General features: G+C 33.5%; 6 protein-coding genes, 2 long non-coding RNA genes and 1 pseudogene across 13 annotated transcripts; 2 read left to right on the plus strand and 7 right to left on the minus strand.

Annotated features, from left to right (window-relative positions):
- Window positions 1–2,782: 2,782 nt before the first annotated feature.
- LOC110686022 lies at window positions 2,783–6,008 on the minus strand. The gene is made up of 3 exons (XM_021862592.1): window positions 5,537–6,008; window positions 3,285–5,232; window positions 2,783–3,199 (listed from the first exon to the last, which is right to left on the minus strand). Exon 2 carries the CDS (start codon window positions 5,229–5,231, stop codon window positions 4,290–4,292), a length of 942 nt encoding a protein of 313 aa, XP_021718284.1. The 5' UTR covers window position 5,232; window positions 5,537–6,008; the 3' UTR covers window positions 2,783–3,199; window positions 3,285–4,289.
- A 20,480-nt stretch (window positions 6,009–26,488) lies between these two features.
- Window positions 26,489–29,055, minus strand: LOC110686024 (annotated as a pseudogene).
- A 524-nt stretch (window positions 29,056–29,579) lies between these two features.
- Window positions 29,580–33,747, minus strand: LOC110686025. The gene is made up of 3 exons (XR_002504139.1): window positions 33,560–33,747; window positions 31,978–32,269; window positions 29,580–30,466 (listed from the first exon to the last, which is right to left on the minus strand). It is a non-coding gene; the product is annotated as an uncharacterized LOC110686025 (long non-coding RNA).
- Window positions 33,748–45,758: 12,011 nt separating this feature from the next.
- Window positions 45,759–55,974, minus strand: LOC110686026 (uridine-cytidine kinase C-like). 2 transcript variants are annotated; one of them, XM_021862594.1, is made up of 12 exons: window positions 55,661–55,974; window positions 54,487–54,841; window positions 53,358–53,472; window positions 52,459–52,654; window positions 52,260–52,373; window positions 51,973–52,146; window positions 49,840–50,034; window positions 48,944–49,066; window positions 48,745–48,866; window positions 47,472–47,586; window positions 47,087–47,359; window positions 45,759–46,564 (listed from the first exon to the last, which is right to left on the minus strand). In XM_021862594.1, exons 2-12 carry the CDS (start codon window positions 54,827–54,829, stop codon window positions 46,334–46,336), a joined length of 2,001 nt encoding a protein of 666 aa, XP_021718286.1. In that variant the 5' UTR covers window positions 54,830–54,841; window positions 55,661–55,974; the 3' UTR covers window positions 45,759–46,333. The 2 variants fall into 2 exon arrangements, with proteins under 2 accessions (XP_021718286.1, XP_021718285.1); XM_021862593.1 differs by having other exon boundaries at window positions 54,487–54,849.
- A 982-nt stretch (window positions 55,975–56,956) lies between these two features.
- LOC110686027 (peroxidase 11-like) lies at window positions 56,957–58,830 on the minus strand. Its single transcript, XM_021862595.1, has 4 exons — window positions 58,523–58,830; window positions 58,216–58,407; window positions 57,922–58,087; window positions 56,957–57,750 (listed from the first exon to the last, which is right to left on the minus strand). The coding sequence occupies exons 1-4, from the start codon at window positions 58,748–58,750 to the stop codon at window positions 57,311–57,313; spliced, it is 1,026 nt and encodes a 341-aa protein (XP_021718287.1). The 5' UTR covers window positions 58,751–58,830; the 3' UTR covers window positions 56,957–57,310.
- Window positions 58,831–60,583: 1,753 nt separating this feature from the next.
- Window positions 60,584–64,933, minus strand: LOC110686028. Its single transcript, XM_021862596.1, has 2 exons — window positions 64,760–64,933; window positions 60,584–61,582 (listed from the first exon to the last, which is right to left on the minus strand). The coding sequence occupies exon 2, from the start codon at window positions 61,554–61,556 to the stop codon at window positions 60,750–60,752; it is 807 nt and encodes a 268-aa protein (XP_021718288.1). The 5' UTR covers window positions 61,557–61,582; window positions 64,760–64,933; the 3' UTR covers window positions 60,584–60,749.
- Window positions 64,934–71,057: 6,124 nt separating this feature from the next.
- LOC110686029 (LAG1 longevity assurance homolog 3-like) lies at window positions 71,058–81,991 on the minus strand. Of its 5 annotated transcripts, none has more exons than XR_002504140.1 (7): window positions 81,651–81,991; window positions 79,975–80,201; window positions 79,727–79,882; window positions 75,594–75,779; window positions 74,536–74,720; window positions 71,650–71,728; window positions 71,058–71,448 (listed from the first exon to the last, which is right to left on the minus strand). XR_002504140.1 is itself a non-coding variant. In XM_021862599.1 (7 exons), the coding sequence occupies exons 1-6, from the start codon at window positions 81,786–81,788 to the stop codon at window positions 71,703–71,705; spliced, it is 918 nt and encodes a 305-aa protein (XP_021718291.1). In that variant the 5' UTR covers window positions 81,789–81,991; the 3' UTR covers window positions 71,058–71,448; window positions 71,664–71,702. The 5 variants fall into 5 exon arrangements, 4 of the variants coding, with proteins under 4 accessions (XP_021718291.1, XP_021718292.1, XP_021718289.1 ...); XM_021862599.1 differs by having other exon boundaries at window positions 71,664–71,728; XM_021862600.1 differs by having other exon boundaries at window positions 71,058–71,466; window positions 71,664–71,728.
- Window positions 81,992–85,242: 3,251 nt separating this feature from the next.
- Window positions 85,243–98,814, plus strand: LOC110686030. The gene is made up of 7 exons (XM_021862601.1): window positions 85,243–85,433; window positions 95,058–95,102; window positions 95,403–95,565; window positions 95,814–96,246; window positions 96,354–96,810; window positions 97,162–98,169; window positions 98,256–98,814. Exons 2-4 carry the CDS (start codon window positions 95,068–95,070, stop codon window positions 96,240–96,242), a joined length of 627 nt encoding a protein of 208 aa, XP_021718293.1. The 5' UTR covers window positions 85,243–85,433; window positions 95,058–95,067; the 3' UTR covers window positions 96,243–96,246; window positions 96,354–96,810; window positions 97,162–98,169; window positions 98,256–98,814.
- Window positions 98,815–107,582: 8,768 nt separating this feature from the next.
- LOC110686032 lies at window positions 107,583–109,109 on the plus strand. Its single transcript, XR_002504141.1, has 2 exons — window positions 107,583–107,798; window positions 108,403–109,109. It is a non-coding gene; the product is annotated as an uncharacterized LOC110686032 (long non-coding RNA).
- The last annotated feature ends 25,900 nt before the right edge of the window (window positions 109,110–135,009 follow it).

The raw sequence follows: 135,009 nt of genomic DNA on the forward strand, positions 1-135,009 counted from the left end.
CTCAGTTAACCTATCATATCATATCACTAATAAATAAAGCCGGTCTCGCAGCCAGGATATGAGACAGCGACACTTGGCATTTTAATTTTTCACCAAGTGTTGAGCCATGTAGGAGACAAATAAATATTATTGTGATTAGATTAGATTCCACGTTAGATTAGATTGGATAGATTTGTTTAGGATAGATTTGTTTAGGATAAAAAAATTTACATTAAATAATTTATAGGTTTTTTTCATTTTTACCACCTTCAAATAATAACTTTGTCGAATTTACCACCTCCAAAAAAAAAAAACATTTACTTTACCACCTCATAAAAAAATTAAACATCAGTTTTACCACCTCATCTGAGCTCAGGTGACGGAAAACGCTTGTGGGGCCCAGTATAACGGCTAGTTTTTGATTTTTTTTCCCAAATTTCTCTCGATTTCCCTTTTATTTAAACCTAGTTCTTCATTTGTACACCAAATTCTTGCAGATTGGAGATTAATTTTTGCGATTTTCTTCACAAATCAGTATTTTTGGGCAACCTTAACAATCCCAAACCCTCTAATTATCAAACAATCAATTGAACTCCTCGACAACAAGCATCAAATAGGTAAGCCATTGTCGTTAATTCTCTAGCAATTTTCGTGATTTCTGTTGTAATTTTTTGGCAATTCGTTGCGTGATTATGTTGCATTTGCTAAGAGTAATTGAAATTGGGCGTTTTGTGAGGTCAATTAAACCCCAATTTGAATTAAAATACTTAGGGTTCATGTAAGATTAAATTAGATTGGGGGTTTTTGTTATGTGAATTGGCTACTGAAATTAGGGTTATATTATGGTGATTGTGTTCAAATACAATTAATTTCATTCTTGTTCTTACTGAATTTCAGAAGGGAATGTCTTCAGTTAGCATGTCACCCTCAAAGGAGAAAAAATGCCAATGTGGAGTTCCAATGTCTAGGCTGACTGCTTGGACTAGGGAGAACCCAGGACGCAAGTTTAGGACCTGCAAATTCTATGATCCTGTGACTGAGTCAAGGGGGTGTAAAGCTTTTGAGTGGGTGGATCAACCAGATGGAACACCTTGGCAAACAGAGGTGATTAACAACTTGCTGCTGGACAAGAAACTAATGAAGGGAGAGCTGAATGACATGAAGAGGGAAGTTGATGATGTTAGTGGACAAAGGAGGTGCTTGCTCAATGAGATTGACAGCTTGAAGATGAAATGCAAAGCTCTTAGCTCAGACAGGAAGAAGATGATCAAGGAAGTGCATGGCAGCAATGCAACAACAAAGAAAATGCTCACAGTACATGCTATTGTTGTGTTTTGTTGTTTTGGTTTGGTACTGGCTATGTATTTTAGATCTTAGGTTCATTTAGGAATGCTTAGAAACAAAAAAAAATCCCCAACTTATGTTGTGTTTTGTTGAATTATTATGTGTGGATGTTGGGATGACATTTCTTGTACTACTTTTAACAAAATCAATGAGAAATGGAACTTTTTGGTAGAAACATATCACAATCCGTATTAGTACTTGCAACACAATGTTTGAAATTGTTTTACATTGGCTGAGACAAAAGTTAAGGCACCTTTGTGCAAAATCATTGTTCAACTATCATTGTTCAACTACCAAATAAACTTGGTTGTCTATTACAAAATACTAATGAGTAGACCTAGGGTCACAGTTGATTGAGATCCTTGTCCTTCTTGCTTGTCATTACATGAAGCTTGGACCTGGTCTGTATTTTGACTTTGGGAGGAGTAGTTGTTGGCACTCTTGTGGGCTGACTCAGGCTCCTGTTGCTCCTGGTAACAGGCTGAGTTGGCAAAGGCTCTGTTCTTGTTGCAGGCTGGCTTGACACAGCAGTTGCAGGTGCAGCATTACTTGACCCAGCCTGTGCTGTTGTTGGAGGCTGATATTGTGCCAACTTCAGTGCAGCCTGCAATCACAGTATGACAAGACTCAGAAACAAAGCCACTAAATACACTCAAGTCACAAAATACACAAAATACCTGTCTTGCTGCTTTCTCTTCACTTTTCTTTCTCTGTTCCTTAAGCCAAGGAGTCTGCATATGTGGCCTCCCACCCTTTGGATTTGTTGCAGGTGGGTTAGGCTGTTCTGGTGCTGCTTCAGCCTTGCATGTTTTGGCAAAGTGGCCAAACCCACCACAGTTCTTGCATTGTTTCATTACCTTTGGCTTCTTGCCCTCAGGTGCTGCAGAAGTGCCCTCCCCTGGTTCAAGCTTTCTCTTATTTGCCTTAGGTCTTCCTGGCTGCACTTTCAGCATAGGTGGCAAAGGCTGTCTGAGCTTGACCTTTTCCCAATTCTTAGGGCCAGGCATTGGCTGTATTGGGTTCTCATATGCAGCCAAGTATGTCACCCTATAGTAATGTGGGTGCACATACAACTCAGGATCATCCCTTTTGTCCATTATGCAAGCAAATGCATGGACACAAGGTATTCCTGTCAACTCCCATCTATAACAAGTGCATTTTCTCTCTTGCAGATCCACAATGCACTGATCATCCTTGTATTTCACCTCATAAATTTCATCCCTTGAAGTTGTGACCTCACATGTCATGGCATACTTCTCCAACCCATCAAAGACTTTGTTGACAAATGGGGTTAGTAAACCTTCCCAAGACTTTGCTGCCTCCCATTTGTCATTACTCCTCTTCATCATATATCTTCTAAGCCATTCCATTTGAGTTAGAATAGGCTTATCTCTGGCATCTCTAATCACTGCATTAAATGTCTCACACATGTTGTTTAACAACATGTTAGACTTGTAGTTTGTAGAGAAAGCATGCCTTGACCAGTGCTGGGGGTCAATGTTTGACAACCACTGGTATGCTTCTTCATCCAAAAAATTGATACTTTACATAGCAACTTCAAACTCAAACTGATACAACCACACACATGACAACCATTCAACACAACATAGACACATGGCATACAGTTTTCACAAAATAGAAAGACATGTAAATATGTGCAAAACTAAATGTTCCTAGCATACATTATAGTTCACCATAAAACTGACATAAAAGAACCTAAATAGAAGCTTACCAGAGTGCTTGCCCTAGCAGCAGCCCAGAACAATTCCTTGAAAGTTGCACCATGAAATTTCAGTTTGAAATTTGACCAAATATGCCTCACACAAAATCTGAGCTCAGCTTTGGGGGCCACATCTGCAAATGCTTCTATGAGACCCTACACACAAGGCAAAACTAACAAGTTAGTGTACAGAAAATTCAAATAAAGCAAAGTAATTTAAACACAAACACAACCCACTTACTTTCTGTCTGTCAGACATAAAAGTCAAGCCATCTCCTTGGTCATACACACAAAGTGCCTTGAGCAAGCTCTCCAGAAACCAGCACTAGCTGTCCTTGTTCTCAATCTCTGCAGTTGCCCAAGCAATTGGGAAGATGGAATTATTGCCATCTTTTCCAACTGCAACCAAGATCTGCCCAGGGTATGCCCCTTTTAGATGGCACCCATCCACCCCAATTACTGGTCTGCAACCAGAAATGAATCCATCCCTAAGTGCAGCTAAGCACACAAACATCCTCATAAAAATTGGTCTTTCAATTTGATTAATATCATCCACCACCACATTACACTCACTCCCTGGGTTCCATTTCAGCAGTGCCTTCCCATAGTCCCAAACCTTTGAGTATTGCTCTGATGAAGAGCCATATATTATAAGCTTTGCCCTGCTTCTAGCCAACCAAGCCTTGGAGTATGTAATTTTGATCCCCAAGTCATTCAAGGCCCTGTCCTGAATCTGTTTAATCTTCCATCTGGGGTTGCCCCTGAACTCCTCCAAGTACCTGTCAGCAAGGAACTCTGCTGTCACCTTGTTGTTCATTTTACTCCTAACACACCTATGCTTCAGCCTTAGTGTCTTAATTTGCCAAGCCTCTGATTTCACAAGCCTTGTTGCATAAAACTTGAACCTACACCTAACACCCTTACTACATGTACACTTCACTATCCTACAACTGTTCTTGTTATACACACACTTGCATTTCCTTTTGCAATATGTTGTTAGCCTCTTTGAATCATTGTGAAGAAGGTAATACTCATACCTATTTTCAATTGCATGTTGTCTCAAAGCTTTTCTCATTGTTTGCACATCACTGAACCTTTGACCAACTACAAATTTGATAGCCCTTTCAAAGTCTGTCTCAGGGTTAAACCAAGTAACACTACCCTGATCATCATCTGAATCACCTTCCACACTCTTTAGCTCATCAGAATCACAAGTTGCCTCCTCTTCAACCCTCACTTCAATGTTCTATAGATTTCTTTCTATGTCAAACCCTGTGTCCTCATCATCACTTTGATCCCCTCCTTCAGTAACTCCCCTCAAACTGCCTTTCACCTCACTGTTAATATGGTCTACATTTTTCTTCAACCACTGTTCATCATCATCAGAGTATAAGTCCTCCTCTCCCTCATCAACTTCTAACTCAAAATCACTCAAATCAGAATCAGAAGACTTTGTATCACCATCCTCATCACTAAACACATCACTGTCATCCCTTAAGCTCCTCACTCTTTCTTTTATTTTTCTCACTAACTTAGCAAAATTTCCAGTCTCATCCCCAACCTTAGCCTTACCCTTATCTGCAGCAGTGAGTTTACCCTTCCCTTTATGTGTATTAGCATTCACTTTCTCTGCCCTAGGAAGCCTCTCCTCAGCCTCTCTGTCATGTATAACAATGCCTTTTAACCTAGGGCTTCTCCTAAATGGCTCTTCTTCAGTGGGCTTACTAAGTTCTAGGCTGGGTTTGTATACTTTAGGCCCACCAAACCTCTTTTTTAGTTCCTTCCTTTGTGCAGGGGTTAGCTCATTCCCAAATATACATTTGAAGGGTGTTTTGTTAGTCCCTTCAATTGGCTCATGACTGGTAACATACATCTCACATGCCCCCTCTTTGTTCACCGACTCTAGGAAACCATTCACCTCACCATCAACAAGATCCCTTTTACCATTCACCCAAGACTTGCCCTTTTGTTTATACCAGCAACTAAACCCCCTAGGAACCTTCACATTCACATACACAAACCCATGTATAGCTGCTTGCCTCAAAAAGTGTACATCTATCTTATTTTTTTCCACCTTTCTCATCCAATAAACCCACCCACCATCCCAAGTTAACACCCTCCTATTTTTACCAGCTAAAGAAGGTATAAAGGCACCCCCTACTGTAATTTTTAAGTCCACTGTGTCCATTCTGTAACAACACCAACAAAAGCACACACAACAATAACCAATTTCAGTAATTACAGTAAACAACAAAAACCAATTCACCAATTACAACAAGTAAAAGCAATTCACATTGACTATGCACTAAATTAACAGTAACCAAGTAAATCTAATTAACTAATTATTTAACACATGCACACTCTAATTCAGTCAAAGATTCGCATAATTAGGGTTTATAATACTTTAATTCACAGATTCCCCAAAAAGGCATACTTTACCCCAATTGACAACCATAAATCCAACAAAATGTACTAATAAAGGGTTTAAAGTACCTCTTGTAGTCAGGAATCTCGATTTCTGTCAGCAAATTACCAAGCTTTTGGTCCCCTCACCCTGTGGAAGATGACAAGAGAAGCTGATGTGTTGCAATTTTGTGGTTCCAGCTCGATTTCAACCACCCAAATTGATCTAGGGTTTCAGTTTTTACAGAGAGAAAGAGAAAATTCAAAGGAGAGAGAAGCAGTTACAGTGAGAATCAAGAAAAATCAAAGGAAAGAGAGACGAAAATTGATGAGGAAGTGAGAAATTTGGTGAGACATTGATTATGGAAGGTGGAAGGTGAGAAAAGGAGGAGACAGAGGAAATCGATTTTAAAAGAATTAAATTGGAGGGAAGTGACAGTTAACTGGGCCCCACAAGCGTTTTCCGTCACCTGAGCTCAGATGAGGTGGTAAAACTGATGTTTAATTTTTTTATGAGGTGGTAAAGTAAATGTTTTTTTTTTGGAGGTGGTAAATTCGACAAAGTCATTATTTGAAGGTGGTAAAAATGAAAATACCCTAATTTATAATTCTGTTGAAAAAAAAAATTCTTTTTGTTGACAATAGAATTTTACTTATAGCAACACATCACATATTATAATTAATATGAATATCTAATTAACAGTAAGATTTTACTCTTATACAAATAACCACGTAATCATAATTATAAATATGGCCATATATCATTTATTTTTTTCAGTCTACCATTGATTTACCATAAAAGCTTTTGAATCAGGTATTCTTCATATTCAGCTGTAATATTTTTGTGTATGTTTTTGACTTTGTTAATGAAATTATAAAAGTCAAAAACTACTAAAATTAGGATACAACAGAAACTGTACAATACAAGGGAATCTTAAAGTAAATTCAGATCAATGTTAGCAAGGTATTAAAACTTTACGGGTTTTTCACTTCAAATGCATTTCAATAAAAAAAAAATTCTTCTACAAATAGGTGTTATTGTGACACATATGATGCTAAGTAAGCGAATTTTTGATAGATTTTTTAAGATAAAAATGTTATATAGAGTTTTATTATCGATATACATCTAATATTTCATATATATATAATTAATCATAACTTTAATATCATATAACTTCGTTTTATTTCCATTATCATAAAATTTGTTTTAAAAAGTTGTCTAAAATAAAATTCATTTATAATATATTTAATTTATTTAAGTTTTAATCAGTAATAATAATTTTAGTTTCGTAAAAATACTTTCAGTTTAATAAAAAGAATCAAGTTAATAATAACATAGATACCTATTTATAAACAAAACTACAAAAAGTACACTATTAGATAAATAAGTGATATGATATCGTATGTATAAATATTATGCATTATCAAAAGAAATTATATGAGCGTATTTAACCTTCAAGCCAAAAAGTTTATCCTAAATTTACCAACAATTCGGACATCGCCTGGGCACAAAACTAGTAACTATTATATAAAGCTAAACTTTTAGCCAGGTTCACGAGACAACGACACTTGGCATTTCAATTTTTTGCTAAGTGTCGCGCCACGTATTCAACAATCAATAATTACTATGACATGCACGATAAAAATATTGCATAGATTTAGATCGATTTTGTAATATAAAAATAAAGTTAGTTTAGAGTTTTACATTCAATAAAATTTGGATAGATTTTTAGGATAAAATTGTTGGTTTAATTAGAGTTTTATTTTCAATAAAATTCCAATATTTCAAATATTATATGTCGTTGTATCTATAGAAAAGACCACCGAACTATAAAGGATCATAGAGGCCACAAGGTCTTGCAACACTATCAAAAAGATTTTGATTCGTAATTTTCATAACACTAAGCTTTTTAACTTCTTTCTCTATTATTAAGTCGAATTCTACTTCCTTCACACACTACGTAATAAACTTCAGAAGTCTTGATAGGTTAATATTTATCATAAATTATATTAGATTACAAATAGTTAATGACACTAATTAATCACTATTATACCTACTGTAACATTTTTCACATATTAAAAAAATAGAATCATACATTATATTAATAGGATAATTAGCATTACAAATCTAGGCTCCACTCTTAACATCTTATTTTTGCTTCATACATACCCTTCCTACCACAATAGGTATTTGCTTCAAGAGTAAAAATCAAGCTTTACTATTATGCTTTAGGTCATATTGCAGTAAATTATGTACAAAGTATTTTATTTTTTATTTTTTTAATCATGGTGTCTTATAGACTAAAGTGGTATGATGATCCCATTAATCCTATTATTTTAGAAGTTTGATAGAGGTAGTTAGGTATGTTTAGGGTAAAAAATACCCAAACACGTGACCCAATCCCATAGAGACACGTGGTCTAATTAAAGGGCAACACATGTCCCTATAAGAAGATGACACATGTCAAGCATAAAAAGCACCTGAAATGAGAGAAAAGGCCCTCCTTACATCACGAGGCCCAAATCTAGAGAAAGACGCAAAACGGCGCCCCATTTGGACACGTGCCTTTACCTGATTGCGCCGCCAATCAGAGCACGCCATCCTAGGTTATCAAACCCTAGAGGGCACACTTTCCCACCCCTATAAATACCCCAATCATTTATGATGGGAGGGGTGGAATAAGAAATATCTTTTTAAGAGCACTAAAAGCTCTAACTTCTCTTTACATTTATTTCGTTTTTGGTCACTAACTTGATCGCCGAAGGCAAATAATCCGTCAAACGGAATATTCGTTATTTTGCAGGTGTCCGCGTCCATTCGGCCGAGTTTAAGACCAGTATCCCGAGAGATTCCAACATACCCCGAAACATTTGGCGCCGTCTGAGGGTATACTCGTCTACAATGGCTAAAGATGGTCAGACACCCGGTCTTAGTAAGGACGGACATGTAGAAAATCTCATTGCTACAATCAACACCAACGATCCTCTGACCGCTTCATTCCATGAGTCCGAGGATCCTCCGGTGACTGCTGGTTCCTTGAAGGCCGCTTTGAGCAAGCTCTGAAGGGAGCTTGAGAGTAAGATCTCTTCTTCTTCTAGACAGTTGTCCATAAGGGAAGGAGAAGATGCTAAAAAGAAAACTCAGAGCAAGGCGGTCAATGCTGAAGATGCTGGGAATACCCCATTCCGACGACATGCAAGGTCACCAAGGGTGCCCCGGACGAAGTTATCCAGGCTCCTTGAGAAAACGCAGTCGACTAGGGGGTAGATCGGGCAGCCTCTGAGGCAGCTAACCAAGCCGTCCCAATGCTGGAAGGATGCGAGGGATTATCTCCGGTACAGGCGGCAGGAGCGGGCACACTACTCGGACACTGCCTCAACTCCTACCATGACGGATGATTTCTCAAACCACACCCTCTCCAAGCATACTAGCTCAGCCAGGACCAGCAGAAGTCAAGCTTACCGTACTCCAACTCTAGTTCCTCTAACTCAACCAGTACAATATCAGATGCCCCAGAATTATGGCACAATTCTGCCACCTGTTCCCCTATCTTTAGAAAGTACGGGTAGTATGGCCAACTGTACGACCAAGCAGCTTACTTGGGCAAACCGGCAGCACAACCTCATCCCATTGATTGGCAAATGCGCTTGTTCAATCTTGGTGACAAGCCGCCTTCGTTTTCTCAAGAAATTCTCAACTTTCCCCAACCAGCAAAAGTGAAGAGTGTACTTGTGGCTGCCTATGATAGTACGGGCAACCCAAAAGAGCATGTCACCTCGTACAGAAACCTGATGTACCTGCAAAGTGTGGATGATGTCACTTGGTGCAAATGCTTCCCAGCCACCCTCAAGGGTGTGGCACAAGACTAGTTCAACGGTCTGCCGGCCGAATGCATCAATTGTCTTAAAATCTCATTCTGTTATTCGTTGGAAACTTCTCCTACAACATACCCCCCTGAAAGACTAGACTTAACTTGGCAACCATCGTCCAAGGAAAGAAAGAGGGGTTGCGCTCGTACGTCTAGAGGTGTAATCAGGAGAAAGCTCAAATTCCAAATCTGCTGAATGAAATGGCCTACTCGGAGTTCCTTCGAGGTTTAAGGCATAACGGTTTCAAGTTTGACTTGGTCAGGAAAAAGATTCGGACATAGGCAGGCGTTCTGCAGGAGGCCAAATCATATATTGAGGCAGCTTATTTTTGTTCTCTTACAAAATCAGAAGAGCCAGCCAAGGGGGCCGAGAAGAAACAATCTTCTCAGCAAGACTCGGCCGGCAAAAAGAAGGAAGGAAGCAACAAAAGAAAAGAAGTCTGAGTGGCCGACTGCCAACAGACAAAATCAAAGAAAGCCAAGACGTACGAGCCTCAGTTCGAGTACAACAAGGATTATTATTCAATTTTTATGGAAATCAAAGACAAGCTCGAGTTCGAGAAGCCTCGGCCTTTGAGAGGGTCGGCCCAGTACAGAAACAAGAACAAGTACTATCACTACCACAAAGATGTGGGGCATGACACAAACGACTGCAACAATTTGAAGAGGTTGCTGGATAAGTTGACCGAGAAGGGCATGCTCAACTCATACGTTCTAAAGTCCAAGTTCACCTACTCTCGAACAGACAACAAATCCGAGAAGAAGAAAAATAAAGAAAAAGATGATGATGGAAATAGCACAGACTCAGGATTTGTGGCCGTCATATCAGACGGCTTTGCTGCAGGCGGCCCTACCATGAAGGGAATTAGGCAAGATGCTTGGAATTTGAGAATGTGATGGAAGGGGTGAAGGCTGAGCCCTTTCTAGAAGTGATGGTCTGCGAGATGGACCGCGACAATATCAAAGCCCCTCACAATGACCCCATGGTATTCATCTTGAAAGTCGCTAATTTAAAGGTTGGACGAATGCTAATAGACACGGGCAGCTCGTCCAACATAATCATTTTAGCTTGTCTGAAGAATTTGAATTTTCAAGAGGATGCTCTGAAATATATCTCCCACCCATTCGACATAATCAGTTTAGCTTGTCTGAAGACAGAAAACTGGCGAAAAATCACCAGAACCTGTCGCTGGACGGCAGGAACCAACGTCCAGCGACAGCTCTATCACGAGCGACAAGGTTGTCGTTTGGCGTTGGTTTCTGATGTCGTGCGAGAGTTTTGGCGCTCTGCGACAGTATTAATCGTAAATATTTTTTCGGATTTTTCACAACGTCTTTTCGATTTTAGTTGTGAAAAAAATTTCCGGCCTTTCTTACGTGTATTTCCTATGTTTTGACGCATAACGAATGGTCTTTCCAATGCGTACTTTTTTATGCTTAAGCCACAATAATCAAAATTACGCACATGAGTATCAAGAATCTTTCAAGCCCCATCCAACTAAATGATAAGTAGACTGAGATTATGGACCAAAATAATCTGGTTTGGACGTAAATACGATTTAGGCACGAAATGAATTATTTTAAGGACACGAAATGAATGATTTTGGGTTAAAATATTTTAGGTAAGGTTAGAATATGTTCAAGGCTTAAGGAAACTTCACGAGACTCTTCAACTCTTTACCGAACTCGTTAATCAAAGACGTGAAAGGTACTCATCACTGAGTTTGGTTTTTGGGGAGACACAATCAGGTGTCTATAGGGTGCCTGAAAAATAAATTAGGGTTTGGGGTTTTTTTTTACTTTAATGATAATTCCGTCGAAAAGGCCTTAAAATCCATCGCAAGTTTCCGACGGAATTAAATTCCGTCGAAATTTCCGATAGATTTTATATCCTTTGGAAATTACTTAATTTTCGACGAAAAATCCGTCAGAAATGAAGTATTTTCCGACGGATATTCGACGGATTTTAAATCTGTCGAAAATTTCGTATTTTTTGACGGACTTTTGTGTCCGTCGGAAATCACCTGTTTTCTAGTAGTGTACGGGCTTGATAAGAGGATTGTCAAAGGGTAAAATGTCCTACCATTGCTAAAATTTTGGCTCCGCCACTGTACACACTCAAACTATTACTTATAGTTGATATTTATGATCTTGCTATTTGGAAGAATGTGTTTAGTGATTCTGAACCGAAATTCTTTTTGTATTTTTTTTATTATTATTATTTTTTTTATATGGGTCATTGCTAAATAAAGTCTTGAATAGTTCGAGATAACATTTGATAGATTTTGGAATACTATGTAAAATAAATTTGAATCTTGATATTAAGAACATTTTTTAATTTCACGATTGCTATGGGGTACGTATAGTTTGAAATGAATGGTGTCCTTCGAATAAGTGTATTATTCCAATACAGGCTTCAGAATTAATTACGAAGTTGATTATTCTGTGAAGTAAAGTGATTGAAAAGTTGGGCTAGAGGCCATCTTTGATTAGTGATATTAATTATATTAATCTCACAACTTTCCTTTAACTGAACCCAACGAGCACACCCATGCGTGCAACCGAACTAAGGCGACAAATTAAGCCGAAGCTCTTAATACGTCAAACAAGAGGATATGTACTCCGACGTCGGATTCCAAGCTTAGAGCGTCGAACGTTGAGTCGATTCTAGGAATCAACAAGACGGTAAAATAATCAAACAACACGATTTAAGGCCAAAACCCCAAAGCCGTAGCCTCGCATTGTCCTAGCATCGTGCTAGTCATGCGTGGGCTAAGTCCATGGGGCTGCTAGTCGCATAGCACTAGCATGGCTGCTAGGCCGAGCCACCATGCGCAGCAAGGCAGCTAGCTCAGCACGCCATGCACGCGAGCATGACTAGCTGGTTGAGCTGCTAGCTCACCAAGCCCGCATGGTTGTTGGGCGTGTGGTGGCTAGCACCACCCCGTAGCTTGCGTGTAGGCTGCGGTAGGATGGCAGCCCAGGCGTGGGAAATGGCAACCAGTTGGGCTTGCCATCAAGGCCCATGGTTGGGGCCGACCTCACGAGAATGCTTAGGGGTTTTTTGGCTCTTTGCTTCTTTTCCAAGCCATGGTAAGTGGTCCTCACCTAACCCTTCTAATTGTTGGACAAGTGCTGCTAAATATTTGTTCTAGCTATTTAATTTAATTTGGAATTAAATTAAATGCTAGCTTTTCTCAACCTTGCAAAGTCCCACATTGAAAGATTTCAATGGGATGGGAGATGCCCCTCCTATAAATAACCAAGCTTGCCTTGGGAATTAATTGCAAGAGTTGAACTCTATGCAAAGCATCTCTATTGAGAAAACCTTATAAAGAGATCCTCTTATTAGTAGTGTTGGTATTATCCTAGCCGATAATACGGACCAAGTTTTCGGGCGCGTGGGTGGACCTTGTTAGAGGAGTCACATTTGAGGCTCTTGCTCCGTTCGAGGGTTCGTGTTCGTGCTAGGTGGAAATCACGCTTCATGGGTATGAACATCTTTTCCCTCCTCTCTCTCTTTCTGTCTCTCTATTATGTGTTTATTGTTTTATTAATTATATGCATGTTTTAGTTTAGTCGCTTTAATTTATGCATGAGGTCCTTAAGCGGGTTTTGGTTTCGCGCGGTGTTCGCACACCATAAAAACTAACATAGTTGTGTCTTGATTTATGTTTTTTAATTGAAAAATTTAAGGAGATAGATTTTAGGGGCTTGATAAGAAGATTAATTCCAGAAGATACAGTGCCCTACCATTGTTAAAATTCTGGCTTCGCCACTTTACATAATAATCGTATATGAAATGTAAGAAAACAGTTTAAGCTTATATGCTTATGTCACTTTACCTGTGAATATATTTTTTTTTCTCATATTTGAATGCATACTCCAAATAAATTTAGTTTTAATTGAAAAAAAAAAAAAACGAGTGACAATTTTACGATATATATATATATATATATATATATATATAATCCAAAGGAAGTACTTATCAAGGAGATCATCACACTTATTAGAGCATGTTTAGTAAGAGTAATTTTAAGGTTAGAATCGGATTCAATTAAATTATAAATGTTACCAGGTTTAAGTGATTCCTTTTCTTATTTTAACTAAACAAATGAAAAACTAACGGTTAATGATTTATTTCCTTCTTCTTATTTGTTTCCTTTCCACTCCATTTCCAATATTCATACCAAACGCGTCTTTACATTAGAAGTGAATAAGTGATAAATTTGATCATGCGATTTAGTGAGTGTTAACAATGTTGGAAATAAGAAAGCAAAATTAAAAGAAAAACATTGAATTAAACTAATGCTTTCTCATTCAATAGATAACTAACAAAGATGTCTACCGTTTAGACTTACAATAGGAATTAAAGGATTTCACTAAAAATTGGAAACTAAAAAACATGCAATGCTACGTGAGATGAATGTTCGTTCCTACTATTTAAGATCATGCATTAAGCCACTATCTACATAGAGTAGTTGTTGATACTATTCCATGATTATAGCCCACTATTACTCTACTTAACTACCTAATTTGAATAAGTAATAATATTGAAATTAAATAACTAACTAACTTTGAAGCACTAACTTTAACATGCCCCTTTGCTTCAAAGTTTAAATTAATGAAGAACTTCTCTTCAACTATGATGCACTTCTCATCTCGCACAAAGTTGTTGATGCACATTATCACCAACCATCAATGTTTACTTCTTGATGCACATCTCACCAACATACTTTTCGGATTTTGAAGTACATGTTTCTCTCCATGGTGCACTTCTCACCCACAACTCTAATATTGATTCTCTTCCAGCGCCACTTGTGCCATGGTCTCTTGCTCTTCACCTTTGGACTTACAATTCTTTGCCATATGCCAAAATTTTTGACAGTTAAAAACACTTAGTTTCCCCTTATGCAACAATCTTTTTCCTCATGACCAATTTGGTGACAATTGTTGCACTTGAGGGACTTGCCTTTTCCCTTTTTGATAAGGAGACTTTGCTAGAAAGACTTTTTTACTCTTGTTTTCACCATTTTCATTTCTCATGGACCTCATTTGATCCACCGCATGTAGTGAATTGATCAACTTCGAAACTGTCAACTTTGAGAAATCTTTAGTATCTTCAATTGAAGAAAATTTAGTTTCGCATACCTTTCCGGAAGACTAAAAAGAAGTTTGTCCATCACTCTTTGATTGTCTGTTTCTCCATCGAGTAATTTGATTTGATTTCCGATGGACATTAGTCGACTCTCGTATTTCTTGACACCTTCACTACCTTTCATCCCCATCATTTCAAACTCTCCTTTAAAATTTCAAAACTTGCATGAGTTTGATTTGATGGTTTCCTTCGTATTCCTCAGCTCCTTAATTTTGTTCCCAAGCTTCTTTTGGAGTATTACAACCCATAATAATTATGAAGATTTCTTCCGACACCGCCGAATGTAGATGACACGAAAGTGCCTTTGCTATTTTTGTCATATCCTCATCATATTTTTTGGTTTGGGCTACGGTTGGATTTTGTGAAAGAGGAGTTGGCTAAACATCACTCTCAATTGCTTCCCATAAACTCATGACTTTCAAATATGATTTCATTTTGTCAACCCATGTATTATAGTTGCTTTGAATGTGAGAATGGAAAGTGAAAAATTGTTTGGGATAGACATTAGAAATTTTTTATGAACTCTCATGATTATTTTTTCTTAACTTCACAAGTCCGAAGGATCAAAATGGCTCTTTATACCAATTTGTTGGAAATAAGAAATCAAAAATAGAAGAAAAACGTTGAATTAAACTAATGCTTCCTCATTCAATTGAAAACTAACAAAGGTGCCTATTATATAGGCTTACAATAGGAAGAATTTCACTAAAAAATAGAAAACTAAAAAACATGCAATGCTACTTGGGATGAATGCGCCTACTATTTAAGATCATGCGCTAAGCCACTAACTATCTACATGGAGTAGTTGTTGAAAATGTTCCATGATTATAGCCCACTATTACTCTACTTAACTTCTAATTTCACTAAGGGCTTGTTTAGTTCACCTTATTTTTGCTTATCTGATTTGGTCTGATCTGATCTAATTGTCTGATTTGACCTAACTTTGACCTTATGTGTACGATAATTTATAAAGAAGAAATATATCAAGTGGCGTCTTGTTAGATTCGTATTAATATGTAAGTTTTATAATTTTTTTATTACTCCCTCCATTTTAAATACTTGCTCCATTTCTCCATGCACGGAGTTTTAGGAGAAATTGGAGAAAGTAATAAAATATGGAGGTAGTGGGGTAGTTGGAAGAGTAAAAAATTGTAAAAAGCAAAAGTAGTTGAGAGATTGTGAGGAGAGAGAATATGAAAGTAATAATATATGATTTATGTTGGTCCACTGGTTGAGAGAAATTAATTAAATATTGTAAAAGCTTTTCAAATAAGTAAATGAAGCAAGTATTTAAAAACAACCGAAAATGGAAAGTGGAGCAAGTATTTAAAAATGGAGGGAGTACGTAATTAAAGATATTTAGCGATAAAAAACCGCACATAAAACGATGATTTGATATGAACTTATTTTTTTGAAATAAGGAAAAGTAAGTTGAACTAAACAAGGCTTAAGTAACAATATTAAAACTAAATAACTAACTTTGAAGGACTATCTTTAACAAACAATAGCCCCATCCTATACCTTCTAGGCTATAGCATTATACGAGCTCAATTCTTGTATTAAGGAATTCAAATCACAATACGATGATCCACCAACTTCAACAGCCTTCCTTGCTAAGTTTTGATGTTTGGGTATTAGTATATACGGAGTTATATGTGGAAGTGAATAAAATCCTATCTTGTGCATTCTTGTATGTCATTCCCTACGTCACTATATTTGGCAATTCTTTAGATGTCATGTGACAAGCACGTGGTGTAGTTTTGGATCTAACAAAATGTAGGACAATTTTTTTTAAAAAAAAAAAAAAGGAAGGCAACCTATAAATTAATTACATTTTTTGCATTGGATTAAAACTTACGAAGTATTTAACAAAGAGATTTGTTTTTTAAGGCAAACCACAATTATTTACCAAAAACGTTATCTAGTTATTTAACAAAATGCTACTTCGTATCTTAACTCTCATTTTATTTGTTTATGTTTAGTTCTAATTTTTTTTTTCTAGTTAAAAAAATAGCTTATTCTGCTGTTACTCTATGAAATAGCTGATGTTGCAATTGTTTGAAGATTAATTTATCCCTAGTTTAAGTCCCGTGCAACGTACGGTGTTTACTTAACCTAATTAGGAATTACAATGTTAATTTAACAATAATTTCTTAAAAAAAATCAATGTTTTTAATTGAAACAAATATTTGAATATCTTTGCAATAAAAATTAACTTGAATTTTATATTATATTGATATCAAAAGTTATTGATCATTAACATTTTAATTAAAAAAACAATTTAATGCTTATAGGATTTTATATAAAAATGAAATTTTATGTTAATTATAATCCGTGCAATGTACTTATATATACCCCATATGTCCCTATGTTGTTGGCATATTTTGACCGGCACAATGTTTTATATAAATTTAATTGACTTATTTTTTGTGACAATTAATAATCTAGGTTTTTTTTATTTTTATTTAATATTTATTTCATTAAATAGTAGTGTTATTATTATAAATAAATCAACAAATATATAATAAAAGCTAAAGTGTCAATGCTAGTTTGCAACAAAAAAAACTTTCAAAGAAAAAAATACAATGTAGAAGGATACAGAGTACGAGAGTATGTAGTACATTATTCTAATACATGACCTTATACGTAGTATGTGGTTGTTTATTATAGAAAAATAACTATTATAAAATATAAGAAAGATATGTTAAAATATATTCATTGAATGCATATAGAATATACTTTGTAGATAGTTGTCAGTTGAAAGTTCAATATTATAGGGTGTATAAATTAATATTCATGAAGATTTGTAAAAAAAGATATTAAAAAAAAAAAAAAAAAAAAGTAAAAGTGACGGGAAATTTTTTATTTAAAACATGACAAATGTCATATCATATTCGCTTTTAGTATTATATTATTGATTGATATTGTAGCAAATTTGCAACCTCTTTTACAAAGCATTCCAAAAGGAACACCACTAACCCATTTTACATTAGTTAAATTTGATTCCAAAATCACAGGAATTCAACTCATCTACAATAATAAGCGGAAATTCAACTAATCTAAAATACTACTTAATAAGAAAAAATAAATATAAAAAGATAAAAATTTTAAGGATGATATCAAAAGTTTGGATTAAAACTTTAGATGTGAGACCTCGAGGATAGTGGGTGGGTCCAAAAGCTTCTAGATGGAGAGATAAGACAAACTAATTATCCCTAACACAATTAAATTATATACCACCCATATGCTGAAGATGAATACGTACTGCATGCTATGTTGCAATTTGCAAATGGGTGGCCGATTTGATAAACTCATTATTTTGTGGCGGATTCTTGTTTGTCTTCTGCTATCTTATACGGAGTACGAAGTAGTTTTGGCTTTGCTGTAAACTTGTAATAAAATGGTCCAAATTAAGGGGTTTACTACTATCATTTTTTTTTAAAATTTACCCTACTTACGCAATGTTAATGACCTTTAGTGATATAACCATTGGAAAAAATATACTTGTATGTGGCCGTAGGATCTTATTAAATTCGTCACAATATATACTTTTATATAAATTTAATTGACCCTTTATTTTACTTAAACACAATCAAAAATATTAATGACATAAATTATGTATTGACAAACATGAAATTTTTTACTAAAAATAATGAACGGAAGAAACAATCGCGGATCTACATAAAGTAAGCCTAGGTAGCATAAGCCCCACCACAATCAGATTTTTTTATTTTAAAAAAAAATAAAATAAAATTATGTAAGGTGTAATTTAGTACTCATAGCTTAATTTTATTTTATTTAAAATAAAATAAAATCGGGGAGAGAGAGTGAGAAATCCAGAGAAACGAAGAAAAAAAAAGGAAAAAAAAATTAAAAAAAGTGGGGCCCACTGACGGAATTTTCACTAGAAATTAGAAATGGGTGGTGATCTGTGCGATTATTTAATTTAAGGGGTGATTAAATAAAAATAAATATTAAATGGGTGGTTATTTTTAAAATAAACCCATTTTTGAATGGTTATTTACAAATTATCCTTCTTTTTATAAATTGTTTGCTTTTTTATTGGAGTGAAGAAAGGAACATCACCAACATATCATAAGTTTTTTATTTGGGGTTGTATTGTATTACTACCATATTTTTTTATGGGAGTGGATGGTTGTTTCTTGTAACCATCACATTTTTGTTCATCTTTTTTGCTTGATATTTTCTCCAGAAAAACAAACATAATTTTTTTTTTTTTTTTGGTTCAACTTTTTCGCCTAGATGTTGTTCAGCATTCTTCTTCTTGTTCAGCGTCCTTCTTTGATACTTTATTTACTTTTTCTGGTTTGCAAATACTTTGTTCATCGTTCTTCTCAATGTTCAGTTCGAATAATTCAAGTTTTGTTTGTGTTTAATCAACAAAATTTACGTTCCAAATAACAATTGAATCTGGTCTTGAACAAAAACTAAAGGTTAATTTATTAGTTTTATTGTGGCTTGGTTAGTTTTCGTCTTTCCTTTCATCCAGTCCCAGGCCAATGTTTGTTGTATCCATTAAAATTCAAATTCAATGGAGAAATTTTAATCTGAATAGTGAAAGATAAATTCTGAATTAAAACATATTCTATATTCTTGATTCAAAGGACAAAAAAACGTCAATAAAGGGTAACATTCAAACATAAAAAATGACTGAAATGTAGATTTTCAGGCAAGATGACGACAAGATAAGTCAAACGTTGTAATTTCGTAATTAATTAGTAACAAAAACTGGAAAACAATAAGATGATCAATACCGACATCGAAGTGAACAATAAATATTTGTTATTGCTAAATATTAATAGCTTGCTTTGACTACTGATAAATAGTTACTAATTTTTTTTTAATCAATTACAAATCTAAACTAAACCATAATTGCTACTTCTTTTCCCGTAGTCCTTTAATATGACATTTTATAATTTTTCACATACATTAGTAACAACTAGCTAGTGAAAATATAGTAACATAAACAAATAATCTAGTATAAATTAATCCTTATAAAACTTGGTTTTAACACAATACATTTCAATTTCTATGTATAAAATTTAATTTGGAACGTTATTTTGATCGTTAGTACTTATAACCGTCTTCGTTATGTGTATATATATATTTTTTGATTCAATTGAGGTTAAAAGAAAACCAAAGAGCAGAGCTAAAAACAAACAAGTTCAAACAAAAAAAGCAAAAAACAAACCAAACTAAAGAAACCTAAGCAACGGAGGGACTAGGCACGGTAAAGCCACACCCCTAGCGTCCTCCTCTAAAATACGACTGGTTATGTGTATAGTGAAAGTCCATTATATTATGTGTATAATTTCATTTTGAGACGATCATTTAAGCAGTTGTTCAAGATGTATATATTGAATGTTCATTGATGCGGTAGAACTACATGTAATCATGTTTTCTATGATATAATACGTATGTTTTTTATTTACTAACTTCAATTCATATCACGTTGAGTAAAAATAAATACATGGAAACGTAAACAATATTTGTTTGTATTTATTAAATGGAAAGAGAAATAAACTTATTTTGTATCAACTTGATTTTGCGAATGTTGCACATAATATGAAACGAAGATAATATGCAATTAAAGTAGTCAAAATATTGTGAATAGTAAGTTCATTCAACTAAATGGCAATTGAGTGTCACAAGAACTTTGTATGTTATTTAATTGTAATTTTGTGCTTTTTGCTATGTTTGAATTTTACATTCATATTAAATTTCAAAATATTTTCATAAAGTGATTACAGAAATCGCATGATCAATCTCAATCCATCCTCGAAATAATAATTGTGAGTAACCATTATTTATTTAATCACGAACTTAAATTTTTTCCAGCTAGTCACAAAAAATTATGTAATTAAATTAGCTGTTAATATAAAGGAGTATTTTGTATTACGCAAATAATAATTGTGGGTAACCATTTGTTATTAGGTTTTTAATCTCTCAATTATTTGACTTATGCGTACCCTCAAGTGCATAAAGTAAACATTAGTACACCTGCTTTTTATTTTTAGGTGAAGGAGAGGGACAAAACCCCTAAAAACATGAGCACTTGTACACTCTAAGTGCATAAAGTAAACATAACTGCACTTGATTCGAATACTAGAAACATGAGCATATTCTGTACAGTGGCAGTTGCATATATGTTTGAGTGAGGTCCCTTGACCCCACTTGAACATGAAAAACAAAAAAATTCCTATAAAATTAAATTTTTTTCCTATAAAAAATACTTGTATTTTGATCAAATGACCCCATTAAAATTTATCAAATGTATTTTGACCACGTTAAATATTTTTTCTGAATCCGCCACTGATTATGTAGTAAGTAGATAGTTGTATGTATTCCAAAGGAATGTGTTTTATTTTGTACCTTTTGGATGGATATATGTATTAAGAGAACATATGTAGGAACGAAATAAATAAATAAATTACTATTATTATTATTATTTATAGACAAATAATTAGATTAGAATTGTTGCATCATACGTGTCTTATTTGATAAGTTTATTGTCTCCATAGTAACAACAATTGTGGGGTTAGTATCCATTTTCAATTATTTTGGTTTAAAAATTAAGGCCACGACATAGTATTATAGATATATTTCACAAATTATTTGTGTAGTGAATATTCCTTAATATGTGTTACAGATGCTTACACACATAACTTATTGCATGCCATATGTCTCGGGTTCGAAACTTGTTAAACATTTTTTATGTTTTAGTTTTCCACGATATTATTGATTTGCCATTTTTTTGTTTAGATTAGTAACGAAACAATAAACCACGGTATCCGCCAAAGCAATAAACCATAGTATATGAAACTACGGTTAATTTATATAAATTTTGGTAACACAAGGGAGTATTTTGTATTTAGCAACATGAATTGTGGGTAACCGTTTGTTATTTGTTTTTTTTTACTCTAAACATCATTATTTCATTTTTATTATATTCGGCGATTTCATCAAATGCCACTTTTTTTTACAAAAATCACCGAATGTCATGAAATTTTCACAAATTCACCAAATGCTACCGAATTTTAAAAAATTCACCGATTGCCATTAATGACTATTGGCCCTTAACTCCGTTAGTCATTAGGATTAAATCATGACACGTGACATGATATGATTGGTTCATTCTAATAAATTATTTTAATTAATAAAAATAACATTTTTTTTTCTCGATTTTCATGATGAAAATTGCTCGGGTAAAGATTTGGGGGTCATTCTGAGCCTTTACGGAATCAAATTAAGCTCGACATTGGCAAAAAAAAATAGCGTAAATGCTCTGTTTTGTGTGTCGAAAAAATATCAATTAGTGTATCGTTATTTTTTAACCATGAAAATTAAACAGGTAAGGTTTTGAGGGTCATTCTGACCTTTTATGGATTCAAATTAAGCTCAGAATTGCAAAAAAATAACATAAATGTCCCGTTTTGTGTGTTGAAAAATATCTCAATTAGCGTGTCGTTATTTTTAAACCGCGAAAATTGATCGGGTAAGGTTTAGGGGGTCATTTTGAACCTTTATGGCCTCAAATTAAGCTTGAAATTGGCAAAAAAATAACGTAAATGCCTTGTTTGTTGTGCTGAGAAATATCTCAATTTGCGTATCGTTTTTCAAATATTTAAATTGTTTAGGTAAGGTTTTGGCAGTCATTTGGGCCCTTTATGGGTCCAAAATAAGCTCGAAATTAGCAAAAAATAATAATATAAATGCCTAGTTTTGCGTGTTAAGATCGTAATTTTTTATCGTAAAAATTGCAAAATAGGGCATTTACGTTATTTTTTTTTTTGCCAAATATGAGCTTAAATTAGATCTTTAAAGGGTCAAAATGACCCTCAAAACCTTACCCAATCAATTTTCATGGTTAAAAAATAACGACACGCTAATAGAGATATTTTTCAACTGGCAAAACAGGGCATTTATGTTATTTTTTTGTCAATTTGAGCTTAATTTGAATCCATAAAAGATTTTAATGAGTCCCCAAAACCTTACCCGATCAATTTTTGTCACGAAAATCGAGAAAAATGATTTTTTATTAATTATAAAATAAACAATTGAAATGAACCAATCATATTATGACACGTGTCATAATTTAATCATAATGGCTAATGGAGGTAAAGACCGTTAGTCATTAATGGAATTCTGTGAATTTTTCAAAAGTTTGGTGGCATTTGATGAATTTGTGAAAACTTCATGAAATTTGGTAAATTTTTGAAAAATTCAGTGGCATTTGGTAAAATCGCCGTATTATATTTTTTTAATTAGTTTCATGCAGAGATAAACATTAAGGAAATTACATAAAACTTAGGTTAAACAATTGCTTGTATAACAATTGATTTAAATATTCAATTCCTTGACTTGAATTATGGAATATACAGTCGCCTGTATAAAAATTAATTCTTGAAGTACTAAATCTAGTAACTTGGTTTTTGATGTGTTACTACTTCAAGAATTAATATTTTTTAACTGTTTGATTAATTATTTAATAAATATATATATATATATATATATATATATATATATGGGATCATGTGACAACACATCCCTTATGTGAGAACCTATTATATGTGAGGACATATTACAACCGTTAGATCAATTGCATCCAACGGCTACCATTTATTCCGGTCAAACATAATTTCAAAAATAAAATTCCAGCGTTTTCTCTCTCCTCCTTCATTTTAACACGCTATTTTCTCTCTCCTCCTTCAATTTCTCTGTTCTCTGCTCTCTTTCTCTCTGCTATGATTCTTCATCAATTCTTCTTCAAACTTCATTGATTCTTCATCAAGGTGATTTTCGTTGATTTTACTTTGATTTTTGTTGTTTTGAATAGTTATTAAGTTGATTTTAGTTTTATTTTTGCTTTATTTTCGTTATCTTACATTTTTTCGTTTTTTTGGAAACCTAGATATCATTGCTTATTTGTGCTATTACATTGATTTTAGTTTGATTATAGGTTTACTTGAATAATTATTAAGTTGATTTTAGTTTTATTTGAGTTTTTTTTTTTATTTGTGTTTTTACCTTGATTTTTGTTTGATTTTTTAACTTAATTTCTTCAATTGTGTTTAATTTTCTGCTTAATTGTATCAGTTTGTGCTCGATTATTTCAACTTAATTTTATCAGTTTGTGTTAGATTTTTTCAATTTCTTCGTCAATTTTCTGAAATTTTTGTGTTTGATTTCGTTGTCATACATGTATTCTGAGAACATGGCATAATTGTTTCAACAACTCGATCTAAATTGTTAAAGTTGTCTGCTTCCTGATTAAGTTCTTTCAGCAAATCGACCTAAATTTTATTGTTCTCTGACAGCAGAAATTAGAAAATTCTTGACAAACTAAGGTAGCCAAGTGTCCTTGCAAGCTCATTTGTAACCTCTATATCTGTAAGACTTTCTGAACATAAGCTTGTGTTCATATTATGTTCATATATGTTCAATTCCAATAAACTTGGAGGCATAAGGTTGAGGAATTTGGTATGGTTTGTCATTCTCTCAGGTTAATTCTTGTAATGAATTGTCTTTGCTAAGGGAAACAATATTGCGACACACTTTTTATGCATAGGATTCAACGTGCCAAATAGAATGCGGGTGACTCTTGTGACTATTGTATGAATAGTATTGGTCTATCTATCCTTAAAAATTATGGTTTCACTTGGAATATGAAAGGGCTTTTTTCTCAGGAGTAATGTTTAGTCTAAGACGTACTCTAGGGGTTTGGTCTATTAGTAGTTTGTTATGACAATATTAGTTGGTTAGGATTAGCGTAGAGAGAGAGGTGAGGAAAGTGGCAATCAAAAAATATAGATGAGATCAGTTGGAGAAGGTATAATCAAAAAATTATGGGGAGTTATTTTACTTGCTTTGTTTTCTGTCCGGAGCCACATGAAGGTTAAGGATTGTAGCCACCTTTCTTTTTATCAAATCACATCAAATTATGATCATCTTCATTCTCCCTGTATTCTCTTCTTCCTCATTTCTAAAATTCAACTTTCAGATACATTAAAGCCTAGAGGTGTGCCCCTGATATGATATTGTGTCGTTTTCCAGCTATTACCTTATTTCACTTTAAATAGCCCATATTATCATATTGTCTTCACTCTATTCACTTTGAAACTGCTTAATTAAATGTAGTAACTTTTATATGAATCTAATGTCCCTGACATGACCCTCATCCCAACTTTGCCGAATAATTATTTCCTGAAATTTTTAAGGTGTAAAAATTTAAATTAAAGGTATATATCTGATTCCTTGATTTACAATGATGGACAGGATATACGAGCTCGAGGTTGGTTGACATCATACTCCACCGTTTTTACTACATCCATGATGATATTGTTTCGGCTCTTGAGATCATGATAAAGCTACAGCGTGAAATTTTATTCAGATTTTAAACAAGTAGCAGGTACTTTAGTTTGATTTTAGTTTTATTTGCCTAATTATTAACTTGATTTCACGTTGATTTTCCTTTGTTTTAGTTAGCTTACATTTTTTTTGGATTTTTTTTTTTCTTTTAATAATTGTAGAACTGTTGTGCTATTGATTATTCGGTTGCTATGGATTCTACTTATGCTATTGATTCTACCAATGCTAAAGATTCTACGGCTGTACCTTTGGAATTTAAAATGTACGTGTTTTCTTATTTGCTCATTTTATGTTTTCTTGGTCAGTATAATAGTTATTGTTTTGATAAAACTTGCTCATTTTATGTTTTGTTGCTTACTTATGAAATATCAGGTTTTTGATTTTGTATTGCATATTTGATGAAATGTATGTTCTGTTAGGAGTTGCAATCATTTGTTGAATTAACAATTAAGTATTTGCTTATTTGACAAATGAGTAACTAACTATTTGCTCATTTGCTAAATGAGCAAAAAACTGATTGCTCATTTCCCAAATGATCAAAGAAATGTTTGCTTATTTTACAAATGAGCAACTAAGTATTTGCTCATTTGACAAATGAGCAAACTAATGCTTTTGCTCATTTGTTAAATTAGCAACTAAGTATTTGCTCATTTAACAAATGAACAACTAACTATTTGCTCATTTGCTAAATGAGCAAAAAATTGATTGCTCATTTGACAACTATTCATTAGATAATTTATCAGCCTATACTTCTCTATCATAACATACCTCAGACCCTCCCCTAAAGTATCCTCTTCACTACACCTCCAAAAAAAATCTATGTGATATTTTACTTTTTTTTTAATGATTTTGTATGAGCAAGAACTCTATTGAAAAGGAGTGTGTTGCCGATGTTGGTTCATCAAGGGCTATAGTGGCTGTAAAGTCTGAGAAGCTCATTGCATCTATAAAGTTAGAAAACAAGCAGAAGAGATTCAAATCAGTTGCTACTAAGAGTAAAGGAAAAATAGGGAAGGAGGGCAGATTAGGAGGTCAGGCAATTGTTATAATGTTCTTAGGATTTACATATAGAACAGTATTAGTATTAGTTTTTATGATGTTCTCAATGGCATAAATGTGTCTGTGTTAATCTTGTTCTTATAACCTTTGGTATGTTTTGCAATGGTAAACATTTTCTAAAAGTTGATCATTTTCATTGATATTTGCAAATAATTACAGGTTATATAATTGCAAAACAATTCTTTGCTCATTTATCAAATGAGCAAACTATTTAATGCTTATTTGTCAAATGAGCAAATAATTCTTGCTCATTTTGTCAAAATTTAATATTTATTCTTTACTAATTTGTCAAATGACCAAATAATTTGTCAAAATGAGCAATTAATTTTTTACTCATTTGTCAAATGAGCAATTAATTTTATTCAATTAATTACGGTCAAAATTTCATGTCTGATCTAAATACATTTCGGAGGAAATACTCTTCATATGATACCTAAAACCTACCTCGAATTTTTCAACATCAAATACTACTTCGTGTAAGCTATTTCAATGGATACATTAAAAATACAGCCATTTTAAGTGACTAGTGTTTTCAATCTCATATTAAAGATTAATTTTATCCATTCATACATGCACTTAAAAACAACGGCAACTTTTAGGAATTTGATGCATTTAAGAATAAATCGAAGAGTATAAAAACTACTCGTAATATCTTAAGCAAGTGCACAAGAAGACCCGTTATTCATACTAATGATTTCAATGTAAAATATATAAGTTGGCTCTATTAAGATAAATCGATGAGCTCATACAACTTAATTTGTCAACCGATTTATTGCATGCGTGTGACTAATAGCCCCATCCCGTACACCGAAGCTCAATTCTTGTATTAAGGAATTCATACTACAATATGATGAACCACCATCTTCAACAGCCTTCCTTGCTAATCCTTTCAACTTCTTTGCCCTGCTTCTTATCTCCAAGGCCTTTTCACCCACCATTACTCTTCTTATAGCTTTCTTTACATCTTCCGATTTTACATTCTCCACTATTTTATAGAAGTTCTTAGCTCCAATCGAAACCCCGGTCCTCAAAACCTGAGTCACCAACTTTTCATTGAAAAATTGCTCAGCAAAGACCAGCCAAGTTACCATAGGAACCCCACATGATATGCCTTCTAATGTCGAGTTCCACCCACAATGTGTCACGAATGCTCCTATAGCTCCGTGGTCCAAAATTAGCATTTGAGGTGCCCATCCCCTTATAATCAGTCCTTTTCCTTCCAATCCTTTTTTCAAATTCATTTGGTAACCAATCTTCAATTTTCACCTCCTCATTGTCATTGCATTTCCTCACCACCCATATAAAATCTTGCTCGGAAGCTTCTAGGCCCATCGCAATCTCTTGGAGTTGCAATGTTGAGACTTTGGCTATGCTACCAAAGCAAATGTAAACAACCGAATTAGGCTGCTTCGAATCAAGCCACTTTAAGCACTCACGCTCATCAATTGAGGAATGGTCCCCTTTTGGAACTTAGCTTCTTTTTCGCGGTTACATAGTGACACAGGACCTATATGCCATGCCCTCCTACCCATAACCTTTGTATAATAATTTGCATAATCAGGCTCGAGCTCATAAAAGCTATTCATAATGATTCCATAGCTCCTCTCTTCAGCCTCCATAACACGACCTAGTATTTCCATCCATTCTTCCGTGGTCCTATCTTTTACGTGCCCATTCATAATAGGACTTAGTTGAGATCTTGTAAGTATTATTTCATGAGGAATTTCAGGGATGACGAATTCCTCATCTTCAGATGAGACTAATTTCTGAGGCTCGTATTTCATCATCGCGTGCCCCACACATTGTGCAAAGTAGCTAGTTCCATGAAACACCAACCTTGGCACGTTAAATTTGGCTGCAACATCAGTTGCAAAAGGGTACATCATATCCGCGACTAGGCAATTAGGCTTGTATTTCTCCATGACTTGCTCAAGTGATTCTTGTAGCAAGTCAGTGGCCTTGAAAAATTTGATAAATAATTCATCAGAAGTTATTTGGCCGCAATTCTCTATTCCCTCCGGAATGACACCTTCCTTATATGGAAATGGTACAATTTCAACATCAATTAATGGAAGACCGACATTTTTGTAGGCCCTCGATTGAAGTGCTTTAATAATAGTTGGTGCGTTGAGAGTGGTTGTGATGATGATAGTTTTGACATGGTTGGCTGCAAACAGCTTCGCGATGTCAATGATTGGGAGCATATGACCAGCAGCCATAAGCGGAAAGAGGACTACACGAAGCCTTTGTGGTTCGGCACCCATTATTTATCAAGGAATTTTATCTTAAGCTAAGCTTTGATGGTGTTATTAAGTTTGTGGGATACATATGAACAAGCTAAGTTGGTTACTTATATACCAATTAATCAATTATTTAAAGTGTAAGAAATAATTCGATCTAGTGTATTATTGTATGTCATTCCCTACGTTACTATATTTGTCCACACATTAAGTCATTATTGATATTTGCATGCATGTTCATCTAATGGATGTTTAGTTTAGTGAAATTCCATTTAATTGTCGTTATGTAGTCATTCAATGTTCATAAATGATAATTATGTTTGAATCTAAGAGTTCTGCAGAGTTCTAGCCTTCTAGGTTGATACTCTCTCTAAAAAAGAATACTTACTCCTGTTTTTTTTTTTTTAATACATCACTTTTTTTAATTAATCGTTTCAATTTAAGTGCATTATTTCCTCTTTAAGACATCTCTCTTTTCCTAAAATAAAAAATAAAACAATAAAAAAAAAAAAAAGACAAGTCTTATTTTAATTATATATTTCTCCTCACATGTCCAAACTCCACCTGTTTTTTAATTAATATTATTTATCTCCTATCACATCCTTTACTTTAAAAAAAAAATCTATTTTCTATTTTGTATAATTTTTTATTCTCCAACAAACTCCACTTACACTTTGTATAATTTTTAATTCTCCAACAAACTCCACTTATACAATACTCTATTCATCCCTTATTTAGTGGTCTATTTGGTTTTTTTCACGAGAATTAAGAAAGTTGTAAATTCCTTAAACTAATGATTGGGAGTACAAATATGCAAATGGGGTTAGTGAGAGATATAGAGGGAAAAAAAAAAGTAATTGGTTATCATTGAAGAGAGAGGGAGAGAAAAAAAAAAAAAAAAGTGTTAAAAAATGATGTCAAAAGTACATAAAAAAAATTGATGATAACAAATCAAAAAAAGTGTAATTTTATCAAAATGTACACTTTTTAAATAAAAATAGGCCACTAATTTTGGCTACTCAAAAATAGAATAGAGACCACTAAGGGAAGGAAGAAGTAGTTTATACTCTGTACTATTACAATAGTACTTGAATTATAATTAGAGAGGCATCATAATACTAACACAGTAACACTACATTAATCATGGATTTGATCTATTTTTATTGATTTGTAGAAAGTTCCTTTGTAATATAAATATAGCAAAAATACATATTTTAAGGATGATAGGATATCAAGAGTAAGATCCTGTGGGACGTGAGAGAGTTTCTAGATGGAGAAATGAGACAAATTGTGATGGTTTGTTTTAACCCGTGATACTGCACCGCATGCAATATTGTTTGTGTCGGTAGTTTGTCTCCTACTATCAACTGAACTGGCTTTGTTAGTTTGTTGTAACAAGATGGTCCATAAGAGGTCCCAATAATTAATACGAAGTTGTATGATACGAGTAATATATTACGAGTAATAATGGAGTCTACTAGTTTATGTGTTGGACGAGTTCAGCTCTAGACTGTACTTGAAAGATTGTAATGCAAATAGAATCTTGTACTTTAATGGCTTTTCAATGGTTTAAAACATGATCTAGCAAATATGGAACACCTCGACCAGAGCAGAAGATAGTTACAGTTCAAATAACATCAGAATTACAGGCTAAGATATGATCCTTACAAAGACTAATTTGTTCAGGTGTATAAGGTCGAAGCAAACAATCTAGCACGACACCTACATGGCTAGTTACGAGAACTAAAACACAGACAGGGCCGATGCAGATACGGAAAGCTTAAACATCATGTGATCCCTCAACCAACCAGTACACCACATTGCATATCTAGTTACAAATCGTCAGATTTTACACACTGCACTTACAAACTTCTCTCTCATGCAGCAGGCAACTCAGAATAAACTAGATGAATCTGCCAGAAACGCAATTAAATTTCACACTCATATTCTGTCATATAAGAGAGATGGTAGAAGGCAGAAAATGGAGCTAGAAGGTTCAAACTGAATAAGCTCAATGCAGCAAAGGAGCACAAAGCCTCTATAATTGAAGTTTGACTTTTGGGTAAGCAGACCAGCAACATGAAGGCCATTTTATTAGAGTATGTATGTATCCAAAGGATCATTATCATGTGGCCGTCTAAAAGATATTACAAAATTCTGTACAACATGGCAGTGTTTACAGATTTCAATGACGATCATCTCGAAGTTCAATTTGCAGACAAATAGTTTCTCCCACACCATCAAACAGTGAAGGTTTCCAGATTCCAAGCATCCCACCACTAATCCTCTATGGCCTTATCAGCAACTAGCATCACATTTCATTTATGTAAAATGAGGTTTGTAACATATCATCTTAAGAGATTAGAAGCATATCATGTAACTAATCAAGCTTTAATCATAGCATATGGAAGTAAGGCCTGAATCAGATGATCACGAATTCTTAAAATACCAACTGGGGTCAACAAAGAAAGAAAAACACACTTATAACAAGCAAGCAAACAAACAGGATCACAAAGATAAATGACCTCCACTTACATATATGAAGAATCCATCAATTTTCTCGACAAAGCACCCTCCAACAGAGACGCAAATTACATAACAAAAATTATCGTCCTAAAGACTACAACATTACCCTCGCTTTATTTTCTATGTCAGAAGGATCAATGAGTTACTTTCTCTCATCCTAGCCATCTTTAACAGTATTAGATCTAGCAAATCTCTCCTTTTCTCTGCTTATATCCCTGCTTTTTTATTTAGTATCACTAATTGAAGCAATATCAGTTTTCACAAGCTCTTCATTAATAATTCCAGCTCCTGAATAACCCTTCTTTTTCTCTTCTTCTTCTTCACAGACTGTATGTTTTCAATAACCTCATTACACACATTTGATATTCAAACAAACCAGCATGACCAATACATACATATCCCGCGTTTATAAAACAGTAGTTTCTCCTTTCATATTAGATCCAACAGATTCTTCCTCCTTTTACAGCATTCAATCCTGCTGCCTTCTGCATCACTGATTGCATTGACATGGCTGTCATTTAGACCACCAAAAGTTTTTTAAATGAATTGGACGAAACCTCCCCAACCTTTTTCATTTTTTACTTCTCAATCACCAAAAGTTCAACTTTCTCAGTACTCATGATTAGTTCAAATTCAATAAAACTAGTACCGCCAATAGTATCATCTACATCAGGGAATCCATCATCACCAACAGTATCATCTACACCAGGAAAACCAGCATGTTTATTTTTTCAGTTTTATTTCTCTTTTCTTTTTCTGCACCTGCTCATTGCCAAAGCTCTTATCTTCTCTACCACTAACTGCATGCAAATGGCTACTATGCGGTGTACACCTCAAATATTCTTTACATAACAAACTATCTTCCATATCCTCAATTTCATTCTTCACTCTCTTGTTCTTGATAGACACACCCTTCTCAGTATTATCATGATGATTTTGAAAAAAGAAAATTAACATAAACAACATTACCATTAAGGTTCTTCGTTCCTTTAGATTTTACTTATTTCTTTTTCTTAGCATGAACTTCTCCAACATTCCTCTCCTCGCTTCACCAGCACAATATCACTATCAACCCAAGCATCAGATTTTAAAACACCATTCTCCTAGGGATATGTTATTTACAAAGTAAGCAAAAGCTGGGCAAACTTTTCATTAATCAAAGTACCAAAAATTTAATGAAGCATGCAATATAAACTCGAAAAGACAAGTGCATACGTAGATTCACATACAAGAAACTACAAAAGATTAGCTACAGGCAGCAGGTTGTTTGGTTTTTAAGAGAAGACGTACATTTTCTCAAGTATTCATTGGATGTGTTTAGGGATTTCGCCTTTGTTCAAGAGAGATAACGAGTACTCTGCAGCATCAATGAGGTCAGCAACATTGTGTAGAGACCTCTCTTCAGATCCCAGCATGAAGATAGCACGAACCTCAGCTTTCTTGGCCATTCTTGCTGCAAAGGGCAGCGGTAAGTCTGGAGAATTAAGACTCCGCAATATTTGTCTGTACAAAGATAGAACTCGACCCTTATTCCTCATTAAATCCTCCGTTGTTGCCCATATCAGACCTTTTGCCATTCGATCTGTTGCATCAGTCATATCACAACATCCGAATCAGAAACCCAAGTAACTTATGCAGCAGGCTCATTAACTTATCCATTACACAACCTTCAAATCAAACACCAATTCATATGAAACATATACATACAAGGTTACCAGAATCAAAATTCTACTTTAGATGGGAAGAGTTGTGAAATTGGATCATAGAATTGACCGATCCAACAAACATTGCAAAAATATAAAACTATACTCAACCATGTAAACTGATTACTCATTTTCTATATAAAGCATGAAAAAATTCAATTTTTTAACATCTAAAATCTAACCGATAAAATGGAATTACTAATCAAGAAATATAGAAGAATGGGCGTAATCAAGAAATTCAACTAAAGAATATAAAATGAGCACAATCAAATAATCAGTTTGCAATGAGCATAATTAATTAAATGGAGAAAATCTAGTGAAATCCTCTTGAACCTTGAATGAAAAATCAGATCCGTATCCAGGAATTTGTCCTTATGGATTTGGAATCACTAAACGCATAATGAATCACATATCATACTTTAAATAAATAACTCAGGTGTGCACAATACATGTCCAAATTTTAAAATACATTTTGAGGCGGTTGATCAACTGGAATAGAAATTTGAAGAGGAACAAAGATGAATTTTATGATTTTGACACACGATCTTTCCAAAAATATTCTAAGCGGTCTTTCATCTCCTAATGGATACAACGTCAAAATATACATATTAACATTCATAGTTTCACACCATTACCCATTAATTAAATAACAATTTAAAAACTTCACTCAATAAATTAACATTTACAGTTTCATGTGATTTACCCATCAAGTAATTAACAGTTTTACAATTTCAATCAACTATTTCACAACTTCAAATCCTCAATCAACAAATTTACAACTTTAATCAATAAATTAACAACTTCAATCAACAATGAACAATTTCACAGCTTCAATAACAATCAGGCCCGTCCCTGAGGCAGGGCAGGAGGGGGGCAGCCCTGGGCCCAGGGAAAAGAGCTCTAATTTCATAGTTGAATCCTAACATCAAAGGGTTGTGCAATACATTAGCAACCAAATTTGATTCAATTATCTCATAATTTTAGGGATAGTTGATTCAATTATCTCATAATTTTAGGGATATTTGATTCAATAATCAAATTAGGCTCATAATTTTCTTTTCTTTTGGTTATGATGGTTTCATAATCTTAGAATTTAGAACCAGTAGTTCAGATTTTCGAACCATTAGATTGTGAAATTGAAATGATGATAACAAATATAAACAACTTACCTCAGAAGCTGCTTCAATGGGGGATACAAGAACTAGATTCAATGGAGAATGTCAACTGCGCTTCAATGGAGAACGTTGAGTGCGCAAGATCTGACAGAGAGCAATTCAATGGGTTGGACGCCTTGGAGCCCTATTAAAAGTCATGACCCACCACAATTATTAATGAGTTAGATCCGTCTAATAATCAAGGAAGGTACTAAATGCAGGTATGATTTTACCTAAATGTAGGATAACTTAATTTTTAATGAATTTTATATTTCCAATGTTACCCTTGTTTTAATCTACCCTCTTTCCACCCCATATCTATTTAATCACCCCTAACGTTTTACTTGTACATATTGTTTGGTTCAATATTAGTAAAGGAAAAGAAGAGAAAGAAAGGGAAGGGAAAAAAAAAATTAAGAAAAGGAAGTTGTGTTTTTATTTTCCAATATTTGGTTAATCAAAGGAAATGAAGGGAAAAGAAAGAAAACTTATAAAGGATAACTTTTATTTTTCTCTTTCCAATTGAATTCCTCCGTTTTGGAGAGGAAAGCAAAGCTAAAAATTTGTAATGGAACTTTCCTCCCACTTCCCTTCCTTTCCTTTGAATTCTCATATTACTAATTCAACCAAATATGGGAACATAATTAAAACCCTTTCCTTTCTTTTCTTTTCCATCCAAATCCCTTCCACCAAAAAGGGTCGTAAACAAATCTCAAAGTCTTCTTCAACCATTCATCAGTTCAAACTTTGTAAGGCTTGATGAACGATGATGATGTCATTTTGACGATTTTCTAAGGCACTAACTTTAATATGACTATTGGACAAATTTAACTTCTGTAAAATATTTTTAGAGACCTTCATTTTCAAGACCCTGATAAATTTTGTAGAAAAAAAAAATCAATACCTTCATCCTATTACCGACTATTCCAAGACCTTCAGTTTACTAACGACTATAATTTCCGAGACCTTCATTTTACTATCGGAATGAATTTCAGGGGCCTTTTACTACCTACCCGTTATAATTTCTGGGACCCTTTACTGCCTACAGGTTATAATTTTCGGGGCCCTTCACTGCCTACCGGTTATAATTTCTGGGACCCTTCATTTTTTTTCCGATCGAATTACAACTTCATTGTATTGTATGACAATAAAATCAAATTCATTGTTCAAAACTTCCAACCTTAAAAATACAAAACACCTCTTTGTTGTAAGTTTTCGATTTCCTAATTAGCATAATTGCCAAAATATCAAACTTAAAAAATTCAACAATAGGAAAGCTTTCAAGCTTGTTCCTAAATGTATCATAGGAGATGAAAAAGGGATTCTTAATAGTAATAAGGAGTGGAATTAAGTTGGATTATAAAAAGGGTAATATAGTCTATAACATATCTAAGTTTCATTTTTTAAATCCTGTATTTAGGTTATTTTGTACTACATTTAGCACTTGTGATAATTAAATGGGCTGGGTCTAGGGGTGGGACTTTTCAAACCGAACCGTGAAACCGCCCGTTACCAAACCGAACCATCACGGACCGATCCGTTTATAAACCGAAAACCGAACTGAACCGTTCAATATCAAACCGAAACCGAATTGAACCGCTGAATGTCAACCCGTTACGGACCGTAAACCGATAACAAACCAAACTGCGCAAATCTGAACCGAAACGAAACCGAACCGAATGGTTTATAAACCCGTTAATGACCCGAACCGTTTATAAACCGAAACCGTTTAAACCGAAAAAAAAACCGTTTAAACCGAACCATTTGTAACCCGCTAACCGCTTAAACCGACCCGTTTATGAACTGAAACCGTTTAAACCTCACGTATTAACCGAACCGTTATAATCCGCTAACCGTCTAAACTGAACTGCCATAACCCGTTAAACTGTTAAAATCGAACTGTTTTCGAATCGCAACCTGTTTAAACTGATCCGATTACAAACTGCTTAATTCAAATTGAATTATTTACAACCTAAATGGCTAAATAGTAAATACAATTAATGTTAATAAATGTAGATCTAATCAAACGGCGTAGGTTTATACAAAGGTTTATATCACCTAGATCTAGGCCAACGGCATTATTAATATCGTTTCAGATTACTTATTTATTTTAATTACAAGATATATCATTTGTATCATTTTCATTCCAGTAATGCTAGTCCACCCAAATTATCTTCATTGTTCCTTCATAAAGATATTCATGATCATCCAATAACACTCAAAGCCTCAAAGGTAACATAAGATTGGAGATGTATGAGATTGCGTTACACAAGTGGCATAAGCATTAGAATATTACTGTACTAGTCAATAAGGCGTACAATCATTCACATTATCACTTTATAAAACTTTCTTATACAAGTATTTTGTAAAGGGGAGGACTAAAATGTTTATAATACACATTTTTTTAGCTTTTCTTAAATTAAACCAGATATTAAGTAAAAGAATTTTAATAAATACGGAGGCATCCCAAATCTGTAGCCACAATTATTTCATAACATTACCACAAATCCAGCAGATAAATAGCATTAAAATTAGAGTAATATCAACAAGCAATTAAAAAAAGTCACCATTTTCATTAATTAAAATTCACAATACATATACCAATACATAATGAAACTACTATCAATACTACCCAGATTAGATTTCAGATTTATCAACTGAAACATCATCAAGTTTAGGGTTGCAAAAAATGATACATGATAAGATGAAGGGAGGAGTGAGAATGTGAGTGATTTGGGAGCAGAATCTTGAAGCAGAATCTTGAAGCAGCAGCACAGCACCCAAGAGCAGAGGAAATAGCAGCAACAAGCAGGAACCAGCACACGCAATAACAGATCAGCAACTTATCAGAAGCAAGGAATAATATAAGCAGAAGGGACTCAGCAGGAACTTATTTTTGTTTTTCAAAATTGCTCTCAGATTTACGTTTATCGTATCATCACTGAGCAATGGCTGTTTTAACTTAAAACTTGAAAAATGCTGCCAGCAAGTACATATACATTGAAGTCTCAACATAAATGACAAGGGAAACGATGATTCAAGAAAAATTAAAACAGCAAGCATAAGAAACAGCAGCAACAAAACTTATCATAAATTCCTAACACAAAAGGCAGCAACACAGCACCTCAAGCTGGCAGGAGGCAGGAACCAGCTCATGCAGGCAACAATATAGGCAATAACAACTCAGAGACAACAACCAAAAGGCAAAAGCACTACCAGCAGGTAGCAGCTCATAACAAGCTCAAGCAACTTCAAAATTATAGCTTTTGTTTTTTAAAATTGCTCTCAGATTTACATCACTGAGAAATGGTTGTTTTAACAAAAACTTGAGAAATGCTGCCAGCAAGTACCAAATACATTTAACTATTTAAGTCTCAACATAAATGACAAGGGCAACGATTTTAAAAGTCTTGAAAAATGCTGCCAGCAAGTCTGAAAATAAATGACAAGGGCAACGATTTTTCAAGATAAAATAAACCACAATGAGACACAAATACCAGTTATGCAGATGAAGCACTTTCGGCTTCAATCTCTTTACCAATAAGGAGGACGTCTTCCTCAACATCCGCTTGATAACCACGACACCAATTTTGGGTGGTAACCAATGCCTCAACATTCTTTGGCAAAAGTTTACCCCTATATTTGTTCAAAATACGACCACCCAAACTAAAAGAAGATTCAGAGGCCATCGATTTATTAGGAATGGCCAAAACATCCCTTGCCATATTAGCTAAAATAGGAAGAGAAAAAGCTTGAGATTCCCAGTACTTGAGAACGTCAAAATGTTCCCCTTGAATTAATCGCGAACGAGGTCCATTCAAATATGCCTCAAGATCAGCCAGAGGGCATCTAGTTGAATCATCACATTCGTCATCAACCTCATGCAACTGAAACAGATTTTTTATTAAAAGTTAAATTATGACATTACAAATAAAAATAGAAGACTACCATTAATATTGAGTATATTGTATAACATAAATACCGTGAAAATATTTTGAGATCTCAACGTGCGATTAGAATTTTCAGATTGAGCTGTGTTTGAAGAGGCAGGATTTCTGCAGCTTGTATTAGATGCAGTAGAATAAAATTTATAAAGGTCATAAAAAGCTTCCTTAATCATCATAATCTTTTCGTCGCATGCCTCATCATTATACAACGAGTTCAACATATGTCTCACTCGAAACAACTTATAACGAGGATCAAGAGCAATGGCAACTGAAAGTATCAAACTATAATCCTCCCAATAACTCTCAAACTTCTCAAGCATAACTGCTGCCATGGGTGCAAGTTTAGGGTCTTTAAAGGCTTGAGTAATAGCGTACTCAATTTTTAAAACACTAACAAAATACAAATTAGAAGTGGGATATTCGGTACCAGAAAATAACACAGTTATATCATTAAATGGCTGAAGGAAATCACAAATTTTTTGAATGGTATCCCATTCATCAGCATCAAGTCTATAAGAAAAACCCAAAAACCTACTAGTATATAGAATCAAGGCATCCTTAGCTTCTAAGGCTTTTCGGAGCATTGTATAAGTGGAATTCCAACGAGTCACAACATCGAGACATAACTTACCATTAAAAGCAGAGTCTAACTCAGACAAAGCATTCTCAAATTGAGTTAATCTAGAATCAGAAGCATCAATATATTTAACAACCTCACGCAATTTTTCAACACTTTCATGAACTTCTTTTAAACCTCTTTGAACAATAAGATTTAAAACATGAGCTGAATATCGAACATGAAAGAATTTCCCATTACAAGGAAGAGGAGAGCATTGCATTAATTCTTTTTTCAAATATTCAACCATAACATCCATAGAACGAGCATTATCAACGGTCATTGAAAACGCCTTACCTTGAAGGTTCCACTCTTTAATCAGTTTAAACACAAACTTTCCAACCTCAACACCAGTATGGGGAGGGCCACAATATCTAAAATTTAAAATTTTAGACCTAAGAGACCAACTGTTATCAACATAATGAGCAGTCAAAGTGAGATAGCCTCGGTTAGTACATGCAGTCCACAAGTCACATGTAAAGCTAACTCTACTAGAAACATTAGCCAAAGACTCATGCAACAAGGATTTATATTTATCATGCTCAGCAATAACATACTTTAACATAGTTTTTCTACAAACATGCTGCACCTTAGGATTCAAATATGCATGAAGTTCCCTAAGATATTCATGCTCAACAATATTTAAAGGATATGCATGGCAGATTATAGCTTTAGCAAACTTTTGTAAATAAGTTTTTTGATCAAATTGTGATTCGTTACCGGACTGGAGACCATGCTTTTCCAAACATGCATTAATATGAGCTCTACAAGTTGAAGTACCCGCTTTACCAGGTGCTTTATATTCTTTGCCACACAAATTACAACGAGCATAATCTACCTTTTTATTACCTATCGTCTTTACAAAAAAAGTGTAATGCTTCCATATACATGCGGTTCTTTGACGTTTATTAACAGAAGGATTGATAATGCCGGTATTACTAGAATCATCATCCGGGACAGAGGCAGCTTGAGAGCTAACAGTATCAAAATTTGATTGCCTCTCTTAGTCAAATTCATCATACTCGCGAGACATGACTGAAACAAAAAAAAAAACAGCATTTATAAGTACCAAATTAAGTGACAGATTCTACTAATAGTGAGCAATTAAGCATGCATTGTCTCATGTGACTGACATATGTGTACATTTTAAGTACTAACTTTAAGCCAACTTTAAGCCAATCATACAAGTATACATTTTAAGCATGCATGATTTCCCTGGTAAGTCATTTTTTTCAGTAAGGCATAAGGACCCACAATTGAATTTCAATGGATAAATTCATTCTTGAGTACAAAATATGCCAATTATTACAAGTATGCAATTGACAGTATGGTCAACCATCATTTTTTATGGAGTATGGACCAAAGCATGAAGCACAACTGCACAAGTATTCCAATAAATAAACAATGCATGTATTCCAACAATAATAATCACATAATCTGAACAACCCATCATCATTACTTTTAAATCGAGCATAATAAACAACAAAACAGCACAAATTTACCATTTTCCCGTAAAAAACAAAAATACAATCAACAACAGATTTTAGGCATATTTCGACTATATTCAAGCAAGAACAACAACAATAATCAAATACAAAAACAGAAAAACTGTATTAAAAAAAACGAAAAGGAAAAAGTAATTACCTTTGACGGCTTGAAGGAGATTTGAAGATGGAGAACTGCCTGAACTGGAGATCAAAAGAAAAAATCAAGAATGTAGATTATCAAAACTTGAAATAAAAAAAAAAAACCGAAACGAAAACGAAAAAAATCAAAAAAATTAACAAAAAAATTACCTTGAGGTTTGACAGCTTGAAGGAGAGGAAGATTTGAAAAAAAAAATGAGAATGGAAAAGTCAGAAATCAGAACTTTAAATCCAAAACAAAAAATGAAACGAAAACAAAAACCCTAAATAAAAAAAGTAAAAAACCGAAACGAAAACGAAAAAAATCAAAACGAAAACAACAAAAATTAACAAAAAATTACCTTGAGGTTTGACGGCTTGAAGGAGAGGAAGATTTGAAAAAAAAAACGAGAATGGAAAAGTCAGAAATCAGAACTTAGATCCAAAACAAAAATGAAATGAAAACAAAAACCCTAAATAAACAAACCGAAACAAAAACGAAAAAAATCAAAACGAAAACAACAAAAATTAACAAAAAATTACCTTGAGTTTTGAACTTTTGACGGCTTGAAGCCTTCAAATTGAAGGAGAGGAAGATTTGAAAAAACAAAAAAACGAGAATGTAAAGCGAGAAATCAGAACTGTAGATCCAAAACACAAATGAAACGAAAACAAAAACCCTAATTAGGATTTTTAAAAGTTGAGAAGTTGAGATTCTTGAGAATTTCAGAACGAAAGAGTGAGAAACTGAGAAGTTAGAGAGAGAAACTATGATAGATTGAGAATAGAAGAGTGATTGAGTGAGTAAAAGTGTAAAACGACTGAATGGCTGATAGAGTGGGTTTTTTTTTTTCTAGGTTTAGGTTTTACTTGTTCAGTTGATCTAACCGTCCATATTCAATCTCAACATCTAACCGTTCATTTTTTTTTGTAGATTCCAGAATATTCATCTAGATCTAACGGTCTAGATTTTTCTTTGTGCTTTTCTAGGTCTTTTTGACCGTTTTTTTTAACTATTTATTATTATTATTATTTTGAGGGATTATTATTATTATTATTATTATTATTGTTAGTATAATTATTTGTTAATATTATTATTATTACTAGTTTACTACTACTATTATTATAATATTATTATAATAATTATTATTATTACTATTATTATTATTATTATTATTATTTATTATTATTATTATAATTATTATTATTATAATTATTATTATTACTATTATTATTATTATTAGTTTATTACTTATAAGTTATAAATTGTAAGAAACGCAAATGTTTCAAAATTGAAATTGATTCAATACGACATAGTTAATGACTTAATGAGTTAATGCACATCAATATCTGACATCTCTATATGTATATTATATATATCTGTGAGTCTGTGACTGTATATCAGTATATATAATAAACTAATAATAACTTAATAAGTAATAATACTAATAACTAATAAAGTAATGAAAATCTAACCATTGTTTTTCATGGGCATTCAATCTAACCGTTGTATATTTGATTATTCGTACATTAGTATTGCATAATGATTTCATCACCACTTTAATTAGTGATTTCGTGATTTCGTCCATTTAACTTATTAAGTTGTTTGAGTTAGTAATCTAAATAAAGTAACAAACTAAATAACGAATCCATTTAATCTCGTGTAAGTTATAATTTATAAGAAATGCAATGTTTGAAAATGGAAATTGATTCAATACGATATTGTTAATGTATATGTAATTATAGATTAATTATTATGTATATCATATCGTACGAATGTACGGTTGGTATCATTATCATACTATCATAAGTATCATTGCCTCATTGAATTATTGGTATGTACTATATCGATAAACATATTTACATATCTGATTATTAAAACTTAAAAGTTTAAAACACTTGTTGATCAATCTAATTGAATACTTGTACATTCTTAATTATCGATTTATCGTATTATAAGTATCAACTCATTAAATCATGTTCATGATTTCGTGATTTCGTCCATTTAACTTATTAAGTTGTTTGAGTTAGTAATCTAAATAAAGTAACAAACTAAATAACGAATCCATTTAATCTCGTGTAAGTTATAATTTATAAGAAATGCAATGTTTGGAAATGGAAATTGATTCAATACGATATTGTTAATGTATATGTAATTATAGATTAATTATTATGTATATCATATCGTACGAATGTACGGTTGGTATCATTATCATACTATCATAAGTATCATTGCCTCATTGAATTATTGGTATGTACTACAATCGATAAACATATTTACATATCTGATTATTAAAACTTAAAAGTTTAAAACACTTGTTGATCAATCTAATTGAATACTTGTACATTCTTAATTATCGATTTATCGTATTATAAGAATCAACTCATTAAATTATGGTCATGACGCGATCTTTAAAACAATCATGAATTCATGACCCAAATCGCTTATAAACCGAACCGACATGATCCAAACCGTTCATAAACCGAACCAATTGAACTGTGTAAACCCTCCACTAAACCGGCCCATTTCAAACTGAACCGACATGATTCGCACCGTTTATAAACCGAACAGATATTGACCCGGGTAAACCCGCCCCTAAATCGACCCATTTCAAACCAAACCGGCTTGATCCAAACCGTTTGTAAACCGAACTGACATTGACCCGGGTAAACCCGCCCCCTAAACCGACCCGTATCAAACCGAACCGACATAATCCGAATCGTTTATAAACCGACCCGCTTATGACAAACCGAATTTAAACCGCAAAGAAATAAACCGGAACCAAACCGAGCCGTGACTAACCCAAACCGAACCAAACCGACCCGCCAGCTAAACTAAACCGTTTCAATCCGAACCGCTCCAAACCGAAATCGACTCAAACCGAGGTCAAACCGAACCGCCAGACCGAAGTCCCACCCCTAGCTGGGTCTTTATACGATCGTCCAATTATGGGACAGGGCGGGTCTTATAAGGGTTTAAAGTAAAAATTTCTTTATATGATCGTCCAATTATGGGACGGGGCGGATCTTATAAGGGTTTAAAGTAAACCTATTTTTGAAAAGTACAAGTATTAGTTAAAATTTAACACTTCCATTTCTCAAATACTATCTTCACACACCAAAGCTTGTATAAATTATTTGTAAGTTTTTATGGTTTTTTCTTAAAAATTTTGAAAACAACTAAAATTACATTAATTAAACCGAGTTTACAACAAACGAAAAGAAAGTATGGTAACATAAGTCAATTACAAGTTATCATGTGTTAAAGGTGGTTAAGATGAGTTTTCCTAAAAAAAAAGTGGTTAGGATGACTTTTTTGTCGTGACCTTTATACTATGCAATTGTATAAGTACTGTTACCTCTGCGATTTTAACATCAACTTATAGTCACCTACATTTTATATTGAATGCAGTTGCAGACTACTAAGTGTAAAATTGTATGAGTTGGTTAGTGATTTGTGTAAAACGGTAAATTATTAGTGAATAACTTTAGAAGTGACAGCTTTAATACTTTTTTTTTTTTTTAAAAAAAAAACATTCATCAAGTGCCATTAAAATACTATATCAACCGAAGAAATTTCCAAGATGCGAGGTGGGATTACATCACTCCACACCCGTTGGCCAAACTTCCAAGGTTGAAGGTGAGCCAATTCATGTGCGACATTATTACCCCCTCGCTTTACAAAAGACCATGAACACTGGTAAAATTAGAAGAAAAAAAAATCTAGAATATCCTCTATAATCAGATGAAAGGAACTGGAGCCATACAAACGCTTCCTCTGTGCCTCAATCACCACCAGATTATCACTCTCGATCTCAATGTAGCTCATACCCTAATGTCTCGCAATCTTCATGCCCCAAAATACCGCTTTTACCTCCACAATCTTAGTCTCCCATTTCTCACTCCACTGCACCGTAGCTCCCCAAAGCACCACCCCCTCACTATTCCTGCAAATTGCACCCAGCCCCGTCCCCACCTCCCCCTAAACACCAGCATCAATAATAATTTTAACCACACCAGATGAGACCAGCCCATCGAGACACTCTTTCCACCCCCTCCATTCCCCATGTTATTCAACTTTCTCACCTCACGCGCCCTCCCTATTAATCTTCAAAGCATAGGCAACAATTTGCTCAACATTCGGATTTTCACCCTCAATCATCCATTTGTTCCTTGAGCCGTAAATAGCCCAGCAGAGTACATGAAAGTTAAATTACCCATATCCTCTTCCCCAAAATTACCAAAACAGTGCTCCCACCAGTCAACTATACTACAAAAGAGTGAGACAACACCCTAGAATAATCGCACTTACTCCAAATTGCTCAGGCTAAGCTGCAATCTTTTTAACTCATGCATGACATATTCTTCATCTCTCTTGCAAAATGCTAGTAGCTAACTGTTAGGGTAAAAAGTAACTACAAAAGAAATTAGCTTAAAAATCTTATGTGGCCTAAAAAGCTAGCTTGCTAATTAGCTTACCATTGGAGCTGCTCTAATACTCCATCCATTCCTTTATTGGATACGTTTTGACTTTACACCCTAGTCGGCGATCCCAACCAATCTAGCGAACACCCAACCAAACCTTAACCTTTACTCTCGAACCCCACTTATGTGGCGAACTCACACCCAAACCCCAACCCTTACTCTCGAACCCCACTTATGCGGTGATCTCCCATCAAACCCCACCCTAGCCGATCGATTGAACCCACACAACCCTCACCCACCCTAGTCGGCACGAAGTTATGACCATCCAACCCTCCACACCAAACCCGACACCCTAATCTTTTTAAAAAATTATTTGGTATTTCAAAATTAATTTTTTGTATTTAAAGTTAATATTAAGCTTTATTTTGTATTTAATGAAGTCAATTCTAATTTAATTGATAGTTAATTATGGTATATGTCAATTGATGACTTATTTGACCGGTCACAGGTATCAATGTTAGACTTATTTTTGAATTTATTAAAGTTAAATTAATATTGGAAGACCACCTAATGTTCGACTTATTGTGGTTAAATTTTCCTTTATTTTATTATATTAGACTTTCTTTTTACTAATAGTTCATATGTATATGCATTTCTATTTTACACAAATATCTTCCATACGAGAATGACGAAAAAGGAAAAAAAAAGAATGATGCATTATCATACCAAGAATCAACACGCCTTATTTTATAAGTGTGTCTTTAAGTATATAGTTATTGAAATATATACTTATAGATTATTGATTGGTTATTATTTATTTATGATTAATAGTTATTTATTTAAGTAAAAATTATATAAATAAAATATTTAATTATATTTTTTCTAACGGATAAATCACAAAAGAAGGTCAAATAAGGAGTGTGAATAGTGAAAAAGTCCAAATGCTGCAATTAAAAGAATGGAGAAAGTATTTAACAATTTATATAGAATTATTTACGAATTAACAAATACATAACTATTTAAAAATTATAAAAATAAATGATTTATTCAATTATCATTTTACCCCAAGTCTCCAAAATGTCAAAAACGACCCTCTCAACAATATTACAACTTAGCTAAATAATTTTACAACTTCAAGCATTCAATCAACAATTTAACGACTTGAAAAATTAAAAACAGAAAATCGCCCAAAGAATGGAGAGAGTTGAGACTGCAGCTGACCTGCTATAGTAGTGACGAACAAACGAAGACTGTGTCGTTCGCCGGCCATCGTTAGAAGCAGAGAACGACGACTGTATAATTCTACGATGAGAGTGAGGAGAGAGAAACAAGTTAGGGTCTTCCTCTTCGATGCTCTGTATAATTAATGAGGGAGTTTTAAAACAAAAACTCAAACTTTAAATTGTAGCAACTCACATTTTCTTCTTAAATTTTGTCAATTAATTTGTCTATTTATCTATTTTAATAATATACATATACTTACTTTGACTATATTAGTTAAGGTGTCACACTTATTATAACACTGAGTATATATTTTTAAATTGTGTGTCAAAGTAGTGAGTTGTTAAAAATAAAAAAAAAAATGAAAAAAAAAAAAAAAAAAAAAGCAAAGAAATTTTTATTTTTTTATTTTTTCTCGGTATTAACAAACCATGTAAACACACGGGCCAAAAGGCTTGCATACTTTTTCTATATTGTCAATGACATCTTATAGACAGACTAATACGAAGCATTAACGAGTAAATAGCTAGTATTATTCCCAGCAATGACATAACACTGGAAATATATCTATACATCAACCATTAATCCAGAGTACTATAAATCTAGAACTTAGGTACTGTTCAATGCAGGAGAACTGGAAATTCCTGTGAGCGACCACTTTAGTTAACAACAAAAATATATGGTTGTAGAAAATTTTCTAGGACCTACTTAACTTATCAATTAGCTTACAAAATTTTTCTTTAAGCCCTTCTTTTTAATTCAACTACTCTCAGAGAACCTTAAAGGACCTATTCAATGCCTTCAAGATCTCAAAAACACCGATCAATTACATGATCTTCAAGTAATATTTTTCCCGAGCAGAAGGGCAAAAATGTCAAAATTAGTATTGAATAAAAAAATTATGAGGGAACCCAAAAAATGTTTAGGAGTGTAAAATACTGCAATTAGTGTTGGATCAGTTTCGAGCCCAATGCTTGTATAGGGCAATTCCTAGTCCACCAAAAGCTAATGAACAGGCCACAGCCATAGAAAGGCTGATGGGTTCAGCATCAGCTGCCATGTTCCTTTTTCCCTTATTTCTTCCTCGACGAGTCTTCTCCCTCTCTCCCAAGTTCTCTCGAAAAAGAGTGCAAAGATTTTCCAATTGATGCATAATTTGTCGCTGTCCTCGTGCAATTCCGTGTAGCTGAAGATAAAAAGGACAACAAACCAGATTACAAAAATATCATGTGAGCCAGAAAAGTGTTGACAGAAGCATTTTCATTTCAAGTCTAACCTTACTTAGCATGTAATGCATTTTATGCAAACACAAATTTAACAAAAATGTTCTCCATAAGGTACTTTCATATAGGTTGATGAAGAATTGCTCCACATTTTTACAAAACAAAAATTCATTTACACAAGGAATGGATGGTAGGTAACATGTGACATTAAAATCAAAAAATTGTTCAAAAGAACTTGAACCAATTGTCACTTAAAATCTGACACAAAGAAAAGAAGAGGGGGAAAGATGCACAACTATTCCGACTGTAGAACAAAACAGAATAAAAAAAAAAAAGCCATCAACATCATTTAAAGATACTAACCCATAATTAGTAATGATTAAAAAAATAAAAAAAAAATAAAAAATAAAAAAAAAAAGAGCTTACCCAGCAGAACAGGAATCTGCAGATAAAAAGCTGAAAAGCACAAGGGATAGCCAACTTACCTCATCTATTAAAGGTGACTCTTTATTCAACTGGGAAGATGATGAGATACTCGGCAAAATAGAGCCAGTCAAGGAGCCATTGCTCAAGCCAGATACAAAATAAGATGTTGGGGCAGAGCCATTGCAGGTTTCAGACTGCAGAATCATATTTTGCTGGCTGGGAGACAATTTCTTGACCATCAATTTAGAGCTCAGCTCTTCAATCCTTGATGTAAATTCGTCCATCCGATCATTTAATGTTGATATCTGATCTGACAGTTGTGTAGCAACACCCTAAAAGACATGTCAATCAACAAGAATTATAATGTAAGAAAATACAATTAAGTTGCGGAATAATATCAGGCTAATTGACCATTACTTATAAAAACTTCACGCATCCACAAACCTTATTTTCCAAAGTTGCCACTGACTCACAATTTCTCTCATCATATCTTCTGGTACCCACATCATACTTCGAAGAATTCTTGTCTCTTTGATTAGAGTATGAGCGTGACATACCACTGCACCAATGTTGAATTTTGCGTTAGTAAAAAATGGCCATGCTTTCTTAGCTAACAGAAAGAGCAAAGTCCATAATACAAATCCATCAATTGTCCTTCCCCCCCCCCCCCTCCCCCTCTCCCTCCGTCCCATATTATGAAGCATATCGCTCTTACAGAAAGTAAATGCTGTGTTCAGCTTCGACAATCTCTATCAGTCTATCAACAAGAAAATTGCTAGAAAACTCTTCATTTATAATTATTTCCTAATCAATGCTTCATAGGTCACAGAATAGTATTAATACAAAAATTGACAACAAATGTCCAATGGGCATATAATAAAAAGGTGATTTGCGTTTGATTCCATTTACAGGTTGCAGATTCGGTTTTGGTACACAGCCTAAAACAGTTGGTAGTAATAAAAATTATATTTTCACCCACAGAAAAAAGCGAGAAAGTCCGTAAGATGCACAATGGTCAAAACTCCAAAGTCTGTTACCCCTTACTAAATATTTCAATGTAAGTGTCTATCCAATAGACCATAGAGTACACTGGTTCTAAGTAATTGCTTTGTATTTTGGAGCTTATAATTAACCTATAATGCATTCATAAACATTCAGACGCAACTTTGGTAGTTTTCAAAAGTTTCAGCTTTTTTCCTAAAGCATTATTATCTCCCCTGTTATAAAACCCTTTGGCTCGTGTCAGACTTAAATTTAGCTTTAGTCCTGGATCTGCATTTTGCAGCCCCAAAAACCTCGTGAATATTCAAGCCAAAAAAAAAAAAAAAAAAACTAAATACAATTGTGACACTAAAGCAGTCATCTGAACTGGTAATAACAAAACCATTTGACCCAAAGAAAGTAATCTTGACAAGGCGAGAATGGCTGATAATTGATAGCAAAAACTCAGCACAATCTACATGCCTTAAGACTGTTAATAGTAACTGAGTCAGCAATTTTATTAGTAGCAGCAACATCTCACCCTCCCTCCTCATCCCTCTCTCCCCAACACACACAAAATGCAAAGAGAAAAAAATGGAAGGCTATGTAGACATAAATGCATGAGAAAGAAAACTCCCAAGAAATCACAATAAGCAAGTAATAAAACTGTTTAGGTGAAGCATTTATCAACACATACACCAGGATGAGCAACATTTTTTAAGAAAATATACCACACCTTTTAAGGTTCTTGTGCCTCCATGCAATCCTATCAGCAGATGCTCGAGATAGGGCTTCTTGGGGACTAGAAACCCAATCATCATCTAGGCTGAGCTTTGTTTTTAAATCTTCTGGTAGTGCCTTAAAGATGCACAGACCAAACTTAAAACCTAGCAACATATTAAAAGAAATACATAACACGACTAGTATTTCCATACCATGACTTCTTTCACAAGCTTCTCAAGTTGAATTTGCTCAATGTAAGTGCGAGGAATGTAGGATCCTTCCAATCCCAGCTGCTCAGCAATAGATCTTACAAGCAAGCGATCTCTTCCTTGCACCTTAACAGATAATAAAACAAAACTCTAAACAAAAATCCTCACATAAAACATCCAATTGAGCTGAGAAGCAATATTTATGTGTACCCAGTTAGGGTTCAGTTCAAGCTTATTTAAGCAAATATTTCCTTATTTCAGAATAATCAGACCATACCATATCAGATTTTTTATTTTTATTTGCAAATACTTATCACTAAATATCTTTAATATACATTAATACGAATCTAATGACATCTCATTTGATTATCGTAAGGAATAAGGATTAACGTACAAATAAGATCCAAGTTTAGTCTAATTTGGAAATCAAATCAAATGAGAATTTCAGACTATATATATCTACATATTTTAAGTATCAGTAACGATATTATATCTATCTATCTATCTACAAATTCAAATTCGGCTTTGTTGATCTATCACGTATATATATATATAATAAAAAATAAAATAAAAAATAAAAAAACCCACTCATATATGTTTATATGTACATGTGGTTTAGAGGCTTTTACCACCTTTTAAATTATATAGAATTCCTCAAGATAATAGTTGATGAATGTCTAAACTCTAAAGTAACAATTTAGTTTCAAAACAAGATATGTTAATTCCATTGAGTTGGGAATTACTTATTAATCTTGGTTAGTACAATGAAGAGTTGAGATAGCCTTTTATATTAATTAAAAAGAACATCAAATAAAACAGAAACTCATTCAGAAAGTTGGTAGTCAGGGAAAGACATTTATAGTAGTAAAAAAGAATACGAATATTTTATTAGACAGTACCTGGATATACTGACGATTGAGTTGTTCCAACCAATCAATCTTCACAGTCACCCTACCATCCGTGAACACATGGCTGTTTCTTTTGAGAATAGTTGCTATTGTATATCCCAGGGCCATGAGCCCACCAAGAAGACGCACGCTGACTTCAAATGTTATCCTAGGTGATATGATGAATGGATTTTCTTTTAATACTTCCTGAAGTATCCAACTATCTCATCAGAAAATACATTTAAAAAAGATTACAATCCCCCAAATTCAACATTTTCTTTACAATTAGAAGAGAAAACACAAAGAATTTCAATAATGACACATACAAAAGTCACTTTATTCTATTATTTCACAAATCAATTGAATTTCAAACGGTCAGAAAGTCCAGGACACAAATAAAATTTTAAGGTGGACCAGAAACTAAACTTAAGATGAAATCTAAATCAGAGAATCATAAGTCCTATGAGGAATAGAGGATGACAAAAGTGAACCCAGCTCGCTTGCCAGACAACCATATCCGAACTTATATCTATGTAAAAGTGTGTTGCATCAAGTACTCAATGTTTCTTGACTGTCCTCAACCCTTCTTCTTACGCATTTGAAAATTCTACACATCCTTTTAGCAGGCCGTTAACACCAAAGATACAATCCCATAACCAATGCTTTTGTTTTCAGGATCACATAATTTAACTAATTTACTTCACATTATATGCGTAAAATAATCATGTAGTCTGGTATACCCTGTAAAATGCTCATTTTCACTTCCCTAAAATTAATGATAAATTTAAGCGAGACAACAGAAGAGCTAGAAAAAAAACAAAAGAATTCAGGTTCACTTTGATGCTTCATCTCATCTTTTTGGTTTTGTTTTTTCCACTTCTTTTGACTGCAACGGTACATAGCCATCTATCTTAATGTCTTTCCAAGGGTAACCCAATCAATATAACACAATAGCAATATTGTCTACATTACAGCTGAGATAAACAGAGGCAAGTAGATGTGGAAAAAGAGGAGTACAAGCCTATGCAAAAAATGCACATATGTCCATACTCAATACATAGGCCGTATTTGCAATCATCTTCAGTTTGACTCCTATTCCTGTATTATGATATAAGTTCTCATGTCTGTGCCAGAATTATGTCTTTTGCCAAAAATGTATTAAAGACAAACCCACCATGCAAGGTCTTAAGCCACATCCCTAATGACCAGCAAGAAATAGAATCTACAACTATCTAACTGTCTCCAGCACAAGAAATATATTTCCGGTCAGGTTATATCACTTTTCCCAGTTCCTCTCATCAGTTTGTACTTCCAAATTGATTAATGCCAAGCAAGGTACTTTTGAATTTTATAAAGAGACATTCGTAAAGTGATGTAAATCGAGTAACCCTTTCTCACAAGTATCTTTATTGCTTTATTTAGGTACTCTCTTGGTTTTACCTTACTCTTAAAGTGGGGGTTTTACAAGTGAGTTTTTATTAATGTTTTTAGTTATTGTCTTCGTACTAGTTATGGGGCCTTGGGCTACCAAAGTTGAGTTGATTAGTTAGTGGGCTATCTTGGTTCATTAATTAATTATTAGATCTTTTTATTTAGTTTTCTTGTGGAGCAAGTAGGGTAGATTTATTTTTCCTATATATACTAGTTGTATGTCAATTATTTTAGTAGAATGTTTTATGAATTAAAGTTGAGATTTATGAGCTTTTGCTTAAGAGAACTTTGTTAAGGTTCAAACTAGTTGTTAACTAGGGTTTTCGAATCGTTGCTCCGAAGATCAAACTTAGAAGTCATTGCCTTCTAAGACTATCTTTCGAATTTCCACCATTAAAATCACTCAAATCCTTGCATCAAACAAAAAGTCAAAAATACGCATCAAAAAGTAAGAAATTCAATAGCTAAAATGAACTTTATTTAATCCATATAGTCATTGCAGTTCATATAGGGTGAGAAAATAGGGGAAAAAAAACAATAGAAAAAGATCACATAACTCTTCAAGTGACACCTAGTGCACATGACTTGAAACAGTATTCAGTTTTCCAAATTAACATGCCACCTTATATACTTTTAACATCTTCACAAGTGTTTCATAATTTCACACAAGACATAGGTCACCAATATTAAGATAAATAGGTTGGAATAACAGACCTCAAACATAAGATTGTATTTTCCATCTTTATTTCTCATTCTAAGATATGATTGGCATGATTCCGGATCTTCACCAGGCGGTAGAAGATATATATCATAGGTCTGCTCAACAGACTCCTTCAGATTCTCGGCCAAAACAGTTTTAATAAGATCTTCTGAAATAGACTTCAACGACTGTAGAAAGGGAAAGGCTTAAGTGATTAACATACAGCAGTATAAATATATCCAGGCATTGCCTAAGTCCAGCATCGCAGTATGTCAATAGTCAACTGCTAAGTAGGATTTACCTTTAAGATAAAGGTAGCATTCTCAAATCCAGTAAATGGATTGAATTTGTTTTCAATCTTTATATGTGCTGTTTCTAAATCTGGCTCGATAAAAGCCTTATACATTGGATAGACCTGTACAGGAAGACATTAATACTTCAGAATGCAGGGTCTTTACAGATTTTTAAATAGGTGCAATATAAAGGCAGAGTAAACAAACTGTTTCAGATATTTGCTGGATGATCTCCTCTGGTTCTTGGTCAGCACGTTGTATATCTCTTAAAACTCGTTTAACAAGGTCATTGTGAACTCCACCAGTCACAGAGACCCGTAGGTCTACTAAAGGACGCAGTTTTTCACTTAAAGCATATATGCCCTCGATTATCACAATGCGCGAGCTAGGAGCTTCAACTGTCCTGCATTAATTTGCATCTTTATGAGTTTTGATACATGAACAGCCAAGAACTTGGGGGAATGGAGAGGAAAGTGCCACATCATGATATAAGTGTATCAACTACAAGTCCAAGCCTTCGAATAGCAATTAGAGGCATCAATAGTGAAGCAGAAGGCAAATGTAACTAGTACACTTAAAGAAAAGATGACTCTCTTATGAGATATTTCATGTTGAAGCAATAGTATATTAAACAAATAAAGTAATCTGTAAACAAAGGAGATGTAGATGCAATTACACAGCTTGATGTATTTCCACTGAAAGTGATTTGGCGAATAAAGATTATGTCATGTTTTTCTACAAATTTTTCACTTGAATCATACAACAACCTCAGACAGGATAAACTAAGCCCCCATTTTTATTAAATGCTAATTATGTTCCCTTACCAATTGAGAAGCTTAAAATTTAAGAGAAATTATTGCACTTTTTTTATCTGATATGAAACTCAAGTTAATTATAAAAGTAGAAGAAAAAAAAATTTAAAAAAATTGTTGGCATGATATCACAACAGAACATACACTAAACATCGGAAGATTGATCATATAAGGGTTTATTATAGGATCACTGGTTGGAAGCCTGAATATATATTTAAAAAACCACAGTTCTCAAAAATCCTGCCATAAGAGTAACAGGTTATCTAGACCCAAAAAAAAGTCTTAGAAAAGAACCTGTATCCTACACGGGAGCTTGTTTTGAAATCATAGATGGGCACCTGGGCTGCCTTTCCAGCCTTAAGGTCATTTATATTCTGAAGCAATGTATCAAAATCTGTCAAACGTGGATCTGTTCATGAAAAATACCCACGTAAGAACAAAGACAAGTGTCAACCAGCTAGTCCCGACTACAGAGCAAAATGTTTGTCAATGCTAAAAACATAATTAATAATGTGACAAATTGGAAGTCATTGAAGACTGACAGCCACAAAAGTTAACATCACCACTGATTGTCCTCCAAATATATGTCGATATGCACAGAGTAGATCATACAAGAGGTCTAAAACTAAAATTTACTCTAATACTTTGCTATTACCAATAGGTTCTCTATGTTTGTCTGCAGACTGTATTTTTCAACACACAACACGCACAGAAAAGAAAGATCTTACCAGAGGTCTAGAACTAAAATTCACACTAATACTTAGCTATCTAAAGCAAATTGCAAGCAATCTTCCCCCCTCCCTCTAATGTAAACCAAGAGTTGCAATGTTGAGCCATGTCAAATTCTGTTTCTACCTATGCTACATCAACTTACATCTTCCCAAGATCCCAATTATACATATCCCAGAGGGATCAGGTTGTAATCATTTTCAGGATTTTTAACAAATTTAAACCAGCATCCCATACAGTCCCCAATAAAGGGGTGTTCAAGATCATGTCAGACAGACAGAAAGTATTGGTTCACTACACATGACACCATATGAACAATATGCTCATAGTATATTCTATTTCGTGCAGGGATAGAAGAACAAAATGGTACGCAGAAACATAATGCAGCAAAGAACCGACAAACTAATCAAGATCAATGTATTGCAACAAAACAAGATGAGATGAGCCAAAATTTTATTCAACACCCAGTCAAATAGTGTCTAGTATTATGGATGGAGATGGTAACTCACCTGGAAACCGTATTCGCTGAGGAGGCATATATTATCAGCATAAAATGATTACTAAGAACAAGATGCATTCTAAGCACATGGAAAACTAAGACATCCAAAGAACTTAATCAAGCATTTGTTAATAAGTTATTCACCTTTCATAACTTATGTAGGTATTTCATGGAAATAGTGGAAAAAAATATTACCATCGAAATTGCCATCAACTATTCGACTAGCATCATTGTAATTGTCCATTGATATGACAACAATGCTTGGCATAAAGTTCAGAATTTTCTCAGTAAAAACAGTTTTGCCAGCTCCAGATGGACCAGCTAATCCGACTAGGGTTATTCCTTCATTTTTTTGAGCCAGCAATTGGCATGCACGAATAACCACAAAAAATCCTTTCTCAAATGATAATGATGCCTTAATTGGAACAATCTCATAACGGCCAATATCTTTTCTCTTGCTTAATCGAACTTGATCCTTTAACAAGCCTGCCTTTCTATGATGTGACCCAGTATTAGAACCATCCTCAGCCATTGACATAATCAAATTTTCCTGCAATCCTGAGATAATTACAAAATGACACACACATCCAAAATTGAATATATTATATGAATAACAATCTTGGTTGCCCACATACGAAAAATGTGAATTAAAAATAATATCACCATTTATAGCATGCTTAATGAGAATACAACTAATTGTAAAACCAGCTTCATCACTCATCAGCTAATACTTTGCTAGCAATAAATCTAAGCAACCACCAAATCAACAATATTCTTCCTAGATTGCTTTTGGCATTACAAAATATTATAATTTCGCGCTATTTCTGCACCGATACCTCAGATCATCCACAAAGCTCAGAGATAAACAATAGAGAACCGGTGCATACATGTTATGACCTCGGAACAATGCAGAACAAGCTGCACATCATGATACCCAAACAATTAAATAAACACAAATTTACATATAACAAACAACAACATACCAACTAGACTACTTGCAACAACAACAATAACAACAGCAAATGATCACCAAAACCAACATTCTACTAATCAGGCTGTTGTGATAACCACATTTAAATGTCTAAAATAAATCTAAATGATCTTATATTACCAAAACACAAAACTAATGATCACCCAGATGAAATTTGACCAAAATAAACACACCCAGATGCATAAAATTCACAATTATTGGAATTATCAGCTAAAAACATAAAAATAAGCCAGCTTCAAATACAAAATAAGGATCTAAAAAACTCCAAAAATCCATTAAAAAAATATTAAAAATTAAAAGCATACCCAAATAATATAATGAAGTAATGAACAAAACCCAGATTATAAAAATTACAAATTCAAGCGAAAATTTACTTACCAAAGTAGGGATATTCACTAGCAAGTCAAGTTGTGTTCACAAAATTAATCTCGGGATTTGGGCTTTTATTATTTTATTTTTTTTTCTAAGAGAAAAAAAAAAATGATATTGTGAGATATTTCTGCAAAAAAAAAATCTATAAATTAATGCCGAAAAAATTCTGTTAAGTAAATGACTGAGGAAAGAGAGGCAAAAAGGGTGGAGAATTTGGGCTTTGAATGCCGAAGAGGCGAGAGAAAAAATTAAGCCTATTTAAAGCGTTGGTGTAAATAATCAAAAATAAAAAAGAATCTTTTTTTTTTTTTTTTTTTTTTTTTTTTTTGAAATCCAATAAAATCTGTACTTTTTATATTTGAAAAATAATAAATTTAATTTATTTGGTGAGTTAAATATTGCTTTTTTGGGGAGTTTATTAAATTTTTAATAAAAAATATGAGTGTTGATGTTTCAGCATTTCATAGGAGGAAGGACATCGTGAAGCTATCAATTAAGAGTTGAGAATCAAGGGCGGTTGGGTTACGTGGAACAATAATAAATGTGCAATTCTTGTATTTTTTAGGTTTATTTTTGTTTTCTTTCTATACATGGAAATATATGATTTTGTGCCTTAAGGTTTTGTTATCCATACATCTTGGGGAGAGGGAGTAGATGAGTGATCTCAATAACTAGGGCATTTTAAAAGGTACAATATATTTAACGTATACGATATCTCGAGTTTAGCTAATTAGAGAGTGGAAGTAACAAATTGGTGGCTTTAAAAATATCTATATGTGCATATAATTCACAAATTTATATGATAAAAAATTTTATTATTGGATGTACGTACTTGTAATTATCTTACTTTGACACAGTAAGCCTTAATTGGAATAAGATTATCTAGAATATCTTGGATTTATATTGATTTTAAGGTTTCCAAAAATTATTTTTATTGATTTGATGAGGGAAAAAAAAAAGTCTCAAAACATATATATTTTTATAATAAAAATTCCACCATCTACCATTTTGTACAAATAGTTCGTTATAGATTGATCAAATACTCATAATTTGGAAAATTCCACCTATTTGTTTGGAAAATATTTTGTTTTGTTTCATCATTTTTTCTTGTGGCAATGACAAGGCAAAGGATGATGAGTAAGAAGGAGAAGAAAAGGTTTTGAAGGTAACTTAAAAAGGTGAGAATTTTGTGAAATCTACCATAATATAATATTTTGTAATTGAACCTGTCTAGATTAAATTTTGTTTTGTTATCATCTTGATTGAATTGTCAAAGGCATCTGTTATCCACACAAAAGGAGGTAAATAAGAATTCTTTCAACATTGGTTGATGCAGGGAGATTCAACGTCGCCGTGCCCATTGAAAATCAAATTTACATCCATGACCCAGTAAATTCAAGCCTTCTGAATTCACAAGTTGTGCATGAGTTGAAAGAGTTGAGTTAACAGACAGTAGATTAACAAAAGGAGTAGCATAGCAGTTATTAATGATCATATAGATATAGTTAAATACAACATGACCCAGGCATTGTAGGTTCAAAATTTTAACATCTTGTACACATTTCTGATTTCATACTGAATTGATTCCGAGCATTGAATTAAACTCTTGAACTTAGTCACAAAACATGACCACAAGGTCCAGTTAACACCGAAAACTCATTCAGTGTGGCTCAATGAGTTAACAAACCTGCAGTTGTTCCGAACTTCTCCATTGACAAAACTATCAGCATTAGTAATATTTCCCATCTTTACCATAGATTCAGCGAACTGCTTGAAAAACTGTAAGGGATCTTCAGCATATTTTCGCATAAGGTACTTGGTTTGGATCCCAAACATGCTCGAATACATTTCTTGATCCGAGTTCAGGAGCCCCTGACCTTTTAGCAGGATCTGATAGTATGAGTTGTCGAAAAGATCAGGAGTTTCGTAATCTAATGCTGATACATTATTGTTGTTACCCCCAACTGCAGGACAAACAGATCTTAGGTTGCTAAGGTGAGCCTCTGACAGAGGGTCTTTTTCTGATGTCAAATCGAAGTCTCCATAGATTCTTGCCCTGAAATTCTCACATCGTGCCATTCCGATGGTGTGAGCACCTACAGATTCAATGCATAGCAGTAGCAATTCATAAGCTATCATGATCAAATTTCAACTTATTATGTTGTTTGGGATCTTTAACCAAATAATTTGTAAAATACATTGTTACTAGTAATTAGCAGGCAGTAGTACACAGGGAATGTATCGCACTATTCAAAGTTCGAACTAACCTGAGAGGGCTACCATATCAGTGACAGACAGACCCTGATAAGCGAACTTTGAGATGAGGGAAAGAAGGCCTTCGTTAGCACCAGGAATGTTAGCCTCGGCTAGTTCAGGGTTTGTACTTCGAGCATCCTTTCTTCCCAATGGAACATCCCAATACGGCCCTCCAACCTTCAGAAAACAGCACAATGATATTAAAAACTAATTTTCCAAAGAAATGAACTAGTCACAAACTCTCAATTATCAGTATATTGTGATATAAATTTGTAAGCTTTTATCACTTTTACTAAATCAGTTACCAAAATAACCGCATCCCTAGCTGCAAGAGTGAGGATATCAGCACAAGAAACAACTCCGGGACACTCAGACTCCACCATCATCTTAATCCTATCCATAATCTTAAACCCTCTTAAGGAATGCTTATTTTGACTAGCTTTCTTTTCTCCTTTAAATGTCAAGGTATCATCCAATAGCACTGATCCATCGCACCCCTGTAACCAAATTCACAACACAAAGTCCATCCATACATTATTAATTTTCATCAAACTTGAACATAATATTTAGTTTATAAAAATTCAAATCAAAGGTGCTCGAATCTAGACCAACCTGGACAAAGCAATCATGCATGTGTAACCGTACTATAGTAGCTGCATTACGAGGGTCAGAAAGAACAGCACATTCCATTTCTTTCCTTACAATACTAAGCAATCGAGGACACGTAGACTTGTAATATTCCAATGTTAAAGGAGGGCTAGATGTATCAGCACTAATCAAGCTTATCGCCGCCAAAAGAAACAACATGACTACACTTTTCGAAACATCAGTTAGCGCCATTTTCGCTACAAAATCTATTATTTTGTTTTCTCTAGGGAAGAATGAGAGGGAGTGTGAGAGTGTACAAGTATTTAAGTGTAAAGAATGGCGGCCATGCTTTATTTTTATATACAACTAAGTTTGTCTTGTAATTGTTAATTACTGTCGTGTTAGAAGCTAAAGTTAAAGTCAAGAGGAGATGCAACTAATATTAAGGTAGTTGAGAACACCCTAATTCAAGTTATATGTGCAAAAGTGAAATAGATCAAAAGTAACAAAGAAAAAAAAGAGCATTATTGAATGTCCAAGATTAATTAATTATTTGAGGGTAAGCCACCAACTTAAATATATGATTTAGATAATTAGTTAAGATTATGAAGTAGTACAAATTTTGAGAAAACCTTCAAATTCTTCGTCGTTTTGTTGTCTGAGGATCATGTGAAAAAAGGTTATTGAATCACTGAAGTATCACTGACTAATTAAAGTTGAATTTTTTTTTTACTCCATAAAAACTTACTTTTACTTTAGTGCTTTTATTTTGCATGAAAATATGATGCAAATGAGTTAAGTTTAAGACAAAGAAGAGTTGTATTACTTTCAAATTTTCAATATGATTAATATTGTAATATACTCGTGTTAACTTAAGAAATTATGTCCTGACTCATGAGTATTCAATTCGCACTCAATTCGAAATAAATTTTCGTTGATACTACTCCATAGTAAGGTGACGATTAAATCTAAGTAGATGTAAGATATTACGGAGTAAAATTTAAACTTTAGCCATAATTTAAGATTCTATATATATTAATACATAATGATTTTCTTAACATCTAAAATATTTCATTGTTTTCACATCCTCAACTTTACCACCTCATAATCATGGGATGGGATCTATAACTTTTTATGCAAGATAGGGTTTTTTAGTGTAGTTGAATAATATATATACTAACATATATACAAAATATTAAAAACTGTTCATAAGAAAGTACAAATATCACAGGACACGTTTTTAATATTCACTCAACTATGAACGTTATTTTTGTATCAAAAAATAAGAGGGTGAAAAAAAATGATGAGTAATTTTTAAAGATTAAAAATGCTTAATATAGATTTTGAATCAAAGATAAAAGAAAATTAAAGTTAAAAGTCTCACCATCTTGTTATCTATTAATTCTTCTTTCAAAATTAACTCCAAATTTCAAATATACCTAATTTGGATTTTGGATGTATATTTTGTGTTATTATTTTTCATTGGTTCATTAATGTACCAGCTAAAGGCACCAATAATTAGCATTCTTTCTTTTCTTTTCTAGACAGGAAAGTTAACAAAGTAAAAGACGTACTATTATGGTGAAGAAACTAGTACTGAGCTGAAAATATAGATTCCCAAAAGTAGGTCACCTGACTGCTCTGCTAATGGAAATCAATCCTGCTGTTCCTATCATATTCATCCTGCTACTACTACAAAATTCAATTAGACTTTAAGAGAGTAGAACTATTCAAACATACTCGTAAGAGTTTTATCTAGAAGCAGCCCAAATAGAAGTCGCTTTCGCTATCAATTTTCTTATGCTGTTAACTTTTAGAGATGAAGGAAAGAAGAAAGAAATGAGAATGAATAATATGGCCAAACTAATTAGTTGTTAGACCATGGTCATCAAAGCGAAAGCCGAGAACTTGCACAAAAAAACCGGTGCCAATGGATGGAGCCAGAAGCATAGAAGTTCCACACTACGAGTACTTGTTAGGATCATCATCTATCTTTAGTTGTTTCATTTTCTTAATTATGCAGACAAAAAATTTACAAGAACAAAGTACTTGTTAAGCAGAATTACTAAAATACTGAGCCAAAAAGATTGAATGGCAACATTACCAGTGCATATACTGCATGTATCCTCAAAATGGGACAATTTTTCAACCTAAATCATAAAATTGTTCAAAGTAATAACATCTTTCTCAATAAGCACTTTCTTTTAGATGGCAATATGAAGTCTGTCTATAACAACTACAATGAACCTTATCAGGTGTACAACTCTGTATCAAGCAGAGGATTCTTAAGCCAACTAGACTTCATCTCATTTTCATAGCTTGAAGAAGAGAAATCAAAACCAGGCAAGATATCCTTTACCAGAAGAGATCTAACCAACTGCATCACAGGTACACCATAATCAGGCCAGGAAATGCACAAAATACCTCGGATATTCCTGATCTGGCATCGAGCCAAAAGAGCAGCAGCAAGACCGTCCACCACACTTCCTGATGGGAAGTAGTCCATGTCCTTCAGAAGGGAGGGTCCACTAGAGGCTTCACCAGAACCTTTTCTTTCCGAGGATGTCTCAAGCTTGTAGGCCACAGTATCATCCCTTGATAACTTCCCACGAAACTTCTGTATCTGAACAGAATCTAAGACCAATACCCTCTCTGGAACAATCTTTTCAGCGAGAAACAGTTTTGAAACAGTGTGACATCTCTCTGCAGGTACATTAAACTGGACACAAACAAGGAGGACTAGCTTTTCATTATCATTTAGTGAGTAAATATTGCAAGATTTATTCTTCAAAGAGGGCGCAATGGTGTTTCCGGAGAAAGGAATTTCAGGGAGAATGAGTGTTCCTATGAGTTTTTTAGAGGACACATGATGAAATATATGAAGAGATGGGGGTGAAATGGCAAAGATAAGAAGTGAAGGACGAAGAGTTTCATTAGTATAAGGATCTGTGAGCACGATGAATGGAGTTGGAAGTGAAGGAGATGGAGGGACAAAGATGTTGAGATCCTCGTCAGAGAACCTTGAAGGTGGGGGAATGTCAGTCAGCACATCATCCATGCCTTATAAAACTTGAAATGGTCACCCTGCAAATTGCAACATTGGAAAGTTAGCAAAGCTCGAAAACTTAGTGGCTAAGGGATTTAGCAAAGTAATTAATAAAGCACTAAATTTATAGCATAATTCAGATTTCAGAAAGTAGCAATGGTCATATAATAAAGATTAATCATTCCCTTTTGCTATAATAATCCCTCCAACTGTTAAAAAAGTATACATACTATATAAAATAGTTGCCTTTGCTAAAATAGTACTCTCATTGTCAACTTTTATTCAAGTTAGAAATAAAAAGAATAAGCAAACATAGCTTAAATTCTGTTTCACACCTTTATTTTCTTACTTCCACCAAATCATCATTTAATCTGTACTCTGTAGCATTTTAAAATTACTGACTTCATACATTACCATAGACATGCCTGAAAATTCTTTGACAAGGTTTAAAACTGGAAAACTTCACAAATAGTCATTTGATGAAGTATAACACAATAAAGTTCATAATTTCCAATACCCTTTTCTTTTGTTTTATCTGAGTGAACATATCAGGGTTCAGGGCTGGTGAGTGGTGACTAATAACACAGAAGATATAACCCAATACCTTAACTACTGTGAATGCAAAACCTAGTTGTTTGGTTGACCTAGGCCCCGGAGAAGAAATACAGCCAAATAAACCTCAATGACTCAATCAATAAAGTGTATTCTTGCAGTAAGCTTTTGACTCCTCCTTGGAAATCTCAATATTATTCTTCACGTCCTCAATCAATCAAAACCTTAATCACATAAGTGGGGTCGGCTACATGAACCAAAAATGATTATTCCGTAATCCGTATAATCATCCACAAAAATCTTTCTCCTTCATCTCTTACGATAAAATGCCTCATGCTCATGCAAATTCATATACTTCATATCCTTCCTAACTCCTTCCAAACAAATCATTTTCGGTCTCCCTCCCCCTCGTTTAACCCCTCCTCGGGTCTCCGTCGTACATGCCCAAACCAACGCATACAATTTTCCCTTAGTTTGTCAGCAATGCCTACCACACCCACTTTCTTGCGAATAACCTCATTTCTGATTCTATCTCTTAGAGTGTTTCCGCACATTCATCTTAACATGTGCATTTCCGTAACCTCCATCTTTTGAATGTGCTCCTTCTTAGAAACCCAACATTTTGTACCATAGTAGAGCATTGGTCGTATGACAATCCCGTAGAATTTCCCTTTCAACTGTAGGGGAATGCTACGGTCACATAACACTCCCGTGGCTGCTCTCCATTTAAGCCATCACGACTTAATCTTGTGGGTCACGTCTTGATCAATGTCACCATTTCTATGGATGATCAACCCAAGATATTTAAAACATTCACTCATGGTCAAGTTCTTTCCGTCCAAGCTCACTACATCATTGTTTGTCCCCCGCTGTGTAACAAAGCGACAAACCAAATATACAGTCTTACTCCGACTTAACTTAAACCCTCTAGATTTCAACCTTTGTCTCTATTGCTCCAATTTGGCATTAACCCCATCATTAGTTTCATCCACCAAAACGATATCATCCGCAAACAACATACACCATGGAACCTCATCTTGAATATCTATATCTTGTCTAATGTAACCAGTATCCATTCTGGTTTGATGGCAGCCACCCAGCCATATTTAAGGGGTATAAACTATAAAGTCATGACACACAAATTCTTAATCTAAGAAACTCATAAATTCTATAGGCAGCTTGTGTTCATATCTATAAAAGATACTCTCTATATTGTAACAATAACTATCTAATTTCAACCATCTTAGAAAGACATTATATCTACAAAAAAATTGGTTGGGGCACTTGTAAGGAAGAGCAGTAAACTTGTGCAATTTGTTTAGAACAGCACCTCCACCCAATAGGGATAAATTTGCATATATTATCACATCCCTGGACCTTTTCTGCAATCATAACTTCATCAAACTTTGCGGACGGTGAACCTTGTGGTTAGTAATGCTGTAGCAAAAATAACCAAGTGAATCTCCCATACATCCTCTTTTTCCAACAATTCTTGTAATTCTCATCAAAATTATATGCCCTTGAAGTTCTTTGTTCTATGATTTGCAGCTTAACAAACCTAATATCACAGCCTAAAGTATGATCTTTTTGACTTATGTCTCATACTTATCTCATTAATTAATTAATATAAATCAAGTACCTAGGCCCTAGGGAACAGACTCTTTGCCAGTGCAGACTGCACACGTATAATCCCCTACTACATCACCCTGGTGGATGACTAGAAGCCTATTAACAGGATTTGATTGAGAAAATTCTGTCGAAAAAATCAAGTGTACTAGAGCAACGGAATCTGTGAGCAAACAGATACCACCCTCCAGGCCTACAACATCCTTGACCACTACAGTAACACTAGACTTGCAACTGGCAATGCATGTTGTAACCTGTGAAACTTTACCATTACATGCAAGACAACAGTAACATTCATTGTAGCACATTTGCCACTATCATCCTCACCAGGGATATCAACAATGAAATCAATACTGGTTTTCTCTCTTTTCTATTATGCTTTTTATTGTGTGTGTACAAATCAATATGCTCCTTATAACTTGATCACCCTCATCAAAAAAGTAGGAACACACCAACAACACTCACTCCAAAAGTAAACACAAAACGTGAGATCATTCATTGTAATTATACTCCTTAATTCAACGCGACTAGTGAAATAGACAGACAAATAATAACTCCATACCTTCTAAAACTTCATCTTCAACGCTTCTAAAATTTCTTATTCCTCCTCTAAACCACCTCATATGGAACCTAATCAAAGGCGTATATCGAGATTTGGAAGCCTTAGGCGGGTCATTTCTATTAACTCTTAATTTCATTTCAAACCCTTTATTCTGTCATCAACAGATTCCAACATTTTACTCTCAATGATTAAAACCAGGCCCGTCCCTGAGGCAGGGCAGGAGGGGCGGCCGCCCTAGGCCCAGGGAAAAGAGATTTGATTTCATATTGAATTATCTACAAAAATACATAATTTTAGGGATATTTGATTCAATAATCAAATTACGCTCATAATTTTCTTTTCTTTTGGATATGATGTTTCATAATCTAAGAATTCACGAACCCTAAACTTAAAGCACATAATTAAATTAGATCAGATCAAATATAAACCCTAAATTGTGAAATTGATATGATGATAACAACAACAAACAACTTACCTTAGAAGCTGCTTCAATGGGGGATACAAGAATTAGATTCAACGGAGAACGCTTCAATGGAGAACGTTGAGTGCACTTCAATGAAATAACTCAGAGAGGTAGGAAACAGGAATGGAGGCCTTTAAAAGCCATGACCCGCCATAGTTATAATAGGGGTTAGATCCGTCTGATAAAAAAATGATTTAAATATTTTTAAATATTTCCGTACACGTATCAATTCTTTTAAGTTTTTTAGAATTTTTTTTTTAACAAAAAAAAAACAGCTGAAATAACATTAGTTAAACTAAGTTTACAACAAACGAAAGGATAGTAAGTAACATAAGTTACTATTGGTATAAGAAGCCTTACACAATATCAATTAAGATCATTAACGATATTTACCTTTTAGCTATTACAACGAGTGAGGATAATGCATATAAGGCTTACCAATATACATTTAAACATGCGATGAGACTATTGATAAAATGAGGGAAGTTGGTGATGATGTTTTGTTTTGTGCAAGGTAATTTCTAACATACAATTAAAAGTTTATGAATGTTGCTGAAATGACGAAGACAACCCAAAATCAGTATGTCTTACCCTAAGGAACCCCAATAATTCAAATGGATAAAATCCTTTTGAGATTTATGCTTCATACATGTCAATCACATTTCTTTGTGATCTGACAAAACCATATCTTATACTCCTTCCGTCCCATAATATAGTTTCTATTGTGTTTTTTTCACGGTATTTAAGAAATGGGAGGAGAAGTGGAAAAAAGCTAGACAAAAGTTAAACAAAAGTACAAGGCAAGTGGATAATTTAAGGGGAAAAAGGTGAAAAGTACAATTATAGACAAAAATTAGAGTAAGAAAGTGAAAAAAGTACAATGCAAGTGGATAAGTTAAGGGTAAATTAGGAAGTTCAATGAATAAAGTAAAAAATAAGGGTATAATGGTTTTTACATACTATTCAAAAATAGGAACAAGAACAACATTTTGGGTTTCTAAATAGGAAAACAAAAACTATATTGTGGGACAGAGGGGGTATATATTCTCATACAAGGTCATGATGTTGTAATGACTTTTACCGATATCAAATACAAATAGGTTCAACAACTCCTACTACCATCCTCCTTCAACAAGGGTTTATGTAAATCTGAAATTGAAATTTTGCTACATCTCCCAACAAACATAAGTAACTCCACTTCCATTAAAAGAACACATTTTTATTAAAACTAAAGAGATTAAAAAGGGCAATTCCAAGAGTAAAACGACTCCATTTCATCCTCTAATTAACCCTGAATTCGACTTGTCTTCGTTTTTCGAACTATTATATTGGGTGCTTTCAAAATCTAAGTTTTATTTTTTAGAAAAATTCACTTTAATTTATTAATCCGAACTTTCAGCGATTTACTCTCAATAATCCCAACTTACATTTATTAGGGAGCACTATGAACTTTTGGGTTGATTTTCTTCCACTAGGTCGATTTACTAGTGACTTAAGGAAAGGGTGATTTTTATTTTGTAAAAGTCATGTGTGATGTGTCGCAACATAATTGGTCCAAATTTATTTTGCAAAAAAAGAAAAAAAAATAATTAAAAACCCTTCCCAGCCAGCCACCATCCTTCGTCCCCTTAGCCCCAACCCTCAGCCTGACCGAAATTCGACCGCCCACCTCCCCTAGCATCCGATAACAGTCGGTCGGCCCTTCCCTACCCCTAAAAACACTCGAGCGACCCACCTACACCATCAAAATCACCCCCTTTCCCCTATCCCAAAATAGCTCATCCCTTCTCAGGTCGATGAAACCGCCCACCTCCCTTCCCTCGTCGTTGAAACGACCGATTTTTTAGCTCCCTCAATTGGAGATTATTGCCAAGAAATTAAATGTAGTTGTGTTACTCAAGGTTTTTGTGGTAAATTTTTTTAGATTTTTTTTTTTACAAAAAAAAATAAATAAATAAATGGTAGTTGTTCTCAAAGTAGTCATTATAATGGTAGTTGTGGGTAAAATTTTCTTAAATTTTCACAAAATTACCATATATCTAAAGTATAATACTCCCTTCGTCGCTTTTTATTGGATACGTTTTGACTTTTACAGGTTTGTCAATACACTTATTTGATTATTATTCATTACATACTTTTTAAAATTATAACGATTGAATATTAATAGAGCATTCGTTGAGACGAATTAAACATGATCTCACATGACTCTTTTACTTTTGTGAGTAAATTTGAAGATTATCTAATACTCCCTCTATCCCAGAATACATGACACAGTCAACATTGCACACATGTCAATACACTACTTTGAATTTATTTGTATACAATTAAATATTAATGAAAATTGTTTTTAAAATTATATTTTGAAACTTTATATATATACCTATTTAACAACATATTTTATGATAAAATATGTTTTTATTATGTTAGTAAAAAATTAAGATCAAAACTAATACATAAATAGTGAAAAAAGTCCAACGTCTCATATATTTTGGGACGGAAGGAGTATTATGAATAATGTTTAAAATCTAAACATAACCAATAAAAAGAAACGGAGGGGTACCCTACAAAATTAATCATCCTAAAGTTTTTGTCAAAAAAAAAAATCATCCTAAAGTAATTGAAATACTTTAATATACATTTTGTTGATACATAACATTATTTTACCTTTAATAATTTTGATCGTATATTTATTACAATTAGTTGATACTATGAAATTTCATACAATATATCAATTTTTTTGTGCATATTATTTATAGAATTCAAGTCAATCTCCTAAAAAATTATGCTGATTAAAGTGATGCACACTTTAAAAACTGGAGGGATTATTTTTCTTGCATTAAATGTCTGAATTTATCATAAAATGATCTATTATTAGTACTGTCAAAAACCGAACCGATTCAAACCGATCCGAATGAGAACCGAATCGATTAAAAACCGATTTTTTGAAACCGAAAACCAATCCGAACCACATTTTAGTAAACCCGAAACCGAACCGATCCGAGTAACCTTAAAACGTTTAAGAACTGAACCAAATCTAAACCAAAATGAAAGGAAACCGAACCGAAAATGAACCGAACCGTTTCTAACCCGAAACCGTTTGAACTGGCATAAAAACCGTTTACACTGAACCATTAACAAACTGCCAACCGTTTGCACCGAACCGTTCATAAACCGAACCGCTTATAAACCGAACTGTTTATGAACCGAATCGCTTATAAATCGAACCGTTAACAAACCACTTGCAGCAACTCATCAAATCATGATTATGACACTATTAACTAAATGATCAAATACGAAGCAGATAATAATCTGATAGTAAACAATAATAAATTAATGCACTAAACTTTTATAATCTACTTCGTAATAAACTAGTAAGATCAGTATGGCTAAACTTGAAACATAACGTGATATGTATTTATAAAATTAATGAGAATTTGCATATAATATGATGCCTCAATATGAAGTGATGAAGTCTCGGCTTGATATAAAACTTGTTAACTAGCAAAAAGTTAGAAAGTAGTATAAAATTTCAAACCAAAACTATTTAATTGTCCGTATCCAAACTACTCGATAAAAAACCGATTTTTTGAAATAAAAAACAGACCCGAACCGTAATTTAGTAAACCTGAAATAAAACCGATCCAAATAATGTTAAATCGTAGAAGAACCGAATCCGTTAACGAACCGAACCAGTTATAAACCGAACTAAAATAAAACTAAACCAAAAAAGAACCGAACCGTTTCTAACCCGAAACTTTTTGAACCGGGATAAAAACCGTTTACACCGAACCGTTAACAAACTACAACCTGTCTGCACCGAACCGTTTACTACCCTGACCGTTTACAACCCGAACCGAATTTAAACCGGGATAAAAACCGTTTACACCGAACCGTTAACAAACCGCAACCCGTCTGCACCGAACCGTTTACTACCCGGACCGTTTACAACCCGAACCGAATTTAAACCATTCAAGAATAAACCGAAACCGAATTGAACCGATAATTATTTGAACCGAACTGAAACCGGCTCGTAAGACATTTGAACCGATTTCAAACCGACCCCATTTCAAACCGAACTGATTTCAAACTGAACCGAAACCAAACTATCAAACCATTTTGACAGTACTATCTATTATAAAATGATTTATTATAATGGTAGTTAAATAAAGATATCTTAATGAATGTTATTTTTTTTATAGGAATAATTTATATCAAAGTTATCAAAATCGAGATTCCACTTTGAATTGGAAGGGATTTAGATGTGTATGTGTTACTAATGATAGTAGTTGTCTCAGAAGTTTTCCTACAAGTTTTTATTTCTCACATGAGAAGGTTTTTTCTTGTTTTAGGCTTAGAATATTTTAATTATACAATTTTATTTTGACAATAATTATTTTTACAATATAGGAGAATTCGAGTGAGATGATTTTTAGTGGTTGTGACTATTCACCATAATTTTATTTGGTATGTATGCATGTATGAATTTTAATATTCGCATAATATCATATTAGGTATTTTATATACTTTGAAATTTGAAGTGACATTAATATAAGAAGATTATGATTCTTTGATTGTTTGATAAATTCTATTTAATGACTTGTTTACAAGCATGATAAGAACTGATAATTTAATTATGACATGATACATTTAGTAAGGTGAACTGAATCATGTAATTATATAATTATAAGTAACAAGAAAAAATTAATGTAACCTTAATTCAATTTTATAAGAAAGAGCTACATTTATTATTTATGAAACATGATTATTATATATTTCTCACACATATTTATAGATTGGGACAAGTAAGTAAATTTAATACTCTTTCATAGAATGAGTTGAGTCAAAGAAGGATTCCAATGTAAAAGTGTAATTATGCACATTTTGTGTGTGTCATAACCATGTAATAAATTGATTAATCGCAAAATTAAGGGACGAATGCAATAAATTATTACATATAACTATTTAAAAATATGATATTCTAACGGATAAATCACAAAAGAAATTCAAAAGAGGTGTGGAGGTACCATTCTCCGCATCCAACCCGTCCCATTGCCATCCCTAAATCCCTAATTACCAGTATGCTTACGTGTATTAAATAAATAAATAAATTACAAAAAAATAAAGAGACATGTCAATTTTTCATGAACAACTATTATATTTAGGAAATGCAGGAGTATATTGCCTTTCTTGATGATAAACATGAACAACTAATTTAGGAAATACCCCAATTTTTCAAGGCATTCTATAAATAGAAGTGCATGTGACTAATAAGCCTAGCTTCCTAACGAAAAGACATGAGAAAATCCAAGGATCATCATCCCCTATTCCAATTCTAAAGCTCCTTTATAGTTATGTAACTAGCTTAGGCCCTCTGTCATACACGATAAGTGTAATTTTTTTTTAAGAAAATTACTATGTCTAACAAATAAAAGTGATGCTTTAAAGTAATTTCTTTAATATCAATAATATGAATCAATTTTATTACAGAGCATTACTTTTTTAGCAAAATCTAATTTTACTCCGTCTATCAGATTATTGAAAAGGAGTTAGATTAATATTTTAGGAAGAATTATAAGCACCAAATAAAAAGGAAAATTTTGGTCATAAAGATAATATACAAGATTTGAATAATATTATTATAATTGTATCAAATATTCACAAAAAAAAAATAGTTAAAAAGGGAAAAAGAATTTTAGAGGGAAAAAACAGCACCCGAATGTGACACGTGTCACTTTCGGTGTCTGTTTTAGTATTAAATTATTGATATTTGATCTCCTTTCGAAGACAGTTAAAAGCTCCTAAAATAGTACATGTGACAATGTTTATCACCAAACTAAGTAGACATTCACATAAATCCATCTTCATTACTCTCTTTTAGGGACCCAAACACTTTTCACACTCCATCCTCAGGCTTTTAATCTTACAATCCCTTTCATCTTAGCTTAAGAAGGCAATCCATGTCATACTAACCTCATCAAGACGCATGCATATCAGCATATTCGACCTTTGCTGGTTGCTTTAAGGTTCACTAAGCCGCTATTAAGTTCACCTTTAAAAAATAATATTTAGTAAAAATATTTTCAGTTAATTAAAATTAATTTCAATTCAGTAAAAATAATTTCAATTCAGTGAAAATAATTTCAATTCAGTGAAAATCAGTAACTCTAAAGAAGAAATATAACAGAAATCCAGTAAAAAAAATTTAAGTTCAGCAACAATAATTTAAGTTCAGCCAAAATAATTTCAGTTTAATAAAAATAATTTAAGTTCAGCAAAAACAAGGTGAAGTGAACGGGGCCTAACACAGAAGAGAGAGCGCAAGAGTGCAAGACGGAAATAGATTAGCAATTTACACGCTGTCCGACAATCTTATTCGATTCAGTCCAAATAATAGAATTAAGTTTCTTGAAATGCCAGAGACCTTGAGTACTCTAAATTATGTTACACTTGAATACTGCACAAAATGGCTGAGACCTCGAATATATATGGTTATATGTGGGAAAACTGTTTACTACCACAAAAAATATTGCTATGAATTGCTCAACTGTTGGAACAAAAGATTACAAGAAAGGTGCATCTTGAGAACCCTAGATGTTGAAAAGAATCCCTTGAATGCAGCGTCTCAAACTCTTTTCAAGTCGAGGGTTACATTAGTTTTGTTTTCTGGCTAATATGAAATCGTATTGCCACTTCACTACGCCCTGGACATGAATAGCAAACTGCAAGTTTTCAGTAAATAATACCCTAAGCAGAAAATGATTTTTCAAAGAAAAACATATGCTTACAACATAAGCCCTTGACTATGATGCAAGATGGTGAACAGCTAAAGTGGCAATCCTTTCCCAAAGTCCACGAAAAAATTAAAGAGAACAGAAAGAGGAGAGAAAAGGGAAAGGATATACAGCATACATGCTACCTCTGCAACATCTGGTTGTTTATACCAATCCCTTTTAGATCAATCTTCATGTTCATCTTCAGAATCTAAAGAATAACAATAATAGCAATCAGAATATCATTGACAGTGATAATCAAACAAGTAATACAGATAGATTTAATAATTTATAAAGTCGTACACAACAAATAATTTCCCTTGATGGCATGAGTTAGGATGCAAAATTTAGAAACCCATGTGGTTGGAGCTTATTCAGAATTTTGCTCTGAACTTTTCTGTCTACGCTATCAAAGGGAAGGAGAGGGGGAGGGTTTGAGAAGGTAAGGGACAAACAATGGAACTTGAAGGGGGAGGGGGAACCTGGGCAGTAATAGAGGTGCGGTGGGAACAACAGCAAGCTAACTTTGGTAGGTAATACAATCCGTTCATCAGTGATCAGGAAAGGGGGAATGGGTGGGGTCGTTTGAAAAGTAATAAAAGGTAAATAAGCAAATAAGTGGAAGTATTTTGGTCAAAAAGAGAGACTGCCTTCCAGAACTGATACTCCCTTCGTTCCGTGTTGTTCTTCCTTCAATGTTTTCAATAATGCCAACTTTAATCATGCATTTGTCACAACTCACGGATCTGACAATATCTTACATGATGACATGATAAAATTTCTTTATATATATCGGTGCACAGTTTGCTTGTAATCGAGACATTCCTTCCAAGAGGGACAAATAGGAACCGAGGGAGTACATAGCAACTAAAGATGAGCATAGATGGCATTTGTAGGATTGAAACAACAACTTGAGAGGAGAAAGAAAACAAAGCCAAAATTTCAAAATAGATGGGGTCGGCAGCATGAACCAAGAATTTATCCCCTATGGTCATTTACAAATACAGTCTTCCTGCATTTGTTTGTTTTGACTGCTACATTCTCTTGCAAACCCACTTTATTCATGTCTTTAAACGCCCTTCAATCAAGTCATCTTTAACCTCCCCTGGCTTCTCTTCACATCCCCTAGTTGACATCCCACTGCCTCAAAGACCTAAACCAACATAGTTAATTATCCCTTTTATAATACTCAATATGCAAGATTGTAACTCCAGATTTCCTGAATATCTACATTTTCTATTCCTCAAGGTGTTCCCACACATCCATCTACATACACAACTCTGATATACTCATCTTCTTGAAATGCTCCTTAGAAGCTCAATATTTTAGCCACCAATAATAATGCCAATCTAATTGACCGAAGTATAAGATCACACAACACACTACAACTCGTTAATCACCCCAAAGTCCCAGACTTACCCGTCTTGATTTGCCAGATTAAGAGTTAGGGTCAATGACGGGAAATAGGTAAAAAGATGTCATTATCATGCTTCTAAGCATGCTTTTGATGGTCAATAATTGAAATGAAGGATGGGCAGCACAAAAGGGAGTAGGAATTAAACTGGACCTCCAAATCACAGTTTAAATATCAGCAAAATGCTCGTTCAAAATACGTATGCATATGCTGAAAGACCTCTGTGCTCTACAAGCAAAGAATTAATAGCAAGGAGTCCATCTACGTAAAATGAGATGGGTATAGTTCCTGATCTGAATACCAAAACTGTATAGGAAGATGATTTAATAAAATAAATAGTATGACAGTATTTTCTATTTAAAATTACAAGTGTGCCCTGAAGCCAAATCACTTTCCCCAATAAAACATAAGATGAGTAAAATTTCATTTAAAACTTCTGAATACTTTGAAGACAAATCAGTAATCTCTGTAAGAAATGCCTATCCACCTACGTAACATGTATAAATTTGATCCTCAATTAGCCATTTGGTTGTGGGAAATCTCACTGATCCAACTTTAGCAATCTCGCATACTGGAGCTTTATGATGACAGTTTGTCATGCAATAAGAATCCAAATATATAGATACAGACCATCTGCATTGACAATCTTTATAGAAAATGATAAACAATATTATCCATTTATCACCATAAACTGTCATTAACCCAGTATTATCATCAATATGCTTCAATGCTTCATACTCAAAAACAACTAAGGGTTCCAAGGTTACTCCAAAACAATACTTGAAATCTAAAAAGATGAATCCAATAATTTATTTATTTTATAAAACAGGTCATATTTCTGGACTATTCATTAACAACTTTCATGTTCCCCATGATAACATCTTATGTGTAATATTTTATTTCTACTATTCTCAGCATGAATCTCATCCAGATACCCAAACAGCTCAATCAGAAATTCTTTTTTCGTATCCTTTTTTATTTATTTATTTTTTTTTTTTTGACGGGGCTAGAAACTTAACCATAGAAACAAACATTTGTGGATGCACCAAAGAAAGCAAAGAAATACTCATTAATGCATATTGTAATTCCATTATTGCAGCTATCCAAGTTGTGGGTTAGAACTTGAATGTTGATATCTGACCTAGCAAAAAGTATTTGATGGCTACTAATTTTATTATGGCGATGAACATGGCAAAAACAGTATCTTCTTCATATTTATAAATGCATGATAACACAGACCCTCTAGTGAAATATTTTAGACAAAGAATACAAGGACAAGAATGAGAAATGTTCTTAACTTCTTAATATAACTAAATGCGAAATAACACAGATCTGCAAGTGTAAAAGTACCATAGTTTCATAAGTGTTATTTTCCATTTTTTACTCACCAAAAGAAAGGCTGTCATTCTCAAAAGGTTTCTAGGGAACAAGATAAAAAGCATAACATGAAGAAAAAAATAAAAAAATAAAAAATAAAACCAAATCAGGTGGTTGTAATGGTGCTCATCATAGCTAGTCAGCATAGTACCATAGAAACACTGGCTTGGTTACAGTTTCAGAGAATGAGGAAAAAATTAGATTAAGAAATTTAGCAAGAAGCTTACCTGAACGAACATCGTCACTTAGCTGACCTCTAGCTTGGACTTGCTTCACAAGCATTCGATACATTAGCACCCACCAATAAATATGAAGAACAAGCAAGCAGTACAGGAGAGTGTTGAACAAGTAGTAATAAATGGGTCCCTCTATTGGATGTTTCGACTTATCAACTGACTGGATAACTTCATAGCTGTCATACAAAAAAGAAATGTATTTACTACATATAGAGGGAAACAGATGAATATATACATAAGTAGCTGGAAGCCTGGAGCAAGAGCAGCTACAACAATAACAAAGCAGCAACAACATAACATATTATGGGGTATAGGGACCAAGAAACATGCACCCATTATGACATCTCCCAAAAGTCCCTTAAAGAAAACAATTTCAGAACATATGTAAAAACTAAATAGTAAAGATTCAGTAATATTCCTGCCATCAGTCCAGAATATGTGCTCCAGATATACTCTTTATAAGTTAGAAAACAAGGAATCTGAAATTTAAACCATAAGAGAATAGAGTAGACAGAACTGGAGAAATAGAAATAAATAAAATAAAAGAAGGTGAGTTTTTTAGATAGTGAATGACTCGGCTACTTTATCCAGATAAAATGGCAGGGCCATTGGACTTCAATCATAATTATAGGTCAAGAGGTTTTTATATTCAGTAAATAAGGATATGTACTCTTCACCTTAATAAGGTGTCCTGATTCTGGACTGATCTGAATCATACTGCTTTGGTTTAGTCTGACCTGATGTCCTGGTCTAACTAAATTTTGACCATATTTTTACACTCGTGTATACAGAGAAAAATAAAGAAAACGCAAAAAAACAATATCAAGTGGGATCATGTTGGATTCGTGTATGTATATTCCAAATATTTAATATTCACAATTTATATTGTTACCCAACTAAAGATATTTAGTAATAACTAAACCAGATTGAAGCTCTGGTGTAATTCTTTTTGGTCTGCCTAAGCTGATCTGATTATGACAAGAACAAGTTCATGAAATGAGGTAAAGAAGACTGGTTTTCAAAACAAGTGAATGTGTCAAATAACTAACCTTGTACTCCAAAGGATCCAAAATGGGTAGTATATGAGGCGGAGCAGGATCCAAGATATAACAAAGAAAATGAAAGAGACGCTAGCAATTGCTTCAAAACCACTGTATTTCGACATCTTCCCAACCTCAAGAAACACGTCACTTGCATCATGAAGAGCTAAAATCATCGCACCAGCTCGAGCAAATCTGTACATTCAAAAAGGTAAAAAAAAATTGGCACAAAAACATGAGATTTGCATGCTCAAGCACATCTAAAATGTACTCAAAGCTGTATCTACTACATTCATATTAAGATACTCTGATATAATTAATTCTCAATGTTTACAAGATGGTAGTCCCTTTGAAGTACATAATGATAATGTTTCTACTCCCTCCGTTTTAAGAGAAATTGGAGAAAGTAATAAAATATGGAGGTAGTGGAGTAGGTGGAAGAATAAAAATTGTAAAAAGCAAAACCAGTTGAGAGAATTAGAGGAGAGAGAATATGAAATTAATAAAATATGATTTATGTTGGGTCCACTAGTTGAGAGAAATGAATTAAATATTGTAAAAGCTTTCCAAATAAGGAAATGGAGCAAGTATTTAAAAACGGCTGGAAATGGAAAGTGGAGCAAGTATTTAAAAACGATGGGAGTAGTTCATAACAGCAGCATGGAGCACTATTCCTTTTGATGAAGTCATATTAATTTCCACTTCATTCATGCTAAAATATATGCTCCTATATACTACGACAAGTGTACAACATCATCATCATCATCATCAACAACAACAACAACAAGAAAGCTTTAGTCCCAAAATGAATTGGGATCGACTAACATGAATAGTCATAAGAAACCGTCCGACAATGAAAAAAGGACATAACAATATAACCAGTTGGAAAAAGGTGTAGAAACTGAGGAAAAAAAAAAAAAAAAAGAGCATCCAAGTAAAATTTAAGAGAGTTTTAAAAGAGTACCAAAGAATAAAATATAAGAAAGTTTTAAAAGAATGGTAAAAACGAGTGAGTAAAAAGCATAAATGCATAATGGTTTGAGAAAAAATTAGCAAAGGAAATCAATAAAGTTTATAAAACACAAATTGAGTAAAATAACAAAAATAAATGCTAAGATATAATAAACAAAAGTATATATATATAATCATGATGCGTTGACGTGAATTTTCTACCTCCACACCGCCCTATCCAACACAATATTTTCCTCAATCCCGAAAACACTCGTATCACTCTCAATCACCCTCTTCCAAGTTTTCTTACAATAAGTGTAACACTTGAAAAAAAAAAGGAGGGAGTACTAGTTAGACTTTAGGAGACTGAGGATTATTAAAAATGCATCTGTGGAGAGCAAATCAAAAGCATTAAGGGAGTAATCTAAAAAGTCAAATATTGAAGCGTGGTATAAATTGGTGAAACTTAAAAAGATAAAAATATTAATTTATAAAAGCAAAAGTTCACTAAAATTGCCAACTCTTACTAAATGTCAGGGAATTAGTGGAGAGAGTGGCAAAGTTCAAGAACCTCCTTTCCAATAGCAAGTTGGTATTACGCTGGGTCAATCATCAAAGGAGCTTATTCATTATAAGAAAATTATGAAATGTTAAGCTGGGAAGATTTTATTAGAATTGATCGATGGATTTTAAGCTTTGAGTTCAAGCAGATTCATTTTAGAACTTCTTTCCTACCAAGGATATTTGAGGTCTGCAGCTCCAGCTAAAGATCACCTTTCTCCAAGGTAGCAGCCACGGGGAATATTCCATGTAAAGAATTTCAGTGTAGCAAGAAGATGGAGATATTAGTACAGAAATTAAAAGCTATTAGAGTTTCTCTTCATTTGAGACTTGATTGGGTTAGACCAGAAATTCCAATCTTTTTCTGTTGCCTTGGACAATAAGGATGGAAACAAAATGGCATACAGGTGCTGATGGAGATAAGGAGCTTAAAAGCCAGCATAATATCAAAGACATTTACTTTTTGACAGCTGAGCCTGCATAAGATCCCCACTGCAATTTTATTCTTCCTTTTCCCTAACCCCTTAACTGCCTAAGTATAATCAAAGAAAGAGAGAAAAGACGGTAGATAAAGACAAGTAGAAAATGTCTGTGAGAAGCTTGAAGTGGGGGCAACTATCAACAATGTCAAAAGAAGATCAAGCACTTAGACCCTGAATTTGTTGACCTTCAATTGGGAGGGTTGTATGTCTCATAACCTGTTATCCCCTTTTCAACTCATATGGAAACTCCTGTCGTGAGATTATCAGGTCAGCACGGTATATGTCTTTGTTCATAAAAGTTTGGAGCATCATTTCATTGAAATTTGAAAGAAAATTTTCTTTTCAATCTAGTGATGCATGTGGATGGAAAATACTAACAAATTATGAAGAGAAAGCTTTGTCATCAGAATTTGAGGTTTTCTGTTCAATGGTAGTTTTGTTGCTACATTGCCTTATAGATAGGGCCAACCGGCCAAGTGCTTAGTCACTTTCCTACTCTAGAATTTTATACACATTTTTATATAAATCTTTAGAATGAATAATGGTTGTTATGCATGACACTCAATAGGATCAATCACATGAAATTTTAAATTGATGTTATCTGGAGCAAAAATTTCAAGGCAGCAATTTTGGAAGCACATGCTTTAGAAGCAAAAAAAATTAAAAACAGTTATCAAATTTGGACTACAATTCGAGTATTTCAGAGGGTAAGCAACAAAGAGGTGAAGATTGAGAAGCGTAATATGGCACCTAGAAAACTAGGTATATAATTTTGCACCAGTTACTATACTTATCAAAGTAAGGCAAAGTGGAAATTAAACACAGAAGAATATGTCGTTCGTTGCAGCTGCAAGTCTGCTACTAAAAGATATAGCTTTCAAAGTACTACAGAGAATACTGCGGAGCTCAATGGCTCAGACAACAAGGAAGTATGATTACTTTAAAATGGTGGCAGATGAGATGACTTGGAGGGGGAAAAAACAATGCAGATATCCTGAAAGTAGCAAGAATATTTGAAATGCCAACCAGAATTGCTCCTTATGAAGATTCATGATAGCCGACCCCATATCATTTTGGGACTAAGGCTTTGTTGTTGTTGTTGTTATTTATAACCAGAATTGCTCCTAAGTATATGCAGTAAACTTGAGGCTGAAAGATGGACTAGACCATACACCCATACATCATTGATCTCTTAAGGAATATAGCCCCTTACGAATTTTAATATGAGTAACAGCAATAAAATGGTCTAGCCAAAGCCACAAGTTGGGAAAAAATTGTTTAGGTTTTCCTACTTTCTGCAATTCAACCTTTTCTTGTTTTCTGTTCCTTTTTCAAGTAATCCAGAGAGGGGTGTGGATGCATCTAAGACATATCACGCATGTAAAGAGATATCAATATGAAAAGTACAGTTCAAAGAACATAATGCAGTGGAGGATCAGACATCTTCCTTAGTCAAGTCTTGATCAATAAAGTTTATTGATTATAACAACATTAGGTAATCTTGTTCAAAACCACCCTTAACTCACCTCCTTCAGCTACCTATTAATATACTATCGTCTCTCCAATTCCACCCAATAACAAAATCTATAAAAGTTAATTATATTTGTGCCAAAATGACATTGTTCCTTCTGATATGCTTAAAGACTACAGATATGAAAAAACCCAGTGATATTCACCTAAAAGTGACAGTGTCTAACTAACACAGGTTTATTTTCAGTAAGAATAAACATGATAAACTACAGGTGGTTTGTAAAATGAACCAAGTTATTATAATTTGACAAATCAATTTCATGCAACAGAGCCATCAAGATACTGCATTTCAATAAGACTGAACAGTCTGAAACGCAACACCTGCTTTGCTAACAAATTAGTGAAAAGATTTAGCACGCCATATGCTTTTCTACAAAAACCTATCATTGAAGCATAAAGAATCCTAGCATTTCTTTTCAACATAAACCCAAGTAGTGCTAAAGAACTAAATAAGTATTTTTCAACAAACTAACACTTTATATAGTAGAGTAGAACATACTACCCAAGTACCCAGAACACGATTAGCAAAGATATCACAGCATACTCAGAATATAACCTAGCACAATTAACTTCTTTCGTCAAATATGTATGTAAGGAATAAACTGTCAGAAAATATACCTGGCTGTATAAGACAGAACAATAAGAATGACAGTTGCAAAATGATGCCCCATCGAAACACCAAAGTCAGAACGCCTTGTTTCCCAAAAAATAAGTGCAAAGATTGAATATGTATAGAACCCAGCTGTATACATATAAAGGCCTTTCAACTTCATCCTGCATAGAGAACATTAAGAGAAAATGCATACAACTCAAAACTTTGACAAGTAAGCAGAAAAGTGGCCACAGAAGAGAGTACAGTATCTTACTTCGTTTTCTGGTCAGGCCAGACCTGATCGCCAGGCCCCACCCAAAAATATTTTGTCTGGGTGAACCAAGGCTCACTATAAGTCACAGAAAGAGCAAGAATTTCTGCAGACAGATAATACATGCATTTCCAAGCTGATTCCTTGAACTTTCTTAGCTTCTTTTTCCCGTCAGTGTCACCATCTTTTATCTGATAATTCTTTCCAAAAATCAACCTTTTCCCAATTTTCTGCACCAAATAAACAAATGCTAGATCAAGATGGAACAACTGTAGATGCTAGCATAAACATAATTACTGAAGTACCTCAGAAGGCATTGACAAGATAAAATCAGAATCAAACCCCTTCAATTTACAAATTAAACTTCAAGCTCATAACTACAGAATTACCACTAGCAACTAACTTTCCTCTTTGGCATGATTTCCAGAATCGCAAGTCTGGATCCACGTGATAGAATTAGAATGATGACTAGGTAAAAGTGAGACTAAAATGATTGGCAAGGGTGGAACAGCAAGAGAGGGCTGCTAAGCCCTTCATAAATTTTGTATTATAGATTTATAGATAATTCGGGATCCCAGTAAGGCAGTGAGGTTTGATCTAGACAAGATGCCTAGCAAAAACCTGTAGCTTTTGGTTTGGAAAATGGTTTTAGAAGAAAACATACCATGCCACCTCTTTGAATAGCCTAAAGTACACTATCGCCAGACAATGCAAAGATCGCGTTACAGTAGCTTAAAATTTAGACACAATGAGACTTATAGCATTGGTATCGAATATCCATCTAATCCTTACTCAATACAGTACATCGTAATCTCATTGTTTCCTGATAATCACTCCTATACGAAAGACAGGAGGGGTTAGCCAATGATCCTATGACAGCATATGACTATATGAGATAAGGACGCCTCAAAGAAAGATGATCATTACTCTGAACTTGATATTAGTTTTCCCATCTATAAAATATTCAATAAAGATAGCAACACTCCTTATCATTTTTGTGCTAGACAAACTACATTTCTTGCAGGAAGGCATTGCAGCAGTAAGTAAGAGCAAAAGCATGGGTTATCACATAAAGACCTTGCTTTTCTAATTGACTCGGAGTGGTTGAACTGTGTATTCGATCCCCATAAGAGGTAGACGGAATCTTAGGCAACGCCAACTTAAGCAACAATTCCAGCAATGCTGAACTAAACTGAATTTTCACAACCCACAATTCAGTTAAACACAAACATGTCAACATGTTCGTTCAACACTCAGGCCATAAAATTACACAAAAAGACTACTTTAGAATTCTATATTATCATCATCACTTTACAAAATCCGGGCCAATTACGAAAGACTAACTTCAAACTAATACTTGGATAGTTTGGGCATTCGGGGCCTCGCAAATTCTTGTATCAAGACGGTCTAACAGTCAATATCCACCCTAATAAAACTCGCAATTCTTGTATCAGACGGTCTAACAATTAAAAACCACATACCACGAACACAATCAAATAAGTAACCCAATAGTTCCAACATATAATGTCAATCATAATGTAGTGTTAACCCAATCAATCAATACAATATATCACTCAATTGACAAAAGCATACTACAAAAAATAATAAAATAAATGGAAAAAAAAAAAAAAAAAAAAACTAAAAATTGAAGAGATAAAATTAAAGGGATTAGATTATACCTCGAAAACAACTCTATCCAAGAAGAAACGAACGGAAGGGAAGAAGAGAGCAAAAAAGGGAAGAACAACGAAATCATGAGAAGTGGGGTCAGATTCTTGTTGCCAATCAATGGAAGTGAAGAATTCGATCAAACCCATGATTAGTTTTGTGAATCAGATTTAGGGGAGAATCTAATCTAGAATTTAGAGAGAGAAAGGAGAGATCTTCTTCAGAGAAGAAGAGAAGGCTGACATAAGTCTTCGTCTCCTCTGTTTCTTTCTCTCTCTTCTATACCAATTCTGCAAAATTGCCAGATTAGTGGAAGATTTGGCTAGGCTAGGCTACTAGTTCGACTGCTATCATAAAAAGTTAATCATCATTCATCCTTAAATTTACCACTTTGATTTTTTGGACAAAATAAATAAATAAATTAATAAAAGATAAAATATTGAAATTGTAACCAAACTTGGTTACTAGTATTTTTTTCACAATTTTTTGTATGTGGCTGGGTATACTGTGTGGCCGGAGTTACTCGTTTGGCAGGGGTTACTTGTAGGGGTTATTTATTTTGTGTTACTTATTCAGAGGTTACTCGTTTGGTCAGAGAAAATTATAGGGGTTACTTATTCAAGAGTTACTCGGTTGATCAGAGGTTACTCGGTCGATCAGGGATTACTCTCACACAGAAAACACGCTAACCGACTAAATAAGTAACCCCTACAAGTACCCCTGAATAAGTAATCCCTACAAGTAACCCTTGATAAAGTAACTCCTACAAGTAGGACTGACAAAAGCTGACACGACCCGAACACGGCCCAAAAATAGTGGATTTGGGTTGAGATTTTTGACTCGAAAACTTAAATGGGTCGACACGAACCCGACATGAAAATTAAATGGGTTAGGTTAGGGTTGAAAATTTTAACCGAAAATGACCCATGTAACCCAAAAATATTTTCAGGTCAAAATTAGATCGGGTCAACCTGAACCCGACCTGATAACCCGAATCCAACAATATTAAAAAAAAAAAAGGAAAAAAAAAAACTTAAACAGCTAAACAAATGAAAGGCTAAAGCTGTATCACCTAATCAAAAGTAATTCCTAGAGTCCACTAACTAATATAGATAGGGAAGCAGGGTCGAATCCACAGGGAAACATCGTTCTTCTATTCCTAATCTATTATTATAATCCGAATTATCAGGCAACAAGTAAAATTTTGGTAATTATACTATGACAATAATTAAACTAAGGGAATAATCAATAATTAAAGGCCTAGGATCACAGGTTCACCAATAATTAATATTTCGAGGTAAAACATAACAATCAACGATTAACATTGCAAACATAACATGATTAATAGGCTCTTTCAATTTATTAATCAACATAGATCTAAGTTCCTATTGAAAATATAGTCTTTAATATCAAATTAACATCTGTTCGATTCATCAATTTAATATTGCTATACTTTCACAATCAAAAATCACATGTGCTCGATTCATAATCTAATTGCAAAGAATTAAAACAATTCAATAATAAATTATTAAGCAACATTAACATCAATAATAACATATTATCCCTTCATATTAATTATGGATCCTCCAAGAACCCTAGAATTAAACTACTCACACATATTTAAATCTAAACTAATCAAAGCATATAAAGAAAACATGATTAAAATCAAAGCAATAATAATCAAAGCAATTAAAATCAAAGCAATTAAAATCAAAGCAATAATTAAAACAATAAAAGAAACGAGGAGAATACCGAATGAAGGAAATATGAAATTGCACTAAAAGGGGAAACAAGAGTTCAACAATGATCTCCAACTAAAAATCTCTCTAAGAACTTAATAATGAAATTGCAATCTAAAACGTGTCTAATAAAATCTTACAAAAGAGTTTAAATACTAAGCCCGAAAATTAACAAAAAGACGAGTCCTAAAAAACCCAAGAAAAACACGCGCCTAATCGGGCAAAGGGTCGCCCGATCGGTTCTGCCTTTTTTTTCTTTTCTCTGTCCTGCTGAGCATCCTCCCGATCGGGCAATGAGCCGCCCGATCAGGCTCGGTCTTTTCTAGGTCGATCTTCTCTTTTCCTTTTCTTTGGGCTTCAATTACTCTTGGCCCAATTTCTTTTTCTTCCTTGGTCTATTACTTGGACCAATTCCACGAACCAAGCCCTTAGTCACCGAAATCCTCGGTCTTGGGCTACGCAATACAGTCATGAATGTGATCATAAGCTTCGATATCTCGCAGTGGCAGAAAAATCATATAAATCAACAAAAACCAGGAAATTCCTAAAAAATAAATGCCAACTTTACAAAACACTCGAAACCACACATTAGTACCAAAAATAGCTCCGAAGAGCTCAAATATGCATAAAAATGACCATGGGATGAGGAATAAAATAGCATATAAAATATACACATCAACAAACCTAAAAAAAACGGATTACATTTTATATTCAGCCTAAGCCCAAACCAAAACCAAGTCACCTAATAAAAACTAGTTAAAACGACTATTTCACCAAATGCCACTGAGCAATTGCAAAATTCACAAAATGTCACCGAGTTTTTAAAAAAATTCACCGAGTGTCATTAATGACTAACGGCCGTTAGTTGACCCCACCACGCGTCACCTTATGATTGGTCTGTTTTTTATTTTAAAAAAAAGAAAATTTTAAAAAAACCAAAAAAATTTTAAAAAATTAATAATAATAATAATAAAAAAAAAAAAAAAACCCACCAAATCCCCACCCACCACCCCTTCTACCACCCTCATCGGCTAAACCCCAGCCATGCCGCTGGGACCTGCAATGGCAATCTCGTCGACGGCCGCCGGCCCCCTCCTCTTTCCCCGTCGCGACCCACCCACCCTTTAAATCCAAAACCCGAAACCCCACCCTCCTCCTTTGAGTCTCTGCCATCGCCATTCCGAACGACCTAGGGAAGGCCACCAAAGGTCGTTACCTGCGTTCCTTCAAGAGAACGAAGAAGTACGAGGTCAGGCCAGGCCTAGGGTTCTCAGGGGTCAACACCGGCACCAAGCTATACTTTGATTTCCACCGGTTTGCGACCCGTGACGGGGTGAGACCAAGTTGTGAGTTCTGAAGGAATCCCGACCCACCCACGCCGGAATCCTACAAGAACAGTGGCTGGTCGTACATCAAACAACGACCGTTGAAAAGTGGGGTTTTGGGTTTAAAGGGTAGGTGGGTCGCGACGAGGAAAGAGGAGGGAATGGGAGGGGGGTTGGCGGCCGCCGGCGCGCCTACTGGTGAGGGAGCAAATCGCCGGCGACTAGGGATCGGGGTTCTGTGGCAGGGAGGGGTGGTGGGTTGGGCTTCAGGCTGCCGGTTTTGTTTTTTTTTAAAAAAATTATTTATTTTTTAATTATTTTTGGTTTTTTTTAATTTTTTATTATTTTTTAAAAAACAGACCAATCAGAAGGTGACACGTGGCAAGCGGTGGGGTCAACTAACGGCCGTCAGTCATTAATGGCACTCAGTAAATTTTTTTTAAACTCGGTAGCATTTGGTGAATTTTGAAAACCTTCATGGCATTAGGTGAATTTTGTAATTGCTCAGTGCCATTTAGTGAAATAGTCGTATTTAAAACCTTAAATTCCTCATTTCCTCACATTCTTTAAGAGCCGTTTCTCACTTTCTCTGTTCTTCTCTCTCATATTTCTTATTTTCTCATCTTTCTTTCTCAATCCTTCTGAAGAATTCAAAGTTCAAAGTATCAACAATTCAACACTCCTTCAATCCTTCACACCTACTACGCATTCCTCTCCTTCATCAGTCAAGGTATTTTGCTTCTCCATTTTTTTTTGCATGTTTTCATTTTTTTTTAATACGGTTTAAATTTAATGATCCATCAATATTATTATACAATTTGTGATGTGCTGAGTTCCATGAATTATTTTTAAAATAACATTATTTTCTTATGATACATCAATCTGTTCAATTGTATAATTTTTTCATATGTTTATGCTAATTTTCGTATGTTCATGCTGATTTCTGTTGTTAAATGTTGTTGTATGTTTATGTTACTATACGGTTGTTTTTGGGATTCTCCTCTGCAACTGCAAGGCAATAGACTTTGGACCGCCGGCGCGAACACAGCGGTCTTTGACCAGGATAATTTTTATTGTTTATGTTTGTTTTTCGTGTTTATTATACGGTTAATTGCTTTATTCTTGCTGATTTTTTGTTGTTGATGTTGTTGGTATAATAATCAGCTCTTGTTGTTTTATAAACTGTTCTGGTTGTTTTATAATATGTTCTTGTTGTTTTATAAACTGATTTTTTATAGAGAGTTTTTTTATAATCTGTTTTGCTGTTTTATAATTTTTTGGCGGAAAGTAATGGATGTTCAACAACTTTCTTCGGGAGAGGAGGAAGAGATCGATTCTACAACTTTATAATCTGTTTTGTTGTTTCTAATGTGTTAAGAAGACTTTTGATTTGTAATAGTAATTTAGGTACTTAGACTTGTGGTTTACTTTGGATTATTGAAGCTTATTGGGTTACTTGAAAAAATCAGGTTTTTTAGGTCCATTTCAGATCCTTTACATTTAGACCCAAAACAAAAGTCAGGTCACATCAGGTCAAATTCGGGTTGACCCGAACTCGAAAATATCAGGTCTAGGTCAGGAGTTTCAACCCGAAAAACTTAAATGGATCAGGTCGGGTTGTGGGTTTGCTGACTCAAAATTAGGTGACCTAAACACGAACCCGACCCGATCTGTTTGCCAGCTCTACTTACAAGTAAATTTTGAATAAGTAATCTCTACAAGTAACCCCTACCACACAGAAATTTTATTTTATTTTATTTATTATTATTATTATTTTTTACAATAACTTGGTTACTATTAAAATCTAGTGAATAACATTAAAGATCAAATATTTTGTTTTTACAAAAGGTAAAATATAATTTGAGATACAAAATATTGTTTACAGAGAACTAACCACTACTTTCTCTATTTTTTATTAACTTTCAACGTAATACTTTGTCACGCACTTTAATGAAGTCATGAAGATATTAGACTAGCTAAACAAATGAATTAATAAGTGACAAAATTAAATTGCCAATAAGAAGAAAGTAATAGTATATGTTTGATTTATATGGTGATAGTATATGTTTGATTTATATGGTCATTCAATGCATTTTGATCTATTGTTTGCAAAACAAAATAGTACTTCTTCCTTAGTATTTTTTTTTAATGCATCACTTAAAAAATCATGGACTCCTAAGTAATTTTTTGAGATGAAATGGATAGAAAAAAAAAGGGATGCATCTAAATTAAAACTTTCTTATACAAAAAGTGATGCATTTACAAAAATAAAGTGATAAAATAATATGACATTGTTTAGTTGGCATCGTGTGTAGAAAGTTGAAATTGTTGCATGTTCAAATGGTGTATAGTCCAATTACATACCTAAATAAGTAAGTAAGTAGAGTATTCATGTTCATTATAGTCACTAGGATGAGGTAATTTTGAAATTAAAGTGGTAATAACCAATGGTACATCTATTCCTTTCTCCCATATATTTTCTTTCTTTTTTTTTCAAATATGTCTCTATGGATGTCTTTGTATAGCTCTCACATAATCATGAATATTTTAAAAAAATTGTAATTATTAATTTTCATAAAATGACTTTTAAAAGTAAAACGCAATAGTAATTTTGAATGGATTGAGGAATGGTACACCATGTCACGATGAAGTGGCATATACCTTGATGTGGTATAAAATTATACCATTGATAGGAGTTCAACGGTATACATTTTTCCACTAGTAGAAAAAACTAAATGGAAAGCGGTTCAACCCCCCCCCCCAATTGGAAGCGGTTTTGAGCCGCTTCGGTTTGGGGGGCTTGCCATTGTCAACTTAAATTGGAAGCGGTTCAAATCGCTTCCAATTTGTGGAGAATTGGAAGCGGTTTTGGCGCCAAACCGCTTTCAATTCCCATTTCCCCCTATGAAATGTATAATGTAATTGGAAGTGGTTTTGGCGCCAAACCGCTTCCAATTTAGCCTGTTTTTTTAAAAATTATTATTTTTAATAATATAAACATAATAATATTATTAGTGACCTTTCACAATAATTTTAGTATTATTAATTAATAATAAAATATTATTATTAATCGATATAAAATTATTATTAATTAATAATAAAATTAATATTACAAACAATAATACAATGATATATATAACACGAAATAATTATATATATAAAAAGAAACATCATTAATATAATTGTTAACTACGTACTTAAAATAATGTTGATAATAACTAATTAATAAAGTCAAGCTTACAAACTAATATAACCACTACGACAATTCTAGATGTAATCAAATGTCACGAAAAAAGCCCACATGTCGCGAACTTCATTGATTTCCTTGCTTGTTAACGGGTCTTCCCTTTGAACCTTGCAAAACTTTAGAGAAAAAAAAAAAACCAAACATTGTCATGAGTATCACAACAAAAGTATGTCAAATATTTCAAAATTAATCACCTAAATACGCAAGCACTTAGGCATCAAAATTCCCAAACAATTAGGCACGAAATTCAACACATTGACCGAAAATCACCAAAATCACTGAAATGCACCAAAATCACCGAAAATCACCAAAATGCACCAAAATCACGTGCATGTAGAGGCTGCTCAGCAGCTGCCTGCCTAACATGGGCAACCTGCCTTGACTGCTGTAGTGGTGCCTGGGCAGCCTACCTTGGCAACTGCAGCTGCCTGGCCTGCCTGCCTGGGCTGCTGCAGTGGCTTGGCCTGGCTTGCCTGCTGCAACTGCCTGGGCAGCGTGCCTTGGCTGCTGCAGTGGCCTGGCAGCCTGCATTGATTTCCATATAAACTAATATCTAGTCATTTTAAAAACTCATATTTAGTATATCTAACATGTGTATTGGTTGAAATTGCTTGAAAGTATTCCTTTTCATGCAAATACAAGGTTATAGGGGCATAAGTAGGTGAAAATGGCTCAAATGAGCTTCTAACTTACCCAAATTCTTTGTTTTCTATATAAACTAACGTGTACTCATTCTAAAAACTCATATTTAGGATATTTAACTGGTTTAAAGGTTGAAACAGTTTGAAAGTATTTATTTTCATGCAAATACTAGGTTATAAGAGCATAAGTAGGAGAAAATGGCTCAAATGAGCTTTTAACTTTATCAAATTCTTTGTTTTCTTTATCAATTGAAATCTAGTCATCCTAACAAATAATATTTAGTATATTTAACATTTTTATAGGTTGAAATAGCTTAAAATTAATCATTTTCATGAAAATACAAGGTTATAGAAGCATAAGTAGGAGAAAATGGCATTAGTGAGCTTCTAACTTACCCAAATTCTTTGTTTTTTTTTTATAAACTAATATCTAGTCATTCTAAAAACTCATATTTAGTATATTTAACATTTTTATAGGTCAAAATTGCTTAAAAGTATTCATTCCCATGCAAATACAAGGTTATAGGAGCATAAGCAGGTGAAAAATGGCTCAAATGAGCTTCTAACTTACCCAAATTCTTTATATTCTTTGTAAACTAACATCTACTTATTCTAAGACCTCATATTTATTATATTTAATATGGTTTTAGGTTGAAATTACATAAACCATTTTCATGCAAATACATGGTTATAGGAGCATAAGTAGGAGAAAATGTCATAAGTGCGCTACTAACATACCCAAATTCTTTGTTTTCTTTATAAACTGACATCTACTAATTCTAACAAATCATATTTAGTGTAATTAACATGTTTATAGGTTGAAATAGCTTAAAAGTATTCATTTTCATGCAAATACAACATACCCAAAAAACATGCCCGGTACCTGCACAGCAGCCCAAGCAGCTGAACAGCCAGGCCAGGCAGCTGCACAGCCAGGCCAGCCACCTACACAGCCAGGCCAGGTAGCTGTACAGGCAGCCTAGGCAGGCTGCACAGCAAGCCCAGGCAGCCTGCACAGCAAGCCCAGGCAGCCTGCACAACTAGCCCAGGCAGTTGCACAACAGCCCAGGCAGGCTGCACAGCAAGCCCAGGCAGCTGCACAAGCAGCCCAAGCAGGCTGCACAGCCAGGCCAGCCACCTGCACAGGCAGACCAAGAAGCCTGCACAGCAAGCCCAGGCAGCCTAGGCAGCTGCACAGGCAGACCAGGCAGCCTGCACAGCCAGCCTTTGGTGAATTTTGCTGACTTTAGTGACTTTAGTGAATTTCGGTGAATGCGCATTGATATTTGGTACAAATATTTTGGACTTAAACTCAAATAAAAAACACTTACCATCGTATCATCCCAAAACATTTGAAGCAACTCTTTAAGTATCTCGGGCCAGTCAAGTGTAATAGGTATTTTACGACTCAGTATGCCAATGTGAGTGGAATATTTGCTGCGCCATTTCCCAGTAGGTTGACCCAACTCGTCAAACTCAAGAACCATGGCTTCCCCGGGTTTCTTAAAAGCTTTTGTTGCACCCCTAACCTTTCTCTTCACTGGTGCCTTTAACCCTTCTCCACCACCGGTGGTTTTCACTTGACGTTGCGTGTGCATTTGCCCTTGTGAATCTCGTACAAACTCGGAAACAACATTATCAGTAATAGGGGGGCACATTCAGCTGCTATCTCATAATCGTCAAGCCTACGCTGCAACTCATCATGAGCTTGGTCTTCTGGTTCAACCAAATCTGGCTCCTTATTGATATCATACAACTCGTCATCAGATTGAGAACTACTACGGTCTTCATCATCCATATCCTCTTCGTGGTGAAGGTACTCATCACCACCCATTTTATGTACACACCTACCACCACAAGCAATGCAAATAATTAGTCATCAGTAAATACAAGAATACGCTTAAAAGTCATTGATTTCATGCTAATACAAGGTTATAGGAGTGAAAGAAGTTCAAAATGGCATAAATGAGGTCCTAACTTTCTCAACTTCTGTATTTTCATTACTAGTTCACATCTAATCCTTCTAACAGCTGATATTTGGTATACAAAACATGTTTACAAGTTGAAAATGCTTAAAAGTCATTGATTTCATGCTAATACAAGGTTATAGGAGTGAACGAAGTTCAAAATGGCGTAAATGAGGATTGTTATTACGATGCATAAAAAAAAGTACCTCATTCAAGTATTCCCTCATTGTGGTCTGATCGAACATAATTTATATCGTTCATACATATAGTGTAAAAATGAATGCTCCCAAAAGGTCCTTATCACTCCAACCTAACCCATCCTTGAACGTCTAATCTCACTAGTGAATGTATGTCAACTTTCCAATTTTAAGGAAAATCCGGCAGCATTTCCCCCCAATTCTCCAAGTACACAACGTAGGTAATTACTTACCTACATATGCACCAAGAGAACATGGTGACAAAATACTAAGCCGAGATATTCCTTAAAATCGAAAAAGAGACATACATTTACTACCTAAGTGAGATTAAACGTCCAAGAACAGTCCCAACCGGGGATTATTCAAGACTTCCTCCTAATGAGATAGACTCGATCGGGTATCTAGGCAAATGACGATGCAAGCATTCAATAATTTGCATTTGTTTGACATTTAACAAAACACAAGTTCATTCATTCATATAATGCTAATTGGACTACCTACAAGCAAACTAAGCTTACTTACAATCCATTCATTAATTCATCTCTTTTTAGCTACTCAAATTCAAACAACATATAACATTATACAATTAAGGTAACAATTAACATTATGTATACAAATATTTAATAAAATAATTAACATATAATATGATTAACTAAAATTGAAACCCTAAAATTTGGTAAATTGTTGAGAAAAAATAGATAAGCTAATAAGAATAAGCATGAATTCACCCTAATTTGAGAGGGACAAAGAGAAGGAATGCGGGGTTGTGAGAGGGAGAGATGTGGTGGTGGTGCCGTGTGAAGGTGAGAGGGGCAGCAGGAGCAATGTCGCAGCAATGGAGTGAGTGAGTGCAAGGTGAGAGGGGTCCACAAGCAGCGTCGCAGCAGCAATGCCTGTGGTGAGGCCGAGTGTGCTGGATGCGGCGAGCAGCGTCAATAAGCAACATCAGCAACAATACGTCCACAAGTAGCGTCAGAGCAGCAGCAGCAGTAGCAACAATAGTGGTCGCGGCGGGTCTATGACTTGGTGGTGGTGGGGATTAAGTTAAGCAGCAGCAACATTAGCAATGGTGGTGGTGGTGGAGTGCCGGTGTGTGAGAGTGAAAGGGGAAATGAAGGAGGAGTGCGCGAAATGGAGTACTGGGCGAAATAAAGGGGAAATGAAGGAGGTTAGATCCCACCTTTTTTTTTAAAGAAAAGGAAGCGGTTTGAACCGCTTCTAATTACTTTTTGGGAGCGGTTCAACCAAAACCGTTTCCATTTCTATCCCTTGTTTTTTTTTTTTTTTTAATATATTTTATTTTGGGCGGGTTTTTGTAAGGAATAGGAAGCGGATTTCAAGAACCGCTTCCAATTTGGGGCTTCGCATTACCTTTTTTCTTCTAGTGTTCCCACTTCTCCTTGCCTTGGCATAATTTTGTACAATTGGTATGGATGCTCTTAGAGGTATGTTAAACATGACTCAATGTACCATTGGTGTGGATACATTTATTTTTTGACCAATGGTTATTACACAAGTCAAAGCAACAATATGTATTGGAGATGCTCAAATAAGGATGACACATCATATCATGTCTTCCAGGTTCATGTAGGCGTATTAACAGGTGAGCATAATGAAAGCCACATGTTTTATCCTAAGTTGTACCGAAGTGCCACACAATTTGGCACGTTCGTACAAGGTTGACGTTCCCATGCCAATGCAACCTATGTTTCTTGACTTCAAGAATCTAGCTACTTAGAGTTTTGTGACATGGCATGCCCTTACCACATGGAAAATCGTCGATACATTTATGTCAAAAATGTTCTGGCTCATTAATATTTTATGAGACATAATATAAGTGTCGATTGTAGCTGATTTTGTTAAACACAAAAAAAGTAGAGTTTGAGAAAAAGTTCTTTTGGGTCGACCTTTGTGCTTTGTGAGAGAAAGAATAAATGAGAGGAAAATAATTTTACTAACATCAATTATTCATCATAAATACGAATATAATTAGTCTACTTGTTAAGGTGGGTTTTTAGTCTTCAAGCTAATTGCTTGAAGAATTTTTTTCCCCTCCCAACTCTTGTCTCATCTCCTTTACTTTTAAATTTCTTAATTGTTAAATATTTATACTTCCTAATCAATCACTATAATTATCACCATTAATATTTTAACATGGTAATACGAGTATATATTAAACTAGGATAGTCCCGAGTAATGCACGGTTTCACTTAACCTGCATTACTATGTTAATTTAACGATAATTTTCAAAAAAAAAATCTATGTTTTTAATTAAAACAAATACTAAAATTTCTTTTCAATAAAAAAAATTAACTCGAATTTAATATATATATATATATATATATATATATATATATATATATATATTAATGTCAAAAGTTATTGATCATTAAACATTTAGACAAATATAAAAGAAATTTAATAAATATGGGTTTTAATTTAAGAATGAAAATTTATGTTAATTTCTTCCCGTGTAATGTACTTATATACCTCATCCGTCCTTATTTTATTGGCATACTTTGACCAGTACAATGTTTTAAACAAATTTAATTGACTTACTTTTTTGTGATAGTTAATAATCAATATATATATATATATATATATATATATATATATAAATTAACGCGTCAGATTTCCTCTCCTTCTCCTTCTCCATATTCTAGCATCCTCACTGTGTAATTTGCAAACAAGTGATTTTGCCATCAAAAATCTTTGAATTGCTCATCAAATTGTCTTCTCTATCCTTTTTCGTGCTTCTATCCTTGAATTCTCGATCTGTTCATTGTTCACTTTTTCAGCTCATAATTTGGCAAGTGATTTTTTCTTCAATTATGTAATTTAGGGTTATGATTTTGAGTTTTGTTGTCGTCTTTGTTGCAATTATTGTTTAAATTTGCCAATCTACAAGTTAATTATGTTATACTTTGATTTTCTAATCAATTTATAATTGATCATTACGGTGTTTACGTTTGTTTTTTTTTTTTTTTTTTTTTTTTTTTTTTTTTATTTTTTATAATGATTTGTTTAAATTTCTCATATTGTTTCTAACTAGCTATAAATTTTAACCTTAACATATCAAAATTATTAGTTCCGTGATTATTTTTTGACTGACCATATTTTTGATGAAAATTTAGGTTAAATAATTGAAATAAGCTTTGATCTTTGTCTCTGTCTCTGTCATTTACAATTTCCTCTAGTACTTGACTTGTTTTTAGCTTCTTAAAGAAGATCTACTTTCCTAAATACCTGAACTGAGTGTATTAGTGATTAATTATGAGCTCGGATGAAATTAAATAGGTTAGATTTATATTTTAGCTTAGCATTACCTTTGTTTAATTTGCTATTGATCTAATGATTAAAAGAAGTGGCATCTTATTAATTGGGGTACTGTACTCGGGGAGGGTGTTGTTAACCTGCTTGTTATAGCAGGTTCAATTCAAATTATTGAGATTGATTAGCAGGTGTATCATTCTTCTTATAGTAGTGTAAATAATTGCTATGTTCATTTTGGGTACATTGGTCAGTGGATGTAATATGCAAGATGTACAATGAAATATTCTAATTGAAGTTATGGTATAGAAATCTGCTTTCATGACATGGGGTAATGTATTTAAGCATTGATGATTTGTATACTTGCATAATTCCACAAATTTTGTGTCTCTCCTTGCTTCTTTTTGGTTTTTTCAGGTATTATATTTCGGTGTTGCAAATCCTTCAAAATCACCATGGATGATGATAGTTACGACGAAGATAATAATGAACTTGAAAATGATGAGAGTGATGATGACACACTGAATGCTACTAACACTAAGAAAAAGAGGAAGCTAGCAAGTAAAATGGATAATGATGCAAATGTCTTGCCTAGTAAAATGTCACTAAGAATTTTTTACAAAATGTTGCTGAAGTTGAGCATGGAACAAAAAAATGCATTGAAAAATATTGGGTTTGGAAGTATTCTAGATTTGGAGGTTATGGATCTCCCTAGAAGATTAGGGAGGTTTCTTGTGGAAAAATTTAATTATTGTAATTCATTAGTTTTGGAAAAAGGGAATTTGACAATATCTAAAGATGATGTCCACAGTACCTTAGGCTTTCATTTTGGAGGGACACGTGTAGAAGAAGCTTCTCCATCAAAGAAAAATGATTCTTATTTAGAATTTGTAAAATCATTCAAACTCCGATGGTTTAACATTGCTGTCTTTGAGAAGAAAACCACAAAGGAGGGGAAGGAGGGGAAAAAAAAGAGAACTAAAAAGGAGAAAAAGGAAGATGACTAGCCTGAAACCAGTTTTATGTGTGCAGATGGAACGAGATGATCATGGTGATGAGTTCGTTCTTGATTTTATGGTATGTTTAACCTCCAGTATTGTTAAAGGTCAGCAAAATTATTTTTGCAACTCAAAAATATTGTACTCCCTAATGGATGTTAGAGAAATAAAGAATTTAGATTGGTGTGAGTACACATTTTGTAGCCTCGTGTCTTCTGTGGAGAATTGGAAGAAGAATGATGGTAATTAAATAAGACTTTTATGGTATATTTGGTCTTTTTAATTTTGAAGTTATTCATTTTTATAAGCAACTAAGATTCAAAATTATACATTCTAGCTGCACTGCTAATTGAGTTTGTAACTATTTTTTGTTAAATAGTTATGTTACGTGGATAGAGTTAGAGTTTAAGGCAGGGCAAGTAGAGAGGAAATTTCCTACTCTATGTGGGTGGACAAGTAAGATTTTGAAGAAGAGAGCAACTGAAGAGGAGATAGAAGGTCATATTATTGGTCGTTTAGGTCCTGTCGAGGATCTCAAAAAGGTATCTTACTTGTCTCACATGCTAATTATGTATATATGTTTATTATCGATTATTTAGGTTATTGAGTTCAGCCGTGTGATGACTGTGATCCCTCTAACTCCCATCTCCTTTTTATCTCTCTTCCTCAATAACAGAAGCAATAACTACATATGTGTTTTGATTTCTTTCTGTTAGCTTCAAACTTAAACTGATGCACAACTAGATATGCCCCTCTTGCATGGGTTTGAACATTTCTTTTATTTATGAAGGAAAAAATGTCGGATATATTATGCTCCTCTCTCAAGACAATGTCAGAAGTTGGACCGAATGCTTTCCAAAATGAAAAGCCCGAAAAGGCAGCTGAAGCATTTAAGTGCGTTTCTGATTTATTCAATAAATGCTCAAGTTGTTGCAAATTTTCTATGAATGCAGCTAGATCTGATCCTTATTTTAGTCAAGATGATGAATTTTGGCAACAACCTAGAGTCATGGATGTTGTGGACGAGGTATTAGCGTGTGCTACAATTGCTGGTGATCTGTTATTAATGGATGAATTCTTATTAGAAAAAGAAAGCTCTCCTCCCCTTGATAATAAGAGACGTCTTTCCACTGTCGCTACTCCTACTTTTTCCTTGGGATTGAATCAAACTCCTACTCCTCCTACACCTCTCTGTGGAGATATAGATGAAATGTATTAATATGGTACTTATTTTCATTATCCTATGTTTATCATTTGTTTTACGGATAAATTACTTAAATAAGGTTATTGGGAAATCACTTATATGTTTGTTTTATTTTATTTTTATTAGTATCTTTGGAGATATTTTGGATCGAGTTGATGATTATGGATTAATCATTGGAGAGAGAAAAGATCAGTAAAAAATCTTTCAAAGTATCTTCGCTCTCCATATTGGACACGTTATGGGGATTTGTTAGGTGATGTAAGAGAAAAAGAAAGGATTTTGTCATATTATTGTTTTTTTGAGAAAGAGCCAAGAGGGTATGTAGTTCCTTCTTATCGAAATATATTTCAATATTTTTTCTTCGTCTTACATTTGATTTATACTAAGCTTACTTTTTTTTTTTAGTGAAAAGTTGTTTATGTATAAAGACATGTTTGCAACACGGGAAGATATGTATTCACTTTCTACTGATGAAGACGTTTCATCATCAGTCGTTGATATTTGGAGTTTGATCTTAAATATCCAAAATTTGCATCGTGGAGAAAACAAACCTCATAGAGTGTTCTTTTCTACAAATTTAGCCGTAAGGTTTTCTTTTTTCCATTTGTAGTTGTGTTTTAATCTTAAACTTTTTGTATGAAGTGCAGTTTAAAAAAATTTATTTCTTTTTGCAGTATTTTCTGACACTTCATGATTTTACTGGTCAAGTAACGGATGCTAATAGAATCGCCAACTTTCACAATAGGCTATTCACACTAGGCTACAAAATGAGTTGTATACATATAAAAGTTCTTCTTTGGAAAAAGCTGATTTAGAAAGTTAGAAGTCTAGTAGTTTATTTCTGTTTTGCACAATAGTTTTGTTTCCTTTATATGGATTTATATATGCTCTCCTTGATTATTAGTTGTTTAATACTTCGTATCATTTTATTCAGGTTTTCTTTCCTATATGCGTCGATAAACAATTCTTCCTTGTGTGCTTCAACTTCGTGAAAGATCGAGTATACTACATTGATAACAGATCTTTACCTGCAAATTCTTCTTTTCAGAAAAAATATGGAGTTATTTATGAGCTTTTGGTAATCTCTAATCTCCCTGCTCCCTATTCATTATCCATAGTGCAACATGCAATAATATTTTGAAGGAGGTGTAACATGTAACTTTAGTAATTTGCTAAATATATATATATGCATATTTTTTTAAGCATAATGTGCATTTTTTTTAACTTAATGTGCATATTTTTATTGAATAAAAAACAGATTGAGTGGATGTGTCATTTTAGTTCATTGCATTTTGTGAATATGTTATTATTTTTGTAGCTGAGCCCACCCATTACCAAGAACACTTGTGGCTGACTGTCCACGCCACCATACTAAAATTATGCATTTCAAAATGAATATGCAATTTTTTTTATAAAGTAAATGTGCGTATGTATTAAACTAAATGTGCAGTTATATTAATCTAAATGTATTGAACTAAATGTATTGAGCCTACCCATTACTAGACTATCCAGGCCACTGAAATCATGAATTTCAAAATGAATATGCATCTTTTATAAAGTAAATGTGCATATGTATTGAACTAAATGTGCATTTATATTAATCTAAATGTAAGAGGCTATATATCAAATGTGAGTTTGTAATCTATATTGTTTGCACATTTTCATAGTAATAAGTTAATTTTTATCCTATCTAGTTATTGTTTCTCTATAATGCTCACTTTCATTTATTTTCCTTAAAGGACACTGCTTTTCAAGGTTTTCTGTTAACCATCAAACATCTAAAGGCTGGAAAATTGTCTGAAAAAATAAAAATGTAAAACTTCCATGGAAATCCAGATCAAATTTAAAGGATTGTGGGGGGTTTTCTTATGAGGTATATGGAAACATACTTGGGCAGGATGGCAATTGGGAGTATAGCTTCCAAAAAAAAGCTAAAGAAAATGTAAGAAAACTTTTTATTTTGTATGTTACATGTTCAATTCTTTTTAGTTTATGTCATTTTTTTATAACAAAATAAACATCTTCCAGGTTCAAGCATTACAGTCTCTAAGAGCCAAATATTGCAGCACAATTCTTCTTAGTCAGCTGAATGCAAGGAGAACATATGTGATAAAAAAAGGTAGGGAACACTTGACGAAGAACTAGCTAGCAAGATTGACTTGGAGAAGGAATCAGAGAATTGTCATTGTTTAAACCAGTTGCTTTATTTCTCTACTCAGACTGTCATAGGATCTCCATAATTTTGTTTGTTCATATCTGGTAGCTGCATATTAGAATTAAATCTTAGATTAGGAAGCACTAGGTGAACCTATCACACTCTTCCCATCTTTAGAACATTAAATTCAGCCAGTTAGGCCAAAAAAATGCTTGTTCTTAGTGATGCTCTTATTTTTGTTGTTGATAGATCTGGGAATATGATGTGTAGTAAAGTGACAATATTGACATGAATATATGATTCATGATCTTTTGCCTTGGTAGATAATGAGATGTCATAATGAATCTTATATCTCTGAAGATGTAAATAATGCAAATATTGTTATGTTGTAAGAAAGGAGTTCCTTGATTTACAAGAGTTCTTTGTTTTGTATGAGCATGAAATGAGTACTTTTGTTTTGATGTTTTCTCTTATCAACTTTCTTACTATGAAACTTTGGTTGCAATATATCAGATTAAAAGACGGGCTTGACTTCGGACAGCGTTAAACTTATATTTTACGGATTTAATTTACATTGGATTTGCGTTCTGACTCAGTATCACATTTTTTTTTTCTACTTATATATTAGTTGATAGTCATACAATATTATATCCAAAAAGTAAAAATAAAAGGCAAGGGAATTGAAAGATATCAATTTAATTAGGTTTATATTCACTGAACCTTTAAATCATACTCTACAAGAAAATTCTTTATGCTCACTTTTCACCTCTTATTAAATATATAGTTGATCTTTAAAAAAAAAATAAAAAAAATAAAATCAAATAAATAAATAAAAATCAAATCTTCCTCTTCATCCACCAATTTTTTCCTCACAATAATCACACTTAAAATCATGCAACTAAAAATCCCACCATTTCTACTCACCCAAATCAAAAAGTTCCACTCTTCTCCTCAACTCAATCACTCTCTCCGTGAATGTAAGTTAAAGACAAACCAATAACCTGAATGTTTTACCTAATACATCAAGAAACTTTATTTGTACTAAACATGCATTACTTTTATACCAAATGTGTGTATTTTTTAAATAAAATGTGCATTCTACTCTTCTATTTATAAAAAACACTCTTGTTCAAAGATTCAATAAGTCAAGAATTAAATATAAATAAATAGTTAATAAGTCACATAAGGATTTTTTTTTTTTTTAAGAAAGCGGTTAATGCATTAATTCATAGAAAGAGAATCCAACAAGACATACGAGGAAATTTCAGCCGGAACGGAATTTTCCCACAACTGTTCATGACCAAATGACACTAACCTCGCTAAGTGGTGGCCACAAAATTCCCATCACGTTTTACATGAGACCAAATAATAGAAGAAAGACCCGAGCTAACAAAAGTGATATCCTCTAAAACATTGTCAACAGCCGCTAAAGAAAAGGATTTCTTCTTGAGCTCGGTAACCATCACCAGGGAGTCAGCCTCAAGGATAATGTCTCTCAAGCCTTGCTCTAATGCCTTCTTTATCCCCAAACCAAGCCGCTTTGCTTTCGGCAATCAAAGGATCCCATCTAGCTCTATGTCTGCGAATTGCCGAGAACAGAACACTACCCGTACAGTCACGGGCAACAACACCCAGCCCTACCCAGCCATCATCAGAGATCACCGCGTCTACATTGACCTTCACCAGGCCAACTAAGGGAGGCTCCCATATCGGATTGCCAGCTGAAACAGTGGGAAGAGAAGTTCCCCCATAAACCCTTTCAGTATACTTGCCAAAATCGACAACTAGTCTACTGTGTCTGAGGAGGAGAGCCTCATCCGGATCCCACACATTATCAAAAACCCATCTATTGCGACGAAACCATATAAACCAAGTAAGGAACAAGCTCCTTTGATACACCTCAGCTGAGAGGTTCTTTTCCCAATTAAGAATTACATCTCCAAATGAGTTCGATGAGACAAGGGAGAGAGCATCGTGACAGCCACTTCTCAACCACAATTGATGCGAGCTAGAGCATAGAATTGTAGCGTGAATGGCCGTCTCATTGATTGAGCTGCAGCAAGGGCATCGAGGGTCATCAGCAATGTGTCTATATTGCAGAAGACTTCGGGAGGGTAAGGTGTTTGAGCAGCACCTCCAAAGGAAGTGTCTGACCTTTGGTGTGATTTTCGCCTTCCATATTTCAACCCAATAATGTTCACTTATTGGGATCGCTAAAATAGCCTACTTATCTCGATCGTTGAACATGCTCTCAATTTTCTGCAAGTCCCAGCTACGGTTCTCCTTATCAACGAGCTCTTCCACATATTGACAAAGCTCAACATTCTCATATGTGGTAACAAAACGACTTTCATCATCAATGAGCCAAGGATCCGACCAAATTTTGATATTCCGGCCATTACCCACCCTCCACAGCATACCCTCCTTCACAAGCGCTTTTGAGCTCCACAAGCTTTGCCATGAGTAGCTTGCTGCTGGACCTAATGTTGCCTCTAAGATAGACGTTTGGGGGTAGTATTTTTCCTTGAAAACTCGGCTTACCAGGGAATGCTCATGAGTTGCAAGGCGCCACAATTGTTTCCCAAGGAGAGCTATGTTGAAAACCCCCAAATCTCTAAAGCCCATACCTCCTAGGCATTTAGGTTGGCATAAAGAAGCCCAGCTCTTCCAATGGATCTTTCTACCCCTCTCATTTGAACCCCACCAAAACCGAGCCATTATAGCATGAATCTATTAGATAAGGGCACTTGGGAATCTATACACACCCATCAATTATGTCAGAATAGCTTGGACTACGGACTTGAGAAGGACCTCTTTACCGGTTCTAGACAAAAGTTTCTCCTTCCAACCTTGGACCTTCTTCCAGATTCGATCCTTCACAAAAGCAAAAACCACTTTCTTCAATTGTCCCACCTCAGTCGGCATACCAAGATATTTGGTATGATTATCCACCATTTCCATACCAAGAATCGAGCTAAGAGTGACCCGAGATGATAAATGGACCCCTTTGCTAAAGGGCACCTCCGACTTTTTTAAATTGATTTTTTGCCCGGAAGTTGCTTCGTATTTGTTGAGAATGTCAACAATGACTGAACATTCCTGCTAGGTGGCTCTAGCAAATAAAAGACTATCATCTGCAAAAAACAGGTGAGTAATCTCCGGGCCATTTCTACTAGCCCGGGCTCCATGAATTAGATTTTTCTCTGCAGCCGCCTGTAAAATTCTAGACAAGACATTAGCAATCAGAATGAACAGGTAAGGGGAGATAGGATCACCTTGGCGGAGACCTCTAGATGGAGTCAGGAGATCCGAAGGGACTCCGTTGATAATAAATGAGTATCGCACCGTGGAAACAAAAGACATAATAGTATCAACCCAGGCTCTAGCAAACCCCAACTTGGTCAAAAGTCTTCTAAAAAATTCCCACTCCATCCTGTCATACGCCTTGCTCATATCCAGCTTCATAGCAGTCAACCCACGACGGCTCTTAGATCTCTTCTTCATAGTATGGAATAGTTCAAGAGCAATCAAGGCATTATCTGTAATCAAACGTTTAGGGACAAAGGCGCTCTGATTTTCTGTAACCATAGCATGGAGGAGAGATTTTAATCTGTTAGCCACAAATTTTGAGGCTAATTTGTAGAGCACGTTGCAAAGGGAAATAGGCCGGAATTGAGAGATACAAGTAGGACTCTGAATTTTCGGGATTAGGGCAACATTTGTGATATTTATATTATCCAAAGGGACTCTTCCCGAGATTATGTTATTAACAAACTTAGTAACATCATCCCCTACAATGTGCCAGGATTCTGTTAGAAATAGCATGGAGCCCGTCTGGCCCAGGGGCCTTACAAGGACCCATCTGTGAGAGAGCAATATGTATTTCCTCTTTAAGAAAGGGGCGACATAGGGAAGAATTCATACCATCCGTAATCATGATTGGGACGCTGGCCAAGACCTCCTCCATCAACGACTCGTTCAGCTCGCCTCTAGCAAATAGAGCACTATAGAAATCAAGAACAATTCTCTCAACATTAGCCGCCTTCCCTGAACACCACTCACCATCACCGTTATTAAGGCCTTTGATATAATTTTTTCTTCTCCTTTGAGCTGCCTTATGATGAAAGAATTTGGAATTACGATCGCCATCCTTGATTTCGGACACCCTTGAACAAAGGAACCAATAAGCTTCATTTTTTTCGTGGAGATCATCCAAAATACCCTTCTAAAACATAAGGAGTTAATTCATCCTAAAACATGAACATGAACATCGTATTGTTTTTATTCTTCATATCTTATGCTAGCTTGAAGTCACTCTTGTCTCCATAAAAATGATTATAAGCCGGTAATCATCAAACCTGCATACTTTTTTTTTAAATAAAAAAAAAGAGTATATTTTGAGAATTTATATTAATATTTAAACAAAAAACCCTAAAAATAACATGTTTATAGATATGAGAATTGAGAGTAAAAAACGTTTACCATGTTTAAGATACTTTTTTGTTTGGACAGTTATGACTATCATGTTACAAAAAGCCCTAAAAACAAAATGTTGCAAATCTTCCTCATTTCTCTCTGCAAGGCCTACACTATTAAAAATTTCTGACCAAGCTCCCCTAACATCTTACTTACCATGTTCATCTTTCTACAATCTTGAAGGAGGTTACCATTCATATAAAAAATTGGCCTTTTTGTTTCCTCTTTTGTCCAACGATCAACAATGTAGTACTTTGGAATCTTTCTAATCTATCTTGCACTTAAACACAAATTGCATGTTTGCATAAAATTCCCAATCTCTCAAACAACTTGCAAGAACATGATGTCATTAGATTTCCTGAATTATATATTACTTCATGAGTCTTTTGCCAAGCCGAGTCCATGACACTTACTGTTTCTATATGTTCTTCCTTTCTTATATCAACTATTTCACATCTGAAACAAGCTTTATACACCTCATCTTGGAACATATAGAACATAGTACGGGTATAAACTTCAGATGCATGTTTCTCCAAAGGCAACGGAGTTTGCAACTAAGGAACAGAGTGAACTCAGTCTGTATTCATCTTATCTTGCTTGTGTCTTTATGCATCCATTGCACTCTCAATACGCATGTAAAACTCAACAAGTGTCACATGCAGATTGGTGAAGTTGTTGAAAAAACTATTTTTACTTTCAGATCTGGACGTTGTCCTTAAAATGCCCCCTAACCTGAGATCTCTAAAGTAGCTAGGTATCTAATGTTTCCTGATTGAAAATATATGTTTGAACCACTCATTCTCTTGAAGTTTATATTTCATCATTATAGAGTTCCATGTGGCTTCAAACTCTCGTGGTTCCTGCTCCATGTCCCATACATTTGCATTCAATGATGTAAGGAAGTCTTCATCTTGTTTGAGCTGAAGGCTTTTTTTTTCGGGAACTTTTTTCATTATGTGCCACATACAAAGTCGGTGACGAGTGATGAGAAACACATCAGTTATTGCAGCTTTCATTGCGGTGTCTTGATCTGTTATCAAATATTTTGGCTCACAATTCCCATAGCATTGAGAAAAGTCCTAAATAACCGTTCAAATGATTTGGTATCTTCTTTTACTAGTAAGCCAACCCGAAAGGTAATGCAAGACTTGTGGTGATCAACTCCCGTAAAAGGCGCCAAAACCATTGGATATTTGTTTGAGTCATAAGTACAATCAAAAGAAACCATGTCACCAAACAATGCATAGTTCTTACGACAGATTGCATCTGCCCAAAACAAGTGACAAATGTGATCTTCTTCATCAAGGGCATAGTCAAAGTATTATCCATCAAACACATCTCTTTTTCGTATAAAATTTTCAATTAACATCTTCCCATCATCACCTTTGAAGTGTTCTTTCAAATCCCTATGAAAGTTTATGAAGTCTTGCATTGTGGCACCAACATTATTATAATTTCCTACATTTTTCTTGAACAATCTAAAGGATTTCACAGCCCCGGCGTTCACTTTTGAGTTTCTAGAAACAAAATTCTTATGAACTGTAATCATTTTTCACTACAAGGAAATGGCTCATTTACAACCAAAAATTACGACCATACGCATTTCTGGTCGTAATTAACAAGAACAACGACCGAATTTTTAAACTAGTCGTAAATATTGGAAACTTTTTACGACATGACAAAAATCTCCTCGTACAAAGTAAAAATCTGGTCGCGAAAAAACGAAAATTTCACCCAAAACTGGAGCAGGAATTTTACTAGGGCTACTTAGGTTTTTTGTTCACTTAGTTCTTCTGCCAACACTCTTCACCTTTCTTCTACTTGAGCCTTTCTCGTTATTTCTAGCTTCAAGTAATTCTTACCCATCTTTCTCTTACTAGTTGATGTGAAATTTTCTTCAAGTATCATGTCTACATATCTACTCTACTTATTTTAATTTCGATCTAGGATAGTATGACTCTTAATTCTCTATCTTAACTCTTGTTTTAGTTTTCATTTTTTTCTTTATTTATCCTACTTTTTTTAGATTAAAAATTTATGTAAATATTAAAAATAAAACCATTATTTTTATTCTTTTTAATGAATTTATGTTTAACAATTTTGATTTAAGGATTTCCTTTAGCTATTAAATCAGATATGGCGGGTTAAGCATAGTTTTTTTTTTTTTATTCTTTTTAATCATCTAATATTTACAATTTTTTAAAATGTATACAGGGGTTGTGAAATGTTTGGAATTGCACATTATGAGAGCAAAAGGAAACCAAATCAAGACCAAAAATGGCTGTAGTTGTTGAAGTTATACGGAGTATTAGATAGCATTGTAATTTAGATTTTCAAGTTTAATTTCTAGTCTTAAGGAAATGAACTGTTTAGGATTTTTCTATTCTTTTAAATTTCTACTTTTGAAGGGACGTTGTAAATTTTCTATGTTCCTTTTTAAATTAAATGTTACTCCTAATAATTTATAAAAGAGTTGCAATGATTGTTTGTTTTCAATTTTATATAATGTGTGTTTGGTTTCGAATTATTTTCATATATGCAACAAAAGATAAATATAAAACTAATGGAATAAAGTGAAGAATTACAAAATGCAATTTGAATTATTTTAAAAAGGAATCGCGACAAGTATACAAGTCGTAATTTGTTCACATTAGCGACGAGATTTTGAATCATCGTAAGAATATAATTATGACAAGTCTTTCAAACTGGTCGTAAAGTTTTTGCGACCAAGCCGATTGCGACGACCCATGACCATACGTGTTTCTCGTCGTAAAAGACATTTTGCGACCAAATGGGCTTAACAACATCCAGAAAACTTGTCGCGAGTGAAGCATTTTCTTGTTGTGTTTCTTGAACTCTTTAAATATTGTCTTGATGTAGGAGTGGCAAGACAATGGTTATGGTCTTCATGAAATTTGACCACAATGTATGTTCCATCTATAGGGTTGTTTTTCTATACTATTCTAGCTTTGCAACCAATTCGCTTAGTACTTTTTCTGCGATGTTGTTTCCCATCAATACGTATTTGACTCTTAGGTATTAAGAAACCCTCTCTATTGCAAAGACAATACTTCAAGCCAATGAACCCTTTGGCATTCGTGTATGAAGTAGATAAACGTGTGTCAAATCCACATACTTTAGCATAATTTTCATAAAATTCTACTGCTTTCCCTAAATTTTCAAATATCATTCCTTTGCAAGGCTTTGTATCATCTTCACAATCAGGATACCACTCCTTAGTTCCACATGGAGTTACCTTTGTTTCTCTCCTAGGACTACGGATGTATTGGATTATAGGTGGAGTTTGTACTACAGGACATGGGACCAATGCAATGAGACAATATATATGTATATGATATAATCACTATCATCAAATATGCATACATTTTCATACATACGTGCATTTTTTATAACTAAATATGCATAATTTAACTTCTAAACATGCATAATATTTACTGCACTTATTCAATTACCTAAGAGACCCTCATACTCTTCTCCCTTATCATCTGTTTACATACAATAAGCTAAACTGCTAAATGTGTCTAAGTATTTTTTTTATTTGACAAAAGCAAATGTGTTCAAGTTGGCAATGAAATAAACCTTAGAATAATTGTGCATATTTTCTAACCTAAATATGCATTTATTTTAAGCTATATGTGCATAATTTTGATCCTCTATATATGTGCATAATTTTGATCCTCTTACTCTACCCTACATCCTATGTTTTCTTAATGCTACAAATATTCAAATTGCATCGAATAAATTAAAACTCAATTCATTGTGCATATTTTCTAAACTTAATATGCATATATTTTACCTAAATGTGCATTTTTTTTAGAACTGGATATGCAAATTTTTAGCAGCATGAATAGATCACATTACATATATCCATCAAATTCCACAGCAAAAAACCAACGTATTAAACAAAGTCATGGATCATTACCAACAAAACAAACCCAATAAAAATTTCTATTGCAGTAATTTATGATTTTCTACTCAACAATTTTACAATTACTTCAACAGGAAAAATTGACCTAGGTAGATAATCAATTACCAAATTTGATGTTAGTAAATCAAAAATTAACATTGTAATTCGTATTTAGGTTACAAATTATCTGGGAAAACCAACCAACTACTAAAAAAACAGTATTGGAGTAATACCTTTTTGATGTGGCGTCATTGACGACATTGATTCGAGAATTTCTCCCAATTAGAACTTTCTCCAGATTAGAATTGGAACCACGAGTAAAATTTATCAACTATAAAATTAGGGTTCTTGATAAATCACGAAATTAATATAATTCTTTGAAAGAAGTAGGAGATTTGAGGAGTGAGAAAGAAAGTCATGGAGTTGTTTCCATGGAAGAAGATAGCAAATTACGGAGTAGAGAATAGGAAAGTTGGACTTTACTTTTTGGCCGGTGTTTAGAAATTGTTGGGCCTGTTTAGTCCGTTGGAGTAAATGATTTGCATGGTTGAAATTCCTTCTCATCTTTCTCTCATTTTAAGATTCTCCTCATTGGATCACAATCCTATATATAGAATCCCGTGCGAAGTAGCTCGAATAATACGAACTGCGAACTAATCCGAGCCATCCATCGCGTTAGATCTGACGGTCTATACTTCACCCGCTTCATTAAGGGCAAAATTGTAATTTGGTGCTTTGAATGACTTTCAGGAATTTTCGTCGCCGCTTTTTTTTCACACTTTCTCTCTCTTCTAATCTTGCGAACTCTCCTCCTGCGATTTTTTTTGTTGTGAGCCCGAACCAACAAAAATGAACCAGGTCATTTTCATTTGACTTAGCTTAGGCATTTTCGTTAGAGTCTCTCTCTTCTTCACACTTTCTCTCTCTTCTTCACAAATTTTCCCCGCTTTTCGCATATCAAGTTCGTTCATTATTTGTTCTTGGATCTTCGTTGTCGACTATTTATGAGCAAGTAAGTTAATTTGATTTCGATTTTTGTTGTAGTCTTCTATTTAATTTGACTTTTAATCAAACTTATGCGATTTCGATTGTGAAATTTAGGGTTTTTGCTGTTTTATGTTTGAGTAATGTGCAATTTTATCTATTATTGTTGTGATTTTATTGCGATTTGTTTTAGTTTTGTCACGATTGATTGGAGAGTTTAATTTCAATTGTATTGTTGGTTTCTTTAACCAGGTTTCGATTGAATTTATTGTATATAATTTTGATTTTATTTTGTGTTTCTCGATTTAGAGTTTTATGGTAGTTTTATTTACTTTAAATTTCAGAACCTTCACTTTCCCTTACATTATACTTATATTTGGGGGGTGTGATTTGTTGGCGTTGCATTCTCTATGAGTGTATAGGAGTGAAGTTGGAGTTGTGTATGGTATTGTATTGGAGAGTCCATTTGTATTACTTCTATAGAATATTAAGAGGCTGCAATATAGGACTAAGTCTGGAGAGGAGCTTTGACATGATACTTTAGGCCATATTTCTGTTTTCTACACCTAAGCATAGGCAATAGATAAATCAAAGATAATATACATCCTTACTGATTAAATATCCATTGGCAGCGGCATTTTTTCATTTTATCAGTGTTGCAGTGTTTGGGAAGGCAAGACTAGAGCTTATGGACTAATATTCAAGGATTCATCAGTCGGAATCGTGCAAAGAGCTTTTATAAGACTAAGGGTCTTGAATGAGGTGATTATATAAGTTGTTGCTCGGAAGTTTACAAATTGCTAATGTTGAGTAGAGTTTGGCCAGCTACCTAGCTTATGCCTCATTTTATCGAAGTGGTGTCATTCTCTTAAAATTGGATGATCTGCTAAATTTTGATAGCTTGAAGAATTGCCTTGATGTTAGTGAAATTCTATTTACTTTAGAGTTTGTCTTATTTACTTTTGAGTTGATGGTAGTGACTTGGTTTGGTATATAATTGTGTGCATGGTGTTCATGGTAGTGAGTGCGTGGGGAGTTGATGTGTGGGTAAAAGCCGTGAGGATGTCACGGGTTTTCTTTGTAGCCTTGGGTACTGTGTTAATGGTGTGGCTATATGTGGTCAAGGAGCACGGGGCAAAGGGTGTGGTGCTGTGTGTTGGTTGTTGTTGTTTGGGTGGATGACAGAGCTAGACTGGTGATGTGGTACAGGGTAGTCAATGCTAGAAACAAGTGCAGAGAGGCTAGCATTTCTTCACTGTAATGTGTACATTGTACTACATACAAAGACTTCTCCCTGGACCCTCACAATTATAAAATGGGGCATCGATTTTTTGATTTACTTTTGAATATTTTTTATTTACTTTTGAGCAATTTTTTATTACTATACGTTAGCCTACTAGCTCAAAAGGTAGAGCATTGTGCAATTGCACAAAAGATGTGGATTCGAATCCCACGTAGGTTTTTATCAAAGTTAATGACTCAGGTTCAATGCTCATTACCACTTTCTATGATTTAATATATATACTCTTTAATTTTTTTTATTTACTTTTGGTATTGTTTTATTTACAAAAGATGTGGGTTCATGTTCCACGTAGTTTCATTTGTGTAATCTAAAGATTCAACTTTGTACTATGTATTAAAGTTTAATTTAGTTATTTATATGTTTTATTAGATTTCTTCTTTTTTTGTTTACTTTCGATATAGTTTTATTTACTTTTAATTTGAAAACCTCTACATTGAATTCAATATATTTGTTTCTTGTAACTTAACTCATCTTGTAAGAAAGTCAATGACTTAGAGTTTTTGTGCTATAACAAAGTTTCTATAGTTATTAATCATTTCAAGTTAATTTGTTGTCCGTATACTTTAGAGCTTATGTGATTTACTTTTTAGTTATTTTGATTTACTTTTGAGAAATTTTGAGTTACTCTAGTGTGGTTTATATTTTTGTAGAGATAACCTATGTAGGAATCGAACCTACACCTCTATGCATTTGCATAGTGCTCTACCACTTGAGCTAATAGGTTTACTTTAAGTATTTTTTATTCACTTTATATTCTTTTTTATTTACTTTAGAGATCACTTAGGATTATGATCGCTCTATGAAATTAGACAATTGCTAGTCTTGAGGACAAAAGGTTTAATGGAAACCTATGATTCAAATGCACAACAAACACAACATCATACTTAAACTCCATATATTGACAGCCCATTCTTCATAGGCGGCTTATTTCAACGTCATAGTCTTTGCTCTAGGAAGTCCTCGGTCTGTTCTCTGCCTTCGACTACGAACAGTAAGAATGTGACTGAGAAAAAAGATCAGGGCAAGCCAGTTGAGGCTTCTGCTGCTGTTGCTGTTGGTGCTGCTAAATGCAAACCTGAAAAAGTTACAGAAAAATCTGTTACTCCAATTGTAAAGTCTAATGTGGCAAGTCCGAGGGGTTCGATTTCACATAATCAAAGTAGAAGACTTTCTGATGCTGCAAGAATTTCCACCACGTCTTCTTCCTCTTCTTCAACTAACAAAATTCAGGAACGACAGTCGTCAGGTGATCAAAGCGAGGCTGGAACTCCACGAGCTCCTTCAGGGAACATATTGCAGTTGGCTCAAATCAATAGCCTGAAACAGAAGTGTGTTACTCCTAACAGTAACACCATTGTCAATAAGACTTTGGAAATTAATAATGTTACTATGGGAAATATACTACGGAGAAACAGTACAGATGAAACGCAGCTTCAGAGTTCACTGAGTAAATGGATCCTGAGGAGTTAAAATCCTTGGGAAATGACTAGTATAAGCAGGGTAAATATGAGGAAGCTTTGGTGTTGTATGATCACATCGATCAGGCCATAGCAATTGATTCTAGGGTAAACAGTACTTAGAAAGCAGCAGAATCATAGCCCTATTGATTACATCCTCAACTTTCACACCAAAAATCCTTTAGCACCAATTAGCACAAACTCGAGATTGTATATTTAGCATTTGATTGAGCTTTTACTTTTGAATCCAATTAGGTTACTTTTATAAAATTTGTATATACTTTAAGAGAATAAGATTATCAAATAATAGAATGCAGCTAGAGTTTAAACTATACCATACACGAGGCAGTAAATCATCCCAATCAACTTTCTAATCTGATAAGAGCAAACACAAGCTACATTTTTTGATTGATCATATTATAAATCATAGGTTCAATTTTTTGATTTACTTAAGAATGTTTTGTTTGGTTTTTATCTACTTTTGAAATTGATAAAATAATATTCATAGGAGACATTATTAGTTCAATAAAGCTGAGTACAACTTATATTCAAGCTGTCGAGCATATAACGCTTGATTGCTTTGATTAGGATTGAACAACTCAATTATTATAAATAGAAAACGCCCCAATTCAATTATTGGGAAGATCTAGCAACTAAGTGTGCTAAAGTATTACCCACTCTCTTAACATGTATACACCGAACATCATCAAACAAAGACATCGAATCAACAACACGACAAGTGAAGAGAAACAAATAGCTAAGTCCTGACATTTTCCCCTTAATTTTCTCAACAATTGTGAGAGCATCATTCTCCATCCACACCCTGCTATAGCCAAAACTCCAGGACATCTCAACCCCATAACACAAAGCAGCAGCCTCAGCAACACTTGGTTCCCACCCGCCAATTCTTCTCCTTACTGAAGTGTTCAAAACCTTGCCATTTGAGTCCCGGACAACCACCCCAAGACCCACTTCCTTCCCATTCATGATTGCAGCATCCACATTATTTTTAATCAAATTAATAGGAGGTTTTACCTACCTAGGCAGAAGCAGACTATGCATCACTTCTTTTCACCTTGATAAAGACTAGCAGCATATGAATTATAGTCATAGACTTACCTGGTGAAACCTGTAGCTAGCATTATAGGATTGTGTGTTGACGGCTCATGAATGACGTTATTCCTGCTAGTCCAAGAGGACCAACATAAGTTTGCAAACACTGAAATCTCATCCCCTGATAGTCTCTCTACCATCCAGCTTAGGCAATCCAGAAAAGAAGAGTTGGGAGCTTCTGTAATTAATTCTGAAAATCGACTCACACCCAAGTTAGGCTAGCATATGCTTACTTTAAGAGAGGGTTAATTTACTTTTATAAGATATATACTTTCATTGACTCACAAGAACATTGTCCGTGAAGAAAGAAGTAAATAGCTTAAATTAAAACAAGCTCACAGAGGGAAAATATTTGCTCTTACCTGATTGGAAAATAAAGCAAAATGTAAAGACATAGATAGAGATACATAAGTGTGAAGAGGACATTGATCATTTTGTTATTAACCTCAAACCACTCATCCCTATATAATTTCCTGTCACCACAAGAAACAAAATTGCACCTGCCACATCCATAAAAGGACCATATATATCTATTTTTGAAATTGATTAAATTAATAGGATTCATTGAGGCCTTTTGTCAAACAATTAGTGTGCATAAAGATATCAACAACAATAATTGAATAATCAAAATTAATTCAATGTAAAGTAAAAAAATAGACAAATTCAGGCATGAAAATCTCACAAATACTCCCTCATAATAGGCATGTAATTTGATGGTCGTATAAAACAAACCCTAAAAATTAATTTATTGAGAATTTGTTTCTAATCAGATAAATTAATTCAATCACACACAACACCAAATTCAATTAGAAAGCTTAATTAGACAAAATAACAGCGCTACAGAGTACTTAACCAAAATTAAAGTTTCACTTTTCTTCTTTAATAAGAGCAAACACAATCTTCATTTCTCTGATTTCTCATATAAATCATAGTTTTAGATTTTCAATTTACTTTTACATACAATTAGTATACTTTTACTTGGTTTCAATCTACTTTTGAGATTGATATAATAATAGGTTCAGCTTCAGTACATAGTAATTCACTTAGTGTTTAGAATCGAGCTCCAAATTTCAACAAAATCATAAGCTAAAAACATTCAAAAATTTATATAGATTCAATCGTTAAAAACTTATACCTGATTTTAAGCACGAATTTGCAGATTGGGTGAGAATTGAGTGTCGCGGACGAAATTTTCAGTGAATCACCAAATTTAAAAATAGTTTTCGAATCTCTAATTAAATCGTGCCGAAATCCAAAATTGAAGCAAAAAAAACTGCAAATTACAGCTATTATTGAAAAATTATACCTGTTCAAGCACAATAAACTACAAAAATTATCACAAATTTTATAAATTTTGCATTATAAAACTTTTAAATATACCTAATTTTCAAACTTCTATGACCAATTTATTTCAAAACAAATAGTCTTCGAAGAAATTTAACAATAAACAGATAATTTCTGCAATTTTGAGTGGAATAGTAGAGTAACAATGGCAGATTTCGGCGAAAAGTTGCAAGGAGAAAGAAACTACTTTAGGAGAGAGAAAATGGCGTGACAGAGGTAGAAGAAAGGGAACCCGCATAATTTAGTTTTTGAAATAATCTGGGCCACTCATCGAACCCGCATCTGAGTTAGATCCAACGGTTCTTGTTAGTTTATATATATATAAAGGGTCAGGATTCGGTGAGAATCACATTATATGTGAGAATTCATCCCATATGTGATAACAAATCTCGGCTATTAAATTGTATTAAATCCAACAGCTGAGATTAATAACATAAACCTCCTAAAAACCACGCCTAATTGTCTTCTCTCTCCACCACAGTTAACTGACTTCTCTCCACCACGGAGCTTCATCAATGGCGTCTAATTAATAACTCACCTTGACAATTTCTCTCTCCTCATCTTAGCTTGTTCACAAGTACACAATTTCCATCAATTATTGAGGTTTGTTCATTCTCTAAGTTTTGAATTATTTTGGTTAAAATTTCCAATTGTTCTGTTCTGATTATTTTCGATTTTGGATTATTTTCGTTAAAATTTAATGATGTCAGTCATCTAATCTTATTGAATTGCATGTTAATCTTAGTAATTGAATTTATTGTTCTGATAATTTTCGAATTTACTCTTGAATTTTTGGTGAAATTATTGAATTTCATATTCTAATGATTTTCGAATTTACTTTTGATTTAGAATTTTCAATTTCATATTCTAATGATTTTCGAATTTACTTTTGATTTAGAATTTTCATTAAAATTATCGAATTACATGTTAATTTTTGAATTGCATTAATCATTAAATTGCATGTTTAATTGTATCAACTATTGATTTGATTGAATTTACTTCTTTGAAATTTTTTGAATTGAATCCATTATTTAGGTTTGATTAATTTGATAGAGATTTTAATAATAGCAGATTAAACTTGATAGTGATTGTAATGATGTCATATTAAACTTATTGAGCAAAATAGAATTAAAATGAGCAAATATTAATGAGATTCACAAGTAATTCAAGGATCTATAAGTTCTCAGTATACACAATATGAGCAAAAATAATTAAAATGAGCAAATATATTCAAAATGAGCAAACATATTATGAGTTCTTTGGTCTGCTTGCTTGTGCACAAGCCCTACCCCCTTCTTCTTGGTCTGTTTCCTGCACACCAACCACACTCCCTTCTTCACTTCCCTGCACAAACCTATCCCCCCTACCCCCTCATCTTTCTGCTTGCAGTTCTGATTTCAGAAACTGATTTCAGTTCTAATTTTAGATTCTGAAATTATTGTGTGTGTGTGTGTGAGAGAGAGAGAGAGAGTGAGTGAGTGAGTGAGTGTAAGAGTGTATGTGTTAGTGTGTGTGTTTGCTTCTGGCCGCGTACATTCTTATTTAAGAATCTGATTTCACTTCTAATTTTAGATTCCGAAATTATTGTGTGTGTGTGTGTGTGAGTGTAAGAGTGTATGTGTAAGTGAGTGTATTTGCTTCTGCCCATGTACGTTCTTATTAAGAATCTGATTTCAGTTCTAATTATTGAGAGTGTGTGTTTAAGGGGGTGCATATTCACTTGTTACTATTTTGTGGAATTGTTAATGACTTGTTATTTCTATTATGTTTAATGACAGAAATGATGAGGAACAACGAACAACTTGAGAGTCATTCTAGCTAGTACCATCACAAATGTGCAACTACTCCTACAATAGTAGTTTCTCCTAAAGTAGCATCTTTGCTCACTCCTGGAGGAACAAAAGAATGACTTCCAATATGCCCCAATGAATTGAAACCAGCTATAGGGATGAAGTTTAATAATCTTGAAGAGGGCCTTGAATTTTATAAAAGTTACGCATTTGCTGCTGGATTCAACACGAAGAAGTCTACAACTAAAAGACAAAGAAGAAGCAAAGAATTGATATCACAGTATATCTTATGTAATAAGGAAGGATACAAAAAGAAAAGAAAGGCTACTGTTGAAAAAATTTTAAATAACAAGGAAGGAGAAAGCAATGAAGAAAAAGCTTCAATCAAAAGGAAGAGACTCGTTATCGTGTTGGGTGCAAGGCACATATTGTCTTAAAGAATTGTGGTGATAACAAATTCATAGCGACACAATTTCAAGAGGGACATACTCATGCACTTTATACAGGTAGTTGCAATCTCTTCCAAAAAGAAGGAAGGAAAATGAACATATTGCACAAAAAAAAATAATTGTGAATAATTCTAAGGTAACACTTTCAAAGTCTCTTATGTTTCATGAATTCTCTATATGTTCTAATAAAAGTTGTTTTCTAATTTGACAAATGAGCAAATAATTATTTGCTCATTTGAAAAATGAGCTTTGAATTGTTTGCTCATTTGAAAAATGAGCATTAAATTGTTCAAATGAGCAAGCAAATAATTAAATGAGCATTCAATTGTTTGCTCATTTTAAAAATGAGCATTGAATTATTTGCTCATTTGACAAACTGTTTTGTTCTTTAAATAGGTGAATATTGATCCCGTTACAACTTTTCGAATGATGAAGGAAATTGTTGGAGGATATGATAACATTGGTGCATCTAAGCAAGATTTCAAATTATTTCATAGAGATTTAAAAGCATACATTCAAGGAAGTGATGCTCAAATGTTCGTGGATAACTTTACCAACAAAAAGCTAATGTGGAGCGCTTTTTTCTTTGATTTTGAGATGGATGAAGATTATTGCTTTTGTAGAGAATTGTGGGCAGACCTCCTTTGTAAAAAGAGTTATGCTCTATTTGGTGATATGGTATCCTTTGATACCACATACCAAACCAATAGGTAATTCATAATAATCACAATTCATTTCTATTTTATAACTATGGCTTAACTTAATGACTTTGTTTTAAATGAACTTAGTATAGTTGTTTGCTTACTTCAATGTGAAAAGTGAATATCCCCCTAAGTCTAATATTTTGATAAGAGTATGTATGTGGGCATTGAATTGCATGTTCATTTGACAAATGAGCATTAAATTATTTGCTCATTTGACAAATGAGCAAAGAATTGTTTGCTTATTACACAAATGAGTATTGAGTTATTTGCTCATTTGACAAATAAGCATTCAATTATTTGCTCATTTGACAAAAGAGCAAAAAATTGTTTGCTTATTTCACAAATGGGCATTGAATTATTTGCTCATTTGACAAATGAGCAATCAATTATTTGCTCATTTGTTAAATGAACATTGAATTATTTTCTCATTTAAAATTTAATCTGTATGTGTAAACAGGTACAACATGGAGTTTACTCCATCTATAGGGGTTGACCATCATAAGAGCTGCATTACTTTTGCTGTTGGTTTCATAGCAAAGGAAGATCTTATGTCATTTGAGTGGTTGTTCTAATCATTTCTCAGGGCAATGGGTGGGAATGAACCTAATTATCTGAACACGGATCAGGATCCAGCAATGAAAATTGTTGTTAGTAGTGTGTTTTAGAAGACTAAGCATCGGTTCTGTATGTGGCACATAATGAAGAAGTTACCAGATAAGGTGGAGAAAACAATCATGCAGGAAGAAACTGGTTTCCTAAAAAAATTATGTGCCTGTGTTTGGCATCTTGAAATTGAACCCGCTGAGTTTAAAGAAAGGTGGAACAAGGTGATGGTTGAATACCACTTGGAACAACATGAGTGGTTAGGTTATATGTACAAGATAAGGGACAAGTGGATTCCGGCATATTTCAGAGATGTGTTCCTTGGAGGAATAATGCGTACAACATCAAGATCCGAAAGTGAAAACAACATTTTTTAGCTCCTTTATCAATCCTCATGTGTCACTTGTTGAGTTTTACTTGAGATATGAAGCTGCAATTGATGCCCAGAGACACACTCAAGGTCAGAATGATAATGATTCAAAGCACAAATATCCTGAGTGCAAAACACCACTAGGGATAGAAAAGCATGCCTCACATTTATATACTAACACTGTCTTTTATGAATTTCAATATGAAGTTGAAATTGCATGTTTTTCTTGTGGTGTTGATGAATTGAAGAAAGTAAATGGATTGGAAGTTGCAAAATTAAGTGAAGGAAATCGGACTAGAACATTTGATGTTGTGTTTAATTCAACTAACTATGACACCACATGTTCTTGCAAGTTGTTTTATAGGCAAGGAATTTCATGTAGACATATGATTTGGGTTTGGAAAGCAGAAAGGTTTGAAACTATTCTTGAGCAGTATATGTTACACAGATGGACTACTTTGGCACTGAAGAAACCAATTTTTGACTTAGGAGGAAATCTGTTGGAGCAATGTGCTAATATAATTGACAAGAAAAAAAATTGTTAAATGATTTATGGTCAGAGATACACACTTGTGTAAGTTTGGCAGAAGGCAGTGATGAAGATATTCAAGACCTTGTGATAAATCTTCAAGGATTAAGAAAGGATTTGGAAGCTAAGAGGATTGCAAGAAATAATGAAACAATAGCTGGAAGTGCAAAAAACAAAGAACAAGACATTGAGCTATTGATTGGAGCTAGTGTGTCAACTGAAATAATTGTCAAACCTAAAAAAATTTCAAAGAATAAAGGGACTGGAGTTCATGTATCAAATGAAGAGACTTCAAAAAAGAAAGGGGCTGAGATTAATGTGTCAAATGTTGAAACAAGAGGTAGAAGTGCAAAAAGGCTGAAGGGAGAAAAAGAAAAGGCTGTAGAACAAAACCAGAAAAAGAAGAGATTATGCAGAGGTTGTGGTGAATTGAGTCATCATGATATTAGAAATTGTCCAAAAAAAGTGTAATGATACTTTTATATACATATAAGATTTAATATTTTTAGCACGTCCCCTCATTATTTATCGAACATATAGAAATTTTGTGTTTTTAATTTTGTTGAAATTTTTTTGATTTTATATTTCTTAACAGAATCAATTATTTGTCAAATGAGATTTCAATTATTTGTCAAATAAGCAAATAGTTAGTTGATCATTTGTCAAATGATCAAACATTTCTTTAATCATACATTAAATCAACAAGCATTTCTTTGCTCATTTGTGAAATGAGCAACTATTAGTTTGCTCATTTGTCAAATAAGCAAATAATTAGTTACTCATTTGTAAAATAAGCAAACATTCCTTTGACCATTTGGAAAATGAGCTATCAATTTTTTGCTCAATTAGAAAATGAGCAAATAGTTAGTTGCTCATTTGTCAAATGAGCAAATACTTAGTTGCTAACTTAACAAATGAGCAAAAACTTAGTTATTCATTTGTCAAATGAGCAAATAGTTAGTTGCTTATTTGTCAAATGAGCAAACATTTCTTTAATCATTCATTAAATCAACAAGCATTTCTTTGCTCATTTGTGAAATGATCAATCAATTATTTGCTCACTTGACAAGTGAGCAAATACTTCTTTACTCATTTGTCAAATGAGCAAATAGTTCGTTGCTCATTTGTAAAACGAGCAAATAGTTCAAATAAACGCTAGGTATAAATGGAATACTTAAACCTCCTTTAGCTTTTCAGTTTCAACTACAATAGTAATACCTTCATTTTCAGGAAAACTATTTGCTATCTGAACACTTTCAGCAACAATCTTTGTAACATCAATGGATTCTGTTATGGTTGGACAATCAGCCCTAACAAAGACTGAGGATTCAGCATTCTTCTCATTAGTTGAAATCTTGGAAAATCTATCCCAAGCTTCAATGACAGCCGGATCTTGCCAATAGTCATCGTCTTGGCTAAAAGAAAGGCTATGATTTTCCGGCGTAGCTTGGGAACTCAATCTTTGCTCGTCACAAATACCCATGGCATCTTCCTTCAGCTTCCGTATTTTCTCATTGTGAGGAAAATACTTGACAGCTTGTTCATGCTTTTCATTAAAGTCCATGTATCCCAACACCAGGTTAGTCGTAACCTGTTGCAAGATCCATAAGGCATTTCTAGGAAAAAAAAAACAAAACATAAATATAAATCAAAAGACCAAATAAGAAATAAGAAAAGTGAATATCAAATAATCAAAGTCATATAAAATGAGAAAATTAAATTTAATTACACAAATCAATAGTAAAGTTTATGCTCATTTAACAAATGAGCAAAAAATTAATTGCTTATTTGACAAATGATCATTGAATAGAAAAGTTATTGCTCATTTCCTTAATTTCACAATTTGATTTCAGAATCTGATTTCAGTTCTGATTTCAAATTCTGATATAAAAAAACTCATTTCAAAATTGATTTAACTACCTTCTTTGGATCTTGTTCATTTTGTTCACTTTGTGGACCAACTAGAACCGATGTTTCCTAAAAACAAAACACAAAAAAAGAAAAAGAAAAAGAAAAAGAAAGTAAGAACATGTTGATACCAAATACCTCAAACAAATATAGACAAATGCATTATTTGTTCATTTGTGAGATGAGCAATAAATTATTTGCTCATTTAACAAATGAGCAATATTTGTACCTATTCTATTCTACAAGCAAAGGCAAGATTTGTACCAATTCTATTCTAGAAGCAATGCCAAAGGCACAGAAAATCTAAGTAGATGTCCTAAATAATTAATATTAATTATTTGAAAGTGAAAACCAGTTTTGGTTGTTTGCTGCCAGAAGGACCAACAACCTTCAGATTTTTATCAACAAGTCCAAGCCTCCCCTTATAAATTTCCAATTTCTCACGACTGGACAACATATTGGTTGTCCAACCTTTGAGAACTGGAGTTTCTCGTTTGGCTCTAACATCCTCAATGAGAAACTGATCAACATATACAAGCTACAAACAAGTAAGATAAGAAAAATTAGTACATTAAAATTAAACAAATAAATAACAATTAATACATAAAAAATAAAAAAAAAATCTTAGAAAATACCAACCCTACCCCCTACTGCCACCTGCCTACACAAACCTGCCCCCCCCCCCCCCTTCTCCTTGGTCATATTTCAATTCAGTAGCTGATATCAATTTTGATTTCAAATTTTGATTTTGGAAACTGATTTCAAAGTCTGATTTCTGAATCTAATTTCAGAATCTGATTTCAAATTCTATTACAGGTTTTGTGTGCGTGTGTGTATGTGTATGTGTATATATGTGTTTGTGTGTGTGTGTGTGTATGTATGTGTGTATGTGTGTGTGTGTGTTCTTGTTTAAGGGAGGAATGGGGGTGCAAAATTGCAGGGGATCCTGCTCTTTTTCAAACAATAAGATGCAACACATAAAAATTACCAAAAGAAATGATAAAGATCCTGGAAAGTATCGAGTAGGAAGCTCATCCCATTTCATCTTCACCTTCACAAGAGAATCAAGGATAAACTTCGACCAATTTAAATCCTTGATTTTATCAACATTAGTCAAATATCTGAGAATGTCATGATTAACATTCTTGATTTGTCCTCCTAACATAAAATAACAAAATTAAATTAAAATGAGCAAAATGAAAGTAAATGAAATTAAAATGATAAAAATGAAAGTAAAATGAGCAATATGAAAATGAAAAGACTACCTGACATTAAAGTGGAAACACAAAGAACTACAAAATTGCGTTTGAACATTGGCCCAGCTGATTTATGGTCCTTCAAATACATCGAAAGCTCCCCAATAATGTTGACAGATAATGAGTTCTTTTTGAACTGTTTTTTCCATTGGGTAATGACTTTATTATCCTTGGAAAAAACATTTGCATCCATCTTCATGCCTTCGGCTAGCAACCTTAGGACCTCATGTACATGTTATTCAGTAATTTTGAAAGGCTCGGAATTAGGAATATTCAAGGAACAACTCTGAGCATCAAAGTGCTTGACCAACCAAAAACCCAACTACAAAGGTAGTTGGGACACTTTCAAAAACTCCAAGGACCTAAATCCTATAGCTCTAATAGCAATCAACTGATCTTCCGAAAGCTTCTTAACAACATTAACAACAGATGAAGGCAACATCCTATTACGGAACGTCCCATAAATAACAGACTTCGATTCTTGCACTTCATCAACAACATCCCCTAAATTCAATCCTCTATCTTCACCTTCAGGATCCTCGAACTTCACATTCTGTTTTTCTTTCACTCCTTTTTCAACCTCTTTTACTTTACCCTTAGTAGCGACTGATTTTAATCTCTTCTGCTTGTTTTCTGATTTTATAGATGCACTGAGCTTCTCAGACTCTACAGCCACTACAGCCCCTAATGAACCAACACTGGCAGCACACTCCTTTTCAATAGAGTTCCTGCTCATACAAAATCATAAAAAAAAAAAAGTAAAATATCACATAGATTTTTTTTGGAGGTGTAGTGAAGAGGATACTTTAGTGGAGGGTCTGGAGTATGTTATGATAGAGAAGCATAGGCCGATAAATTATCTAATGAACAATTAAAATGAGCAATTAATATTTTGCTCATTTAGCAAATGAGCAAATAATTAGTTGCTCATTTGTCAAATGGGCAAATACTTAGTAGTTAATTTAACAAATGAGCAAAAACTTAGATGCTCATTTGTCAAATGAGCAAATAGTTAGTTGCTCATTTGTGAAATGAGCAAACACTAGTTTGCTCATTTTTGAAAGAAGCAAACACTAGTTTTCTCATTTGTCACATGAGCAAATAATTAGTTACTCATTTGTAAAATAAGCAAACATATCTTTGATCATTTGGGAAATGAGCAATCAATTTTTTGCTCATTTAGCAAATGAGCAAATATTTAATTAGTTGCTCATTTGTCAAATGAGCAAACATTTCTTTAATCATTCTTAAATCAGCAAGCATGTCTTAGCTCTTTTTTGAAATGAGCAAACATTAGTTTGCTCATTTGTCAAATGAGCAAATAATTAATTACTCATTTGTAAAATAAGCAAACATTTCTTTGATCATTTAGGAAATGAGCAATCAATTTTTTGCTGATTTAGCAAATGAGGAAATAGTTAGTGCTAATTAAACAAATGACTACAACTACAAACAAAACATACATTTCATCAAATATGCTATACAAAATCAAAAAACCTGATATTTCATAAATGAGCAACAAAACATAAAATGAGTAATTTTTATCCAAACCATAACTATTATACTGACCAAGAAAACATAAAATGAGCAAATAAGAAAACAGGTACATTTTCCTTTCCAAAGGTACAGCCGTAGAATCTTTAGCATTGGTAGAATCAATAGCAACCGAAGAATCTTTTGCATTGGTGGAATCAATAGCAACCCTTGCTGCATGTTGGTCACCACCACCATTAGCAGCATAATATGTTTCTACAGATGTCCTGCTCACACAAAATAAAAAATAAAAAAATAAAAGAATAATTATTTGTAGAGAAAAATTACTGTGTCTGCATTCACTTAAAATCTAATCCAAAAATAACAATCAGTAAACCAAATTTCTGTAAAGTGGGTTGTGCTTAATAATTCAAGCAGAGTAATTTGCTGCTCATGCATGAGCATAAATGATAACAAACAACCTATGCTTCATTTCAGCATAAAGTGAACCCACAAATTCCAAAGAGCACTAAGGAAGGAGTACATTAATTGCTCATTGAATTCAGTAAGAGATGAAATATGAATCTCAGTCCAATGAATGCCAGATTATATGAATTTATGAGAAGCAACTACATAAAATTTTGTGGTTTTTTTTATTTCAAAATATCTCTAAACATCAGCCTACAATTCATACCGAGTAATATGCAATAATACTACATCGTCCTTTAAAATAGTCGCAGATGCTTTGCAGATCATAGTGACCCTTAATTCTTATGAAAATCAAAAAGTAATGTTAGATGGTTAGCAGTTTACAATAAATTTTGCTTTTCCCCTTAAGCTTATTATCAGCCACTGCTCCACAGAGCTGCTACAACAAGTGTGAACACACCTTGTAAATGGAAATGAACCAGGCTGCTTCAGCCAATTACTTGACGAGAACCAGAACATCTCTAGACCACCTGTCTCTACCTGAGCATCCATCCCACCCCCATAGCCCCACTCCAATATTAGACAGAAATTCACATCCAGTCATCTATTTGTTGATCGTGATGGAAGTGATCCCATGGATATCCAATGAGGCAAATAAACAAAAGTATGATACTAAGATGTGAACTTAAATCCCCCTCCTCCCACCCTCCAACCTTACACCACAACCTATTTCTATTACTTAAGAAAATTACTTAAACCATGTTTGGTAAACGGTCCTATATAGTGGAATGGTAATGGATTTGTATGAAATTTTGCTAGGAAATATTTATGCAATTACCATGTCAAAAGAACTCTATCACTAAATATGTGTTTTTCCCCCCTCCAAATAAGCAATATAATATTCATTGTGTGGCAATGTTGCATAGCTATACAACATTGCAATATCTCTACACTAGACTTACACATCCCTTTCAATCTTAGCAAAGTAGCAATCACATAGGTAGGAATAGAAATTTGGCAGCGAACTTATTATCTTAACCTCATCTAATTAGTATCAATTGCAATTCATTAGCCTCATCTAATTGCTTGGTGTCGGAATCATGTACTAATGGGAACCCAATATTAACAAATGCAAACCTTATAACAGCAGTGAGTAAAACCAAACACTCATTTCATTCCTACTGTCTAGCCAAGTTATCATAGCCAACAAAACTGAATATTATACTTTCGGTACCAAAAAGTATGTGAAATTACTCAAATAAAGCTAAACACAAAGTATTTTATTGAGCAACAAACATAAAATGAGCAAGTAAATATAAAATTAAAAAATAAAATGAGCAGAAACACATACATTGTATTTTCTTGAAGAACATTTGCATTTGCAGAATCCATAGCAATTACTTCTAGGTTTCCAAAAAAACCAAAGAAATGGTAAGATAATTACTCAAATGAAGCAAAATTGAAACTAAAATCAACTAATAATTACTCAAATAAAGCTAAAATCAAACAAAAAATAAGATAAAACCAGAAAATAAAACATAATTGAGAACTAAAATAAACCGAAAAATCAAATTAAAATAGACAAAATAATTAATATACCTAAAATCAAGCTAAAATCAACATTATAATAGCACAAATTATCAGTGATTTCTAGGTTTCCAAAAAAAAACAAAAAAACTGGACAATAACGAAAATAAGGCAAAATAAAACTAAAATCAACTTGATAACTACTCAAAAAACGAAAATAAACTAAAATCAATGAAAAAAACAAATTAAAACATAATCAACACAAATTGATAAACAATGTGAGCTGAAATCAGCGAAAATCAAACGAAAATCAACGGTGAATGTAACTGAATGTGACCTAAAATTAATTGAAAAACACAAAAATTTAAACAATAATAAACTCACCTTGACGAAGAATTGATGAAGATTGAAGAAGTAGTGATGAAAAATAAAATAGAATAGCAAAGAGAAAGAGAGTAGAAAACAGAGAAATTGAGTGAGGAGAGAGAAAATACCGCGTGAAAGAGGAAGGAGGAGAGAGAAAAAACGCAGGATTTTTGTTTGACCAAGAGTTAATCGTGGTCATTTGATGTAATAGGGGTCTCACATAAGGAATGTGGTCTCATATATATATATATTTATATATATATATATATATATTTATATATGTATATATATACACATATATATACATATACATATACATACATATATATATATATATATATATATATATATATATATATATAGTTAGTTAGTTAGTTAGTTAGTTAGTTATTGAGTAGTAGTGGTATTATTATAAATTAATTGACTAATATATAATAAAAGCTAAGTCTCAATCCTAATTGTAGAAAAAAAATTTCAAAGATACGATTTAGAATGATAGTACGTTATTTTGATATATTACTTTGTACGAAGTATAAAGTATATGTTTGTTTTTTATATAAAAAAAAAATACCTAATATAAAATATGTGAAAGATTTGTTAAAATATTTTCATTAAATGCATACAGAATATATACTTCGTATAAATTTGAAGTTAAATATTGTAGGAAATAAATTAATTTTCATTAAGATTTGGGGGGGGGGGGGAATTGGCGGGAAATTTTTTAACCAGCGGATGACTTGCATTAGTTTTGCCTTTAGTATATACTCTCTCCATCCCAATATATAGTTCCAGTTTGTGTTTTTTCACAGTATTTAAGAAATGGGAGTAGAAAGTGGATGAAGTACATTAAAAGGGACAAAAGTTAGACAAAAAAAATACAAGACAAGTGGATTAAGGGGAAAAAAGTGAAAAGTACAATTATAGACAAAAGTTAGAGAGATAAAGTGGAAAAAAGTACAAGACAAGTGGATAATTTAAGGATAAATTAGAAAGTTCAATTAATAAAGTTAAAAAAATGAGGGTATAATAGTCTTTACATACTATCCAAAAATAGAAATAGGAACAACATTTTGGATCTCCAAAATAGGAAAACGGGAACTATAATGTGGGACGGATGGAGTAGTTATTGATCATTAAACATTTAAACAAATATAAACGAAATTTAGTGAATATGGGTTTTTATTTAAGAATAAAAATTTATCTTAATTTCTACCCGTGCAGTGTACTTATATACCCCATCCGTCCCTATTTTGTTGGCATACTTTGATCGGCACAATGTTTTAAACAAATTTAATTGATTATTTATTTATTTGTTAGATTTAATAATCAAGTTTTAAAATGTATATAGTTATTGAGTAGTAGTGTTATTATTATAAATAAATCAACAAATATATACTAAAAACTAAGTGTCAATCCTAGTTGCAGCAATAAAACTTTCAAAGAAAAAAAAAAACGATTTAGAATGATAGTACGTTATTTTAATATATTACTTTGTACGTAGTATAAAGTATATGTTTGTTTTTTATAAAAAAAAATACCTAATATAAAATATATGAAAGATTTGTTAAATTTTTTTCATTGAATGCATATAGAATATACTTCGTATAAATTAGAAGTTAAATATTGAAGGAAATAAATTAATTTTCATTAAGATTTGGTAAAAAAAATAAATAAAAAAAATAAAAAAGGTGAAAGTGACGGAAATTTTTTTAACCAAAGAATGACATGTCATCCTTAGTTTCGCTTTTGTATATAGTTATTGATTGTACTGCGTTTGACCATGGTGCCTTATTATTGCGAACATGGCTCATATTAGTCACATGAGTAGAGCAATTACAAATTTATTAAATATCATAAAAAATTTAATGTTGCAAATACACTAGTGAGTTTAGGTCACATTTTCATGCCAAGTCTTAACACCAAATCATATATAGCATTTTGCAAACAATAATTGTCCAATAAGGCCATGTGGTGGCCTTCATAAGGACAAGACTTAAAATCGTAAGATAAGGGTATTGTTCTGGGGGTTTGTTAAACATCGCCCACAAATCTCTACATAAAGCTCACAATTATTTTTACTTTGACTCTTTTGCCCTTTTTCTAATTTTTACCAAAAAATGTAATTCTCTCTCATGAAAAATATGGAGTCGGAGTGGATCGTTGAGGGACACTGGAGAGCCGTCATCATTGCCGGAAAGCAAGGTAATTTGGGGAAAAAATTACGAAAAGTAGGGGTGGCGTCTGGCCGGGACGCCACCACTGTGGCAGTGGCGTTTGGTCGGGACGTCGCAATCGTGGCGGTGGCGCCTGGCCAGGACGCCGCCACCATGGTAGTGGCGCCCTGGCCAGGCGCCATCGCCACGGTAGCGGCGTTCTGGCCAGACGCCACTCCTACTTTTCGTAAATTTTTTTTTTATAATTTTATTTATTGTTTTTTTTTGGTTTTTTAACTTTGATAAATTTGAAATTAAATCTGTGTTAACAAGTTAAAAAAAAATTTGTTTTAATTTGAAATTATGTTTTAAATATGTGTTAATAAAATTATGTTTAATTTTGTATGTGTAAATTAAATATGTGTTATAATTTCAAAAAAAAAAAATTATGTTTTAATTTTGTATGTGTATGAATACTTTTATACATAATTATGTGTTAATTTTGTGTTAATTATGTGTAAATTTAGAAGTTAAATGTATTATGCGTTAAATATAGAAATGAAATTTACAAATAAAAAATTTAGAAATTACTTATGTGTTAAATGTATTAATTTAATCTTTATACAATTATATGTATTTAAAAATAATATGGCATTGTTGCAGGATTATGGTGGAGACGGAAATGATTATATTGGGATTTTTATACATGATGGTCCCTTCGAAGATGCTCAACAAGCGATTGATTGGGAAAAAGGTTGCAAATAGATCTGGTTTTTGTTTAGTAGTAGCAAGTCATAAATCTCTCGAGCACTCTAGACGGCGACATGGTATGATGTATTGAGTTCATAGCGCAAAACCCAGCCGGGAAAATGAAAAGGGATGATCTGACTAATAAAACAAAACCAAATTAAGTGAAATTCTGCAACATTTGAGATTGTCAGTCAATTAGACTAAAACCCAAAATAATTGAAACATAAATCAACTAAAACGCTCAATAAACCCCATGCACGCAACATGCCATACAATTAAACCCTAGATTTAAATAAAATGGCTTTCTACTACTACACAATAAATAAAAATTCAATGTAATTTAACAACAAATCAATAAAACCAAGTATATCTGAATGATATTCAAGCATAAAAGCAAGGAAATTGATTAGAAAAAGAACAATATTACCATAAATTGAAGAAATTAACAAGCAGCGGAAGAAATTTAACACGACTTCGACCCAAATTCGATAAATTTCAGGCGGCTTCAAAAGATAACTACGATTGTATAACAATATAAGAATACAGGATCGTGATAAACAATTAGTTTTAAAGTATGAATTTTTCAGATCTGAAAGCTAGAGAAAGAGAAGACAGAGAGAGAGAGGGTTTCTATTACGTGTGTGGGTAGCAGGGGCGGTTTCTTTTCTTTTTTTATTTTTATTTATTTTTTTTATGTTTTAAAATTTCATACACCGCTTTTTTGAAGTCATGGGTCCCATCCTTGTGATGTAATCCTACGCCCCCCAATCATTCCTTTCCCGCGTTTCGACGCTTTTCCATGTCGAGAAACTAGTTCGACTTAAAAAAGCGTCGATAAAAAGCGGAAATATATTTTCCACTAAAGCCTCATAGACAGCATCGAGCCAACAACGTCTAGAAAGTAAGGGATTTGTAGTAGTGATGTGTTGTATCGTGATTGGATACGTCAATGGAACAACCTAGTTGCCTTTTAGTTTTTCATGCGCATACCTTTTCTATGTAACCTTGTATTTGTATTGCTATTTTTATTCCAGTTATTTATATTTTGTATTCTAATTTTGACTAAATTTATATCTTGCATGCATACTAATTAATTAGTATTTGCACGTTACAAACTAAAAAGATAATGTCAAATTTTAAAAACTTAAAATGATAATGTCAAATGTTACAAACTTAAACGATAACGTCAGATTTTACAAACTACTATGATAATGTACAAAATGTTCTATAAATAAACTACCAACATATATCAGTAATCCCTCTTTGACGCCCACTGCCACTGCGCAAGGTCCTCGACCGTTTTCTGCTTACCGCAGACACAGTGGACGTAGATGATGTGTCCGATCTACTAACAAATCTACCATCTATACCCTTACGCACATCTACCCTATGCGTCTCATACATATCATCAAGCCTCTGATTGAATGGACTGTAATCATCATATGGTTCACTCTGATCGTCCACATCCTCCTCTTTCTCACCATCATCATTTTCATTCTCCTTAGGATGGTGAACCCGTTCTCTACGAGCTGAGGCCGAAATACCACCCGATCTAACGTGTCTGGGCCCCGAGCTCTCCATTGAATAGTTTCTACTTCTAATAACTTCCATACTCTTCCCCGCACCAGGTCGAAAATGCGATACCTAACTCCATTAAAAAAATTAAAATATATATAAACATAAAAAAAATATCAAATAAACAAAAATAATACTAACAAATTGACAGAAAATAAATTAACAAAACACTGCAAAATAAATAAAAACAAAAAATTACAAAATAAAAAGAAAAAAATTATCAAAATATACAAAATAAATATAAACATAAAAAAAACAAAAAAAAAAAACAAATAAAATACAACAGAATTGGAAAAAAAATTAAAAAAAAACAAAAAAATAAAAATTATTGAAAAGTAAATATAAACATAAAAAAATACAAAAAATATACAATAAAATGAAAAAAAAATATAAATTTGAAAAAAAAAATTAAAAAATTACAGAAAACTGAAAAAAAAAATATAAACATAAACAAAAAAAATAAAAAATAAAACAAAAAAAAGGGTGGCGGCGGTTGGGCAGGATGCCAAAGCCACGGCGGTGGCGCCCTCGCAAGACGCCACCACCGTGGCCCTGGCGTTCCGCCTAGCTGCCGCCGCTGTGGGGCTGGCGTCTGGCTTGGGCGCTGCAGCCACGACGTCCTGGCCACGCGCCCCGCCCTCTTCGAGGTTTTTTTTTTAAAAAAATTTCCTTGCCACCGTGACCGCCTTTCTCCGCCTCCACCGCCGCCAATTCCTTGCGGTAGAAAGAAGATGGGTGAGAGGTTGGGTGATGAGAGTGTGTGAGGGTTTATATATATATATATATATATATATATATATATATATATATATATATATATATATATTAAGGGAAAAAGTGTCAATTCAATGAAAATTTGTGGGCTTTATGTGGAGATTTGCGGGCGATGTTTAGCAATCCGCTTGTTCTAACACTTCTAAGTCTTCTAAGGTCCTACATTCCTCCATAGTAAGTAGAAATGGAAGTGGGTATAAAAATATGGGTTTCACGTCGCACTCTACCTAATTAGGGTAGATATAGGTATAATTTTGGTGGGTATGTATGTAGGCGAATATGGGTATAAAAGTCATACCGGCCTATCATAGGCAGCAGATATGTGATGAATTTAAAGTCATAGCCCCGCATTTATCCGCTCGCCACGCACAATCCACCCACACGACGACCTGCCCCTTACAATTACATGAGTTATACCTTCTCTTGTGTAGGTGTCGATTGAATTGAAGGTGCGCCTACCCTAGCACGTGTGAATGTGCTTGACAAATGACAATGAGAAGTAGAAAATCCTACGACCAACCACCAAGCAAATGTTTGCATATTATTCTAGGTAACAAAATTTCATGTGCATTTAAAATTTTATGGAAATTACTACTTCCTTACTCAAATCAAACAAGCACTTTGTTGTCATTGACCCCTAAAAAGCGCTATTGTCAAAAAAAAAAAACCCTAAAAAGCGGTTATGACGTAGTATATTTTCTAAAATACTACTCCGCATTAATTTTAGGATATTTAATAAAATTGTTTGTCAAAATGACAATATTATAATAATATAAATATATGGCAAAAGCTAACAAACACCCTAGGAACATTAGATAAGATAATTAAAAGTAGAAATATTAACTTGTAATAAACATTAATTTGACATGCATTTCCAAATTAACACTATATTAAGAAATTTTTTAAAGGGTTATCCAATGTCCTGGGAGCGTTCGTTAGCAAGATCCTTAATATATTTACTTTAATATGTTTTTTTCCGCATTTCCTATATAGCCCTAATTGTTGCTTTTTTGTTTTCCTAGAAGAAGGTCAAATAACAATTTTTTTTTTAATACTAGGAGGAGAAGGAAAGCTAGCTCCACACCGACAAGACGCTACAAGTAACACAATGTAAGCTTGCAAGTAAAACTCTAATTTTCTCTGTTTTGTTGTGGTGGCTTATCTAGGTGGTGGGAGCTGGAGAAAAGAGAGAAAGGGAGTGTTGTGGCTTGTGGTGATCCTTTCTCTCTATTCAGATGAAATGTTTTAAATGGCAGGAACAAAAAAAAAAAAAAAAAATAACACACAATTCTTAAGCTAAGCCACTAAAAAATAGTTATGTACTTATGTACATGCGGCCCTTAGGCTAACATACAAGACTGAATGTATTTTCTAAAATATAATTATCATAATAATATTATGCATCGATCAATATAATAAGTAGTATTTTATATGTTGACTTTTAGCTTGCTTTTACAAGCATCCCGACCCTCAAAATTACATGTATCATTATCGTAAAAAAAAGAAGGGTCAAAGAAACAGGCCTAATCGATAAGAAGTTGAAGGCATATCATAGTACCATATTTATTCAAGTCTATTGTAGTCAAAATCAATTCAATAATATACCATTTAAAATAATTTTTTAAAAAAGTTAATAAATTTGGTTGTATATAATTTGGTTTTATCCCAAAAGTACTACAACTACGTAAAGTAAAAGAAAAAACACCATCAATAAGCATCAAAGCTAGTTATTATGTTAGGTACTAGATAAATAAATAAGAGAAGCAACCAAAAAGTATAGTGATAATAATGTTTGGTCAATTTTGGAACATTCATGTAACTGGCCAAATTTAAAGTTGACAATTATTATTGTACTCTAGGATATGTTATATCTTATCAGTATAATTTTCCTAGTGTACGTGCACGGTGGCATGACATACTTCTTTCAATTTTTCAATTCTTTTTCATGATAATAATAATAATAATAATAATAACAAATAATAATAATAATTAATGCTATAATAATAATATAAACTGACGTCTTCGTCGTCGTCCTCGTGTATATTATATGCTATTTTCTATGCCCATGCAATGAACTTAATCATATTGTCAATTATAAGATTTTGTCATATACTATACACACAATAAAGTGAAGAATTGTGCACAGGAATAACAGTAACATAGTTAAGCTTTGATTAGACTACCAATTACCCTGTTTAATTTATACGGAGTAATACTCCCTCCATTTTTGAAAGTTCGACTCACTTTGCAATTGCACGGTTTCCAATAAACATCTTTGACCATGAATAACTCCGGTTGTGTATAAGTGAAATTTGTAAAAAGTTGATATTTGGATTATTTATAATAAGAGGAATTTAATGTGATCTCACATGCTAATTTATTTATATTGTATAGCTCATAAATTGTGGTCAAAGTTATTTTATATTGAAAACATGAATAATAAAGTGAGTCAAACTTTCAGAAACAGAAATAGTATATCTCTTGTTCTTTTTCTACCATACCATATAAATATATACTCCGTACTTAGTATATAAGAGAGAGAAAAATAATTAATACTCGATGATACCAGATACTTACTAGGCTAGAATTGGTTAACGACTTAACGTGTTAGTTGATATATATAAGAAAAAAAACAATATAATGAAAGAAATGTATATTGAATGGTACACCTGACCTTGCATATTTAATTTTGTGTTGTTTTATTGGACAACTATATACGGAGTATTGTTTTGACTGTCTGATCTATTAATTATATTTGAACTAATTAAAAAACTATATATTTTAATCAGCAAACTTGCTCATATCTTTATGCCATTGCTAACGCTTTTTCCCATTAGCCAGAGTTAATTGATACAGTACAAAAGATACGAAGTACTTAGGAAAACAAACTCAATTTTATAGAATCAAAATTTAATTACAAGTTTTACCTATTAAAGTGGCGGTGGTTGGCTTTACAAGTTTATTTTAGATCATGTTCAACGCTCAAGTATGAATAATATCATGAAGAATTTGAATCATATATATTGAAAGGTTAACTTCAGTTTTTTAAGAGTTTATCTAATTAATACTATTAATTACCTAAGTACCTAACATATATTCTTGTCAAAAAGTACCTAAGACGGTTTGACCCATATCATGCAATGCTTAATTGGTTTCCATCCTAGTGGAATTTAGCTTGATTCAACATTAAATAAAGTACATTAATTTTTCTCCAATAATAAGATACTTTTGTCTAAGCTATCATATTATAATAATTCCAACCATAACTCTATTTATCTTCAATGACTATGAGTTTGAAAGTCAATAAGAATCTTATGCTAACAATTACAAGTATCATACTTTCTCTTTATAGTAGTTTAATTTGTTACAATGGAATATGTTGTCTTATGTCCTTCGTTCTCATTTACACTTTAGATGATCTTAAATGTACATTTTTACCATGATATCAATAGTTAATTATGAAAAAGTTGATGATAAAAATTCACATTGAAATAACTCTAACAATCAAACGGAGATCTCACAAGATAATGTTTAAATTAGTCTTTTATATGAGTATAAATTATCAAATACACTAAAAGTTTTTTTAACTCTGGCTACTTACTTGAATTTTAAGTGGGGAAAAAAAAACATGGAACAATAGTGTAAATGAGTACTAATAGATAACTAACGCTTAACCATTTTTACGAAATATACTGAAAATAAATGGATTTCCTTAATCGAAGCATTTCAAAGAAAACCAATATCACATGGATTATTTTTGGATGAGGCATTTTAGATTTAATCACTTTAGAATATTGTAAAAAAAAAAATTCAAAAAGCAAAGAATATAATCTTTACAAGCGGCATACCAAAACTTTTTTATGTATCACTAGAAAGACAACTTTAACTAATTCTTGTAATATTATATTATTACATAAGTGTGAGTTTTCTCCAAATATTGCACCAAATGTTAAAAAATGGATAATTATTTGGTGGACACACAGAAAAAAAATGGAGAAAGTGAAAATTCATAATAATTTCAGCTTCTCACAAAATATGGGAAGTAATTTATTAAGCCTTCTTTTAGTCAATGTCAATTAAAATTTATGGGGATTATAAATTCTTAAATTTGTACATCAAAAAAGTTTAGAAAATTCGTGGTGATTATAACTTTCCATAAAATACAATCTCTTACAAAAATTTAATTTCCATGCATGTAAACCAAATGAGGCCATAAATTAATGGAGTTGAAAAAATGAAAATGAAAGGCAATGACAAGCTGATCCATAGGAAAGGTTCCACAATGAAACCTGAGAAACGCCAAAGAGAGCCAGTCACTCAAGGAAAGGCTGGAAATGGGGCTCATTCATTCTTTGATGACTATGACAGATGCAAACTTAATTTTAAAAGTCTCAAGGTTTTAGACTTTTAGCTGTTTCTTACTTATTGTTATTTTTTTCTAATTATTATTTAAGACAAATTTTGGACCGACCCTACTTTTTTCAATATTATACACCCCACTTTGATACTCTTCTTTTGGGGGTTTGGTTATGAGTTGGCTAATATAATCAGTTGGAAATGAAGGTAAGAGAGGGACTAGGGTGCATTCATAACACTGTTTCTCATTCAATGATAGTAGGCAGATTTTATTTATGGTTACTAGTTTTCCATCTGTGTCTTTTCTTGCCCTCACCCCTTTAGGAGGAAAAAAACAAAATAAACCACCAAAATAAGTTTGTGTTAATTAATGTGTTATTATGTGTTGTATTCTTCATATATATAGTTGTGTTTTATATGATTGTTGATGGGCATTGGGAGCCGGATATCATGGATTAAACTTTAAGGATTCAGGTGACATGTATGGACGGTTTATATTATCTGCACTTATCTAATTATGGCTAGGGGAATTACACCTAACTCAACATTGTTCAAGGGAAATCTATGCCACCATATGGGCACGAGGGATGCTATTGGAACGAGAGATTGGTGAGGCACTCAAAACACCGTGGGTGGTGCACTAATCATATTTTCATTCTTTTGTCTCTTATAAAAAAAAAACAACGTATTTGAATTTAGCAATCATGTAATAAGAAGTTACAACCTTTCAATTTTTTTTTACCCAAATTTTGATTATCTATACTATTTTTTTTAATTAAAAAAACACTAAAAAAGTTTTTTTTTTCTTTTTTTTTAAAAAACAAAATAAAGTAAATGACGACTCACAATTTTAAAAAATAAAATCAGTCATAAATTCTTATTTCTAATATAAAGCCTTGTTCACTTCACCTTATCTTTGCTGAACTGGAATTTTTTTTACTGAATTGAAATTATTTTTGCTGAACTGAAATTATTTTTGCAGAACTGAAATTATTTTTACTGAACTTAAA

The sequence above is a fragment of the Chenopodium quinoa genome, unplaced genomic scaffold (genome assembly GCF_001683475.1).
Source record: "Chenopodium quinoa cultivar QQ74 unplaced genomic scaffold, ASM168347v1, whole genome shotgun sequence".
In the NCBI taxonomy this organism is placed as follows: Eukaryota; Viridiplantae; Streptophyta; class Magnoliopsida; order Caryophyllales; family Amaranthaceae; genus Chenopodium; species Chenopodium quinoa.

Excerpts from the sequence above, each read along its gene's own strand:
- LOC110686029 (XM_021862599.1), bottom strand. The coding sequence starts at position 81,788 with ATGGGTTTGATCGAATTCTTCACTTCCATTGATTGGCAACAAGAATCT. Across the intron at positions 79,883-79,974 it reads TGGCCTGACCAGAAAACGAA|GATGAAGTTGAAAGGCCTTT; the intron begins GTAAGATACTGT and ends TTCTCTATGCAG. Across the intron at positions 74,721-75,593 it reads TGGATCCTTTGGAGTACAAG|CTATGAAGTTATCCAGTCAG; the intron begins GTTAGTTATTTG and ends TTTGTATGACAG.
- LOC110686026 (XM_021862594.1), bottom strand. The coding sequence starts at position 54,829 with ATGTCAATGGCTGAGGATGGTTCTAATACTGGGTCACATCATAGAAAG. Across the intron at positions 53,473-54,486 it reads AGTTGATGGCAATTTCGATG|ATCCACGTTTGACAGATTTT; the intron begins GTAATATTTTTT and ends TTTCATGAACAG. Across the intron at positions 52,374-52,458 it reads TCCAGCAAATATCTGAAACA|GTCTATCCAATGTATAAGGC; the intron begins GTTTGTTTACTC and ends CTTCCTGTACAG.
- LOC110686028 (XM_021862596.1), bottom strand. The coding sequence starts at position 61,556 with ATGGATGATGTGCTGACTGACATTCCCCCACCTTCAAGGTTCTCTGAC.
- LOC110686030 (XM_021862601.1), top strand. The coding sequence starts at position 95,068 with ATGATCATGGTGATGAGTTCGTTCTTGATTTTATG. Across the intron at positions 95,103-95,402 it reads AGTTCGTTCTTGATTTTATG|TTATGTTACGTGGATAGAGT; the intron begins GTATGTTTAACC and ends TTTGTTAAATAG. Across the intron at positions 95,566-95,813 it reads CTGTCGAGGATCTCAAAAAG|GAAAAAATGTCGGATATATT; the intron begins GTATCTTACTTG and ends TTATTTATGAAG.
- LOC110686027 (XM_021862595.1), bottom strand. The coding sequence starts at position 58,750 with ATGGCGCTAACTGATGTTTCGAAAAGTGTAGTCATGTTGTTTCTTTTG. Across the intron at positions 58,408-58,522 it reads TGCATGATTGCTTTGTCCAG|GGGTGCGATGGATCAGTGCT; the intron begins GTTGGTCTAGAT and ends ATTTGGTTACAG. Across the intron at positions 57,751-57,921 it reads TGATATGGTAGCCCTCTCAG|GTGCTCACACCATCGGAATG; the intron begins GTTAGTTCGAAC and ends TTGAATCTGTAG.
- LOC110686022 (XM_021862592.1), bottom strand. The coding sequence starts at position 5,231 with ATGGACACAGTGGACTTAAAAATTACAGTAGGGGGTGCCTTTATACCT.